This window comes from Nelumbo nucifera, chromosome 8, assembly GCF_055504915.1.
Source record: "Nelumbo nucifera cultivar China Antique chromosome 8, China Antique-T2T, whole genome shotgun sequence".
Lineage (NCBI taxonomy): Eukaryota > Viridiplantae > Streptophyta > Magnoliopsida > Proteales > Nelumbonaceae > Nelumbo > Nelumbo nucifera.
In genome coordinates, this window is record NC_142656.1 from 17,975,362 (window position 1) to 18,086,853 (window position 111,492).

The following is a 111,492-nucleotide window of genomic DNA, read 5'->3' on the forward strand; positions in this document are numbered from 1 at the left end:
AATATAGCCAAATCCATTACCGCAATTGTACGAGGAGACATGGCATTCCCATTAGGACAACATCGCTATAACACAGACCCTAGAAGGTCATTTCCTCCTTAGCTTAATGAGAGGCCTTAAGAACAGGCATTACGACCTTGGTCGGGCTTCCTTCACAAATTTATGATAGAGTAACGCTTGGCCATGTGGTCATCGCCTTAATGACCCTAATCTCAAATGGCACCCGATGTGCGGACCCATTTCCGAAAGCACAACACACTAATTTAGGGAGGTGTTCAACAATAAGAAGGAACTTGTTACCCAGTTAACTCTATTACGCTTCCTAACACAGTTAACTATTGTGGCACTCTTACCACCTCGCCCCTGAGACCACACCCGAAGGCTTCAAACGTCTTTTTTGTGCTTGTAGATTGGACCTTTGGCCTCATCACTTCAGAAGTTTCAACTTTGACCTCGCCATTATCTTTAGCAGCATCAATTCAAATTATGGGTTATAGATTTTATGAGTGAAATTCTTTTATTGGAAATTAGTGGAATTCAATCGGCAAAAATTCACGGTATAGAATACCACCTCCAACCTTTATATTTTATCAATAAAAAATATGGAAACTATATAGGTTGAGTAAATTGCCACGTGATTCATGGCCTGAATGGGGCATTATTATTGGTCCCATTGGCTCGTAACATAACCATCAAGTTTATCCAATCCCCTCTCCTCATTCTCGGTTCCTATCTACTACGCTCATTGCTTTATATATAACAATAGTTTCAATAAGAAAAAAGCAGTCTTCTTTTCTTGGTTGATTATCATTCTACTTCCACACAAAGGTGCAATAATGGGTGCCATGAAAAATAACTTGATACTTGTATTCTTGGTGTTGTTGTCCCTATTTAGTTTTAATTTAGGCCTTCCTACTCAATACTCCATTTTGGGTTATGATCCTGATGAAATAGTCTCAGATGAAGGAATTGCTTTACTCTTTGAGCGATGGATGGAGAAGCATGGCAAGGCTTATGCAAGCCTAGAAGAAAAGGATAGGCGATTCAAGATATTTCAAAGTAAGCTAGCTTACATAATCGATTGGAACTCCAAGCGAGGGCCATCAGATCATATATTGGGACTCACCCAGTTTTCCGATATGAGTTTTGAAGAGTTTAGTGAGATTTATCTCTCAAAAATGAATACTACACAACTCATGTCGGTTGAAGGAATTGAAAAGAGGGTTAAGGGTTCATGCACTCCTCCCTCAACATTTGATTGGAGAACTCAGGGAGCTGTAACCGGGGTTAAAAATCAAGGAACTTGCGGTTAGTATATTCATTTGCATAATGTATATTAAATTTTATTCCCGAAGGGTGCCGGAAATGCTAACAGTGTAATTGTATTTCATTCCCGTTTTACTTTTAACTTGCACTTCTTCTTAGTTAATTAGTCTTTGATGTATTATTCTTGGCAGGAAGCTGCTGGGCATTCTCAGCAACAGGCGCAATGGAAGGAATAAACTATATTGTCACCAAAAACCTTAAAAGTCTCTCAGAACAACAACTATTGGATTGTGATCCCAACGGTAGTTGTCGAGGAAGTTGGCCATATAAGGCTTTCCAATGGGTCATCAATAATGGGGGTATAACTAGTGACGCCAATTATCCTTACATTGGACAAAAAGGGATTTGCAAAAACAATATGGTTAGCTTTCTTTTGAACCATCTATATCGTTCTTCCTACTGAAATTATACTGTTGTGTCAAATACGTATGAAAGATTAAAAAACAAAAAACCATCACTTTTGTGTTTGACTCTAAAAATCAAGATAAATTTCCTTTTTAAACCAATAACATTACTATTTATTCTTTGTGTGGTTTTTATTTGGCTCATACGTCAAAGAATTATAGACGATAAGTTAATAACTCCCCTTTCATCTATTTTGGCCAGGTAAAAGTAGCAACAATTAATGGATATAAATGGGTTGCTCAAGATGAAAACTCCATTCTTTGTGCAGTTTTTCAACAACCTCTTAGTGCAGCGATGCTAGCTACACAAGATTTTAGTGATTACAAGGGAGTAAGTTACTATTGCATTACACGTAATTTGAAGATTTTAATACATAATAAGATGGAGGAAAGCAATAGTACCATAACCTAATCTTTACTCTTGCATGCCGTTTTCATTATCTTTGCACATAGACTTATTTTTTAAGGAAAACTTTTGTTCGATAATAATAGATTAATCAATTACGGTGCTTAACAATCAGGGGATCTACAGAGGACTAAGCTGCCCAACAAACGATCCATCAAACGTCAATCATGCAGTTTTGATCGTGGGTTTTGGGACCTCACCTACTGGCACTGATTATTGGATAATTAAGAACTCATATGGAGTTAACTGGGGCATTTCAGGATATATGCTAATGGAAAGAAACCATAATTTACCATATGGAGTGTGCAACATCAATCGATATATTCACTATCCCACCAAAAATTAGATTTTGTCTTTCACATCCATCCCGACTGAATTGCTCATGCCTTTGCTGCAGGTTAAGTATGGAGACTGGCTTCTTTTTATTTGATTGGTGTTGTTGCATATTAGTTTTTATTTTTTCACAATTATCATCCTAATGTTATGATTTTACTTGTAGGAATATATGTGCAGATCCGATGAGAGTAACTGCAATAAATAAAAGAAGCTTCCAAACCACTTCATCACATAGCAGTTCAGCGAGGATGTTTGTGTTCATAAAACTGATGAAAGGCTTGTTGAAGTTGATGTGTAGAAAATAAATATGTGTGGAAGCACTATTTGATAAATCAATAAATATCCTAATGTTAGTAGTCTTCTTGTTTCCACAATCTCATAATGGGGTAAATCATATGCATATGGCCCACAATCTCTCAAATTTTCACTTGCATTTGTGGCTATCTTGGGCAAAATGATTGGTTCCATTCCCTAGACAACAACAAAGCTATCAATTGAGTTCAACTAATCTATTCTAATTAAATGTGTTTTTACACTATATATATATATATATATATATATGCATATTTGTATACAATTGACCACGTATTATCACATATTCAAATGATGGAGCTCATCAACCTAGTAATCCAACAAATAAAAAGGGAAATTTCCTAAACAGTACCCTAAATTTTGGAGGTTGTGTCAAGTCAGTATCCGAACTTTAAAACTTGTCTTTACATAGGGTTGTCAACGGCTCGTGTCTGGGACAAAATCAGCTAGAACTGGAACCGACCCAACTTGAAATTTTGAGGACCTAGGCTCAAAACCGGACTCGATAAGGTCTATAAGTTTTGGACATAGAACCTAACCGATTAGTTCTCAGGACAATCGGATCTAACCCGATAGACCCAATTATAATAAATATTTATGTTTCATATATTAAGTATTCAGTATATGTATTAGACCTGATTCCGAGCCGATAGTAATCGGAACCCTATATCAGGACCCGAAATCGGCTTGTCGGTTCCAATTCCTGGAACCAGAATCGGCCCAATCAGTTTAGGTATGTTGGGTTGGATCCGATCCATTGACAACCCTATCTCTATAGTACCTTGAACTTTCAAATTGTGTTTAGTACGTCCCTAGCGTTAGTTGACCATTAGTCAAAATGGCAAAATTATTCTTTATGATATTTTTTGAACATTTTATCCATGTCTTCTACGTGTTAGAAGAAGGAAAACAAAAGAAGGGTTATGAAACCGGATAGATGATCCTTCGCTTACAGCTGATTGTTGAATGGGGAAGCTTGACTAAGGGAGTGGGAGCCTGAATAGTTGGCCAGTGTCCGCTTTCATAACCCTTCTTCCCCTTTCCTTCTTCTAAGACAAACAAAATGGGTAAAATGGTCAGAAAAATATCATATAGGGTAATTTTGCCATTTTAAAATTATTTAATGCATACTTGATGTCATGTGATGGAATTGACTAACGGTCAACTAATGGTAGGAACCTATTAGACACAATTTGAAAGTTCAGGGTGGTACAGAGACACGTTTTAAAGTTTGATGTCTGACTTGACCCAACCCCCTTGTTTAGGGAAGTGTTCAAGAAATTTTCTAAAAAAAAGAACTATGCATCAAGCCTCTTTTCATGTTTGGTCCCATCAAATTATGTGTTTACCTAGAAACTTATCATTGATTTGTAACATGCAAAATGCAACATTCACTTTCATCTAAAATATTCTACACTCATTTAGGGTTCAGATACCTTTTAATTACTCTGATGAGTAATGAATATATAAACACTTACCAACCTTAAAATTAAGGGTAAAAGGCTTAAACCTACCTTGGGATTTTTCAAAAATGTTATAATCTCCTCTATCTTTTTTTAAAGGGCTTAAACATCCCCCATAAAAAATGTTATACCGGAGCTAAGAGAGAAGGGTCCTTTTTCTGCGATGGTTATCCCTTACCAATCATATAAAGGACTGCCTATAATTGAGTTAGAGGGACTAAATGCAATTCAACATGAGTTGTGTGTGGAACATGTGTACAAGCCCAAAATTAAGAAATTATTTTTGGAACTCAGTGTTTCAATATTGGTCGTCTTAGGGTGTCCCCGGTGGAGTTGCCAAATGTGGCTACACAACCGAAGGGGGACGGTGAATGGAATCGCCACCTAAATATTTGGAAAATGGTAATTTAGAAAAACGTGGGACTTTTGAAGAAAAGCAATTTGTTTTTTGGTGACTTGTTTCCAAATGGAATTGGAATTCTTACGGTTTTGGGATGAAAGTACGGTGTAGGAAGGTATTAGGCACCCCACGCACGCCCGGTTAAATCTGCGTTTACTACACCAATGTTTCAAGGAATATTCAATAACTTTTGGGCTCAGATAAAAAAATATTAATACTTTCTACACACTAACTTATGAATAGAGGAAGATAATCATTAACATCAGTAGCTAAACAAAAGAACCTTAACTTTGTAGTAATGAAGAAGAGATTAATTAAACGAAGAATCGTGAATTTCTAATAAATTAAAGGAGGTAGTAACAAATGAACTAAACTATGGTAATAATTAATGTCTAAAGAAATCATAACCATGTTAACAAAAATTTAAATATCAAACTTTCTGAATAAGAGCAAAAAACGAGAAATGATTTTTTAATGAAACTAAATTTTGAAATTTGTGAACCTATGCATGTTTCCCTCTATAATGCAATATGCCTGTCGTCGGTGCAAGATCGGAGCTGGCTATTGATTTTATTGAGCAATGCATGGGGAAAGATGGTGTGAGAGATGCTAACAGAGCCAATTATAAGGAGAGAATGTCACAATAGCTATAACAATGTTGTCATGAAAGTGACTGAATGGGCAATGGGTTATTAAATGCACGAGGTGTCATGGTGAATTACTAAGCCAAGAGCCAGTGGCCACTCATGACAAACAAATATATCTAAGAAAGCTAAAGAAATCAATTAGTTGACCAAGGGACGGGTAAAGTGGGAAGTCTATAATACTCTAGTGTGAGATTTTGAATTAAATGAAAGAAATCCAACAACAAGGATTAAAAGGAAACAAAAAAATAAAAAATAGGAAGAATAAGAGAGGTGAGGATAGTGGATTATAGCAAATTAAACGGAACTGTTGACAAGTGTGACAATATGATGATTAAGCAAATCACAACACTTTTAACTTGTTTGCTATATTAATATAAATGTATGAATGTAATGTAACTAATGGAACACCCAATAAAAGAGAAGAATGATTATAACATGGAAATCTGAATGCTAATCATGTTTTCAACTACAAATGAAAAAGGATCAAAATACATTCAACTAGGGAGTGCAAGCTGTAAAAGAAAACTCAATTCTTTCCTTTAACAATGTAGATAAGTTTGCCTTTGATTTTTAGAGTTTCACATTCAGGTGATGTTTAATAGTATCATTTGAATTTTGTCCATTAAGGATGTAGAATTTTCTCTCATCACTGAAATTTTTACTTGTTAATGATCAAATAAGAAGATGAAGAAAAAAGAATGAAAAAGAAGCAAAGGGCACTTTGATAATTCTACCACCCATTGCAATAACTATTAATAGTACTGGGCTAATGCGACTTCCTTGAAATTTAGGTATTGTAGTAGAACTTTTGAAAATTAAAGTACTAAAGTGAGAATAGCTCCTAAGTATAGGATACTAAGGGTCTAATCGTTTACATCAAAGTCTTACATTTGAATGCTTTTGGAATTGTAATAATTACCTTTAGAGGTGTATAAGTGTTGGTGATTTTTTCTTAGTTCTAAACCTTGAATGTGAAGAATGTTGTTCAAAAATCTAAATGTCAAATTCTAAAATAATGACAATCGACCATTTCTACCCTAGAAAAGAGATAGTTTATTTAACTACTTAACAAACTAATTACCATTTAACTAGATGATAATAGAATAAGAAATAAACATTGGAATTAAGAAAAAATATGATTTTTTCAATATTTTTAAGAAGTTAAACCTGAATTAAATAATTAATAATGTATAAATTATTAATTTTTACTTATTCTTATAACTAATTATGATTTAACTACCTAATTACATAAAATTAATTAAGTATAATAATAGAAGTACTCAATTATTACAAATTAAGAATTAAAAAATTAATTTAGTGCTTACATAATAATATTATTCATATTATTATTATTATTATTATTATTATTATTATTTTGTTGTTGTTGTTGTTGTTGTTGTTGTATATGGTCACCATAGCATACATAAAAGGAATAACATTTTGGGGCATTTCTTTAAATATGAGTGAGTATTATTGCCATTAACAATTAACAAACTAATAAATATCAGTGAGATAGTTTATTTATATACTTAACAGACTAATTAACAATTAACAAAATGAAAATAGAATAATGAATAAATCTTGGAATTAATAAAAATTATGATTTTTTTCAATATTTTTAAGAACTTAAACATGAATTAACTAATTAATATTTAATATATTTAATTAAAAAATATTAATTAAGTAATTTACTAATAGTTAATAATTTATAAATTATCAATTTTTACCTATTCTTATAATTAATTCTGATTTAACTACATAATTACATAAAATTAATTAAGTAAAATATTAGTACTCAATTATTACAAATTAATAATTAATAAAATAATTTAGTGTTCACATAAAACTCACACTATTAATTAAAAATGTAAATAATTATTAATAATTGATAATCATTAATTAATTAATTAATAATAAAACTAATAAATTAATAGTAACTAAATAATTAAAACTCACACTTATTATAATAATTATAATAATAATTATTATTATTATTATGGGCTGAGGACAACATTGTAATTTCACTCCCAAGCCGAGGGTTGGTTGAAGAGTCCGAGGTCTGTAGATCAAACATGAGGAGAGAGAGAGAGAGAGAGGGAGAGAGAACATCAGAGGCCCTGGGTGCTAACCCGAGGTGGAGACTCCAACGGTCAAGTTAGTATGGGTGCAACACCCGGTGGACGAGGTCTGAGGTGAGAACAGTCAGACAAGGCCACAAGGGAAACTGGAGAGTTCTTGGTAATCTTGAGTCTAGATGCTTACCTTGAGGAGGTTGTCCCCTATTTATACTTGAGGCCGCCTGGAGGTAGGTGGGCTCGGACAATCAAGAAGCATTCCGGTCACCCAAAGCAGATGATGAAAGTCATGAAGAATGATTCATGAATTTGACTACTTGTAGAATTTTTTAGTTTTTCAAATTATTGTAATTTTTTTAAAATTTATTTAATTTATTTGATATATTTTTTAATTTTTTAACAATGTAATTTTGTATTTTCAATTTGCAATCATATTGTATTTTTTATATTTTATTAATTTATTCCATTTTTATATTTCATTCATCCAACTATAATGATCTAATCATTGTATTTGTAATTCACTAATTTGTACCATTCAAATTTAAATGAAATAAAATTCCTATTTTTCTTCTAATTAGTTATTCCATCATTCTTATTTCAATTTGGTTAAGTATTTTTTTTCATTTATGTATTAAATAACTTAGATTTCTCATTTCTTAATTTTTTAAATAGTTCCTAATTGCCAAACTTCATAGGAAAGTTAAATATTTTAGTTTTACAATTTTACTTAGAAAAGAAATGAAAATTTTCAAAAAAAAAGAAAAAAATAGTGCAGCCTGGTTCGGCCCAGGCCCAAGGCCCGCCCTGTGGCCCAGCCCAACACGGCCCAAGCCCACGGCACAGCCTGCAACCTGGTTCCCCTATAAAAAATGTTATACCGGATCTAATATAAACAAATTAAAATCCTTAAATATAGACTCATTGAGTCATCGAGTGTTAATACCTTAAATACATGGTCGTCAAAACTCAGTTCTCACATGAATTAATACAAGATTTGCATTCTGTTTTTGAAATTCTGCGTAAGTTTAATATGAGACTGAACCCAAACAAGTGTGTGTTTGGTGGGACCTCGGGCAAGTTCCTAGGATACATCGTTAACCGGCGCGGCATCGAAGCCAACCCGGATAAGATTAAGGCCATTATAGATATGAGACCACCCCAGAAGCTGAAGGAGGTTCAGAGGTTGAATGGCCGCATAGCCGCCCTGAGCCGCTTCATGTCTAAATCGGCGGACTGCTGTCTGTCGTTCTTTAAGGCAATTAAGAGCAAAGGGTTCGAATGGACCCAAGATTGCCAGCTCGCGTTCAACGAGCTCAAGAAATACCTCACTAGTGTGTCGACCTTAACCCGGCCCGATGAGGGCGATGTTTTAGAACTGTACCTCTCGGCGAGCAACGAAGTGGTCAGTTCGGTACTAATAAAGGAAGTAGATCGGGTCCAACGACCCATCTATTACGTTAGTAAAGTATTGCAGGGAGCAGAAACGAGATACCCGGAGATGGAAAAGCTAGCATACGCATTGATAATCGCAGCTCGGAAGCTCCGCCCGTACTTCCAAGCTCATACTGTTATCGTCCTCACCGACAAACCTCTGAGGCAAGTATTGCTTAAGCTTGAGGTCTCTGGTCGGTTGACGAAGTGGGCCGTTGAGCTCAGCGAGTATGACCTCCAGTACAAGCCACGAACTGCCACTAAGGCCGAAGCCTTAGCAGATTTCATAGCCAAATGCACATTCAGCTCCGAAGTTCCCAGGCCAGTTGAGCACAAGGCTCCCACCTCGGGTGAGCTCGAAGCTCCCGGGTCGGTCGAGTCTGAACCCCGTGAGGTAGCAACCAGTGTGGCACCTCTCCTAGCTCGGCCAACTGCGAGCTGGGATGAGGAGCCCTGGATCCTTCACGTAGATAGCTCCTTGAACCAACAGGGCAGCGGTGCCGGAATAGTTCTGCACGGCCCAAGCGGTACAAAACTGGAATACGCGCTACGCTTCGAATTCGCGGCGTCTAAAAATGAAGCAGAGTACGAGGTGTTGATAGCTGGACTAGCCATTGCCAGAGAAGTAAAAGCAAAGCACATTGTTATCTGTAGTGACTCCCAGCTCGTGGTTAACCAGGTCACCGGCGAGTATGAAGCTTGCGAGCCAACCATGATTGCCTACTCGACCAAAGTTAGAGAGGCCTTGCTCGACTTCCAGTCACACTTCATCAGACAGATCCCTAGGTTGGAGAACGTGGAGGCCGACGCCCTGTCCAAGTTAGCCAGCACTAGCGACATCACCATGAGAACTGTGCACATAGAGGACCTATCTCGGCCTAGCATTCTCAGGGGGGCAGAGGAGGTCGCTCCCGTCCTACATGCTCCCCTATCTGCGTTGCTTGCGGCCTACCGAAGCTGAACTCGTACTCTGCGACACTCATGATGGGTTGTGCGGCGGGCACTTGGTGGGCAGAGCTCTTGCCCAGAAAGCGCTTCGACAAGGGTATTATTGGCCAACAATGAAGGCAAGCGCCATTGAACTTGTTAGAAAATGCGACAAATGTCAGAGACATGCCAATATCCACCACCAACCTGCTACCGACCTCAAGTATCTCACCTGTTCGTGGCCCTTTGCACAATGGGGCATCGATCTAGTCGGGCCATTCCCGCCAGCAACGGGTAGAAGGAAGTTCTTAGGGGTAGCAGTGGACTATTTTACCAAGTGGGTAGAAGCCGAACCCCTCGTAACGATCACAACCCGAAATGTTTAAAAGTTCTTTTGGAAAAACGTTGTATGTCGCTTTGGGTTACCTCGGGTATTGATTTCCAACAATGGCAAACAGTTCGAAGACATCAAATTCCAAGACTGGTGCCAAGACATTGGAATCCGATAGAACTTTACTTCAGTTGCACACCCTCAAGCAAACGGTCAGGAAGAAAAACGAACAGAGCTATCCTCCGCGGATTAAAGGCACGGTTGGACTGAGCTAAAGGATTGTGTGCACATGAACTACCCAGTGTTCTGTGGGCGTACCGGACCATAGAGAAGACCGCCATGGGAGAAACACCCATGGCATGGGCAAATTTCAAGGGCAGACTATAAGTCACCCTCTCAGCCTAAGGGCCAAAACACCGAGCTAACATAGACCTCAGCATCAAGAAAGACTTAGCCACTTCAGCGGCGAAGGCAAAGTATGAAATATCAAAGACGCAAGCCAGCCTCGAGTTGTTCCTGAAAGATTACTATGTCATTGGGACCATGCTCCCAAGGGAAGTTGCCAGTAGGGAGGCTGTAAACCAGGCCCCCAGGGAAGCAAAAGTAGCAGATCAGAGACCTGAGTCTCTCCGCTGTCATTAAGGAAGGGCCAAAGGTATCAGGCTCCCTCCCCCTAGAAGTAGACGCCATGTCGCCAGAGGCCTCCCGAGCCTCCGGGATCTGCTCCCAGGCTCCCCCCGAGCTCGAGGGAGCATCATCATCCTGGCTATCGCCCCTGTGATAGATATGGTATGGGTACCCCGACATGGCTGACAGCGATTGTGACTCACCAGAGTAGACAGAACGGAGCAGACTGAGGAACTCGGGTAAACTAGGCGAAGTGCGCGACCTCAGAATCCAAAGACAACAAGATGGCGTGGGAGAAAATAGGGCCCCAGGGGGCCCCCTATTTATAGTCTCCATCCTTTCAAACTGACGGCCTAGATCAAAGCAAATCCAACGGTCTGCAGGCGCCCTGACCGCACGCCTTCTGAAAACTGAAGGCGATTGGCGGCACGTCTTCCATAATTAAGGTAGTCACAGCCGCACGACGTTCGGAGTTAAAGGCCACCTCAGCACGTTTTTGGAATCCGAAAAGTCGGAGAAGTCAGAAGATCTCTTGATTCCCGCAAATGCATTTAATGAGGATAGTCAATCAAGTTTGAATTTCGGTCAAATCAGTCCATTGCACTTCATAAACTCCCCGCGCTAAGGCGGTACTCTTAGCTCGAGGAGTGGGGGGCAATTGATGAAGGATGATTTGACCCAACCTATGAAACGGTACCAGGTGGACACTGACTCAGCGTAAGCGACAGCTCAGCATTGTGGCCCAGTACAACCAAGTAACGGGCCCATAAAGCAGCTCGCTACATCGTAGCGCGCAAAAGGAGAAGCTCGCCACAAGCTACCTCTAAAGGGATATTCCGAGGTAACTTTAGCTTGCGAGCTAAGAAAACCAGCTCGCCCAAGCTTCCAAGCAGACAAGTCATCCCGATGACCAATTCTACTAAGGGTACTCCTGAAGTATTCCGATCTCGCTGCAAAGTAGCTCGCGAATGGGCCGCACGAGCATTCCTCAGGAAGCTTCTATCTGACAGGCCGTACCAATCAGACTGCGCCACATCCCTTACTGACGGCGCAGTCCCTGTCCTTTCGACTGCCTGCACCCACGTCTCTCAGCAGGCGGAGGCGTGCCTGTCACTTTGGAGACGTGTCACTCACCCGGGCAAGGAGTACATCACAATGGCCACCTGTGCAACCCTGACAGGTAACGGCTGTGGCAGGGGCCTAGTGACGGTTATGCCCGATCTCACAAGAGCGCCCCTATAAAAGCCCTCAGGGCAGAAGAGAAGCTTCTTCTTGAGACCTTTGACCTCTCGAACATAGTGGTAACGCGCTATCCTCACTCTTAGCCTTCGTTCTCCTTTCGCTTCTTGCACACAATACTAACTTAAGCATCGGAGCGTTCCCGCCGAGAAACCCCTCGGGAGTTCTTCCTCTTTCCTCTCATCTCAGGTACCTCTCAGGAGCCACGCGAGTGCCAGATAAGAGTGACCGGATTGTGCAGCATCAATTATTATTATTATTATTATTTTGTTGTTGTATATGGTCACCATAGCATACATAAAAGGAATAACATTTTGGGGCATTTCTTTAAATATTAGTGAGTATTATTGTCATTATATAATGATGTAATGCAAATTAACGTTAAGGATAAAAGGGAATCCAATACTCTTTATCCCTCCAAAAGGTATTAAGAGATAAGACGAATAAGAAGCAAAAGCGAACTGGTAAAAAAAAAGAAGATATAATATTAACAAATTAAAATCCTTAAATATAGATTCATTGAGTCATCAAGTGCTAATACCTTAAATACTGGTCAAAATAAGCAGCTATAATATAAACTTAAAAGTGACAATGCAGACTACATTTTCGACCTTCACAATAGAAAGGGCCAATTGAAAAGATAAAGTATTTTAGTGAAGTGAAAATCTAAACATTGAAAACCCATTCTTACTTTAACAGTAGTACTAATGATGCAACTAACAAGTGATGCTGATGCAACATCATCATTGAAATTGATGATGTAACATCATATCAAATGATGAAGCATGTGGATATTTAATTTCGCCAATTTTCTCTAGATATCATCATCATTGTATTGATGGTTAATTTACAATTATTATTACTAGTACTATTATTATACATTGGCAATTTGAAGTAATCATGATGATATTATCAAAAGTTGTAATAATAATAATAATAATAATAATTTCTGTAATCTTATCAAAACCCAAGTAAAATACAATAGTTATTGAAGTATGGTGGATTATTGGATTTATTGACATACAACCTTTATATATCTTTAGTTAACAACTAGATGACATTTTGGTTGAACCACTAGCATTTCTATGCCATTTTTAAAACATAGGTTTTGTATCATTAATAATATAGCCAAATCCATTACCGCAATTGTACGAGGAGACATGGCATTCCCATTAGGACAACATCGCTATAACACAGACCCTAGAAGGTCATTTCCTCCTTAGCTTAATGAGAGGCCTTAAGAACAGGCATTACGACCTTGGTCGGGCTTCCTTCACAAATTTATGATAGAGTAACGCTTGGCCATGTGGTCATCGCCTTAATGACCCTAATCTCAAATGGCACCCGATGTGCGGACCCATTTCCGAAAGCACAACACACTAATTTAGGGAGGTGTTCAACAATAAGAAGGAACTTGTTACCCAGTTAACTCTATTACGCTTCCTAACACAGTTAACTATTGTGGCACTCTTACCACCTCGCCCCTGAGACCACACCCGAAGGCTTCAAACGTCTTTTTTGTGCTTGTAGATTGGACCTTTGGCCTCATCACTTCAGAAGTTTCAACTTTGACCTCGCCATTATCTTTAGCAGCATCAATTCAAATTATGGGTTATAGATTTTATGAGTGAAATTCTTTTATTGGAAATTAGTGGAATTCAATCGGCAAAAATTCACGGTATAGAATACCACCTCCAACCTTTATATTTTATCAATAAAAAATATGGAAACTATATAGGTTGAGTAAATTGCCACGTGATTCATGGCCTGAATGGGGCATTATTATTGGTCCCATTGGCTCGTAACATAACCATCAAGTTTATCCAATCCCCTCTCCTCATTCTCGGTTCCTATCTACTACGCTCATTGCTTTATATATAACAATAGTTTCAATAAGAAAAAAGCAGTCTTCTTTTCTTGGTTGATTATCATTCTACTTCCACACAAAGGTGCAATAATGGGTGCCATGAAAAATAACTTGATACTTGTATTCTTGGTGTTGTTGTCCCTATTTAGTTTTAATTTAGGCCTTCCTACTCAATACTCCATTTTGGGTTATGATCCTGATGAAATAGTCTCAGATGAAGGAATTGCTTTACTCTTTGAGCGATGGATGGAGAAGCATGGCAAGGCTTATGCAAGCCTAGAAGAAAAGGATAGGCGATTCAAGATATTTCAAAGTAAGCTAGCTTACATAATCGATTGGAACTCCAAGCGAGGGCCATCAGATCATATATTGGGACTCACCCAGTTTTCCGATATGAGTTTTGAAGAGTTTAGTGAGATTTATCTCTCAAAAATGAATACTACACAACTCATGTCGGTTGAAGGAATTGAAAAGAGGGTTAAGGGTTCATGCACTCCTCCCTCAACATTTGATTGGAGAACTCAGGGAGCTGTAACCGGGGTTAAAAATCAAGGAACTTGCGGTTAGTATATTCATTTGCATAATGTATATTAAATTTTATTCCCGAAGGGTGCCGGAAATGCTAACAGTGTAATTGTATTTCATTCCCGTTTTACTTTTAACTTGCACTTCTTCTTAGTTAATTAGTCTTTGATGTATTATTCTTGGCAGGAAGCTGCTGGGCATTCTCAGCAACAGGCGCAATGGAAGGAATAAACTATATTGTCACCAAAAACCTTAAAAGTCTCTCAGAACAACAACTATTGGATTGTGATCCCAACGGTAGTTGTCGAGGAAGTTGGCCATATAAGGCTTTCCAATGGGTCATCAATAATGGGGGTATAACTAGTGACGCCAATTATCCTTACATTGGACAAAAAGGGATTTGCAAAAACAATATGGTTAGCTTTCTTTTGAACCATCTATATCGTTCTTCCTACTGAAATTATACTGTTGTGTCAAATACGTATGAAAGATTAAAAAACAAAAAACCATCACTTTTGTGTTTGACTCTAAAAATCAAGATAAATTTCCTTTTTAAACCAATAACATTACTATTTATTCTTTGTGTGGTTTTTATTTGGCTCATACGTCAAAGAATTATAGACGATAAGTTAATAACTCCCCTTTCATCTATTTTGGCCAGGTAAAAGTAGCAACAATTAATGGATATAAATGGGTTGCTCAAGATGAAAACTCCATTCTTTGTGCAGTTTTTCAACAACCTCTTAGTGCAGCGATGCTAGCTACACAAGATTTTAGTGATTACAAGGGAGTAAGTTACTATTGCATTACACGTAATTTGAAGATTTTAATACATAATAAGATGGAGGAAAGCAATAGTACCATAACCTAATCTTTACTCTTGCATGCCGTTTTCATTATCTTTGCACATAGACTTATTTTTTAAGGAAAACTTTTGTTCGATAATAATAGATTAATCAATTACGGTGCTTAACAATCAGGGGATCTACAGAGGACTAAGCTGCCCAACAAACGATCCATCAAACGTCAATCATGCAGTTTTGATCGTGGGTTTTGGGACCTCACCTACTGGCACTGATTATTGGATAATTAAGAACTCATATGGAGTTAACTGGGGCATTTCAGGATATATGCTAATGGAAAGAAACCATAATTTACCATATGGAGTGTGCAACATCAATCGATATATTCACTATCCCACCAAAAATTAGATTTTGTCTTTCACATCCATCCCGACTGAATTGCTCATGCCTTTGCTGCAGGTTAAGTATGGAGACTGGCTTCTTTTTATTTGATTGGTGTTGTTGCATATTAGTTTTTATTTTTTCACAATTATCATCCTAATGTTATGATTTTACTTGTAGGAATATATGTGCAGATCCGATGAGAGTAACTGCAATAAATAAAAGAAGCTTCCAAACCACTTCATCACATAGCAGTTCAGCGAGGATGTTTGTGTTCATAAAACTGATGAAAGGCTTGTTGAAGTTGATGTGTAGAAAATAAATATGTGTGGAAGCACTATTTGATAAATCAATAAATATCCTAATGTTAGTAGTCTTCTTGTTTCCACAATCTCATAATGGGGTAAATCATATGCATATGGCCCACAATCTCTCAAATTTTCACTTGCATTTGTGGCTATCTTGGGCAAAATGATTGGTTCCATTCCCTAGACAACAACAAAGCTATCAATTGAGTTCAACTAATCTATTCTAATTAAATGTGTTTTTACACTATATATATATATATATATATATATGCATATTTGTATACAATTGACCACGTATTATCACATATTCAAATGATGGAGCTCATCAACCTAGTAATCCAACAAATAAAAAGGGAAATTTCCTAAACAGTACCCTAAATTTTGGAGGTTGTGTCAAGTCAGTATCCGAACTTTAAAACTTGTCTTTACATAGGGTTGTCAACGGCTCGTGTCTGGGACAAAATCAGCTAGAACTGGAACCGACCCAACTTGAAATTTTGAGGACCTAGGCTCAAAACCGGACTCGATAAGGTCTATAAGTTTTGGACATAGAACCTAACCGATTAGTTCTCAGGACAATCGGATCTAACCCGATAGACCCAATTATAATAAATATTTATGTTTCATATATTAAGTATTCAGTATATGTATTAGACCTGATTCCGAGCCGATAGTAATCGGAACCCTATATCAGGACCCGAAATCGGCTTGTCGGTTCCAATTCCTGGAACCAGAATCGGCCCAATCAGTTTAGGTATGTTGGGTTGGATCCGATCCATTGACAACCCTATCTCTATAGTACCTTGAACTTTCAAATTGTGTTTAGTACGTCCCTAGCGTTAGTTGACCATTAGTCAAAATGGCAAAATTATTCTTTATGATATTTTTTGAACATTTTATCCATGTCTTCTACGTGTTAGAAGAAGGAAAACAAAAGAAGGGTTATGAAACCGGATAGATGATCCTTCGCTTACAGCTGATTGTTGAATGGGGAAGCTTGACTAAGGGAGTGGGAGCCTGAATAGTTGGCCAGTGTCCGCTTTCATAACCCTTCTTCCCCTTTCCTTCTTCTAAGACAAACAAAATGGGTAAAATGGTCAGAAAAATATCATATAGGGTAATTTTGCCATTTTAAAATTATTTAATGCATACTTGATGTCATGTGATGGAATTGACTAACGGTCAACTAATGGTAGGAACCTATTAGACACAATTTGAAAGTTCAGGGTGGTACAGAGACACGTTTTAAAGTTTGATGTCTGACTTGACCCAACCCCCTTGTTTAGGGAAGTGTTCAAGAAATTTTCTAAAAAAAAGAACTATGCATCAAGCCTCTTTTCATGTTTGGTCCCATCAAATTATGTGTTTACCTAGAAACTTATCATTGATTTGTAACATGCAAAATGCAACATTCACTTTCATCTAAAATATTCTACACTCATTTAGGGTTCAGATACCTTTTAATTACTCTGATGAGTAATGAATATATAAACACTTACCAACCTTAAAATTAAGGGTAAAAGGCTTAAACCTACCTTGGGATTTTTCAAAAATGTTATAATCTCCTCTATCTTTTTTTAAAGGGCTTAAACATCCCCCATAAAAAATGTTATACCGGAGCTAAGAGAGAAGGGTCCTTTTTCTGCGATGGTTATCCCTTACCAATCATATAAAGGACTGCCTATAATTGAGTTAGAGGGACTAAATGCAATTCAACATGAGTTATGTGTGTGGAACATGTGTACAAGCCCAAAATTAAGAAATTATTTTTGGAACTCAGTGTTTCAATATTGGTCCTCTTAGGGTGTCCCCGGTGGAGTCGCCAAATGTGGCTACACAACCGAAGGGGGACGGTGAATGGAATCGCCACCTAAATATTTGGAAAATGGTAATTTAGAAAAACGTGGGACTTTTGAAGAAAAGCAATTTGTTTTTTGGTGACTTGTTTCCAAATGGAATTGGAATTCTTACGGTTTTGGGATGAAAGTACGGTGTAGGAAGGTATTAGGCACCCCACGCACGCCCGGTTAAATCTGCGTTTACTACACCAATGTTTCAAGGAATATTCAATAACTTTTGGGCTCAGATAAAAAAATATTAATACTTTCTACACACTAACTTATGAATAGAGGAAGATAATCATTAACATCAGTAGCTAAACAAAAGAACCTTAACTTTGTAGTAATGAAGAAGAGATTAATTAAACGAAGAATCGTGAATTTCTAATAAATTAAAGGAGGTAGTAACAAATGAACTAAACTATGGTAATAATTAATGTCTAAAGAAATCATAACCATGTTAACAAAAATTTAAATATCAAACTTTCTGAATAAGAGCAAAAAACGAGAAATGATTTTTTAATGAAACTAAATTTTGAAATTTGTGAACCTATGCATGTTTCCCTCTATAATGCAATATGCCTGTCGTCGGTGCAAGATCGGAGCTGGCTATTGATTTTATTGAGCAATGCATGGGGAAAGATGGTGTGAGAGATGCTAACAGAGCCAATTATAAGGAGAGAATGTCACAATAGCTATAACAATGTTGTCATGAAAGTGACTGAATGGGCAATGGGTTATTAAATGCACGAGGTGTCATGGTGAATTACTAAGCCAAGAGCCAGTGGCCACTCATGACAAACAAATATATCTAAGAAAGCTAAAGAAATCAATTAGTTGACCAAGGGACGGGTAAAGTGGGAAGTCTATAATACTCTAGTGTGAGATTTTGAATTAAATGAAAGAAATCCAACAACAAGGATTAAAAGGAAACAAAAAAATAAAAAATAGGATGAGTAAGAGAGGTGAGGATAGTGGATTATAGCAAATTAAACGGAACTGTTGACAAGTGTGACAATATGATGATTAAGCAAATCACAACACTTTTAACTTGTTTGCTATATTAATATAAATGTATGAATGTAATGTAACTAATGGAACACCCAATAAAAGAGAAGAATGATTATAACATGGAAATCTGAATGCTAATCATGTTTTCAACTACAAATGAAAAAGGATCAAAATACATTCAACTAGGGAGTGCAAGCTGTAAAAGAAAACTCAATTCTTTCCTTTAACAATGTAGATAAGTTTGCCTTTGATTTTTAGAGTTTCACATTCAGGTGATGTTTAATAGTATCATTTGAATTTTGTCCATTAAGGATGTAGAATTTTCTCTCATCACTGAAATTTTTACTTGTTAATGATCAAATAAGAAGATGAAGAAAAAAGAATGAAAAAGAAGCAAAGGGCACTTTGATAATTCTACCACCCATTGCAATAACTATTAATGGTACTGGGCTAATGCGACTTCCTTGAAATTTAGGTATTGTAGTAGAACTTTTGAAAATTAAAGTACTAAAGTGAGAATAGCTCCTAAGTATAGGATACTAAGGGTCTAATCGTTTACATCAAAGTCTTACATTTGAATGCTTTTGGAATTGTAATAATTACCTTTAGAGGTGTATAGGTGTTGGTGATTTTTTCTTAGTTCTAAACCTTGAATGTGAAGAATGTTGTTCAAAAATCTAAATGTCAAATTCTAAAATAATGACAATCGACTTTTTCTACCCTAGAAAAGAGATAGTTTATTTAACTACTTAACAAACTAATTACCATTTAACTAGATGATAATAGAATAAGAAATAAACATTGGAATTAAGAAAAAATATGATTTTTTCAATATTTTTAAGAAGTTAAACCTGAATTAAATAATTAATAATGTATAAATTATCAATTTTTACTTATTCTTATAACTAATTATGATTTAACTACCTAATTACATAAAATTAATTAAGTATAATAATAGAAGTACTCAATTATTACAAATTAAGAATTAAAAAATTAATTTAGTGCTTACATAGTAATATTATTCATATTATTATTATTATTTCTCTTATTATTATTATTATTATTATTATTATTATTATTATTATTATTATTATTATTATTATTATTATTATTATTATTTTGTTGTTGTTGTTGTTGTTGTTGTATATGGTCACCATAGCATACATAAAAGGAATAACATTTTGGGGCATTTCTTTAAATATGAGTGAGTGTTATTGCCATTAACAATTAACAAACTAATAAATATCAGTGAGATAGTTTATTTATATACTTAACAGACTAATTAACAGTTAACAAAATGAAAATTGAATAAGGAATAAATCTTGGAATTAATAAAAATTATGATTTTTTTCAATATTTTTAAGAACTTAAACATGAATTAACTAATTAATATTTAATATATATAATTAAAAAATATTAATTAAGTAATTTACTAATAGTTAATAATTTATAAATTATCAATTTTTACCTATTCTTATAATTAATTCTGATTTAACTACATAATTACATAAAATTAATTAAGTAAAATATTAGTACTCAATTATTACAAATTAATAATTAATAAAATAATTTAGTGTTCACATAAAACTCACACTATTAATTAAAAATGTAAATAATTATTAATAATTTATAATCATTAATTAATTAATTAATAATAAAACTAATAAATTAATAGTAACTAAATAATTAAAACTCACACTTATTATAATAATAATAATTATTATTATTATTATTATTATGGGCTGAGGACAACATTGTAATTTCACTCCCAAGCCGAGGGTTGGTTGAAGAGTCCGAGGTCTGTAGATCAAACATGAGGAGAGAGAGAGAGAGGGAGAGAGAACATCAGAGGCCCTGGGTGCTAACCCGAGGTGGAGACTCCAACGCTCAAGTTAGTATGGGTGCAACACCCAGTGGACGAGGTCTGAGGTGAGAACAGTCAGACAAGGCCACAAGGGAAACTGGAGAGTTCTTGGTAATCTTGAGTCTAGATGCTTACCTTGAGGAGGTTGTCCCCAATTTATACTTGAGGCCGCTTGGAGGTAGGTGGGCTCGGACAATCAAGAAGCATTCCGGTCTCGAGGAGCGCGGTCATCCGAGGCCACCACGTGCAGCCACGCCATAGGTTTTGGGCCGCCCACCCTCATTGGGTCCGCCCTAAACGTCGTTGCCTATTGCACACATGTGTGCTGTTGGTTTGAACCATGTGTGCCTACATCATTTGCCCCCACTCTCAAGGCCGTGGTGGAGGTTTGAGCTGAGGACCTTGGCTTTGGTCAAAGAGAGTGTGTCATCCATACTGCGATGGCGTCAATTTGCTTTTCCTTCTTCCCTATGTGGGACGACATGGAGGCTTCTTCTACCTAGTGGTTTCGGCCTTGGCCACGAGTAAAAGGAGCGTTTGCCCCCTGTCCTGCTTCTTACTGGTGTCGAGGTGAGTCTTTTTGAGGCATCGCCCCCGGCTAGGGTTGCCAAGGGTGATGCTTGGTGATAGGAATCTATGACTTAATCGTATGCAGAACAGGTCTCGTTGCTGATAAGTCGTAATCCGTGTGGAGAACGGATTTTGGTGGTGGGCACAAACTGTGCATTCCATGGGTTCTTGCATTGGCGGGTCAAAGCCTTGCCCGAGATGGGTCATAGCACTGCATTCGTAAGCAAGATGGGCGCTAGGCTGGCCGGGTTGCATGTCCTCTAGCTCAGTGTCACTAGGCAAACTAGTCGACGCGGCAGGAAAACCGATCAGCTCGCCCGATGCCATTTCTTCTTCACAAGGCAAGCGATACGTATCAGTCGCCTAATTGGGACATGGAGGCAGTCGCTTCACGGCCATTGGATTGGAGGCAATCTGAGCCATTCATTTTCCTTTAAATAGGGGCCTTAGCCACATTTTCCCCATCATTTGCTTCCAAGCGCTATTGCTCTCAGAGACCTCACCTTTCCTTTAGAGATCCATAAACCTCGTATCCTTAGGTAAAGAACCCCTCTGCAATCATGTCTTATTCAACCTCTGGCCTAGAGTGCTATGAACTCCCAAATCTCTCGGGAGCAAGCTCCTTCTGAAGCCCCTCTGCTATCGATAGCGGTGGAGACAACCCAAGTGAACCTATGGTCCCAGTTCCGAGGCCAGAGGCCGAGGTGCTAAGGGAGAGGATTACCCTTGTAGGTGCTGAAAGTAACTAAAGGGGCGATGACTCTCCCAATGAGAGTGTCGGATCTATGAGGTCTAGGGAGGCTAAGGGGTCTCCAGGGTCACTCGACGTGGTCGATGGGGAGGAGGCCCCCGAGCTCCACCCAAGTTTAGTGGTCAAGTACGCAGCCCAAGGGGTGAACATAGAATGCCTTTCGCGCTTAGAGCAAGATAGTATCCTTGACTTCGAGCAGGTGAAGACCTTGGGTAGGAAGTATTACATCCCTCGGTCTTGTAGGCTTAGGGTTCCCAACACCAGTGTTCTGTGGCCCCTAGCATCCTTTGGACCACAATAGAGACATAGAGATTACCCAAAAAATCTTCTGTGCCATGTTTGTGTCGAGGTCACACCCTTGTGAGGAGGGTATATACTACTTCCAGTCTCGGAGAGACCGAGCTGTCGACAACCCTTCATCTATGCACCATTGGAAGAACAAATTCTTCTTTGTCTCCTGTCCCGAGGATTGTTCGTTCAGGTCAGACTGGGGGAGCTTTGATTGTCGGTCGAGAAGGCCAAAGTCTTTCTTCGGGATGATGAAGCCAAGGTGATGACCCACATTCACGTGTTGGGGATGATCCAAGCCAAGCCCCAAGTGGAGGAAGAGCTTCCTTGGGTTTTCGTTGGGCTCAATCCCACCCACCTTGGTAGGGGAGTTCCCGTTGTCGGCTCTTTTTCCTATTTGGAGATACTGATGTTGGATGATGCGAAGCGGATGTTGCTAGAAAAGGCCAAGGCCGAGAAAGAAGACATTGAGTGAGGGCCCATCCGAGAGACAGATGCCAAGCAGGATGGTTCCTACCAAAAGGACGCCTTAGCTTCAAGTGTCTATTAATGCTGGTGCCGACTAAGGCAAAAGGCTGGCTAAGGGGGCCACCATCGCAAGTCTAGCCAGAAGAGACCAACACACCTGCCTGAACCCCCCATGGGGAAGAGGCCTGTGTAGAAGGACCACCCAGCCGAGGGCAATCAAAGAGGAGGAGAATGAGGCAGCACTCCAAGGGGGCCTCTAGCCCAAGGGGACACGAGGGTGCCCCGTCCTTCAGCCCCTCACCCTTCATCTGAACCCCAGGGTGAGGGTCAGTTGGTTGCAAGGCGAACTTTTCGCCCTCATTAGGAGGTCTGGGACGGGGACCTCCTCGATACTTGGGGCGTTGGGAAGCCTCTCGTCATGGGAATGATCCCTCCGACAGACTGGATGGTCATGTCGAAGGATGGATATCCCCATCTCCGGGACCTCGCGCTACAGGACCTGGCCGAGGTAAGTTGCCTTTTCGTTGCATTGCCTTAGTAAGAAAGTCTTTCTTCTACTTTAGGTTATTTTGACGATGATCTTCTTGTTGCAGGCGTGTTAGTACGTCGTCGGCTTCAACGACAAGGTGGAGGTCCTTCATCAGCACATGGTGAGCTCCAAGAAGAGTGAGAGGCTGAAGATGCGAGTTGTTGAGGCCAAGAGTACTCGGGATGCAGCTGCCACTACCTTGAATGATGAAAAGGAGCTGAGGAAGACGCTAGAGGAGGACCTTATGGTGGAGAAGGCACTCACGACTGAGCTCAAAGAGGTCTTAAAGAAGTCCAATCTTGAGCGTGTCCGCCTCGACAAGATCTTGGTGGCAGCTCAGGTGCAAGCGGAAGAGGCCGGGGACAGGGCTAAGGACGCTGTCGACATTTGGAAGATGACGGATGAGAACCAGCATTACCTCAACGACTACGGGGTGGACTCCTACTTGGAAGGCTTTGAGGATGCCAAGCTCCAAGTACTGAAGCTAATGCCCAACTTCCCGATGGACCAGGTGAAGCTTCCTAGAGATGAAGTCTCTCTTGCATCTTTTGTTGAGGACCTAGCTGCTCTAGCTGCCGAGGACTCAACTGTTGAGGTTGTCGAGGTCCTTGCACCCTCTGCCATGGACCCTGCATAGGCTTCTCCTCTTCTTTTCTGTTTTATTTTTATTTTCCTTAACTTCTTGTAAAGGGCTCGGCCTCCCCATCTAAGGCCAATTTTTTGTAAAGCACAACAATCAAATTTAATTAAGTATACATTTTTGCGTAACTTGTGTCTTTATTTTTTGTTTCTTGCATTTGTGATTTTTTACTTCTTTTTTTTCTTAGGGGTCGGTACCCCCTTCCAAGAGGTCACAAGTAGCAAAGTTGGAATTTTGGAATTTCTTGTTTCATGTTTAGGTGATCTTGCAATCATCAAATTTGGAATTTTGGGATCTACGTACTTGTGGTGTTCGAATTTTTACTACATGTGAGATGAAGAGGTAAATGGTTTTGGATTTCGATGATCTTGGTATTGTCGGATTTGAAATTTTGGGTTCTACGTACATATGGTATTTGATTTCTATGTTAATGTAAAATGAGGTTTAGGATCAAAATGACCCCGATTGAACAATCTGGATTGGTTCCGGATGTGACTCTTAAGAGGATGGGATAAATGATGTCAGATTTGGAATTTTGGGTTCAATCTATGTTTGGTGTTAAATTTCTAAATTAATGTGAGATGAGGTTTAGGATCAAAATGATCCCGATCATAAGATTCGAATAAGTTCCGACATCGAGTCTTAAGATGATGGGGTAAACGGTGTCAGATTTGGATCTTTGGGCTCTATGCACCTATGGTGTTCGATTTCTAATTGGGTGTAAGATGTGGTTCAGGAACAAAATGACCTAGATTGGACGATCTGTATTAGTTTCAGATTCAGATCTTAAAATGAAGGTGTAAATGTTGTCATATTTGGGTGATCTTTATGTCATTGAATTTGGAATTTTGGGCTCTACATACCTAATGTGTTGGACATAAAGTTTAGCTAATGCATGCTAGAAGGTTGAAGCGCTACAGAAAGATTGAATGGTGCAAAAATGGGATGTCTACTACTGGACATAGAGGATGTAGCATAAACATGTTGCATTGCTAGTAAAATTTTTAGAAAAATCAAACTTTGCCCCTAATTCGAAACCAAAACCCAATCGTATTCTAACAATCTTTTAGCACCTAACATCTGCTCTCTCATTCTCTTTTTTTTCCTTGGTATTCTTTACTCATCTCTCATCCCTATGTGCCTATGATGAGGGAGGATAAGGCCCCCCAATGACATTGTGACACATGGCATCTTGGAACAGCTAAATGACACCTAGACACCATCTAAGCGATGATTTGGAGTCAGCCCACCCCAGGTAAAACAACCTGGGCACTCTGACATTGATTCCTCGCAAGTTTATCTAAAGAGCTATCCAGTTCGACAATCAACCTAGCTCGGCACCCGATCTTCCCCCCAGCTCGGCATCCAAGTCTTCATCCGACAAAAATCCTCCACTTCGGCCTCTGAGTCATCAGCCACCAAGAAGTAGTCAGACGACCAAAGAGCAGTCGAATTGCACACGACTAATCAACAGCCAGGAGCTGCCAAAACTTGCACCATCAGCCTGCATGCAAAATTATGGGAAAAGGAGAATCATACAACGGGAATTGCAATTTCTAATACAAATATACAAGAATTACAGGCAGAGCTAGTATCGTCACTTGATAACATTCTTGTTTGGTTCTATAATTACTTTTACCTAATTATATATTGTGGTATATGCATTGCCTTTTTTCTACATTAGACGATGATTGTAATTTTCTCTTGTTTCACTACAATCAAGCATAAATCTTTTCTTAGTTTATGGGAAGACCCAAGAATAATATTCCTATAGCTAATTCCTCAAGAGTCAATATATAGACGAAAACCAATAGCTCCTCCAGCAGCTTCCACTGTAAGAGATTTGATAGGTATGGCTTCAAAAGAAAGAGTGCTCGTGCTCTACATGACAGAAGAGAACAAACCCAAGAAATGCCAACCCACTTACAACCGATGAGTTCTCCATAAATAGTTTGCAAGAATTTACTTCCTTCTGGATTTAAAAATCTGATGGGTTTTCATTGGATGACTGAGAGAGCTTCCTTGATCATCAATCCAATGGCTAGGCGTTGAACTTGAAGACTTGAAATTGAATAATCAAGGCTCGTGTATTTTCTGTTATTTATTAGAACTTACAAACTTATCATTTCCTTCCAAGTTAGAAGCCTTCGTCACAATGACAATGTCTCAATGGAAAATAAGTAGGATTTAAGGGGAACCATGGATATATGTCTTGCTTCAATGGAGAACTTCGTAAAACATCCCATCTTTTTTTTTCCAGTATGTTACAGTTTAGGGGTTTCATTTGAAAATTTAAAGAATAATAAAGAGAAAAAATGTCTTTTATTGATTCCATTAATCTTAACGGCATCATATATATATAAACCAAGAAAGCGGTTTAAGTCCTATTAAAAATCCTAGAAGGTGTAAGTATTAATCAACAACCTCAAGGGAGGTTTAAGTCTTTTACCCTTTTTGTTTTTACACATTTCATTCTCGCTATAATAGTAGCTAGTCCTATAAAATAACACAGTCACCATTACATCAATCACACTACTGGATGACACATGATGCATGCATGTTTAAGAGCTAAGCCTCACAATTATTGGCATATATATGACTTGTGGAATAGTAATTTGAATAAAGAGATTGTAGATGGATTCAACCATGGTTTTAAAAAATGATTCGGAAAGTCTGGCCACTGGTTTATGAGTTAATGATTCGATCGTTTGATTCGAATGGATAACTCGTTCTGATAATAAAAAATGGTCAAAAACTGTTGAATGAGTCGGTGGTTCGATGTTTTAACCGCCCAAATCAACGAATCATTAACCAATTCAACAGTTTTTGGCCAAGGACTAGGTTTGAAATAAAATAAAACTGGTTGCGAGTACAATTCCCGGGCTTAACGGTCCGCCATCCGGGTCAACGGAAGTTCAAAAACCTTGGATTCAACTACAAACTTTACTCTAGTGGAGGAGCGGCTGCCTTAAAAATTTGAATTAAAAAAAAAATATCCCAACGGTACGTAATTCAGTATTGAGTCATAGAAGACTTTTTCAGTTCATTTCAGGAAACCCTAAAATGATTTCATTGATCATTCCATTGTTTACTTATAACCAGAAATATATTCATTAATCCTTAGATGGCTGTCAACTTGTGCTCTAATTAAGATGTAAAGAAAAATCACAATGAAATCATTTCATTTTAATAAGACACGCGAACAGGCCACAACAACATAAGGTACCAAAGAGAAATGTCCAAACCCTAGATTCAACGTATCGAGGAGATCTACACTTCATGGAATGTGCCCTCGTTACTTCAAAATGTTGATTTGTAAGCTTGTTAATTCCCCTTTATTGAGGCTTTAAGGCCCCGTTTGAGAGTACTTATTTTTAAGTATTTATCGAAAAAATGCTTATTTTAGGCTAAGACTACATCAATAAGCACTTATTTATGCATGAATAAGTTTTTTTTTTCCAGGAAATAAGCCTATTTTGAATAAGGTCAAACATTTGGTTTTTTTCTTCAAACAAAAAGAAAACACTTATTATGCTTTTCGCTCATTTTGGCCCACCACATAATTTTCAAAATATCTATATTACATTTTTACCCCATTTGAAAAATGCACTTTTTACCAAATACACACAAGAGCTTATTAGGATATGCACTTATTTATCCAATAAGCACCCCCAAACGAACATAAAATAGTATTAGGAAAAGAGAAAAGTGATTTGAAAGAGAAAACTGAAACAAAGGAACGAAGGGAAATCTACAATTCCAAAAAAGACATGATACTGGAAAAGCTTTGACCAATCACAATCCCAACCATGAATTTTAATGAAAACCCATGTGATCGATTACCACTTGTATGATGTTCATTGGTTGATCACAAGACTTTCTGTTATCATGTCTTTCCGGAATCATAGTCGAACCCATGAACCAAAATGTCATACCATCTCAAAGTTAAGCATCTTCTGATCTTCAAAGTGTGGTTGTCGAGACTGATTGGAGATCCAAATGGAGGGTGATTCTTGCCATATAATTCCATGGTTTATCACCTTCCCTAAGCCTCTGTTTGGTTTGAAAGAAAAGATAGGGAAAGGAAAGTAAAAGAAAGGAAGGAAAACCTTTAAAAATCTTGTATAGGTTTCTCTGCATTTCTCTTTCTTTCCTTTCCCTACATTTTCCTTCAAACCAAACATAACCTAATTGTCTGTTATTGTTACGAGATGGGCCAGAATTGATTATTTTATCTGCAACAAAAATGTATTTCTTGTTTTATTCCTTGAGCTTTAACTTACAATAAGCTAGGCTAAGAAGAGATGGTTGGTTGGTAAGAGAATGAGAACTCAACTGGGATATGCTTTGCAAATAGGGCTTGACATGAGGACCCACATATGGTCCTTCAAGCACTGCACTTCAACAGTCACATGCATGGTCAGGACCACCTTTGAATGGTCACAACCATAGTTCAAGCCTAAAAATATGTATGTTTGCTTAAGTGTTTATTGGATAAGTGCTTATCCTAGTAAGCACTTAAGAGTTTTTGGTAAAAAGTTCTTCTTGTAAACGTAGCATAGGTATTTTAAAAGTTACATGGCAGGTCAAGACAGTCAGAAACACAATAAGCATTTTTTTCAAAATACTGCTTGAAAAAAAAGCCAAAATAATTAGTCATATTTGAGCTTATTTCCTAAAAAAAATATATAAGTGTTTATTGGTGTGGCTCCGGTCTAAAATAAGTGATTCGTGCACATGAGAACATGTCTCGAAGCATTTTATGAAAATATATATTTTCTTTTTATCCAAATAAATGCAATAAAAATCCATGATTGAAAACATCTAAGTCATATTTATTTTTCTTGCAAACAGATCTTTTAGGTAAGACGCATTAAATGTTGGATTCCGACATTCAACTCTAACGTACCCCAGCCACATGTTTATAAGCTGTGCTTAATTATAATGTCTGACTACCAACCTCCCGGTACCAGACCTGATGAAACCTAGGTCCTGACCATCTGCCCTTATGTGGGTCTGGTTAATTATAGCTTATTGGGACTATTGCGTTTCTTGATCAAAGAGGATTGAACTGGTTGATCTGGGTGAATTGAATCATCTTACTTTGGGAAAATCTATGATATATACCAGAAAAACATGATACAGGAAAGGATTGGATCAATCAAAGCTTTATGAATTTTGATGAAAACTCAATTAGTCATCATTTATATCATGGTTTTTAAAATCGATCCGTTGACCAAATTAGTCAGGGGTCCTTGTTCGAATGATCTAACCGTTTGAATTGAATGTTCAGTCCATTTTGACAAAAAAATAAAAAATGGTCAAAACCGTTTAGATGGTTCGAACGGTTAACTGTCCGGTTCAGAGATTTGCTGACTAAAATCAACAGTTTTGGAGAGAAATCCAGTTTTGAGAGAAAACAGAACCGGAGAAAACAGAGCCGATCACATGACCAGTTTCCAGTTTTTTCGGTCCAACCGTCCAATCTGGTCCGGTTTTGAAAATCATGATTTATATGATCCAATTTATTGGTTATAAGGTTTTCCCATATCATGTCTTTTTCAGCATCATAGTCAAATTTTCTTTGATGGTAAACTTCTGTAGGGAAGAAAACAAGCCCAAAAAAAATCGAGAGAGGGTCAAAGCATATTGAATCATCATCAGACACGTGGTCAGCCAATGTTCACCAGAAAATCCACCGGACAAGCCACATTCTTATGTAGTAGGCTGGGGTAGTACATAGGTTGAAGGATGGGGAAGGGGGACACTCCATGTGACAATGTATCAGAGCACATATGAAGGTTTCATTACTGAGATGGTTGAAGGGACAAAGCAGAAGAAATGGGGATGGAGACCTACCCCTTGCTTTGTAGCTAAATGAGATATAACTTTAATTTGTTGTTTGGCTAGGAAGATTTGAGATTTCTGTATGTGTAAAAGTTATTGAACCGTTGTGGATAGGTATTACTTGTTTGTATGTAAGCATGAAGACAGAAGATAGCTTTGACAAAGCTAGTAATGTTTATAGAGGATGTGTGACGACCGACACCATTCATCTGGGGTTTGTTTCAGAAGACTCAAATTGATTGACATCACGAGTTCATGACTAAGAGAGATCATATAACTGTCATATATGTATCACATGTCACAAAGTTTTTTAGTCAAAAGTCTAAATAGGGTTTTGAAATATTACTTCATGGATTACTCCTTTACTTGAAGTCACTCATTGTGTATTGATTGATTCATTTATGCAATTTTTCAACCCAACCCAACCATTAATTGGTGGATTGGGTTGTATCCATTTAGTTTCGGGTCTGGTGGGTTGGGTAATCCAACTAGGGAGAGACTTAATGGTATGAGTGGGTTGGGTTATGGATATCCAACGGATAACCCTTTTAGTCTTTTGAAATTTCGATAGGCACACTCTCTTCTCTCCACGTTCGTCTTCTCCAGTAGACAAAAAAATATTTTTAGGGTTTTCTTTGCAAACACTACTGTTTATAAGCTCAAAAAACAACAAATCAAAACCAGTCTGAAACCTGTATCGTCATTGATGTTCATGAAAATGACCAAATCCATGATACCATGGTAAATGAAAATGAAGATAATGATATTGGTAGGAGAGGAGAACAAAGGACATTGCAAAGAGAAGGGGCTCCTAGCTATAATGGGATCCGCAACAGAGGAGAAGCCACAACAAAGGAGTTCTGAGTTCTCTCTAGTTTAATCAATTAATCTGTCCTTTGCTTCAAGCTATTCCCCTCCGGTGCTTCAAACTTCTATATGTCAGAGATTCCAAGAGAAGAAATGCATTGATCATTTCTTTTCTCCCATGATTTGTAAGTGGTGATCAAATGGGTCAACGAGACAACATCAATGGCTCTCTCAAAGCAGTAATGCCTTATTTTTTTCTTATTCATTTGTTCATCTCGATGATCAATAAGCCGAAAAAATCAGAGGGCAGAGATGAACTCAAGGGTTTGAGTCGGGTGTTGTCATTGTTTGCATTGGAAATGATGATCACATGATTCCCCACTCCAACGTCATTCACTATTGCGATGAAATATTCAATTACTAGAGCCGCCCCTTCACCTCCTCTATAAATCTGGTTTCTGTAGATTCATTTCCTTTGTTTTGTGTAGGTTTTTGTTATTTTTTCTATAATTTCTGTTTTCTTCATTTTTATATTTTTCTATAATTTTTGTTATATTATTTTACAACTTTATTATTTTTGTGTGATTTGTGGTTTCTTTTTTTTTTGAAATTTCTGTTCATTTCTATGTTTTAACTTTATATATGATTTTTGCAATGCTTTTTTTTTTGCAAATTCTATTATTTTTTCGAGATCGGATTTAGTCAGAGCAAAGTCCATTCGAACAACCATCAATGCCTTGCATTGGGAATATCTCCCCATGAAATAAAGCACAGAAGTACGGAGATATTCCCAATGAAAGGTTGTAAAGGCTGTTCAAACACTATTCGAATGGGCCTTGCTCTGACTGAAGCCGATCTCTATTTTTTCTATAATTTTTAATACTTTCATATAATTTCTGTTATATTTTCTTTTTCTTTTCTATAATCTCTGTACTTTTCTTCAATTTATGTTAACACTTTTTTTATAATTTATATGTATCATTTAATGAATTATATATTAACGGGTCGAACGGGTTGTGTTAGGCCAAACGGGTTTGGGTTGAAGCTGACCCATTTAATTTAATCTTAATGGGTCATTAATGGATTGACGGGTTAGATGGTTTGAATTGAAACTCAACCCAACCCGCCCAATTGCCACCTCTATCAGGAAGTTTCTTTGATATAGTTTCAGCCTTTCAGGCATCTAGATGAGCTGGAGTGGCTCTTGATACAACAGTTCTTACACACAGATGTCTGTCTTTCAGAATTTGGCATATCTGTTCTTTTTCCAAATTAGTTCAGGTTGCTTGACTAAATGCTTAATATAATCCTAAATCATCTAGATCTTAAACTACTCTTTTGAATGATTAATGTTAAGTTTGAGAGTGCTTATTTGAAAAATAAGTGCTTAAAAACAAGTATTTATTAAGTGTTTATGAGAATTTAATAAAAAAAATCACATATTTTAAACAGGGGAAGCATATGTACTTTTTTTAAATTACGTGGCAGGTTAAGATAGGCCATAAAAAAAATAAGAACTTAAAAATCAATCCAAAATTTGAGCTTCTTAGAATAAGCACATATTTTAGACTTATTTCCTAAATACAAATAAATGGTTATTGGTGTGGTCCCAGCCCAAAATAAGTGCTTATTGTTTAAGCATTTTCAAACTTAGCCGAAGACAATTAAGGGAAGTTGGTCTCAATTATCTAGAATCTTGGATGAGGTGGAGTGGGTATTGTCCTAATTACATAACAAAATAGTCACTCTCAAACTAGAATATGCATTCTCACACTTGCCAGTCTCAGATATTACCAGTTTATCACTACACCAAACAACGGTGGGAAGTATTTTATATGTACAATTAACCGGCATTATTTAATAAATAAGTATTAATTTAACAGCATTTTGTCAACCCTAATGTGGTCCATGATCACTTATTAACCATCAATATTAAATGGATTATTTTTAAGTCTAACAAACCCATCTCATCAAAACCCGACACGTATAAGAATTCAAAATCAAGAGTGATTAACTGCATGCCACTGCCTATATTTTAAGATTTGAAACTGCATCCCAACCTTCATATAAAGACTTCTTTACAGTTCTCTCTCTCTCTCTCATTTTCAACTATTTCACAAAGTGAATTCAAATCATTGGGACTTTGAACTTTTGAAGTTTCAACTTGGGAATTCGTTAAAGATTTTTGAGTGGTTTTCTCTTTCACTTTCAATGTTCTTCAGAGACCTACTCATACACAACTAATTTGACCATGCAACCTGCAAGAAATTTGAAAAGTTGGTTTGGACTTTTGGCTCTATGTTCTTCTCTTAAAGCATGAGATGTCGCTGTGTCGGTCGATATTTTGTTTTGAAATTAAATGTTTTTGACGTTTGTACAAACAATGTGACAGGGAGAGAGCATTGTGACCCATACTCCGGGTCGGGGCGCCGTATCTTGGTTAGGTCAGCTCTTCTGCTTGCTTGCGTACACAGAAAGCGGTCCTACCGCACTGGACCAGCTCGCCCCGACTATATATAACAAATAAGTATATTGCTGTAAGCAAGGATTAAATTCTTTTGTAGTGTTCTCTAATAGGTTAGCTGCAGGTTGGACCAAAATTGGATGAACCCATCAAACCGATTGGCTGTACACGTGAAAGTATCAAGCTAGTCAATTTGTCTATTATGAACCCATCAAAGTACACTCTTTCTAGGCTCTTCCGCTCTCTAGCCTTCTTGTTCTCCTACTTCCTCAATCCTATTCGGTTCGGATTAGTTCTCTTTTAACTGTTTGGCTCGGCTGATCTTTTTCCCACCTCTTATTGATTTGGGCGTTGGAGTGCTTTCCCCGGAAACTTTTTCCTTAAATCTGTCCGTACTTTGGTTGCAAATTTTGCTCAGTGCACCATATCGTCCTTCCATCTCAACTCATCCATATTGGCAAAACTTTATCTGTCATACGTCCACATCGGTTCGGACAGCACCAATATGAAACTAGTCAATTTGTCTGTTATGAACCTAAAATTCCAGTAGATCGGGTTTAACTCAAAATGACCAACCACCCTCTACCTACGGTTGAATGGCTCGACTTCAATCCATCTAATTTTTAGCTATTGGATAGTCATGTGATCTTAGAACCGTAAATGGGTTGGATCCAGAGCAGATCCGACCAATTATTAATCACTTCTATAAAATAGACCAATTCGAATCGATTATTAGTGGGGACAATCGTGTCTGACACGATCTTATACTCATTCTATAATAACTTGGAATTCCATTTTTTATTATGTAACCTAAATAAAAATGATAGTAAATAATAACCGTTTATATGTCGATAAAATAAATATTTTAAATTCCAAATCAGGAAGCCGTTATATATCATTAATATAACCGGTTCGGGTCTTATTTTATTTGGAACAGTAATAATGGGTCCTGACCCAATTATTAATCGAGACAAACAAAATTAATCTGAACCGACATAATTGATTCGATCGATTCGGTTCAATCGGATAGACCCGATCAATTGATGGGATGTACAAGCATGCTAGCACATGGTATCCCGATGCATCGTCAGACATGGGATCACAAAAGCCGAGACGTGGGGGAGATCGAGCGGCTATAAAAGGCTCACATCCGAGAAGAGCTGTCGCTGTTAGATTTGAGAGAAAGGCTTTAATGTGCCGCGACACAAGTCTCCATTAAGATGTCTTCCTGCTGAACAAAGTTCAGACAGAGCGCGTGGAGTGACTGGAGTCACAGTGTCCACGTGGAGCTTTTCGTGCCACGTCACGCGTTGCAGAGACGAGATATCGACGTCCGCATGGATTGGCCGCTTCAGAAGGCAACTAGAGACAAAACTGCCGACGTCAGCTAACGGCAATAAGTCGACCCGTCAGGGATCGTGGATGGGGAGTTTCAACGCTGTCTGTCGCCGTCAAAGTTACTCCACATGTCCTAACGACACGTGGGCAGCGGCCTTCTCCTGTCTTCACTGCCTGCTGACGTCGCTTAATTCATTCATTCTTTTCCTTAAATACTCAACTGTTGCTGACTTGCCTGCAATATATATCCCATTAATTTTTATTTATTTATTATTTATTTTATTCTAATAATAAACAGATAAAGATCTAGATTTGTGGCTGGGGACAAAAGAGAACTATAATTACCAAAAAGTCCTTGTTCCTAGAGATTTGGAAACTGATTTGATTGATGGGCTAAATACATTTGATCATACCCGTTCAATTAGTGGGCCCATTGGGCCGATTAGAATGAAGAAGAGACAAAGTGGTTGAGGTGTAAAATGCCTTTTAGGGGACCAATGTGGTGACTTGAGAGGCCTAAAGCGGGTGCCCATTCCCTTAAAAGTGGGACATCAACCCTTAAAAGAGTGGGGTAGTTAAGGAAATATGGAAAATTTATTGTACTTTTTCATACTTGTCATTTCATATCTCTCCCTTTTCTGTATTTATTATTACATTATTATTTATTTTTGATGGAAAAAAGGAGCCATTATTTATTTATCATTATTTTATTTTTTTGTCTCACCCTTCGATAAACAGAAGTGTGTCGCAACTTGTTAAGGGCGTATATATATAGGTATTGAAGTTGAGAATTCACCATGTTATCCGCCATTCACAGAGTCCCTCGCACATTTCAAAGCTCTTGGAATGAAGGAATAAAAGAAAGAAAACTGGATCCAACTTCTGTTTCTTAGTTTTGGAATTCTAAACTTTCTCTCCTCTCCTCTACTCTCCCATTCTAATCTCTTGTTCTATCTCCACTTCTTATCACGAACTTTCCTGAAATGAAGCCTGCTTATTGTGCTTTACTAATCTCTCTTCTATTGGTGCTCCTTGTTGGGACTCAAGGTATGTATTTATTTCAACACATGAACATGGAAACTATGGCTGCTGTTTGAACCTGGCAACTCATTGGGTTTGTGTTTTTGTTTTTTGTTTAAAGGAATTCGTTTGGAACAAGGGTTAAAATCATCTCTTCATCAGAAAAGTGAGGTGGGTATTAGATTTTTAAGGTTTTAATGGGTTCAAATGAAGTTTGGAAGTGCTTTTCTGATTTGTATTTCTCTGTTCAAGCTCTGATTTTAGTTGTGAACTGTTTGGTATGATTCCAGGAGAAGGAAAACAGTATGATTGAAGCAAATGCTGGTGTTCTTGGCGAGGTTGTTCCGTGCAGAGACGGGCATTGTTCATCAGGTACCATGAAGAGAAGGCATTCTAGGGTAGCCAAGGAAGCACACCACAGGCTACCGACCATTCATGAAGATTACTGTGGGCCTAGGAGTCACAACCCCAGGCACCATTGAATCTCTCTAATGTTTCCTTTCTAGCCCTAGTTTTGATGACATTTAGGACTGACTCAAACCTGATGATAATAAACCCATGATAATGTACTTCAATTCACAAAGCAATTTTGTCACAGAGCTTCTCCCTTGTTACTACATGTATAAATGAGCTGTTCATCTGATGAAGCTTCTATCAACCAACATACAAAGAGAACTTAATTACACGCAAAAGTTCTTTTTTTTCCAGGCTTCAGTCAAATCTTAAGTAGCTCTCTATCTATTGCTGCAGGAAGGAGTAGAAATCTTATGACCAACACAATCTCTACTTCTACCACAACTACTACTTCAAAGGTTTGTGCGTCGTTAAAGCTAGCAAAAGAAATCAAAGTTGATCAGTTTCTATATATAGTAATAACAGGGATTAAATAAAGAACCCTTCTCTTCTTTTCTTTCTCTTTCTTGTTATGTGATTGTATATATGCTCTATCTACAGAGTGTCAAGAAGAATGGAGGGAAACCCACGTCGAAGCGCCAAAAGGGCGACCAAGGGTTTGGTGGCAACGAAGAGAACTTCTCCGTTGAATCGTCGCCGCCGGTTTCGGAACGCCGGGAGGCTAGCCCCAAGCACTATCCCGACATCATAGACATAGCGGGGATGGACTATTCTCCTATAAGGAGAAAACCTCCTATTCACAACTGAATGGTAACAACCTCCCAAAAAGGCTACTAGCTTTAGATATAGAAAGAGAATAGAGGCTGGACAGCATTACTGAAAATGCTGCATCTTTTTAGGGTTAGGTTCGATCTTGTACATAGTATATTCTATAACTCTTACACTATTTTGATAATTGAGTACATAATAAATAACCCTGAGCTTCAGTTCTCATTGTACCCATAACAGTTATATTATATGGAAGCTACCAAAATAACATGAGCTTAATATTTTTCTTCTTTGTATATCTGTTTACTTTGAGAGAGAGGGAGAGAGAGATGAATTGTCTAACTGTTTATTTAATATTTTAAACCATATATGGTGCAACGTTCAGAACTTGGTTCAAAAGTGCACCCATGGAGGAGTTCAAATCTGCTCATTGCAACCCCCCAAAGAAACAAAGACACACCAGTGATTGAAATTTAAAAATAAAAAAGCAGTTCACGTGATGTTTTGGATTTATCTTCATCGCTGACCCCTGTTAATTGGTGTTTCATTGAATCAAATGGTGCGATCATCTGCGCAAGGTCTACTTATTCACATGAAAATCATGGGTCTTCATGACCAGCCTCATTATGGTTTATGGGCCTACCCTTCCATACAATTAATTCCCCAAGCCTTTTATCAGCCCGGCCCGGCCCTGTCACGGTTTCATATAAGATGGATATTTCAACCAAGAAAAGCCATGATTTAGTAGAGTCCGGATCTGCTCTTACAAGGTGGGATGTGGCTATGAGACGGTGTAAGGCGCGCTTTATGAGAGCAGATCCTAATTCAATTTAGTAGTGGGTATGTTAGGATCTGTTTGGCTAATAGTCAGAACAGGAATCAAAATCTAATTGAAATCCTTCAGAATTGGAATTAGAATGGTCTATTCCCATAGTCTGTTTGGTTCAGACAGAAATTGAAATGGAAATTGAAATCTTCTGGAATGAGATTTCACTCCCAAGGAAGAGAGAGGGATGAGGGAATGCCGTTCCACCAGGAATGGTAATAGGATTTTGAATCCACCCAACCAAACAGTTGGAATCTGATTTTGATTCCAAACTCCTATTCACGCGAACCAAATAAGACCTTAGTAGTATGTGACAAAACATTTTAATTTCAATGGCCATGTACTAGAAAAAAAGGACCAAAAAGGAGATTTGGGTGGGCTTTCCATGTTGCATGTATTGTTTGCAAGTAGTCACTATTATATGTGGTTCACGTGTTCTTGGGCCGGTGGCACATGGTTCAATCTATCAACGGGAGATTCCCGGTAGGCAGTAGGCGGCCAAATGGCAAAGATACATTTAGCTAGATCTCATGCATGGAAGGGGTTGATCAGTGAATTTGGATCAGCTACCAAGACAAGGTGCCAACAACGTCCCAAACAGTCATCGCGGTCGTACATCAGAAAGATTTCATCATCAATGACAAGGAGATGTTCTCAATGTGTGGCTGTGGTGGCTTGTTAGGATAGTATTGGTAGCAGATCCCTACCCCAGTCAAGCCCGGTCCCCTAACGATTAGGAGACACTAACACTAGCTAGGACCACAGGTGTTGGTTGTGTCGCCATCATCTCTTCCCTCAGTTCCCTGCATGGACCTCCCTGCCATGTCCTTTAGCTGGCAATTGGGTAGGTAAGGTCGGATTCAAATGGAGATGGAATTCCGAACAACATAGAAACTGAAAAGATATTATGACCAGCAGCTCGCTTTGGATGAAGATAATATTCCACCACTGCTCATATTCAATAACCCAAGATGGGCTGTTTGATGGGTTGGGTCAGGAATTGCTTGATAATTAGCCTTGACTAAGTAAAACTAAAACTTCAAATGGTTCTCATCCAGAGGAAAGAAGATTGACCAGATTGGATGACCTAACCTTCTACTCTGTAGTCTCAACAGACCATTGGCCATATCAAGGTTTTAAAAACAGACCAAGCATGGAACCGTGTTGAAGACGGGTTTCTGGGTCAAACGATCTGATTGTCTGGTTCGAACAGATGGTTTATTTTGATTTTAAAAAATAAAAAATTACCAAAAATCATTATCCAAGTCAATGGTTCGATCAGCCAAATCAGCAATTCGTTGACCAAACCAACAGTTTTTGGCCAAAAATAATTTTAGAGTGAAACAGAACCGATTGCCTGCTGACTGGTTCTCAGGTCTACCAGTCCAACCGCCCCATCCGGTTCGGTTTTCAAAACCATGGGCCTTATTGATTTTAAGAGTCATCAGGTGGAGCTGTCTTTGAATGAGCAACACAAGTACAACATGGGCCAACATGGGCCATGTGGGTTGGCCTCTCCTGGCTCCGGATCAGGCGAATGTGCATGAATGTGTCACAGTCTTCACATAAAAAACTTTGGAGGAAACCCTTTGTAAGGCTAACCAAGATTTGGCATGCTTCATTACATAATTGATCCCTTCAAATGTATGCATTATTGATGCCAAGTATGCCTAACTATTATAAAAGGAATCTCCACCTCGATCGATTCTTGACATGCAATGAAAAATCAAGCCTTAATTTTGGGCAGTACTTTTGTTGGGTTAGACGCCTTTAATAAGAATCGTAGACTGTATCAGAGTAGAGAGTACTGTTCCATTTTCATTAGCCAAAAAAAATCCGTCCTCCATTAAAGGCATGAATCTTCAAAATCGTGGCGAAGTATAAAAAACCAAGAAGACAAAATGACAAACAGAACGTGGGCATGTAATTCTTGTTGGTTGATGCAATTGGACCATCAGGTTTTCAGAGTATTGACTCGTTTACGACAGAGGCTGGTAGTTTAACTGGTGCGGGCCAGTCAAGGTCTGATCATAACATTGCCAAAAGATAATGTGACTGTAAAACATTGCTTGATTCAGTGATTGTCGCCCATGAATATAGAGCACTTGGCAGCAGGCAGCATTCCCTTCCTATATCCAAACCCATGAAAATAGAGCATTTAAGGGGGTGTCTTTCTTATTGTGAGCTAGAAATTAAAATCATCTGCTTTGAAAATAAATGTTTTTTTTTAAATATGTTTTGATTTTTGGAAAGAGTATAAATGCAAATATGTAGAGTGTAAATACATACTAAATAATACTAAATACAAGGTTTTCTTGAATATGTAAATGTATTTTTTGTTTCTAAAACTGAAACAAAAAAGGGCTTCTTGAGTTTCTAGTTTGAAAAATATTTTTTTTGTTTTAAATCATACAATATATCTTATCAACATTCATAAGTCATACAATATATGTACTGCAACATTTGTTTTTTTTACAAACTATCATGTTAATTTTAAAAACATTAATTGTTTTTTTAAACAAAACCAACTTGTTATTGCTTTTTCAGGTACAATAAAATAAATTAAAAATAGGGGCAGGGATGAACCTAGGCCCTACCAGTAGTGCCATGCATTGGAGTCCAGATTGGCTCCCCACAGAGGCACCCCATACATGCATGCCCCACAACACATTATACATCTCAGCATGCATTAGGAACTTCTCCCATACTTGTTCTTGGCAATAAAGCCGATTGAAAGTAAGAGAGAAGAGAAGAAGAAGAAGAAGAAAGATTGGAGGCAATGGAACAGTGCTAGTGGTGCCAGCTTCTATTAGTATATATAGGGCGACTAAAATAAAAAGGGAAAAGACCTTTATGCCCCTGCTATAAGTGAAGTACAATAACAGAAAAATAAAAAAGGCTTTAACCAACCAAACAGACCCTAACAAGACAAAATTAATAGACAAGAAATAAAATAAACTATTTCAACACTCTCCCTCAAGTTGGAGTATAGATGTCAAGCATGCCCAACTTGTCACACAAATCATTATGCTGCACATGATGAAGACCCTTGGTGAAGATGTCTGCAAGTTGTTCTTCTAAGTTGACATATGGAGTACACACTTCTCCATTCGCAAATTTTTCTCTAATAAAATGCTTGTCCACTTCAAAGTATTTCATCCTATCATGGAAGACTGTATTAGCTGCAATGTTGATTGCAGCTTTATTGTCGCAGATCAGATTTGATCAACCCAAATTCAATCCTCTATTCCACCTAGATTCAGCAACTTGAAGAAGAAACCTGATCTCCCAGATTCAATAACCTTGCTCTGATACCATCTTGGCAATAAAGACAATTGAAAATAAGAGAGAAGAGAAGAGGAGAAGAGAAGAGAAGAGAAGAGAAGAGAAGAGAAAAGAAGATTGGAGACAATGGAACAGTGTTGGTGGCATCAGCTTCTATTAGTATATGTAGGGCGACTAAAATAAAAAGGGAAAAGACCCTTGTGCCCCTACTATAAGTGAAGTACAATAATAGAAAAATAAAAACGGCTTTAACCAACCAAACAGACCCTAACAAGACAAAATTAATAGATAAGAAATAAAATAAACTATTTCAACACTTGCCATGGGGGGAATGTTTCCAATGCAGAGATGGGATATCCTATGGGGTTCATGTGAGAGGAACTATGGGAAGCCAATGGGATCACCATGCATTGAAGTTTAACCAGTTTATTTAAGGTGGCGTTTTATCGCACTTTTCGAACATCTGAGGTCTGAAAGCGTTGCCTATTAGACTTTAGACCCGTTTGGTGTTTCCTCTTAAAACTGATCTAAATTTTGTTTTCAGATCTGAAAATGATAGCGCGCGGGCCAGCTCTTAATGCGATCATACATGTTTCAGAGTCGGTGCATGGTCAAAATTACCCTTCAACTCTTTTTGAAATGACATGCTTTAACCCCAACCCAAAAAACCTAGGCTATTCGTGTTTTCACTCTCAGGGATGGGAAGGAAGAACACTGCTCGTGAATCCAAGCTCCAAGTAGGTTTTCATGGCCATAGTTTATCTCCTTTTACTTCTTCTTTCTCTCTCTCTCTCTCTCTCCCCTGTCTTCTCACCACCGTCGCTGCAAGTTGCAGTGGCAATAGTTGAATATTAATTATAATAATAATTGTTATTATTAATTATAAATTATTTTTACTAATTATTAATTATTAATTATCTTAATATTTGTACTAAACATTAATTATTTTTTATTAATTTTACTTGTGTTATTTATTAACTATAAATTATTTTTATTAACTAGTAACTTTAAATTATTTCATTAATTTTTATTTGTGTAAATTATTAATTATTTTAATATTTTTATAGTCATTAATTATTTTTTTAATTTTAATTGTTCCATTTATTAATTAGTAATCTATCATTTTTTATTCGTATTATTTCAATATTGTTTTGAAGTTGAAAAATTATTTTTTATGAGATAATGCAAATTCAACTCAACATTTCTAAATAGTATGTTTTAGGAGTAAAATAGTAAAATCAATGAATTTCAAATGGTAAAGGGTTGATCCAACACAAACAAACTTATGAATTCAAAGTCTCTAAAAAGTAGAAAAGCACCTATGCTTCTTTTCAAATTTATCAAATGTCCTTGTTCTGAGGAAATTGAGTGCCTTAGTGTCTGTTTGGGAAGACTTATTTCACATATAGTGGCTTCTCACTTTGCAAAGTTATCCCCGATTGAACAGCCTATAAGTCATGTTTGGTGAAAACCTAGAAATCACAAAATAACTGTTCAAAAACATAGCATTCGATGCTATGCGCTGAAGATTTTTTAATGGCTTAACCAAATCTTTTAAGTAAAAGCAACTCAACCACATATTCAGCTCTCCCAAAAGGGGCCCTTATATATAATCTGATCCAAAGCGGGGGTCTCAAAAATACAACAAATCGTTGTTTGGAAATGACCCATCAACATTTTGGAAGGACACATTTAATGCCACATGACCTGTTGTTCAATTGCTCACATTCAGATCTTTGTCCACTTCCATTTCTATAGCTCTTTATTTTTTATTTTTTTTTATTCACTATATGCTAAAGATAACAGTAAAGGCAACTCGTGTTACATCATTCAAAGTATACTTGCACCCTTTTTCTCTATTTTTAGGGTGAAAATTTTTCAGAAAATTTTGATGCAGACTTTCTTTGATTTTGATCCCCTATGAATCTGTTAGGCTATGTTTCGTTTGAAGGAAATGGTAAGGAAAAGAAGGGAAAGGTAGAAAAATCTATACAAGGTTTGTAAAGGTTTCTTTACCTTTCTTTTCCTTTTCCTACTTTTTTCTTCAAAGCAAACAGTGAAAATGAATGTATTGTAGGCCAATACATGGGTTAGGACTCGAACAATTCTCTTCAAGGAATAAGGATCTGATGATACAATGGATTTAAGCTTCTTATTAGGGCTAGGACAAACACTAAGCCACCATTTAAAATCTAAGAATTATGACAAATTTGATTCTTGAAATCAAATGTCCAAACACCTATTGACTCATCTAATTAGGGGGTGTCCTACTGCATAAATGTTTTTGTTTTCATTTATTTTTAAAATTTGCCCCATCAGCAAAAAAAATTAAGAAATTGAATTACATTCTTGAACTATATACGTTTTTATTTTGAGAAGTTGAAACAAATCGATTTTGTTTCAAAAGACCATCCATGCTTTTGAAGCATAATCGTTTTTAAAATAAAACCAAATTTTGGAATGAATATAGACATTATATGAATTATGGAACATGATGTTAATCACCGAAAAAAAAACATGTTCTTAAAATTAGAAATTCAAAAATATGTTTTTAGTTTTAATTTTGGAAACAATGTATAGAATAACATGTTCTGCATATTTGTTTTAAGAATCAATTTGTTTTAAAACCCGATGATTTTGATTTTATTTTATTGGAACTCAAAAACACAAAAATCAAAAAAAAAAAAGAAAGAAAGAAAGAAATCACATTCTATTATTACCTATAGTAACAGAAGCAGCATCAAGTGAAGTTACTTTTATATTTATCTCAAGAACACTATTTTGCCCATTGTGCTATCATCTATGCTTGGCAATACTTTTTCCTTTAAGTAAATGGGACATTAAATGCCTTCTTATTTATTAATTATTAATATAACAATTGATTGTCTTCATAAATTTGTTTTACATTTCCCCTCAAAAGTGAATGTGCCAGGTCAGTCTCTTAGACTACAATCCCATAAGACTAGCTGGTACGATGTCTATCATGTTGATATATATTGGATTCACGTCAGGACAACCATGTGAAAAAACTAACAAAAAAAATAATAATAACAATCAAGTTATTTTTCCGCTGAATTTTCTCTCTACATTTATTTTCCCTCTCTTTGCAATTTGCACTCTACTCATCTCCCTTTGTCTCTTCCTCTTGTACGTGCATTTGGAAAAAAGATATAAAAAGTAAAATTAACGACTCTTGCTCATACAAGTCGAGATTAATGAAACATGAACAGATCAAATTTCCACCCGGGCTTTAAAATATGATGGCAAAGATGCTTAAAATAAAGGGAAAGTTCTACTTTAATATCCTAAATTTTGGGGGTAGTATCAAGTTAGTACTCAAATTTTTAAACATGTCATTGCATTACCTAAACTTTCAAAAAGTGTCAAGTTTGTCCTCGTTATTAATCGATCGTCAGTTATCTGTTGAAAATGTCAAAACTACCATTCAAAAGAAGACATTGTTTATTGCCTTCTAGCTTGAGACTAAACCGGTTGAGGTGTTTGAGATTCTAGACTAATGAAGTCATTGTCTTCTACCTTTAGATCTGAAACACATTCATGTTTAGTTATTTCTTTGCTTTCAGTTATTGTTTCCCTTTATCATATTTCATGTTTTTTTTCTCTCTTTTTCTTTGAAAATAGCTGGTTCAGTCTCAAGGTAGAAAACAATGAACAGTGTATTCTTTTGAAGGGTAGTTTTGACATTTTCAATAGATTGACGGTCGGTTAACGGCAGAGACCAACTTAACACTTTTTGAAAGTTTAGGTATTGCAGTGACACGTTTGAAAATTTGGATACTAATTTGACACTACCCCCAAAGTTTAGGGTACTCCCTAAAATAAAAAAGGTTAAAGCCCCTTCCATCTACCTTGGAGACTATCCACAGATAGGTAGAAGGAAGTGTTCTTTATTTAGCTACCTCAAGGAAAGAGTTGCAAACAAAGCTCTTGGTTGAAAAAGGAAATTGTATGTCCTCAACGGGGAGGGTAGTCCTACTAAAGTCAATTCTAACAGCAATCCCAACTTAATACATGTCTTGTTTTCTCATGTCAAAAAATAATATTTGTGATGAAATATTGAAAATCCAAAAAACAATTCTGGTGGGGGAGATACATTACAAAATAATTGACTTTTAGCAATAGTTTTGTCAAATGTTTTACTTATAATTGAACCGACTATTGTAACAATCAACTATTGTGAAATATCTCTTTTAACAACAGTTGGCACAACTATTAGCATCAATGGTGTTTTCCAACAATCATTTAGAATTGTATATTATTAAAAACATTGACCATATGAATTTTTAGCAACAAATGATTACTTGTTGCCTAACGATACCATAGACAACGATTATAGTTACTGTTGTCAATTGTAAATTTGTAACAGTTGAACAATTGTTTCTAGTAATCATCTTAGGCAATAACCCTTGCAAATTGTTGTTGAATGTGCGACAATCAAGTAGTTGTGACCTTCCATATACAACAACCATACTAATTGTCGCCAATTGAATGATTGTTTTTCATAAATATTTTAGGCAATAATCCTTGAAAGTTGCTATTGAATTAACAACAAACAAGTAATTGTTGTCTTAAAATTCCATACACAACAATCAAGTTAGCCATTGCCAATTGAACATTAGCAAAAATTAGATAATTATTTCTTTTAAATGTTTTCGACAATCCTTACAAACTATTGTTGAATGGGAAACAAAAAGAAAATTAGGTGGATTGCTTGGAACCAAATATGAAAAAACAAACTCAATGGAGGGTTGGGGATCAGAAGCCTGTATGCTTTCAACCTAGCCTTGCTAGCCAGCTTAGAGACTTTTCCGGGACTCTACCAACTTGTGGGCGAGATCTTTAAAGGCTAAGTACTTTACCAACACCCCCTTCTTGCATGTTAATCTAAAGTCAAGTCCCTCATGGGGTGGAGAAGTATCATTAAAGGCAAGAAGTGCTTAAGAAAGGGATTGTGTGGAAAGGAAACAAAGGGTCAAACATTGATCCTTGGGAGGACCCCTAGATCCCTGACCTTAAAGGTTTTGAGCCATTTGGTCCAAGACCTGACCCTTCTAATATCTCTACTATGGCCAATTTAATTTCTAAAATAATAGATGTTGGAATGGTGAGAAAATCAGGAGTACCTTTACTCCTATAGAAGCTCACAAAATTTTAGAAATTGAGCTTGCTGATGAAGGATGGAAAGACAAATTTTCATGGTACCTAAGCAATAAGGGAATCTTCTCAGTAAAATATGCTCATTTTTTAGCCTTAGATTTAGTAGATTCTAGTAATTCTACCTCCTCATCTTCAATCAAAGACTGTTGGAAGCTAATTTGGACCATTCCAGTGGAGCCTAAGATTAAACAGTTCCTTTGGAGAGCTTGTCTGAAGGCCTTGTACTAGCCAAGAACCTCTCCATAAGTGGAATTGTAACTTCAGCCTTGTGTCAAAGGTAAGGCTACAACTTAGGTCGGGTTAGCCCAAACCCAATCCTAACCTAACCTAAAAAAGTCAGATTGGGTTGGGTCGGGGGTTGAAATTCAAAAACCCGACTTTACTTTAGGTTGGGTTAGGGTTAACTCCTCAGCCAATCCGACCCAACCCGAACCCGACTCTATAGTACATATCATATGTAAATAAATCTTATATATATATATATATATATCATACTTTGATTTGTTTAGATGCATGATACTTTTATGTTTTTTGAATATTTTTATTCTTCATCTCCTCTCTATTGTTTGCCACCCATAACTTGTTGCCCACAAAAGAGCTATTATAAGTCATAACTCATAATAAACTAGTCATTTCAAACACTTATTTTTTGAATTTTGTACTAAAAGAACCAATACAAACATCAAGAAACAAATACTAATAAGGTTTTAATTCCCGGGATCCATATAAGTAGAGAGTGCAACACTGTTCCTTGCAGCCGAGGGAAAGGTCCTCTCTTGTCGGGCAGTGTATGATCATTATGGGCTGAGAGGTTAAGTGTAAGGCCATTGAGGATAATACCTGATGGGCTAATCTTGCATCTGCCCATAGTCCCTGTGTGTTACAAGGTGGCTTGGCCCAGGGACCACTTAGGGTAAGTGTTGGGCCCATAGAGCCCATTTGATGGGTTTCAAGGGGTGCACTGTCCATAACAGTGTATTCGGCCAGGCCTTGTAACAAAGGCTGGGCCGAACCCATGTGGCTGATGTGTAGATCAATGCTTGGGTCCCACGCCATACAAGGAAGCCTAACTGGGCAGCAGTTAGGAAGGTTAAATGAGCACATAAGCTTAATGGGCCTAAAGTCCATTTCGAATTGGGCTATTTATTTGGTTAATAATGGGGCGAATTCTAAGATGGATTAGTAGATAGGATAGGGTCTTGACCCTATCCACTCAAAGAGTCAACATTTGTGATTCAGATCTAGAAACCTCCTAATGAGATTAGGAGAAAGCTAATCTAATCTGCTGATAAGATAAGGGTTTAACCTTATCACCTAAAGAGAGGGTTGATCCAAATATGATTTGGATAAGCAACTCCTAATGGGATTAGGAGCTGATCCTTTAGGATTAACAAAAGAAGAAGGGGGCGGCAGCTTTGAGAAGACACGTTCAGATCCTCTTTAGTGCTGAAATCAAGAAGGAAGAATTAAGTTGCAGAATTCTTTCTTGCCGCCTCCCTGTTCTTGCCGCCCTGTTTTGCCAGTTCGATCTCCACTTGTGGGAGAAGTCAAGATTTGATCTTGACATCAGTTCTTGGAGGAAGAATTGATAGGAAGCTGTGCTCACGTGCCATCCTGCTGTTTCTTGCGAAGGACAGAGTTCTTGGAGAAGAACACTGCTGATTCTGCTCCATCCTGCATTGCGCCATCTTCAGTAGGAGCAGTCTTTAGATCCTTCCTTGGGCGTGAACACCTTCGTTGGGGGATACTGTTTCTCCGTATCATGTATAATCCTCTTCTACTCCTTTTGGTTCAGATCTGGTTCAGTTTATGGTTCAAGAATGATCATTGAAAATATGATTTTCTAAATAGGGAATGTGATTCCCAGTTGAAGGGAGAGAAAAATTTTTGAATTTCGCCCCCATATTCCGCAATCTTTGGGCGTCCATACGATGGATCTCTCATCCCTTCAATTATAACATCATGAAAGGCTTCGTTATGCTAGAGACTAATACATACCTCAAGAAGCTAATAATCACCACTGTATTATAACATCAAGAAAGGCTTCGTTATACCAGAGACTAATACATACCTGAAGCCTGCCTTGACACCATTACTCCAATCTTGCTTGTAAATTGTAATACATCAACCTTCCATTGAGGTCATTCTTGATTCCGCAAAAAGGGACAAAGGTCTCTTCCATCTTGTTTGGAAACTCAGTCAACTGGGGTACTCTTTCTTCAATGGCTCAGGATAAGGAAGGTTGACTGTTGGGGACATGAATGTGCTAGCCATGAGGCCCCTGGCCATTTGTCACAACTTGGCCACGTCGGCATAGTTCGTCCGGTTTACGGCATTGCCATGATCCCGTTGACCACGTCAGCTACACCCCTCACGGATAAGCCCGCTTAGCGGATAGGGATGGAAAGACAACTCCGCCGAGGAGTAGGACTCTACCCCCTATAACCTTGGCGGGGAACTCTGCCCCGATTTCCCTAGAAACCTACTTCGATCAGGATACGAACCCTCTAGCTATAAAATGGTACTCCATGCTCAAGGTAAGAGACTCTCTTGACTTCTAACACCAAAACTGCTAATTAGCCCAGACCAGCATCCCTATAGCTCAGCCCGGCCATCCACCACCTCCTATTGACTTGAGCGTCGGAGTACTTACCCGAGGGTAATTCCTTGGGCCTCTGACTTCTTCCTTGATCGCAGGTCTTGAAGCGTGGCCTCGTCCTTGAAGCTTGGCCCCGACCTACCAGCAAGGACTATTTGATTGCCATCCTCAGTTCGTGCACTACCTCGGATTGAGCAACATCAGTGACATTAGAGGGACTGGCGATCTAATATCCGGATAAATTACATTATTTGAGTATTGCGCATAAGGTGAGAAAGTGCAATTCTAACAAACACTGGATAGAGAAGAGAAGATTTGTATTCATGGAATACAAACAATCATCAAGCCAACAACAGAATTACATAATCCAATCCCACCGAAAGACTCTAGCTTGTTCTCAACTAGACAAACCAAGCCCGAAGACCCACAAATAGAAGATAGAAAATTTAAAAAGGCAAGAACACCGAATGATTACACACAAACAGGTTAATCGTTTTGCTTGCATTGAAGTTGTTCTTCAAGACAATGTGAGCACAAGGGAGGTCTAAGAGGAAAGCTCCATATATATAACCTCGAAAAGGGTTGAAAATGGAACTGTAGGTTCGATGCAGAGAATGCAATGTGGGTTAGAAGGGAATAAAAGGAATCAAGGAAGTTCGATGGCAGTGCCCAATAGAAAACACGAATTTAGAAATTAGAAATATAGACCAAGCCCACAAGCTAAAAGGCAAGAAAAAGAAAAATTAAGAGATAAGAACAAAGTAAAAATAAGAGGCTCAAAGTAAGTAATGGCGATGTCGTAGACCACATACCAACTCAAGTACTTAAAGAGGGAAAAAAAGAAGAGATAAAGCTGTTAAGTCATTTTTTTCTTCGTGCTGTGGAGAGAGAGAGAGGGCGCCAGTCCACAACAAGCTGGCGTACACGAACCTTTTTGAGAAATGGAGCAACTTCTCTAGAAGTAGAAAAGTGGAATCTCTGTTAGTACCCTCCTTCAGGAGGTAGCAGTGGTAGTGGTCTTACACACCACCTTTTGGAGGTGGAAGTGGACTTCCAGGGACAAATCCTCCATCTTCAACTAGTCCGACATGCCTGATCAACACACTGAAACTAGGGTTGTGCTTGGATGTTCTTGGCGGGTTGGTGCACGTTGGATTAGAGGACCCAGTGGAAAATGCTTGCTGTCCAATGCTTGGAGGTCTACTAGAGCTTGAAGCAGTTGTTTGCCTCTCTTTCATTTTCTTGAGAAAGAAGATGATGAACAACTTCTAAGGGTAATCCTGACATTTTTAAAAGTCTTAAATTGCACATGAGGTCATGTGATATACATAACTAACGGTCCATTAACGGTAGGTACTAGATTGTCGCAAAATGAAAGTTTGGGTACTAGATTATCGCGTTTTAAAATTCGGGTACTAAATTGGCACTCAACCTAAAGTACATGGTACCTATTGGAAGCCATGCCCTTTTTTAGGTGACGCTTGGCAAGTTATTTTAGGAAGATCTTCCAACAGCTCAGATGGCCAAAAGATATTGAGCTTTTGGGGTCTTGTCTTTAAAGATAAAGGCCGTTTAATAAGCAACTCAGTCTATTGGGCTTTTAAAACACGTTTAGAGGCTATCTATCATGCAAAAATGCCATAAAGTTTTATTTGAAGCTTCCCAAAATTTAGTGTTTTAAATTACCTAGGGCTTGTCAATAATATATAAAAAATTTGAACCTAAATTATATTCACTAAAAGCTAGAACAACAACCCATTTAGTTCAACAGTTCAGCTACCTCACTTGTTGTCAAACAGACCATTCATAAAACGATCATATATTTTCTTACGTAAGATGAAGGCAATCTCCACCAACTCGTTGAGAGTTGGAACAAGAGAAGAAGTGAAGAACAACAAAAGAAAAAAAAAGGTTTCATATCTCATTGAGGCACTTCAAAAACCAGAACTAAACAAAATAAAAAATATCAAGTCATTTACAACTTAGAAAATTGACAAAAAGTCAAATTAAAATCTAGACCTTATTACCCACAAAGAAACCCTAAGGGGGTGTTCGTTTTTTGGATTTTGAGAGGGGAAAAGTTGGTGAATGGGATTGCCAATTTCATTGACCAAGAAACCTATGTTCTTTTTTTCAGATTTATGTAGGGACCGGGGAAAATTTATTTTGCTGGGTAAGTGATACCAATCTCCTTGGTGGATAAATAATTTTTCCATGGGTAAATAACTTTCCCACCTAAGAAAAATTGCAGATAAGACAAAAATACCCCTTTTAATAATGTATTTTTATAGCTAAAATGACCATTGTCTTATTTAACTAAAAAATAATTACCGAAAAGTGAATGGTTTAACATGTAGACTATATTCTAATTTTAGATATGATTGAGAATTGAGATCAGTCAATGCCAGATTGGAAACTTGTTTTATGCGGGGCGGGTTGGAAAATGCCAAGATAGAGGATAGAGCCTATACCCACATTTTTTTGGGCTAAGCACTTAGACCCCTATTTGAAACTAGATTGAGAATAGTTGAACCTAAGCCGGAAAGGTGTTTCTGTGGGCCTGCTTATCGGGCCTGGCTGGACAATCAGTTGGAACGGACCAACCCGGATTATTCCGGGCCGGGTCAGTGGTTGTTGACTCAAAATGGATCGCTTATAAAGCTTTGTAGTTTGTAGTTTGTCCACGTACCATAGAGATTGGATCTGCTCATCACACTGGCGTCTCACAGGCGTCTCACACGCACATCCTATCATTCATTGGGAACATCTCCCGTTCTTATATTCACGGGAGATGTTCTCAATGCACGGTGGATGTGCATGTGAAGCGCTTATTTGTGAGGAGCAGATCCTGTCACTGTATGATATGCCTCTGGAAAACTTGACCTTCAAATGTAATTGCATCGAACGCCTGAAGAGAAAGTTACAAAAACCCATTGCCAGAGAGAGAAAACACAGCGAGAGAGAGAGAGAGAGAGAAGGAGAAAAGAAATCATTTCCAGCGCTCCCCCTCTCTCCCTCCCGTCGTTTCTTCCCTCCAAAAACGCTCTCATTGATACTGCCCATCTCAGGTAATCTTGATTTCCCCTTGTTCTTTGTTCAATCGGATTGATCGATCACCTTCTTATTTTATTTCACTTTTTTTTTCATTTATTTGTTTGATTTTCCTGCAAATATATCTGCTCCAGTATTATTGGGAGGTGCATGCAATACGGGATTTAGATGCAGGCGTTCGCCTGTGGGGGTTCCTGATTCGGAAAACCCTAGTTTTGTTATGGACGTATTGATGTAATCCGTTAAATTCCGAAAAGAAACGTACATTTTAATGAGATTAGAGGAGTTCTAGGGTTTCAATGGGTAGGATTTCAGTTTGGAACAAGAAAAGTTGCGGAATGGGACGCTGGAATTACTTCAGTATTGGCATGAGGTTTTACCGACTTAAATGAAACTGGAAACTGACAGGTGCATTCCTTGGTATAAAAATTTAGTCAATACAGACAAAGCGATTGATTTGATAGTCTCTTTTAATTTTAAGTGCTTGAGCTGAAAGGGGGTGCCTTTCTGGGCTGGCAGAAGTATGGTTGATGAGATGCATTGCTCTTGTTAGGAATTAATGAAGATTGTGTAGGCTGTTTTTTTTTTTTTATGAATTATGATATAGCGGCACAATGCCTATTATTTTTAGGCAGTTTTACATGATTCTGTAACATGGTACCTACTGGCCATATTTTGTTTCCTTAAAGGTGGGATCCAACTTTCAAAAAATTGGAACTAGATTCCTTATCCTCCTCGAAAAACTTTGCACAAGAAGCTATCTCATGTGCAGCCCTATTTCCTATGATTTTCATATGACTAAACCTCACACAATTAAAACTAGCACAAATGGAGTCAATGAAGTCCAACAGATGCCTGCATGACCATGCAATAACAGAGCTCGTTCCTGATACATCTTTAAGCACCAGCAAAGCATTGGCTTCTACCAAAAAATTGCTAGCTGCACTCTCCCATGCAAAAAGGCCTTTCCAGATTGTCACTAATTCTGATTTCACTACACCATCCTTAATAAAAAAATTACCCCTTGCAGAAAATGCAGAAGGGCCAGAATCAGTTCTTAGAACACACCTGTAATAACCCTAACCCTCCATTCCAATGCCTCCATCACAATTAACTTCAAGGAAATCCCTAGGTGGAGTGCTCCACATAATCTGCTCCTGGATATGAAGAAAAAGACATAAACTTGAGCAAACAAATAATTAGTCTTAGAACTCTGTTCTTATACTCACCCTTGTATATATAATTCGAGCCTGCCAAATATAATAAACACAAAATATCAACCAAATATATATACATATATATATATATATATATATAATTTGAGCCTGCCAAATATAATAAACACAAAATATCAACCAAACATAAACATCTTTCATCTCATTAGAGCTAATGTTAATAACAGAATTTTGCTGGAATTGACTTAGTCTTAAACCCCAATAAGAACCAAAATAACATGCCCTAGCAAAAGGACATTACCAAAAACTAAATGAAAAATGACTCAACTTTTTCACTGCAGGGAAGACACAGGGTCTATGGTCATACCCCCTCTCCCTGGTAAATCAAATTGTCTTTAGAAGCTAAAAACACCTCATCACTCATCCAAGAGAAAAGCCTAAACCTTGGAGGAATCTTTAAGTGCTAAATAAGCTTACTAATTCTGAACTCTGAAGGCAAGAGGATCAACCAAGGTGGCCCTAGAACCAACATTCCAGTTATAAAACCTTTAAACCAACAGAATGCCATCCTTAGCCCCATTCCAAATCAACTCATTCTCTTTTGGATTCTTAAACACATGAGTATTCATATGTCCTCAACTACCTTCTCTGGAAATCACTCTGCAAGAATTAATATTTGAAGAATCCAACCTCTCATTCATTAAGCTTTGCACATTCAAAGTCCTGTGCTCTCTAGCTTGTGGTCCATGAGGGGTGTAAAACCCCAATCCATCATAAATTCGAGGCACAACCCATGGACTCTTCACTGAATCTCTCCTAATTTGCCATCCAATATGATCTCTAATTAAATCCATTCCCCCTAACAATAGCTTTCCAAGTTTCCAACACAAGGAACCAGACAACCTAACCTTATTGGGGAAAAACACCATCCTTGAGGTACTTTCATTTAAGTAGCTGAACACATAAAGCCCTATTAGAACCTAAAAATCTCCCTACTAACTTAGCAAAAAGAGCTTTATTCATATCCTGGGTCTGTCTAAAACCAAGCTGACCTAGTCTCTTAGGTAAACATAAAGCATTCCAAGCAGTCTATTTAAAATCTACAAAGGAACCATCTTGCCTCCATTAGAAATCTCTTTGAGACTGGTCATCTCATTATCTATCTTAAAAGGAAGGCTGAAAACAGACATACAATGTATGAGGATTGAATGTATGATATACTTGGGGCCCGTTTGGCGTGTCTTTCCGCGCGGTCTTTCGGCTGTTTACAAGCTGGGAAGACCGATTTTTGGTTATTTCCATTTGGTATGCGGAAGATCTAGTCGCCAAAAGACGGAACACTGAAAAGACGCGAAAAGCCCATTTTGGGCTGATTTTGGGAAGCTTCAAATGAAGCTTCTCGCGTCTTTCGCATTTTATTCTTGTGCGATGCGGGAAGACAAATGGAAAGACGCGCTTCTGCCAAACGTGCTTCGGGCTACTCAGGTCTTCATGCAAAAGCTCAATGCGTCTTTTGACTGTCAGAGCTACCGGAAGATCTTCCCAAAAAGACGTGCCAAATGGGCCCTTAATGAGGAACCATTCTACAAGCCTGGGACAGACTAGTACCCTTCCAAGATAGCAATTTATGTCCAAATGTCTCCAAAAACATAAATGAAGGAACTTTCTGCCTCCTCTACAACAAAGGAATACCTAAATATTTACCGTCTAAATCCAACTTCCTCATTTTTAACATCCTAAGCACTAATTTTCCATTTCTACAGTGCAACTGCAAATTGTTGCTACATTAGACCAGATTTTTGGAAGTTAATAATCTGCCCAGACATACTATGAAATAAACCAAGAACATCCAAAATATTACCAGTGGCAACCCTAGAAGCTTTGAAAAAAATAAGAATATCATTAGCAAAAAACAAATGAGACACCGTAGGGGCTCCTTTAACAACCCTGAAATCCTGAATCTTTCTATCAGATTCCATTTTACACGGAAGCCTAGAAAGGATCTCTTTGCCCAAGATGTTAGAAACCCAGGTCTGGGACAGACCTGCTCATCACAAGGGCTGGCTAACAGAGCTAAGGTTGCATTTGGTGTTCCTTATTTTAAGGACTTATCTCCTTTTTGCAGTTAAAATTCCCTTGTGAACATTGAGTTTTTAACAGCAAAAAGGAGATAAATCCTTAAAATAACGAATGCCAAATGCAGCCTAAGCCCATTATTTAGGAAGTATATTTGAGAAGAGCATGGGAGAGTGGAGCCATGTCAGCAGGTGGCTGCAACTGTCTAACAACCTAATGACATGGGAATCAAGACAATGTTAGACTCTGTAACTGATCAATCTGAATGTAACAACTTGATGTAAAGAATCTATAAAAAGGTGAAGGCAGTAATTAGATTACATGTGAATTCTTTCCTACAAACTCTCTCTCTCTCTCTCTCATCCCTCCCTTTTCTTTTCTCTGGGAGATAGCATCCTCTTGAAGTGGTGCCTAGTTGGGCAGTAATCCAACATATAAGATTGATAAGATCGCAAGATGGATTAAAGAGGCCTTTATAGATCCCATTGATCAACATATAGAAACTTTAGATGAAATGCACTCTCTAATCATAATCATATTGCACCAGTTTTTACTAAACCTCAATAGATTCAAAATATGTATCAAAGAGTCCCACTTTAATCTGTCATAAGCCTTTGAAAGATCTAACTTTAAAGCTATTAGCCTTCTCTGCCTTTCTTCTTCTTCTTCATGCCATGAAATATCTCATTAGCAACAATGATGTTATTAGACATGTACCTTTAGGCAAAGAGGCTGATTGAAATGGAGGGACACATTTATCAAGTAAAGGTCTCAAACTATTAGGTAAAAGTTTGGCAATAATCATATAAAGAACATTGCAGAGGCTAGTTGGTCTAAAATAGTAAAATCTTTAATTTGGGAAGGACAATCACATTTAGAAATCAGAACAATAAAGGTGTGATCAAGTCTTCTTAACAACTTATAAGTAAAAAACTTCTGAACAAAATTCACAATGTGTATGCTTGTGATCTCCCAAAACCTGTGATAGACCAGGGTAGAAATTCCATCATGCCCCAAAGCCTTAAGTCTCCTAGGACTCCTCATCATCAATTCAATTTCCTCCAAAGAAGGTGTCCTAGCTAGTTCCATATTCTCATTCTCAAAAATTACGGATGCAAATAAAGGATTAAGCTGCTCCAGGTTATTGCTACTTTTAGAAGAAAACAAGTTCCTATAATATGCGCAAATTTCCTCAGTAATTAATATATGATTGCTTAGCCATTGACTGTTAGTAGACTTAAACAATTCTGTTTCTTTTCCCCCTAGCCATTGTAGACAGGTGAAAAAAACATGTACTGCCCCCAGCCTCCAACCAAATTCAACGATATTTTTGTCTCCATATATTCTCCTCCTATTCTAACACCTTGTTCCTTTGAGAGAAAACCTCATAAATTTCCTTTTATCTTTTTACCTATTAAAAATAGTTCTTTTTATCTTTTTTTTTGATCAGCAACACAAAAATTGATTCATTAAATTAAAATGGAGATGTACAACAAGAAGTTGTGGGCAGAAACAACAAGCCCAAGAAGAAAACCATCCCAACATTTACAAATAAGAAACACCAACATGGGGACAAGCACTAATTTGGTCTTTTCCTTTGAAGCATATCACATGTGTTAATGGAGGCACAAAACACTAGAAAGCACCGACTTTTGGAGGAATGGGTTGAGACCAAATTTCCTTAACAGGGAAAGGAGAGTGGAAGGTGGCTACAATAGAGATAAAAAAAGACTTGTAGGAAAGTTACCCTGTTTGATTAAGGGCCCACACTCTAGAATTTGAACCACCATCCCCCAAGACCATTGAATTCAACAAGCTAAGCAAAGCAGGAATGTTGGAAATTTTTGACTCTTTAAGATTTCTAGTAAAGCCCAATTCCAATTCAAGCCTGATTGGGAGGAGGAAGAGCTGATAAAATCACACACAAGTTTTCCTTTGAGATTGGAGAGATCAAAAAGAGAAGGAAAGACCTCGGATAAAGGGTAATCCCTGACCTAGATGTCCTCTCAAAACCTAATTCTTTGACCCAAAGCCAAGTCATACCTGATGTGAGTGAGGAACACAGGTATGACTTGGGTCAAAGAATTAGGTTTTGGGAGGATATCTAGGTCAGGGATTACCTAATTCTTTGACCCAAAGCCAAGTCATACCTGATGTGAGTGAGGAACACAGGAAGATGTCATGGATATTTCCAGGGAGCAGCCAAAGTAGCTCTATGCAAGCCAGCTCGCGTCCCACCCATTGTTTGACGGTCTATGATACTTGTTATAACTCTATGCAACAACTTCTCATTTTCTTTTAGGAATCTACATAACCATTTACTCAACAAAGCCATATTCTTCAACTTAATATTTCCAATGCCCGGTCCTCCTTCATCCTTCAGCTGCACCACCTTTTCCCATCTAACCAAGTGGTATTTTTTCCCTTCCCTAGGCTCCCAAAGGAAATATCTCCTAATCTTTTTTCTTCTTATCACTGCTTGAGGCATCCTAAAAGCCGACATGTAGTACACTGGAAGATTCGCTAGGGTGGACTTGATTAATGTAATTCTCCCTCCAATTGGAATATTTCCTTTTTCAGCTTGCTAGCCTTCTCTCAAACCTTTCCACCATTGGGGTCCAAAAACTAATCGATTTGGGGTTGCTACCAAGGGGTATTGTAAGTAACATAGAGGCCAATTTCCTTTCTCACAACCTAATGAATTTGCCATTGCTCTCAGAACATCATCTTCCAAATTGATACCTGCCAATAAACTTTTAGACCAATTGATTATCAAATTGGATAACCTCTCAAAGAGTTTCACTAATAACTTCAGATTTTCCACCCCATCTTTGCATTCTCCATAACAGAAAACAAGGATATCATCTGCAAACTACAAATGGGAAACCAAAATTCGATCTCTCCTTATTACCCATCCCTTAAACAACTGCAAAGAGTTGGACTTAGAGATCAGCTTTCTTAAGACCTCAGCTACCAAAATAAAGAAAAAGGGAGAGAATGGATCACCTTGTCTAAGACCTCAAAGCCCCTTGAAGAAATCAACTACCGAACCATTAACTATAATAGAATAGTGACTTGTTTGCAAACAACATCTGACCCATTTACACCATAAGACCCCAAAACCATAACTCCTTAAAATCTTAATCAAGAAATCCCAATCCACTAAATCATTGGCTTTCTCCAAGTCCAACTTGATTGCTACTCTCTTCTTCTTTAGTTTTTTCTGGGCCTCCACACATTCATTAGCGATTAAAATTTGATAAACCATTTGTCTATCTTGGATAAAAGCCCCTTGGAATTGGGAAATGAGAGAGTTGAGCACCTTTTAAAGTCTCAAAGATAGTACCTTGGCAATTATCTTATAGGTATTAGTCAGTAGGCTTATAGGTCTGAAATCCTCTGGCTAAGTAGCATTTTTCTTCTTTGGGATCAAGGCTAAGAAGGTTGAATTCATCCCCAGGCTGATTATTCCCCTTTTGTGGAACTCCTAAAAACTTTAATCAAAGCATCTTTACTTATCTCCCAACAATTTTGATAGAAAGCCATTGTAAATCCATCAGGCCTGGGAGCCTTAGATCTATCCAGAGAGAAAACTGCTTCCCTAATTTCAACCTCCTCAAACCTTTTTCCCAAGATTTCCACTTGATTATCTTCCAAACAAGCTCAATCAAGCCATCTAATGACCACCTCTCATACGAGCAAGGAAGTGACTCAAGGAAGAGTAATTGTCTATCCTAAAATTTAAGCTTTCTTTTATTTTTTTTGATAAATGATTGAAAATTTATTCATGATAATCAGAATGATATTACAATACTGCCTTCCCAAAGGAGAGGCACAAGCTGGTACCTCTCCACAACAACAACAAAGTATACCTCAGACTAGGAAACGAAAGTTTACAGCGCTGCCCAGAATAAATGTTCCTTTGATACCCCTTGTTTAGCTAACCCATCTGCTATGGTATTAGCTGTTCTATCCACCCACTGATAATTAACATTCATGTTCCTTGAAAACCAATTAGCTTTCCTCATAAGATCCTTGTAGCACCAAATAACTGAAGTTGGGTTTTTTAACCAACCCACAACGACTTTGGAGTCTCCTTCAATAAGCAAATTCTGAACTCCTAACTGGTCTGCAATCTGAATACCTTGTACTGCCGCTAGAAACTCAGCTCTAATAGAGTCTCCTATACCCATGGAGCCTGAGAATAAAGCTAATACATTACTATCTTTATCTCTCAGCACCCCACCTATCCCTGATGGATCCAAATTTCCTTGGCTGCTACCATCAAAATTCATCTTTGTCCAGTCTTCTGGAGGAGGCACCCACACAGCTGGTACCCTGTTCTTCCTGTTACTGCTACTAGCCACAGCAATCCAGTTCCTCCAAATGTCATCAAAGGAATATGTTTTAAAGGAGTCCAATGATCTCAACCAATGGATTGCCCTGGTCAAAATGCAATCCTTTATGTTCTGAATATTTCTCTCCTTCTCTTGGAAAATCCTCACGTTTCTTTCTTCCCAAATTGTCCACAAAGCAGTAACTCTAATGCACCTCCACATTGTTTTACCAATTTTTGTGAGCCACACAAAGAAGGAAGGGTCAAAGATCTGATCTATGACTGTGATCAAACTCCATCTGCAACCAAACAAAGCAAAGATCCAACCCCAAATAGCAACAGAAAAAGAACAGGTTAAAAGTAAGTGAGAGCAATCCTCACCATTAGCCCTGCAAAGTACACACCAATTAGGAGACAGACACATAAAAGGCCTTCTCTTCTGTAATAAGTTTGAAGTGTTGATTTTCTTATAGAACACCTCCAGCAGAAAATAATAATTTTAGGAGGAACAGGTTTAGACCAAATCTCCTTAGCTGGGAAACCCACTTGTTCCGAGGGAGAGCAAAGGGACTTAAATAAAGATGCACACGTGAAATAGCCTTTTGGATTAGGGGACCAAAGTCTCACATCAGATCTTAAAGGGTCCAAAAAAATACTTTCAAGTAGTGACAAAAGGTCCGAGACACAAAGTCCCAATTTAGAGAGGATGGAGAAGCAGATGTTGGAAGAAAGTGAGAGATTGTTTTACTCTTGTAGCAAGAAAGGGAATAGAGAGAAGGGAAACTGTCCTTAAGGGCAGAATTGCCCACCCAGATGTCTTCCTAGAACAAAACAGAAGTACCAGAATTGACGTCATACCTGATACAGTTGAGGAAAAAAGGGAGAATACTCTGAATTGCTTTCCAAGGAGTTGCCAATGTGGCTCGACGTGATACACCAGTATCCCATCCATTTCCTGAACTGCCATGTATACTATTTATCACCTCATGCCATAGTCTCTTTTGTTCTAAGGGCCATCTCCACAACCATTTACCTAGGAGTGCTTTATTCTTCAAAACTAAGTTCCTCAATCCCAACCCACCCTCCTCTTTCCTTCTACACACTATTCCCCAATTTATTAAGTGATCATTTTTTTCCTCCCCTCGCTCCCAAAGAAAATTTCTCATTAATTTCTCCAACTTCTTGGCCTCCCTAACAGGAATCCTAAACACAGAGAAGTAATAAATCGGCAGATTTGCTAAGGAAGCTTTCAGTAAAGTAATTCTACCCCCTAAAGAAATATAGTTCATTTTCTACGAGGCTAACCTTTTCTCAAACTTTTCCAGAACCGGAGCCCAAAAGGTGCTCTCCTTAGGGTTGGCTCCTAGAGGAAGACCTAAATACTGTAAGGGCAAAGAGGAAATGGGACAACCTAGATACTTAGCCACTGACTCAATAGTCCTCTCATCCAGATTCACACCCACCACACAGCTCTTTTCCATGTTTATTCTAAGATTTGATACTCTCTCAAAGCACTTTATCAAAGATTTGAGATTACTTATTATTCTCCTATCACCCCCTTCACAAAAGATTATTAGGTCATCAACAAACTGTAAGTGGGTCACCCTAATCCCGTTCCTTCCTATCCTCCAACCTCTCACTATACCTTTCATGTCTTCCTTAGAGATCAAAATACTGAAAACATCTGCAACTAGGGTAAAGAGGAAAGGGGAAAGGGGGAAGGGGAAAGGGGAAAAAGGGTCACCTTGCCTTAACCCTCTAAAAGTTGGGAAGAACTCCTTGATTACCCCATTAACCAAGATCGAAAAGTGGCAAGAACTTATGCAGCCCTTTATCCAATTACACCATCTAACTCCAAACCCACAACACCCTAGGACCTCTAATAAGAAACTCCAATCCAAGATCATAGGCCTTCTCTAAATCCAGCTTACAAACAAAACCTTGCTTTCTGAACTTTCTCATATCCTCCACACATTCATTAGCTATTTATTAGAATTTGATCTGTTATTTGTCTCCCTTGCACCAATGCTCCCTGGGCTTGACTAATGATGGAGGGTAGCACTGCTTTAATCATTAAAGATAACACTTTAGCCAGGATTTTGTAAATGCTAGTCACCAAACTGATCGGCCTAAAATCTTTAGGATTTTTTGCTTCTTTCTTCTTAGGGATTAGAGCTATGAAAGTAGCATTAACTCTAGGGCTTACTTTGTTATAATCCTCAAATTCCTTAAACACAGCACAAAGGTCTTCTCTTACCACATTCCAGCAGTTTTGATAAAAAGCCATGGTGAAGCCATCTGGCCTAGGGGTTTTGGATCTGTCCATTGAAAATATTGCATGCCTAATTTCCTCTTCTTCAAAACTTCTCTCTAACCAGATTGCTTGCTCTTCAGACAGCCTGGGCCAATCTAGACCTTCCATCCTTAGTCTATTATTCAATGGCTTCCCTGCAATTGATTTAAAGTGATCCACCAACACTTTTGCTATTTCATCTTGATTTGTGACTTCCTCCCCATCCACTTCTAATTTGGCCACAATTTTTTCTCCTCCTCCCATTAGCCAGCGCATGGAAAAATTTTGTATTTCCATCCCCTTCTTTGATCCATTTGTGTCTTGACTTTTGCCTCTAGGAAATCTCCTCTCTAAGAAGAACTTCTTCCAATTCCTTTTTTAAGCTACTTCTCAAAATCCTTTCTTGCTCATTCATAATTCTTCATTCCACCACTCACCAACGTTCCGTTCAAAGTCCGGATGAGTCAGCCACATGTTCTCAAATTTAAAGGGTTGTGATTTAAAGCCTAGAATTTCTTGACCTAATAATATAGGGCAGTGATTAGATGTAACTCTAGGAAGGGTTCTACCCACCAAATTCCTCCAATGGTCCTCCCACTCTACATTAAAAAGGAATCTATCAAGTTTGGAGCAAAGGGGGTTTTCTTGGAAATTGAACCATGTAAAATTAGCTTGTAGAAGGGGTAATTCCTTTAGCCCACTGGTGTTAATTAATTCATTGAAATTTCTCATGCTTGTAGTAATCGATCTTTGGGGATTATTTGATTCATTACAAAACCTGATTACATTGAAATCCCCCCAGGCACCATGGTCCATCCCACAAGCCTTGAATTCCATACAACTCCTCCCACATTTCCTTCCTTTCTCTATAACCATTTGGCATGTAGACATTAGTTAACACCCAAATGAATCCATCTTCCACATTTCTGAATTTTAAAGACACAGAGAATCTCCCTATAAGCTCTTCCACGGATTCAACAACATCCTCCCTCCACAAGGTCACTATCCCTCCCTAGGCTCCCCATGAGGGAGCTAAAGTCCAGCACACTCCTCTTGATTTCCACACACTTCTGACCCATCTTCTATCCAAATTTGCCAACTTGGTTTCTTGTAACACGACTATATCAGGTTTCTCTCTTCTCAGCAGGTCTTTAATTAGCCCTCTCACATTCCAATTAATGATTTTCATAGTAAAACTCCTTTCAAACGCCCCTTACTAATCCGGTCCCATCTCACAAAGAACCCTTCCTTCTCTCTCCCCTTCCACTAAACTCGATATCACCCTCTATATCTGATATTAGTCTCTCCACTTCTGATCTCTTTTTCTTTCTCCTTCTCACATTCCCCTCTATCCTTTTAGCCGACCCACTGCCTTCACCCACCTCCCCCCCTAGCCTAGAACTTCTGTAACTCTCCTTGTTCTGAAAATTTGCTTCAGGTTCCCTATCATCTAACCCCTCCTCCTTTGCTTTATACTCCAATAATGCACAGATTTGCTCCCATATTTTTTCTAACTCTTCCTCCCGCTTCTTCTTAACTCCAACTCTCCCTCCCGCTTCTTCTTAACTCCAACTCTCCCTCACTCCTCTCACCTTCACCATTGCTAAGCTCTCTGTTTTCCTCCTTTTCTAAAGATTCCTCTCGGGATACTGGAGTATCTGTTTCAACCACAGGAAAAGCATCAGTAACTAAAACCGAATTGACAAAATTACCTTCATTGTTGGGAACCAAATGAGCTTGTTCCAAGGGAACAGGACCGACATAGGGAGGCAAGTCTAATCTTATCTCCTGTGGTCTGATCTGCTTAGGAGAATTTTCATGGGAGATCAACAACTTGTCAACTTCCGCATCTGAGTTAGTCTTCCAATGCTGTCTGGCTTTAGGCGATACCATACAGAGCAATCCGGTAGAGTTTTTTCTTTCCAAACCCATAACCTGTTCTTCCTGGGCTAAGAAGTTAATCTCCCTTGCAGGTATAGACAGAACCTGAGTCCCAACCATAGATGCCTTCTGCCATTCCATCAGCTGGTTCCATAATCTCTCCACACAGTTCACAATCAGCTCTATCCACCAGCATCCCTCTCTTCATCAGATTATCCCATGTTAGTATCTTTTTTAAATAGGCCTCCCAAAGATAGAAAGCTACTTTGGAGGGCACAGATTTGTTCCATATCACGTTAGTAGGGACTTTTGCTACCTTCTTGCCTTGCCATCTGATTATAGAAAGATTTCACATAAGAGTGAATTGAATTCTCTCAAATCTAAACTCTCCTGTCCTTCCTATTGATGTTTGTTCTTTGAAGGACTCACTATGAATAGGGCAATACATTGGTTAAAGACTATGGAACTGTTTCACCAATTCTCTTTTAATGATTTATGGAGGAACTAGTTAGCAGTAGCAAGCTGTTCATCTTCAAAGGAAAGGGTTTCTACAAACTGGGCCTACCCTCCTCAAGGTTTTTTGAAGCTGAATTTTGATGGGAGTAGCCTGGGCAACCCAGGGCCATCTGGGTTGGGAGGTGTTTTGAGAAATGAGGCTGGAGAGGTTATCCTCCTCCACTCTGGACCATTGGGCGTTGGGAATTCTGTTAAAGGCAGAATTGCTCGTTTCCATACAAGGGGTCCTCCTTGCAAAAGACTTGGTTGTGGAGCAGTTGCTGATTGAAGGGGACTCAAGGTAGTGGTGGAGTGGTTAACTAATCCGGAGGATGTCGTGTGGGGTTACGAGAATGAGCTAAAGAACTACAAATGGTTGACAAGGAACATGTCTGTTACTGTACAGTGGGTGAGGAGATCAGCTAATGCCTTTGCTGATAGATTGGCAAAACAAGGGACAAATAGGGAAACACTATTTTGGGCTCAACTGTAAATTTGTATCAGTACTCGTGTACTTTTGCTTTAGATTATGTGTTTTATGTGTTCCATGTTTGAAGAGGCAGCATCAACTGTCCATCAAGGTAGTGGTGGACTGTTCTTGTAATTTCTTTCTGATTTAATGGAAATGTGATATCTTTTCTATAAAAAAAATCTGCATTAGCTCCATCAACTGTCCAAGTGGCAGCTCTTTATAGTGCCATCCTTAACTGGATGAATTTTAATTCAAACAAACAGACCATTTGCAGCCCTAAACTTTTGATTGTTTTGGTCAAACACTCTTAACATTTTGTAGGTTATTCCTCTCTGCTCTGTCAGAATTGTCAGAAGTAACATATCTTCCCTGAAAATAGTGACACTATAAAGAATAGTCTGTCAGATTGCAATGTTTTCAATACCCATCTGGCTTCTCGAGATTGTTTTTAGAATTTGGGATGTAGTATTCTGAGTGACCACTTGATGGTCTTTTGAACTAATAGTAACAATATGCAGAGATAGACTTGTCAAAAATGAAAAAGAACAATATGCAGAGATAGTATTTCTGTTCCCAATTTCCCATAGAATTGATTATTGTGATGCAATGCTTCTTATTCTGATGCTGTTTTTCACTGTCGGGTCCTTTATAGGTGCAAAGTGACGTTCTGAAGAGGATGGGGACCAATGATGCCAATGAAGTATTGATTTCTGGGGGCGCTGAGGCTGAATGTTCTGAGGCTACCGTGGAGATAAAGATAAAAACTTTGGATTCTCAGACATACACTTTGAGAGTGAATAAATGTGTAAATACCATTAGTTTTTTTTGTTGTTAATCTAATTAATCATTGGTCTTAATATGTTTTTGGTGGTTCTGATTTTTTATTACTTCTTTCTTAATGATGTGAGTGCCATTTATTCCTTCTTTATATATGATCCTTTCTTTATTGTACATTAGGATTACACATATATTTTTAATCATTAACAAAAACTTTATTAATTTATTAGAAGTGAATCAGTCCTCTAAAACTGATATAAAAAACTTGATTAATATTAGAGAGAAAGGTAGTGGACAGTAGTACAAAGGAAGAAGATGGAGAAAAGAAGAGGAAGAAGAAGAGTTCAATAATCTCCTCTCTCCCCTCTCTATTCCTTTTGTTGATCTTCATTCATTAAGCTAATTACAAGTATGCCCTTAAGTGGGCGACCAGCTAAGTAGAAACTTAAAGTAAGCTTATACAAAAGAAATAATAGGCCCACTAAGACAGGCCCATTAACAAACAAATAAATAACACACTACAAGAATAAAAGAATAGATATTAGGGCCCATTTGGCCTAGTCTCTCTACACTCCCCCTCAAACTGAGCATAGATGTTAATCATGCCCAGCTTGCTTATATAGTGTGTCAGCTTCCCTCTTGGAACTCCCTTGGTCAAAACATTAGCCAACTATTATTCTGAGGCAATAAATGGCAAGCAAACTTCTCCCGAGGAAACTCTTTCCCGTATAAAATGTCTATCAACCTCAATGTGCTTAGTTCTATCATGTTGAACAGGATTATGTGCAATGTTGATAGCTGCCTGGTTGTCATAGTAGAGCATCATTGACTTTTCATAGTCAACTCCCAATTCTTTTAAAAGTGATTACATCCACAGTAATTCTGACACACCATGTGCCATTACCCTGGATTTTGCTTCAACAGAGGATTTGACAACTATAGACTGTTTCTTACTCCTCCATGAATCAATGTTCCCTGCCATGAAAGCACAATATTCCGAGGTGGATCTCCAATCATCAATACATCCGGCCCAATTAGCATTAGTGTATGCCTCCAGCTTCATGTGTCCATGTTTGGCGAATAGAATACCTTTCCCTGGAGTACCTTTCAAGTAACACAGAACTCTTTCTGTTGTAGCTAAATGTGTATCTCTGAGAGAATGTATAAACTGACTAATAACACTCTGCATAGGAAATATCCGATGTAACACTCCCCTATCAGATAAAAGTTCCCAAGTAGTCTCTAAAACACTCCCCTATCAGATAAAAGTTCACCATCTGTAGCAGAAAGCTTATGATTGGGATCGATAGGGGTGGAGGCTGGTTTAGCACCAAGTTTACCAGTCTCTACAAGGAGGTCAAGAACATACTTGCATTGAGAAATGAAAATACCATCCTTAGGTCTAGTAACTTCAATTCCCAAGAAATACCTGAGATCTCCTAAACCCTTGATCTCAAATTCAGAGTTAAGAAACTTTTTGAGTTTACTGACCTCCTGGGTGTCATTACCCATGACCACAATGTCATCAACATAAACAATCAGAAAAGTCACCAAAGAGTTACTTCTTTTCAAGAATAAGGTATTGTCAGATTGAGTTTGTTTGTAACCAAATGAGACAAGAACAGCCCTGAATCTTTCAAACCAGGCCCGAAAGGACTGTTTGAGACCATAAATGGATTTCTGCAGTTTACACACCTTCCCTTGCATTTCCTTTCCATACACTCTCGGAGGTAAAGACATATTAACATCAAATTGGGGGAGAGGCCAATCAAAAGTAGCAGCTAGGGACAACAAAACCCGGACTGTGGTCATCTTAGCCACAGGAGCAAAATTCTCAAGATAGTCAATACCATACATCTGAGTGTAGCCTTTAGCAGCCAATTTGGCCTTAAACCTCTTAATAGAGTCATCAGAATGATATTTAATGGTAAATACCCATTGATTCCTTCCCTTCTGGAAAATCCACAATATCCTAGGTGTGTCGAACAAGTATATTCCATTCGCCTCATGACCACTCCCAATCATCCTTCGAGATTTCAGGTCCTGAAAAACACAATGAGTAGGAAAGAAGGTTATGCTATAGTTCATGCATTTAGTTAAGCTGCTAACAAATAAAAGATTTGTATTAAGTTTGGGGACATGAAGAATAGAGGATAAAATAAGGGTGTCAGAGGTCTTGATATCACCCTTGCCAGAGATGGGAGCAAGAGACCTATCCACAAGAGGTATTTTCTCTTTACCAGAGAGAAGGTGATATGAACAAAAGAGGTTAGACAAGTTGGTCATATGGTCTGATGCATCAGAATCATTGATCCAAGGGATTTTATGATTACCTGAAACAAAAGCATGGTTTGTAGAAGCACAAATACTTGAGTGAGCAAACGCGGATGGTGATGATGTGTTGCCTGAAGAGTGGGATGTAGAGACAATGACTTCCAAGTGATTTAACAACCTTCCATACTTCTCAAAATCTGCCTTCATTGCTGCCAATTGTTCCATGGTTGACTTTCTTCACTCTCCTTATTCCCTCTTTCGGGTACTGTGGCAACATTAGCAATCTTAGGATTTTTTGTTTGACCAGTCTTCTTAAAATTGTTGTTATTCTTAAACCTGTTTGGTAGAAGATCTGGATGAAGTTTCCAGCAAGTGTCCTTAGTATGCCTCGGTTTCTTGCAGTATTCACATATCAACTCTTTCTTCTCAGTTGGACCCTTCTGCTTTATTCCAGCATGTGCAAAGTGTTTTGTAGGTGGTAGGGGTTCAAGTCGGGTGGGTTGGGCCGGGTTTATGATCAACCTAGGTCCGACCCTAAAATTTGGGCTTAAGGCCCGAGCCTGAGCCTGAGGTCAAGCCCAATTTTCCCAACCTGAGCCCAGCCCACCCTGTAATTTGATGCATTCGGATTGGGCTCGGGCCCGAGACGGGCTCAGGTTGGTCAATGAACCCACTAAAATTATACATATACAAATGTATTTATGCAAATATATGTACATATATTTATGTATGTAAATATGTATGCAACATTTACATACACAGGGCTAGGCCCGAGCCTGGCCTGAAAAATAAAAAAGTCCGACTTCTTGGGCCCGAGCCCAGCCTGAGGATCAAAAATCCAAGCCCAACCTGTGTAAAATTCCAAGTTGGGCCTGTTCGGGCTCGGGTTGGGCCCGCCCAAGTGCACCCCTAGCAGGTGGACTCTATAACTGAACCTGTTGCCTACTCTCTTCACTGCTTACCATAGCATATGCCTGGGCAAGAGTTACCTCATCCTTGGCCAGAATATTCTGCCTAATAATGTCAAACTCAGGGTTGAGTCTTGTAAGAAACTCAAACACCCTATTTCGTTCCACCAACTTCCTAAATGTCTCTGCATCCTTTGCACTCTCCCATACAACCAAGGTTCAAAGTATCAACACGTATCGGCCCGCATCGGCCGATACGTATCATTCCGGGACCCCTCCGATATACCTCTATAGTGGGTGTATCGGAGGTCTAAGCGGTTTAGGGGGTAGAGGAGACCTAAACCGGCCCCCGTGAACCGGTTGCGAAAAAAAAACAACCAAAATGTGTATCGGTTCACTCGATATGCCCTTACCGGCGTATCAGACGTATCGATATTTTGAACCTTGCATACAACTGTCTCCATTCTTTTGAACCTTGCATACTTTTGAACCAAGGTTCAAAGTATCAACACGTATCGGCCCGTATCGATCGATACGTATCGTTCCGGGACCCCTCCAATATGCCCCTATAGTGGGTGTATCGGAGATCTGACTGGTTCAGGGGGTAGAGGAGACCTAAACCGCCCCCCCTGAACCGGTTGCGAAAAAAAAGCAACCAAAATGTGTATCGATTCGCTCGATACGCCCCTACCAGCGTATCGGGCGTATCGATATTTTGAACCTTGCATACAACTGTCTCCATAACATCAATTTCCTGCCATAGTGATTTCAGCATAGAGTAGTAAATTGCCACACTCTTCTCCCCCTTGTCTTAAGTTTTTCACATCACTTTTTAGCTTGTAGGTTCTTGCCACATTCAACTTATGTGAATAGGTTTTTGTGACACTATCCTAGATCTTCTTGGCTGAAGACGTCCAAAGGTAATGCTGACTTATATGGGGATGCATAGAGTTGACCAACCATCCTATTACTATATGGTTCTCCTGCATCCATTTCTCAAATGCAGGGTCTGTCTCTTTGGGTTTCACCTTATTGCCCATGAGATACCCTAATTTACCTCTACTACAGACATAAATCCGTATAGACTATGCCCAAGCAAGATAATTGGTTCCATCTAACTTAATTGTCGTCACACCAGTCAAAATGGAATCTACCGAGCCAAGCCCGGATACTAGCATCTGCTTGAACTCACTTCCGTATTGCTCCATTGATCAAATGAAAATAAAAAAACTAGGATTTTAGTCTTTATAAACTTATTTGAAGTCAAAACAGTACCCAAATGTTTGAAAACTAGGGAGAAGATGCAGCTGCTCCTACTAGAGCTTCCCTATCTCTTCCAGAACTGAACCTCCCTCTTTTAGAAGTCAAAAGACACCTCCCAAGCACTGAGCGCCACACCAAAAGCTTCTTCTTTACCCGTAACTTCGGAACTCTCTAATCAGCTAGGGTTTTGGGCAGAAAAAAATACAGCATCACTTCTTGGCTGTTTTTGGCCAGACTTCAACTCTCCAAACCCTTTACCGACTAGGCAAAAGATCCTCTGAACTATAGAGAACCTATCTCTCCATACACTCTCCTAACCGAAGGGTGTATGGGAAAAGAGAAAAAGAAAAAATAGGGAAGAAAGAAACCTACTCTGATACCAAGAAGTGAATCAGTCATCTAAACTGATATAAACTTGATTAAAATTAGAGAGAAAAGTAGAAAGTAGTGGACAGCAGTACAAAGGAAGAAGATGGAGAAAAGAAGAGGAAGAAGAATAAGAGTTCGATATTTATCAAAAAAAAAAAAAGAAAGAAGAGTTCGATAATCTCCTCTCTCCCCTCTCTAATCCTTTTGTTAATCTTCATTCATTAAGCTAATTACAAGTATGCCCTTAAGTGGGCGGCCAGCTAAGCAGAAACTTAAAGTAAGCTTATACAAAAGAAATAACAGGCCCACTAAGACAGGCCCATTAACAAACAAATAATAACACACTATAAGAATAAAAGAATAGATACTAGGGCCCATTCGGCCCAGTCTCTCTACATTATTAAAAGAATCGAGTAATATGCACAGTACAATCTAGTTTGGATTTCTCAGTTCACTAAACTTAGGATTTGCATTTTGTACATCCCACCTTGGATTGGGATAATCCCCAAGTACACTTTAGATCTGTTAGCCTTCTGTTTAGCTATCCCATCTGCCAAACAGTTTCTTCCTCTATGAATTTGATGGAATGAAGCTTCCAATACTCCAGCAAGGTGTTTGTTTTTTTCTCAAAAAATGTCTATACTGCTAAGGTCCCTCACTCCCTTGCTTGAGACACCTAAGAATAGTCCTTGACTCACTTTCTACTACCAGTCAGTTTAGGTGGATGTCCCTCCCTATTCTTAGTCTTGAAGAGCTGCCAATAATTTTATTCTTACAGAGTTACCAGCTGCAATAGGTCCTCAATATAAAGCTGCTAATTTGCCATCATGGTGTCTAAAACTCCCCCAATGCCTGATGCATTGGATTTCTGCAGCTACAACCATCAAAGTTAAGCTTAACTTAGCCTTCATGGGGAGGGGACCAATAAGAGAGTGTTGGCACCAAGGATGTAGAACAGGAAGCAACATTTTTTATTTTTTTTGGGAAAAGGTAAGGTAAATTTATTCAATCAAGAAGGAGAAAATACAACAATACCCAGGCTAAAAAGATGGCCTGGGAGCAAATCAGGTTACAGACTCCACCAAGACTGAGAACGAAACAAGTGAGACAAATTCAGATGCTTAAAATCCTCAGTAACAGACACCCAAGAGATAAGCTTGCCCACAGTTCTCTGCACCAACTCTTCAAGACTTTTAGCTCTATTATAAAAAATTCTATTATTCCTTTCAGCCCAAATGGATCACAAAGCAGCTGCAGGAATGGTCTTCCACACTTATTTTCCTTTCTTGTTTAGGCCTTTAATTTTCCAACAGCACAGCAGCTCCTTGACCGACCTTGGCATAACCCAGCTGATGTCCAGAGGTTTCAGGAAATGCTCCCACACCAGGGAGGGAGGAAACCGAACAGTGAACAACATAGTGCCAATTTTAATTTATATCATCTGCAGAAAAAGATTGGAAAATATAGGGAGTTTTATAACTTCATCAGCATAAGCCTCACCAAACAGTTGGGCCTGCAAGCCCATTATGTCTCCCCATTTGACGTGTATGTGGCAGATGGGAACCACATCAAGTGCGAAGGAATTTGCAAAGAAGTACCCATCCAAATTCAGGATTATGTAGTAAGAGTTGACTTGCACCCATTAGAAGTGGGGCTGACATCATGTTGGGAATAGTGGCTGAAACAGCTGGGCTCAGTCATTTGTGACTGGCAACACATGACAATGGATTTCACCCGGAGGATAAAATTTATCATTCACAAGGGGTTCAACCAGCACCCCTCCAACAACAGAGCCTGAGAACAATCACAAGGGGCTGTAGTCGAGGCCAGAATCACATCATTCTGCGAATGGGCTTAGAGCCCACTGTGCTGATGTTACAATCACCCCAAACTGAAAACTTACCTGAGGAGAAGCAGTCACAACTCCATAAAATATTAGCAGAATTTGAGGATGTTTTCCAGGAACTGCAGGCCTTGCCACCTCATCGCCTACATGACCATCACATCCAGCTGGACCCAGGGCAGCCCCAACAAACATGAGGCCCTATCGCTACTCCCCATCTCAGAAAACTGAGATTGTGAAGCAAGTTCAGGAGCTGATTCAAAAGACATTTATCAGGCCGAGTTCCAGCCCATTTTCAGCCCTGGTGCTCCTCGTCAAAAAACGGGACGGAGCACAGAGATTCTGTATTGATTATTGGGCCCTAAACAAAATAACGGTAAGGGACTGTTTTCCTATACCAGTCATTGAAGAACTGCTAGATGAATTATAGTCTGCGGCTATTTTCTCCAAATTGGATCTCTGATTGGGCTATCATCAAGTGAAAATGCATATACATGACATTCACAAAATGGCTTTCCATATACACTATGGTCACTGAATTTTTAGTGATGCCGTTTTGTGACGGTTCAGCCTCCATCAGCGCCATCAGCACGCCATCTAAGTGTCTTGGGTTGGGTCCTTGTACTCTTTTTGTAAGGGGGGTATGCCAATGGCAATTATGTAAATAGTAGTATGAATGTTCAGTATTTTGATGTATCATTTTGTCACTCCCCCAAAAGCTTAACGTACTCTTTGAGGGGAGGTAGGTAGTCGAGTGAGCTCATAAGCGTGTAAAGGTTAAGCACGAGATCCCCTCGACACTGTACTGTGTGCTTGTGCTTACCACTGATTAATGCAATACAAGTTTGCCTTTTGTCTAATTTGTGTGCACTCTTGTTTCCTTTTGTGTGTTGTTGCTTGCATTTGTAGGCTTTCTCGACCCCATCGAGCGCCGCACGGGGCCCTGTCGATTAGCCCCGTGACAGTTGGTATCAAAGCCAGGTTGACACTAGCGGTTGTCAAGCCCAACGAGTCCCTGTCGTGCCCCGCAACAACACCAGCCCGATGAAGAATTTTGACATGCGAGAGGAGATCTAGGAAGGGATCTCACGGGTTTATGATGAGGACGAGCCTAGAGATAGCTCTCCCAAAGACAAAGGCGTCAGCTCAAAGCATAGCAAGCGTGACAAGTCAGTTGACAAGCTTGCGACCATGGACAAGCGCATCATGCGCTGTGAAGCAGTGGTTGATGAAACTCGTGACCGTGTGGACGAGCTTCAACTCAACCTTGAGACCGTAGCAGCGGTCGTGGAAAGATTGGAGGACCAGTCCGGTGACAGCTCCAATAGGCCAGACAACCCACTAGAAGACCTGGTGAAGTGCCTACAGATCCAGCTCGAAGACTTGAAGGGCGATGTGACCCTTCTGAAGAGGCTGATGGCCAGTACAGCCAGTACACCTGCTGCTCCAGCCCCTCCAAAGATCAAAGTCCGCGAGCTACCTCATATGCAGGGACCCACGATGCCCGGGAGCTTGACAACTTCCTGTGGCAAATGGAACAATATTTCACCGCCGCCGAGCTCGTTGAGGAGGCGGCCAAGGTGCGTACTGTTGTTATATATCTTACTGATGTTGCTATGTTATGGTGGCACAGGAGATGTGCCGATGCGGAGCGAGGATTATGCTCCATTAATACTTGGTCCGTGTTCAAGAGCGAGATAAAGCTCCAGTTCTATCCAGAGAACGTGGAGTACCAAGCCCATCGGAAGCTCAAGAACCTAAAACACACGGGCTCATTGCATGAGTACGTGAAGGAGTTCTCCGCACTATTGCTCGAGATCACGGACATGTCAAACAAGGACCTGCTCTTCAACTTTATGGACGACCTACAACGATGGGCCGAGCTTGAACTCCAGAGACGAGGTGTGAAGGACCTCGCCACAGCCATGGCCGTTGCTGAACAACTGGTAGGCAACAGGCGACCAAGCAAAGACGGCCCCAAACCCAACTCATATCAGGGCGTAGGGAAGATAGGAGGTGATAGGAAACCTTACTATATGCGCCCAAGGGAGACTCCGGGCCAAGTAAACCCAACACTTTTAAGTTCTACAGGAGACCTGAAGGGGACTCTGGATACATGGGTGGCCAGTTTGTGAAGAGAACACCTCCGGCACCATGCTTCATCTGTGAGGGAAAACATTGGACTAAGGATTGTCCTAGTCGGGGGAAGCTCAATGCCTTGCTTGCAAAGCTTAGTGATGATGAGCATAGCGAGGAGGAGAAAGAACCGGAGGAGACAAGAATGGGGGCTCTACGAAGACTCAATGCAATGAAGAAGAAAGCGAGCCCGCAAGGAGCACTGAAGTTCAAGTCGAAGGGACTGATGTATGTAGACATTCGCTTGAATGGTAAGCCCACAAGAGCCATGGTGGATACAGGTGCTACCCACAACTTTATCTCTATGGAGGAGGCATCTCGAGTAGAACTTGCACCTACCAAGGAAGTCGGATGGTTGAAGGCTATGAACTCTAATGCCAAACCCATACAAGGTGTAGCTCATGGGGTGGTCTTGCAACTTGGTGACTGGGAAGGGATGATAGACCTCTCAGTCGTGCCCATGGATGATTTTCAGGTTGTTCTCGGCATGGAATTCTTAACTCAAGTAAAGGCGGTGCCCATGCCCTTCCTCAACTCAGTGTGCATATTCGAAGATCAGGCTCCTTGCATGGTTCCAGTTGTGCCAGAGACCACGTCCACCCCCAAGATGCTCTCAGCATTGCAACTCGAGGATGGAGTGCGGAAAGGAGAGACCACTTACCTAGCCACATTGGTGGACTCTGACCTGCCTAACCCACCAACCGGGCATATCCCGCCAGCGATTACAATGGCACTAGAAGAATTCCAGGATGTCATGCCTCCCACATTGTCGAAGAAGCTTCCCCCAAGGAGAGAAGTTGATCACAAGATTGAGTTGGAGCCTGGAACCAAACCACTGGCACGGCCGCCATACAGAATGTCTCCTCCTGAGCTGGCCGAGCTACGTAAGTAGTTGAATGAGTTGTTGGATGCTGGATTGATTCAGCCTTCTAAGGCCCCTTTTGGAGCACTAGTCCTGTTTCAAAAGAAGCATGATGGATCTCTTCGGCTCTGTATTGACTACCGAGCTCTCAACAAGCTCACCATCAAGAACAAATATCTCATACTTTTGGTGGCCGACCTCTTTGACCAACTCAACAGGGCCAAGTACTTTACAAAGCTAGACCTGAGGTCGGGGTACTATCAAGTGCGTATAGCCGAAGGAGATGAACACAAAACAGCTTGTGTTACCCGATATGGGTCCTTTGAATTTCTTGTCATGCCCTTTGGGCTCACCAATGCTCCAGCCACCTTTTGTACATTGATGAACAAAATATTTCATCCCTACCTGGACCAATTTGTTGTTGTGTATATTGATGATATTGTAATTTACAGTAGAACCTTGGAGGAACATGTTGACCACCTCCGTACTGTTTTCCAGGTCTTGCGGGACAACAACCTGTTTGTTAAGAAGGAGAAATGTTCTTTCGCCACAGAAGAGGTGGCCTTCCTTGGCCATATAATTCGAGCAGGCACAATCAGCATGGATCCAGCTAAAGTCAAGGCCATTCAAGATTAGGCACCTCCCACCAGGGTCACCGAACTTCGCTCCTTCCTTGGCCTCGTGAACTACTATCAAAGATTCATCTCTGGATTCTCAGCACGAGCCACTGCCCTCACCAACTTACTGAAGAAGACTAGTATGTGGACCTGGAGTGAATGTTGCCAAACAACTTTTGATGATTTGAAGAGAGTTGTCTCAGTAGAACCTGTCCTCGCCTTGCCTGATCCAAGCAAGCTGTATGAGCTACACACAGATGCTTCTGACTTTGCCATTGGTGGGGTCTTGATGCAAGAAGGACATCCCATCGCCTTTGGAAGCCGCAAATTGAATGATACAGAGAGGAGGTACACTGTGCAAGAGAAGGAGATGACAACCATCGTCCACTGCCTCCGCACATGGCGACACTACCTGCTTGGCTCCAAGTTCGTGGTCAAGACTGACAACATAGCTACTAGTTACTTTCAGCCACAGAAGAAGCTGAGCCCTAAGCAAGCTCGATGGCAAGATTTCTTAGCGGAGTTTGACATGACTCTAGAGTACAAGCCAGGGCCGATGAATAGGGTTGCTGATGCACTTAGCAGGAAGGCCGAGCTTGCAGCACTATCCACAGGTGAAGGTCCCTCTAAAAGCCAAATCAGACTGGACCTCATTAAGGGCATCAAGGAAGGACTCCAGAAGGACCCCATTGCTCAAAGCCTATTAACAGCTGCTCGTGAAGGGAAGACTAGGTGGTTTTGGGTTGAAGAAGGCCTTCTTTTGACAAAGGGAAGGCGGATATTTGTACCGAGAGTTGAAGACTTGAGGAAGACTCTCCTACGTGAATGTCATGACAGCTTATGGGCAGGACACCCTGGGTGGCAGCGTACCTTGGCACTTCTACAACATGCCTACTATTGGCCTCATATGGAGCAAGATGTTCGAGAATACACAAGGACATGCCTGATTTGCTAGCAAGACAAGCCTGAGCGTGCCAAGCCTCTTGGACTCCTACAACCTCTTCCAACGCCCTCACAACCTTGGGAGAGTGTTTCCATGGACTTCATCAGCGGTCTTCCTAAGGTGGGAGACTATGCATCCATTATTGTTGTTGTTGATAGATTTTCCAAGTATGCCACTTTCATCCCAACACCAAAGCACCTTGCAATTGAAGACACAGCATACCTTTTCTTCAAGCACGTGGTGAAATATTGGGGAGTCCCACAGAACATTGTTAGTGATCGGGATCCCCGATTCACTAGTGCTTTCTGGACAGAGCTATTCAAGCTTCTTGGCTCGAACTTGAATTTCTCCAGCAGCAGCCATCCAGAGTCAGATGGGAAGACAGAGAGAATGAACTCCCTCCTTGAAGAGTACCTCCGCCATTTTGTATCAGCTACACAAAAGAATTGGGTTCGATTGCTGGACATTGCACAGTTCTCCGTCAACACACAGAAGAGCTCCTCCACCAATCAGAGTCCTTTTGAAGTCATCACCAGCCAACTACCAAGATGTCCGCACAGCATCGTCAACGACCATCAAGGAAGAAGCCCTCGAGCCTTCACTTTCACCAGGGAATGGAAAGAATGCCTTGACATCACTCGAGCCTCACTAGAGAAAGCCTCCAGAAGAATGAAGAAATGGGCCGATTTGGGTAGACGACCCGAGAACATCCAAGTAGGTGACCTGGCCTTAGTAAAACTCCATACCCATTGCCTTAGGTTCTTTCGAAGAGTACACCCTGGGCTTGTGAGAAAATATGAGGGACCTTGTGAAATCCTAGCCAAAGTAGGAGCATCAGCCTACAGACTCAAACTACCTCCATGGCTAAAACTACACCCTGTCTTTCATGTAAGCCAACTTAAACTCTACCATGCCGATAGCCAAGATACCTCCCGAAACCAAAGCCAACGCCCACATCCATCCTACCAACCACCTAAGAACCGATCCCTCGACTCCATCCTCAACCATAGGTTGTCCCAATCCTCCCAAACATCAGAAGGGGAGTACCTGGTGAAGTGGAAGGAACCTGCAGAAGAAGACACCTGGGAGCTTGCAGAAGACCTCCTTTCATTCGCAGTGAAGCTGGACGAGTACCTGAGGAAGAATCTTCGAGGACAAAGATTGAATTGAGTGGAGGGAGACTGTGACGGTTCAGCCTCCATTAGCACCATCAGCACGCCATTAGCACACCATCTAAGTGTCTTGGGTTGGGTCCTTGTACTCTTTTTGTAAGGGGGGTATGCCAATGGCAATTATGTAAATAGTAGTATGAATGTTCAGTATTTTGATGTATCATTTTGTCACTCCCCCAAAAGCTTAACGTACTCTTTGAGGGGAGGTAGGTAGTCGAGTGAGCTCATAAGCGTGTAATGGTTAAGCACGAGATCCCCTCGACACTGTACTGTGTGCTTGTGCTTACCACTGATTAATGCAATACAAGTTGCCTTTTGTCTAATTTGTGTGCACTCTTGTTTCCTTTTGTGTGTTGTTGCTTGCATTTATAGGCTTTCTCGACCCCATCGAGCGCCGCACGGGGGCCCGTCGATTAGCCCCGTGACAGTTTGGCAGCCAAACCAATAATACAACAAGTATATTCTAGAAGGAGAAAGAAAGGAGCCACATCGACAAATTCAGTTGAACAAGGATGTAATTACTGGGTCTTGATCTTGATGTAATACTTATGTACAGTATAAAAGGTCAAGAGGAATAAGAAGGGGGAAAATCATTCAAGCAATCTCTCTCAGTCTCTCTCTCTCTCTGTCTTTTGTTTTTCTTAGGAGGTAGCATCCCCTCGAAGTGGTGCCTAACATCTTGGGTCCCACAAAATGTCCTTCATTAGTTTCTCTTGTTGATTGGCCACTTTGGTGGGGATCCTAAAGGTAGATAGGTTGTAGACTGGCAAATTAGTCAAGGTTGACTTTATTAGAGTTATCCTACCCCCTAAAGAAATATAACTTCTTTTCCACCTTGCAAGCCTCTTTGTAAACCTTTGCACTATGGATGTCGGAAGCTATCAGAATTTAGGTCCCCCCCTCCCCACCACCACCACCACCAAGGTAGTCCCAAATACTGTAAAGGTCAATCTCCTACCTCAAAACCTAGCATTCTAGCAAGGTTTTCTACCTCCCATCTCTCTTTATTTGTCCATGTTAGTACATTTGGAAATTCTCAATTATACCAAGTCATATCTAATATTATTACTGATTTGTTAAAAGAAAAAATAATTATTATTGAATATTAGTATATTACTGTTGCTCTGGGGATTCAGGTTGTTGCATTCCTTGGGCATGGAGAGAATGAGGTTTATGGGGATTCCCAGGTTGTTATGTGGGTATATGAATTGTAGTCCTCGTCATCTTCTAGTTTGGGATACTTGTTCATGGAGGTGATGGCCCTGGCAGCTAGAGTGAAACATCTTGTTTAGATGGCTCGCAAGGCCTGCTAATTCACTCGCTACCAACCTTGCCTTGGGGAAGTGTGGTCAGGACCAAATTGGACTGGAAAACTGATTTACCAGGGTAATAGTTTCTTGTGCTCTTGCATTTCATGTGCATGTATGGTCTCTTGCCTTGGATTTTTCAACTAAAACTTTGTCTGGATCAGGAAGTGGCTATGGAGACTGAAAGAACTTTTCTCCAGTGTTGCAAGATTTGGACTGGAATGGATGGTATGGTCAGACCATGAAAATTGGGAACCAACAGCCTTTCCACTACCAGTTAAATGACAGTTTTCATGAGTTGAATGGGATAATCGTTCTGATAAGAAAAAGGCTAACTACCTGGTTAACCGGGAAAATGGTGACCCGTTAAGCGTTCTGCTTTTTAGTCCGTTCTGAGTCTTAACATTGCTTTTCTCCCTTATTTGGGGCTTGATGGTAAGCAATTGGAGATTGATCAAGCATTTTTGGACTTAGATACCCTCACCCCCAAAAAATGCGCATGCAGAGTCAGAAATTAACACATTAGAGAAGACCAAGGAGTAGCTCCTATTAGTGACAAAATTAGGGAAAGTTGACTTAGATCATGTGCATGAATATCAATGACTGCAGGGTTCAAGTAGGAGGCTCTGATGGAGTAAGGAGAGGATCAAAGAGAGTGTGGTCTGAATTGATAAAAAACGACTTAAGGACTTATGATTGCACAGAAAACTTGGGTCTTGATGGTTCACAATGATGGAATAGGATTCTTGTAATTGACCCCATATGGCTCATATTAAAGCTAAGCGTATGTAGATTTTGTCATGGTATCTTAAAGCTGCAGGCTCGGGAGAGTGGGCTGGTTTTGCTATGGTGCCGGGGGGAGCGAAGGTGAACATTCTTCAATTTGCAGATGATACTCTATGTTTTGTGGATGCCTCTCCCTCTCAGGTGGAACTTGTCCTTGGAACCCTATCTTGGTTTGAAGTGATTACAGGGCTAAAAGTAAACTGGAAGAAGAGCCAAATCATCCCAGTTGGCCAAGTCTCTAACTTAGCTGAATGTTGAGATATTTTGGCTTGTCAGATTGGTTCCCTCCCAATTAAATATTGGGCCTCCCTCTAGGGGTTAGTGGTGGTTCATCTGCAATTTGGGACCCAGTTATTGAGAGATTGGAAAGGAAGCTGGCTTCTTGGAAGGCAAAATATCTTTCTTTTGGGAGGTTGACTCTGATTAAGAGCACTCTCTCCAATTTGCCTACCTATTTCCTGTCTCTGTTTTATATTCCTAAGAAGGTTGCAAATCAGATTGAAAAACTTCAAAGGGATTTCCTTTGGAGAGGCTGGGAGGAGGAAAAGAAAGTGCATTTGGTGAGTTGGGAGCAAGTTTGCCTCCCCAAATCTGAGGGGGGGGGGGGGGGGGGGGGGGGGGTGGGCTGGGGGGCTAAGCATAAGGAAGCTGAAAAATTTTAACTCTGCTCTGCTCTGCTCGGTAAATGGATATGGATATTTCTGTAGAGCCTGATACTTAGTGGAGATCTCTCATTGCTAGTAAGTATGGTGTGAGTTGGGGAAACTGGAGTACTAGGGATCCTCCTCATAACTGGGGTAGTTCCCTTTGGAAAGGGATTATGAAGACCTATTCAGATTTGGTAAGGGGAGTCTCAATATGGGTGGGGAATGGTAATAGGACCAAATTCTGGAAGGACCCTTGGTGCTCAGATGTTCCTCTTGCTGAGTCCTTCCCGCTCTTATTTCAGTGTGCATCAAGAGGCCTCAGTTGCTGAGTGTTATAGCATTTCGAATGGTTCAGTTCTTTGGATTCCCTCTTTCAGCAGAAATCTTTTTGATTGGGAGGTGGAAGAGGCAGTAAATCTCCTGTCATGTCTCCAAAATCACACTCTGGATTATAATTTGGAGGACAAGTGGTTTTGGAGGTGGAATTCAGATGGTCTATTTTCTGTTAAATCCCTGGCTGCTTTGATTGGAAGGAGGGGTGGGTCTGATTTCCCAGCTCGGAAAATATGGAATCCAAACAGGCCGACAAAAGCATGCTTCCTTGTTTGGACCATGGCTCTAAATAAGGGTCTTTCCAAGGAAAATCTGGTGAGAAGAGGCATTCAGATCCCAGACTTGTCTTGTAGTTTATGTGGTTGCAGTATTGAATCCACTGATCATTTGTGTATCCACTGTCCGTTTTCTGCTCATTTATGGAATCATCTCTTCAACATTGTGAAGATTAGCTGGGTGATGCCGAGGTCGGTTAAAGAGTTGTTAAACTGTTGGCAGATTAAGGGTTTGAGCAAGAAAAGGAAGGTTCTCTGGAAACTGATTCCATTTGTGGTTATCTGGTGTATCTGGACTGAGAGGAATAGAAGGGTATTTAATGACAAGTCTCTTAGTCCGGAGGATCTATCTCAGTAGTTGGTGGGCAAGTTGGTTTCATGGCTGTTTGTGACTGCTGAATTTAGAAATTGTAATGTATCAGATGTGTTATTTTCTGTTTCTTGATGGTCATGGTGTGATGGTCATCCATTTTCTTTCTAGAAAACCTGTTTCTCTTTGCATTGGATAAATATTTTGTGTTCTCAAATTTTTGATGATTGACAGGTTCCTGTTCCTGCGTTGAAGGAACAGATTGCAACAGTCACTGGTGTATTATCAGAACAACAGCGCCTAATATGCCGTGGAAAAGTTTTGAAGGATGATCAACTCCTTTCAGCTTACCGTATCCTCTTCCATTACTTATTCCTTTTTTCTTATTGGTTTTGTGTTTCTTCTGTTTTTTTATTGGTTATGGTAACATATGCTTAGCTAATGTTCCTCACTTCCTCTTCATTCGGAACTGCATTGCATCAATTTGTTTAAGTTCTTTCTTTCTAGCTTTCTTATTTGGCTTGCTCATTTGAGTTGTGCAAACCAGTCTTCTGCCATAGTTCTGCGGTTCAGACCTACCCAAAAAGGGTCTGCTTCCCATTTTAAGCAGTCCACTGCAAGGTTGTGCACATTTTAAAACATTCATTTCTGCCCTCAAATCATCTTTAATTTTTGACTAGTATTTCGGAAAGTATTTTAATGTGGATTGGATTGCTAATAACTTACTTTGTCACCTGAAACTTTCCAAATGCATGTTGTCACTCTTGGCAGCTCTCATTCTTGTGCAGTTATCCTTTTCCATGATTTAAATGCAGGGTTTTGATTTTGAGTAGGCTATTATATCAAATTTTTGTACCCTACCAATATGCCAAAATCCTAAGAAGCTAGGACTGATGGAAAGCATCAAGCTAAAGCTGTTTAACTCTCAGGACCATACTCTAATCCTGACTATTTCTGGCCTTTTTTCCTTTAAACATTCTTGGAGAATCCTTTTCTTATTAATTTATTTTTTCTCCCTTGTTTTTCTTAATTTTCATTTCTTCATTTTGGACCTTAGTACCATTCTATGCAACATAGCCTTGAGGGGCAGGGCAGGCTGGGGGAGGGAAATTTGTGAGACTGATTCTCTTCATCATGCTTGTATAATTAACCTGGTTTTGGGATGCTTAGAGTATTTCAATTTTCTACATTAATACAACTATAATTTACTGTTGCTGGTAAAAAATATTGAATGCTGGCATACAAATACTGCATATGTGGAATGTCTTATACAGAATTACAATAACTTGGATATAAAGGAAAATGTTATTCAAATCCATGAAGAAAGTACCTTCTGACCTTTTAGATATCATGGCTTAGATTGTCTATGATTACTTCTATCAACTGTAGGTTATGTCCCAGAAAGCAAAAATAAATATCCATGGACACCACTTTTTTATCTCATTTTATTTTTAGCATATTAACCTTTGCATGTGCAGCACATTTGTGATGTCAGTTTTTCAGATTCTTGATATTACTTCTGTAGACCTTCAAAGTATTATAAATATATTATAAGTGAGCCTTTTCTACTCTAATCTGCTGTACTTTTGTCATCCTCTGTGTGATAGTTTGGTAAAATTCAACATTGGATTTCTTAATTTGATTTAGATGTGGAAGATGGGCACACTTTGCATTTGGTAGTCAGACAACCAGTTCCTCCTCCATCTGCATCCACAATGGGCTTCATGGGATCTGAGGGTTTACATGATCATTCAGGTGTGTGATGCTTTTAGAGATCCTATGAATTTCTTTGATTTTAGATGCCGAATGAGTTGCGACAGTATTTCAATTATTTTTTTTTATCTTTAACTGAGCCTGTTTCACTTTGATCGGTATATATTATCACAAAATGCTTCTTGAGGGGAATATTAATTTTATGGTTTCATGATTCTACATGATTTCATCAACATGCCTTTTTGTTGTTTTTTAGCAGTAATGATCAAACAGAACTCATCAAACCATAGGAAATCAAGAAAGATTTATTCATCATGGTTTGGTTATCTCATATCATACAACCTTTACATATTTACTGAAGTATATGCTAATCCATCTTTCCATCTGCATCAAAGTTTAAGCTTGTTCAATCCAATAGATGTCCTAACTTGTCCATCTTTCTAGAAAGTCTCTATAGCAAAGGCATCAGATATGTTTTGTTTTTATCCTTTACACATTGTTTAGAAAAGGGCCTTTATCAGGACAATGAATGACCTTCCAATTGGCTAGCAGCTGCAACAATGATTCTATCTCCCAGTCATTTGAGTGCCTCCAAAACAAGGAATTCCATATTACATGAATGCAGCATTTCACAGTGGTGGCACTCAAAAAAGTAAAAGAAAAAACATTTCATAGCGATTAATGGCTAGTGTGTATTTGCTGCCATACAGAACAATAAGAAAATCTGTGCAAAAGGAAGATATTCTCCACACTTGATTTTGGAAACAAACACAAACACCTCATACCTCAAATGAGCATGCTTCTTGAAACTATTGTGTCTTTGCAATTGTGTCACACTTGAGTTCTGCTTCAATCATCATCACACCAACCTGCAAGGTGATATTTTGTTTTATCATCTGGACCATCCCAAGATGGTGGGTGGCCCTATTGACTGCTCCTAAAGGAAAGCCTAGATATTATGCTAGAAGTTTGTCCAGATCACACTCCAGTGCCTTACTGCCTTTGCCAATTCTTCAAGGTTGTACACCTCTCCAATGTTATGGTTTAAAATGTCACGACATTTCAGAAATGTGATCAACATATGTTGGTGTCGAGAGTTGAGACCATTGGCATAAACTTTCACTTGAATTAATAAAATACAATATATTGGTTAATATTTTGACCATTTAGGTAAATGTCAACCATATCATTCCAACAAACAAAAAAAAGGCTGTGTTGGAAGGAGTGCAAAAAGCCAAGGATTGCTTATCCGTAAATTGGTGATTGAAGGGGAGTCCAAGTTGGTTATAAATTGGTTGCAAAAAGAGGACGATGCTGGTTGGTGGGGCTACATCTATGAGAAAAGGAGAATTAGAAACTTGTTACAAGACATGGAGGTCATCTTACATTGGGTGGAAAGAGATGCTAACTCTTTTACTGATTTTTTGGTTAAACAAGGGGTGGGGAGAAATCAACTTTTTTGGGCAATATTGTCATCTTTTTTCTTTTTTTGGAGAGCTAATAGAGTTTCACTGTTTTGATCCTTGTACTCCTTTGTTTTTATTTTAATGAATTCGACTCTGTTATTGATAAGAAAAATGTATAATATTGCCAACCATATATTGACAACTCAGCATACATTTGAAGTACAAGCATAAGTAAAAAGATTTCATTTCATACAAAAAGTGAAAAAGAGACATTAAAGAAGGGGGAGGGGGGGAGAAGAAGGTTTTAGTTTGCATACCTGGAGTTGGAAGCACTGCAACTTCAGGTCTAACCAAGCACAAGAGTGGCCTCTACCTGGGTTTTTATCATCATCATCGTCGTCATCCATATCCCAACCAATGTTTTAAAACGCGGAGGCGTGACGCGAGGCGTTCCACTACCTAGATGTGTGAGGCGTAGTTCAGAATGCAAGAGGCGTAAGCCTCCCGAACACAAGGAGGCATAAGCCTCCTTAAGAGGAGGGGGGTTAGGAGTAAGGAGGAAGGGGAGGAGGATGAAGAGGAAGGGGGGATCTCATTTTTTCTTTATTTTTAATAAAAATCTTTTATATTAAGAAGAATAAAGATGCATAACATTTTTTCTTTCCCCTTATCTTTTCTTCCCTTCCCTTTCCTTTTCTTTTATTTCTTTTTCTCCTTTATTTTTCTTCTCTTTCTTTTTCTTTCCCTTCCCTTTCTTTTCCTTTCCTTTTTTTCTTTTTTCTTTTTTTTTCTGTCTTTTTATATAAGATGTGCATGAGGCGTATGCCTCTAGCACGCCTCATGAGAAAAGTGCATGAGGCGTATGCCTCTTGCACTTGAGGCTTACGCCTTAGAGGTGTAAGCGTCTCTGGCATACGCCTCAGGGTGTTTTGGGAGCGCCTCACCTGGAGGCACACCTCTAGGCATATGCTTTCCACGCCTTTTAAAACACTGATCCCAACTATATGGGGTCGGCCACATGAATCCTGTTTTGCCAATCTGTTCTATTTAAAGCCATATCCACTATTAAATTAAATTATAATTATCAAAAAGAATATCCACTATTAAATTCTTGGTGCTTAAATCATTTCTTACTACTTCTACTCATGTCCTTTTTGGTCTACCCCTAGCTCTTCTATCTCATTCAACTTGTAACAAATCACTTATTCTAACTAGAGCTGTTGGTGGTCTTCTATGCACATGACTAAACCAATTTAGTTTATCTCTCTCATTTTATCACTTATTGGAGCTACTCCTAGGTTTCTATGGATGGATTCATTCCTGATCCTTTCATTTCTAGTTTTTCCACTCATCCATCTTAGCATTTGCATTTCTGCCATACTCATTTTCTGAACATATTGTTTCTTGACTGCCCAACACTTTGCTCCACACAACATAGTTGGTCTTACAACTATTTATCAAAATTTCCTTTTAATCTAAGTGGTATTCTCCTATCACACAAAAGCCTGCTGCACCCTCCGTTTTTATAATAATAAAAATATTAAATGGATAATATGATTTAATTCTAATTATTTATTAGAACCAAAAGAGATGCATACATGGTATTATTTCATACTAATAAAATATTAAAATGTTAAAATGTTCCGGGCTACTCTGTAATCTTTTTTGTCTTTGTTGAAAGTGTTAAAATAATTGATTTTATGTTTGTTAGGGTCTGTTTGGATGATTAAAGCCTTTTTTCATTTTAATCTATTATTGTACTATCACATAGTAGAGGCACAAGGGTCATTTCCCTTCTTATTTTTTCGCCCTATATATTATAATGAAGCTGGAGCCGCCAGCACTGTTCCATTGCCTCAACACTTCTTCCTTCTCTTCTCTTCTCTCCTCTTCTATTCTCTTCTCTTCTCTTTGCTGTAACCTTCAATCAAATTTACTGTCAAGATGGTATCAGAACATGGCCATTGAATCTGGGCGATCAAGTGTCTTCTCCAAGCTGCTGAATCTGGGCGGAACAAAGGAGTACATTTGGGTTGTTCGAATCAGACTTGCAACTGGTACTGCCCCATTTTTTTCTTTTCTTTTCTTCTCTTCCCTTGGTCGTGTACCAAGAGGAAAACGAATTGACCTGAACCACTGAATGTTGGCACACCCTTGTGAGGTTTTTCCTCTATTTGTTTTGGATCGTGTGATCCTGTACTTGTGAAAGGCTGTTGTAGGTCACGTATGACTTGCTTTCTCTACTTGTTGGCTTGATGCCTTGTGTGTGAGGATCTCCCCTTGTGATTATTGCTTGTAGACCTGCTGAGAAAACTAGTAGGCTGGGACTGCTACTCTGTACAGGTCTGAAAATGAGATTTGTCATCTTGTTTATTCTGGAAATTGGTGCTGGTCTTGTGCTCAGATTAAGTCCAAAAGCTGCAGTGTGGGTGGGCTAATCACTTGTTGTGTGTGGAGTTTTTTGTTCTGATATAAGGAGGGATCCTAAGTTGAAGTTTTTTGATAAAAAAAAATCTGTGTTGACCATGTCTTCTGAGAATTCTGCTACTTCAAGGATTTTTGGAAATCAAAATGGGGTAAGTGGGGGAATGGATACGAGTTTCCCCATGGTTTTCGTTCCCTTTGATGGTCTGAATTACCTTGAATGGTCGAGGGGAATAAAACTCTACATCACTACTAGGGGAAAAGTAGGATACATCAATGGGAAAGTGAAGGAACCGAAGAGCGGAAGTGCTGAATATGATAGATGGAACCAAGAAAATAGTATGGTGATGTCTTGGCTCTTGGTTTCCATGCTGCCACAGGTGAGAAAAACTTTTATGTGGGCTGAAACTGCTTGTGAAATATGGGAACAAACAAAGTCCACCTATTCAGAGCAGAGACACTATGCCAAGATATACCAACTGCAAGCTGAATTGTCCACTTGTAAGCAGGGAGAAAGGAGTCTCTCGGTGTACTATTCGGATCTGACATCGATATGGAAAGAACTTGATCACTATCAAAATGTTAACTGAAAGTGTGATGTGGATGCAAATGCATACAAATCACTTGTATCTCAGCAATGGGTATTTGCCTTCCTCTTGGGGCTGAATCCTTCATATGAGTCCATTAGGGTGCAGATCTTGGGAAGTAAAGACTTGCCATCAGTTTAGGAGGTTTATGCCTTGGTTCAGTTAGAAGAAAGTAGAAGAAATGTGATGAATTCTACAGAGGGGGAGCCAATTGCTCTAGCTGTTCGGGAAAGTTCAGATACTAATGTTGGAGGTGGTTCTAAGAAGGGTGACTCTCAGAAGAGAACAGATGATAAGAGTAAGCTTTGGTGCACTCACTGCTAGAAGGCAAGACATACTAGAGATACCTGTTGGGATCTCCATGGAAAACCTAAATGGACACAGGATTTGGGTAAGAAGTCAACAACTGATCAAGGCAAGAAACCAAGTCAGCAGAATCAGAAAAGGTATAACTCAGCTAATATGGCATCTCAAGAGACTGGTCCCATGGTAACTCAGGAAAGGCATCCCAGTTCTAACCCTAAGGAAGAGATCATCAACTCCTTTCGTGACCATTTGGAGTTATATGGTTGAACTCTTTGTTTCCCAATGGAAATATGTACTAGATCTACTAGAAGATACAGGAAAACTGGGGGTGAGACCAATTGACTCACCAATTGAACCTAACCATCATTTGGGAGACAGTCAGGGAGAGTTCTTGAAAGATGTGAAGAAGTTTCAGAAACTTGTAGGAAGACTCTTGTATTTGTCTATGACCAGGCCTGATATTGCTTATGCAGTGGGTGTCCTTAGTTAGTTCATGCACAATCCTAAGACAACTCACCTTGAAGCTGCAGAGAGGATCCTCAGATACCTCAAGAAGTTTCCTGGAGCTGGTTTGCTGTTCCAGAAACATGGACATTTAAAGGTGGAGGTATATACTGATGCTGATTGGGCAGGGGCAGTTGATGACCGAAAATCTACCAGTGGATATTGTGCCTTTGTAGGGGGAAACCTAGTCACATGGAGAAGTAAGAAGCAAAGTGTGGTGGCTAGGTTTAGTGTTGAAGCAGAATACAGAGCTATGTCTCATGGAGTTGCTGAAATCATGTGGATAAGAAATCTGTTAGGAGAACTGGGTTTTACAGTTAGCAACCCTATGTCACTCTATTGCGACAATAAGGCTGCTATCAACATTGCAGCTAATCCAGTCCTCCATGATAGGACGAAACACATTGAAGTGGACAAGCATTTTATTAGAGAGAAACTTGTAAGTGGAGAGAAACACATTGTGTGATGGTTTGGAATAAGACAATAGTCTAGAATGGTGTAACAATGCTTCTTTTGTCATTTCACAAAATATTAGTGCATATTTCTACATATTTCTACAATGTATATACTTTTTACAATATTTCCATATGACATATCCAACAAAGGTCCTATATTTGGGTGACTGAAATTTCCATCGGCATCGACATTTTAAACCTTGATATTCATAATATTTCTCTTTTCCTTCCTGTATGTCCATGATAGCATAACCACCACTATCTGACAAGGGGTCATTTCATACCTGTAAGTGGTCTATTGACAAGCTCCCATTTCCATTGAAAAACAAAATGAGACCAGCCTGCAAGATGATATTTTGTTTTACCATCTGGACCAGTGTCTTGCTGCCTTTGCCAATTCCTCAAGGTTGTGCACCTCTCCACTGTTATAGGCTAAAATCTTGCTAAGTTTGATCTTGCGTTCTATGTTTTGAGTCAAAACAGAAGCATACATATTAGGTACTTAAGTTGTACAAGATGTATCATTTAAAAGAAATTAGTCATGTCAAAATTGCAGATGAGTGATAAATAGTCTCTGTCATGATCTCTGAAATAGTTTGGTACTATCCATGCATTTAATCATCTAGATAAAGTACCAAAACCAACAGGTTTGAATTGAGTTACCTGATAGAATTCTAGAAGCCTTAAGCTTTTAATAGGGATACATACTGGATACTACTAATCGATTTGTTTCCTTTATTTTACTATTTATCTCTAATCATAATCTGGAAAACTTTGCTATTGATGGCAAAGTTCTTTTCTTATTATCTGATTGTGGATTTTTTTGAATCAGTAAAGCATACCTAAATATTTAGCTTTAACTTGATCTGTCTCTATTTCCAAGAAACTGATGCAATATTAAAATGACTAAATGAGAGAAAATAGACTGAAATGGTTTTGTCACATGCATAGAAGTCTGTCTACAGCACCTGAGAAGTGATCTGTTGCAAGTTGTAGGGGCAAGAAGAGCTAGGGGCAGGTTGGAAAGGTCTTGGGTGGAAGTAGTATGAAATGATTTAAACTCCCATAATTTAATGATGGATTTGGCACTGAATAGAATGGAATGGTAAAACAGGATTCATGTATCCAACCCCATATGTTTGGGACAGGGCTTAGATGGTAATGATGAATTTATAATTTTCTGAAGGAATTGAAATAAGCAACTTATCCTCTGTCAGCATTTCCATTTGCAGCAAGCGAGCCTACCACAAATGCCAGCCACGGCCAAGGTAATCAGGTAGCTCATAGTGTAGTACTTGGAACCTTCAACATAGCTGATCAAGGAGATGGAACTCTTCCAGATATCAACCGGGTAAGATTTCAAATCTAAATGCAACTGAAGAAATCTATGCTTTCTTATGATAAAAGCATTTTAGTTATTATAATGGAATCAATCCACTTTATAGATGCTTCTGCTTATTTATTTATTTATTTTGTATGAACAGATTGTTTCAGCTGTTCTTGGTTCTATTTTAACTAATGGGAGCAACAGTGAAGGGGGCAATCGTAGGGTAATAATTTTTCAATGGCAAACACCACAGAATACCTCCTGTACCTTGACTCCTTTACATTTTAGTTTAAGCTTAAGCCAATTACAATTATAAGGTTCTTGAAATGAGTGTCTTCCACCTGTCATTATTCTCTCTGTTTTTATAAATAATTGATGTGGCCTTATAGACTGGATGGAAATCCATCAAATGTCCAAGCAATGGTTCCTTTGATCCTAGTACTGCTCTTTCTAGTCAATATTGCATCAGAAGCGTTCACCTTTAATCTTTTCTTTGGTAGGAGTCTGGTTCTGAAAGGATTGACAGAACAATTGGTGCTAGTGTTCCACATGATTCAATGCGACCTCAACCTAGCCAGCCTGCTGCAGGGGTTCAATCTGATCCACTGCATGGTGCTTTCCGATTTCCATCTGCAGTTTCTTTGGGGCCTCTGCAGCCACCTGTAAATTCCATGCCTTTATACTTAACACAGTATTGTTGTCTTCTTTCCTGTTGATGTTTGTTTCATTTTGTGTTCTTTCTATTTTTGTAGGTTATTCCTGATTCTTTAGCAACATTGTCTCAGTATTTAACTCGAATGAGGCATGAATTTCATGTCATTGGTGAGTGTTCTATTGGATTCCTAAACAAGTTCACTGGTCTTGATCTTTCCAAGTTTCTTGTTATTGAGATGATTGATTAATATGTGGCAATTAACAGCAAGGAGTTACAACAACAATACTCAACCTGCTGGTGTCACTGGTAATGAAGGACAGGAACATGATTCTGCACCACATTCAAGTGCAGGACAGGCAGGTCTACCTACACCAGCATCATTGGCAGAAGTGATCCACTCCACACGACATATGCTCATTGAACAAGCTGGAGAATGCCTATATGTATGTACTAGGTTTGGTTTCTTCTTGTTTTTGTTGGAACTGTTTATTCTGTAATTTTTAATATTTGGGAGACATTCTGCTACAAGCTCGATATTTTCCAACCATTTATAACCATGGCTCTGCATGGAGACATGAGTTTCTAGCTGTGTGCCGAGGGGAGAGGCACCACAGAGGTCTACCTGAAAGACGGTAGATGGCTCGGAGGGTAGTTTCAAGCGAGCTAGGGCAGTTGTAGGGTGAAGGCTTCACAGATCCAAGATCTGAGGTTAGAGAAGAGAGCTTAGAGAGTTAGAGCAGGGATAAGAGAAGTTTGGGCTTCAGAGGGGCAGTGTCTAGGTTATGATTGCATGAGGAGGTCCTTCGGAGATCCACTAGTTATAGTTTTCCTAGGGAAAGGGAGGGAAGCTTTCCCTCTTTGGGAAAGTTGTTACGAGGCTGTTATGAGTTTGTTAGATCTGAGTCACTTGTGTCAGTTGGGGTTTTGCTATGTGTCCATGCAGTTATCTCGGTGCTTGAGTTCCTGCTCTTGCCTGGCGTACTGTCACGACTCAACCGCTCTTGTTGGTTAAGTCATGTGGCACTCACTTGGATCTCCCTCCAAATCTGGGAGTGTTTCTTAATCTCTTTGTCGAAAAATTTGAATTGCAGGACCTCCCTCTTCAGCAAGCAAATTTTACCCGGTCAAACTTCCAAGAAAGCCCTAATTGTTGTCATTTAGATAGATTCCTCTTTACAGTGGATTGGGAAGCTGAATGGGGGATTTTAGGTGTTACAGCATTGCCAAGACCTGTTTCAGATCATTGCCCAATCAGGTTGTCTCAAGAAAGAGTGGGTGGAGGCTAGTGCCCTTTTAGGGTTGAAAACATGTGGTTACTTCATCCAAAGTTTCTAGCTAAGGTAGAAGAATGGTGGGAAGTGGACCAAGTGGAATTCCGATGGAAAGGATATAGGTTTTACAAGAAACTACAACTCTTGAAAGCTAGACTCAAGATTTGCAACAAAGAGGTTTTTGGTAGAGTGGAGGAAAGGAAAGTGGAAATCAGTCAGAGAGTGCAGGAGTTAGATGGACTACAAGTTGAAAGTAGGTTGGGGGAAGAAGGTACAGTGGAAAGATGGAATTTGAAACAGGAACTAAAAGATCTTCTTAGGAAGGAGGAGATAAGTTGGAGGCAAAAATCTAGGTGCAAATGGCTAAAGGAAGGGGACAACAATGCAAGGTTTTTTCATTTGTTGGCAAATGGGAGGAGAAGGAAGAATTCTGTATCAAAATTGGAGTGGGATGGGTAATTGTTGACAAGGGAAGAGGATATAGCTCAAGCACTGGTTAATCACTTCAAATTAGTGTAAGACAACCCAAGGAGACCTAATGAGAGCTTAGAGGACTTGGAGTTGAGGGTGGAAGATAGTGTCTTATTGGAATCTTTGGAAAAAAGATTTGAGGTCCAGGAAGTGAGAAATGCAATATTCTCCATGGATTGATCTAAAGCTCCTGGGCCTGATGGTTTTTCGATGGCCTTCTATCAAGATTGCTAGGAGATAATTGAAGAGGATTTGTTGGAGGTTTCTGAAGAGTTCTATGAGAGAGGCAAATTTAATTCGGGAGCAAATGCAACTTTTATTACCTTGGTTCCTAAGAAGAAGGACGCTCTCCAACCAAAGAATTTCAGACCTATAAGCCTGGTGGGAAGCATGTATAAAGTCATCTCTAAGGTCCTAGCTATAAGATTAAAAAATCCTTCTATCTCTAATCTCACCGTATCAAGGGGCCTTTGTAGAAGGAAGACAAATTGTAGATCAAATACTTATTGCCAATGAATGTGTTGAGGTGAAGAGGAGGAGAAAGGAAAAGGGGCTGGTTTGCAAATTGGGTCTTGAAAAGGCATATGACATGGTGGACTGGGACTTTTTACTAGCGGTTCTCAAGTGTAGAGGGTTTGGGGAGAGATGGTGTAGATGGGTAAAGGGATGCATTTCTTCATGTCATTTCTCAGTACTGGTGAATGGTGTAGGTAAGGGTTTCTTCCCTGCAAAAAGGGGTATTAGGCAAGGAGATCCGTTGTCCCCATTCCTCTTTACCCTACCTAGTAGATGATGTTTTGAGTGCCATGATTTCGAGGGCTGATCCTAACAATTTGATAAGAGGTTGGAGGATTGGTAGGGAGGAGGTGGTGGTCACACACTTACAATTTGCAGATGACATCATCTTGTTTTGTGATGGGGAGTAAGGGGAATTACGAAACTTAAAAGATTGGTGCTTCAATTTGAAAGGAACTCTAATCTTAAAGTAAAGTAGGGAAAAAGTTGTGTGGCATGGCTCAATTTAGGGGGAGAGGAGGTGGATTCCCTAGCTAGGATTTTGGGGTGCGAAGTGGGGGGTTGGCCTTTACAATATTTGGGGCTACCACTGGGAGGGAACCCAATGGTTGAGAGTTTTTGTTACCCTGTGATTGAAAGATTTTCCAAGAGGCTAGCAAATTGGAAGAGGAATTACATCTCTTTAGGGGGTAGGATAACCTTAATCAAGTCAACCTTGGCCAACCTACTAGTTTATTTCCTGTCTACCTTTAGATTCCGGTAAAAGTAGCAAACCAGTTGGAGAAGATAATGAGGGTTTCTTGTGGGAGCCATGGGACACTAAGAAGGATCACTTAGTGAAGTGGGAGGTGGTTTCTAGGAGTACGGATGATGGAGGCCTTGGGTTAGGAAATATAAGATTAAGAAACATGACTCTGCTAGGGAATTTGGAGACTATCGATGGAACATGATAGACTTTGGTCTAGAGTGATTGTTAGTATTCATGGATTGGCAGATAATGGCTGGGATGCAGGACTCGACCCTGGGGCTTCTTGATGTTCTCCTTGGAAAGCTATTTAAAGTATTTTGCCTCTTATGCTCCCTTATTTCAAATATGATGTCTACGCTGGAAATAAAGTCTTGTTTTGGGAAGATGTTTGGGTTGGTAAAAACTCCCTTAGAGATAGATTTCCTTCTGTTTACTCATTGTTTGAATACAAAAGAAAAGTGATCTCTTCAGTGTTTGTTGATAACTCCTGGGATTTGGGCTTGAGAAGAGGTCTAAGGGATTCTGAAATGGGGATGGTTGATGATTTGATCACTCAATTAGGGAAAGTCTTTCTTGATCGCTCTTGTAGGGATAGCGGAATTTGGAAACCTTCCCCTTCTAGTTTTTTCAGTTGCTCTTCTTTCTACAACATTTTGCTTCAAACCTCTAATCTTGTAGGGAACTTTTCTTCGAAGGAGGTGTGGGGTAGCCCTGTACCTCCAAGAATTCAGGCCTTTTGCTAGGAAGTAGCACTCCAAAAAATCAATACCTTGGATTTATTGCAGAAAAAGAGGCCAAATATGTGCCTCTCCCCCCATGTTTGTAGTCTCTACTTGGGTTCTGCTGAGACAATGGAAGGAGTAACCACTAAGGTTATCCATTAGTTGAAATCATGTGATCTTTTTAAGGATTTCTCAGCTGAAGACATTTATAGAAATTGGGGTATTGTGGCAACTACTACTTCTTCCAAAGCTATGATACAGGAAGTTTGGTCCCCACCGGTGCAACAAAGGGTAAAACTGAACTTTGATGGAAGTTGTATAGGTAATCCAGGCCCATTTGGTATAAGGAGGTGTTTTCAGAGATAATGAAGGCAAGATAATGGCTCTGTATTCAGGTGTAAAACTGATATTTCTTATGCAATGAGTCTCATTAGCCAGTTCATGCATTCCCTAGAGATACACATTTAGTAGCTATAGAGAGGGTTTTGTGTTACCTGAAAGGTACTCTAGAAAAGGGTATCTTGTTTGCTAAGCATGGACACATGAAGTTGGAAGCATACAATGGGCTGGATGTATTGATGATTAAGAGATCTACTTCAGGATACTGTGCTATGGTGGCAGGAAACATTGTTTCATGGAGGAGTAAGAAGCAATCTATAGTGGCTAGATCTTTAGCTAGGGCAGAGTACAAGGCAATGGCGCATGGAGTGTCAGAACTATTGTGGCTTAGGTCACTTTCGGAAGAATTGGGCATTGATTGTGAGAAGCCAATGATGCATGGAGTGTCAGAACTATTGTGGCTTAGGTCACTTTCGGAAGAATTGGGCATTGATTGTGAGAAGTCAATGATGCTATATTGTGATAACTAGGCAGCTATTAACATTGCACATAATCTGGTCCAACATGACTGAACCAAGCACATAGAAGTTAACAAACATTTTTTAGGGGAGAAAGTTAGGGGATGTTTGCTTGCCATTTGTTGCTTCTGAAGAATAGTTGGCTGATGTTTTGACAAAAGGTGTTCCAAAAGGAAAGCTGATACATTATATAAGCAAGCTGGGCATGATTGATATTTATGCTTAGTTTGAGGGGGAGTGTAGAGAGAATGGGCCCCAGTGGTTTATTTTCTTATTAGTTCATTTATTTTGTTTACTTGCTAATGTGCCTGTTAAGCTTCTTTTATTTCTTTTTAAGTGCTGAGTTGGCCGCCCACTTAAGGGCAGATCTGTAATTAGCTTTGATTAAACAAGTTTAATAAAAGGATTAGAGGGCTAGGAGAGGAGCATTGAACACTCTCTTCTTCTCCTCCCTTTCTTCTCCTTCGTCTTCTTCTTCCCTCTACTGTTTTCTCTTCTTCCTACTTTCTTCTTGCTGAAAGTCGAGATTTATTAATCTGAATTACATCTAACTTGGATGGTTTGTAAATGAGGGAGGGGACCCCTATTTATACACTAACCTCCTCAAAGAATTCTCTAGAACTATGTACACTTGGCATCATCTAGAAGCACCTCTAGAACATTCTACCTTCTACACTCTTCTATGGGATGCCCATTTCATAAGGTACAAGAACACTCTAGAGCAAGTCTACACCACTCCAAACTACGCTAGGGCGTTTCACACAAATCTAGATTGTTCCACAAGGTTCCACCAGAATCCGACCCTTTTTAGATGCATGGAGAACACTCTAGAACACCCTAGAATGCTTTGGAACAGCCTGGAAGCATGCAGAGTTGGCTAGAAGCCTTTGGAAGCATCTAGAAAACCTCTAGCCAAGTGCCTAATTATGTAACCCTGTGTCAGTACACATGTAAGCAGAGTGCAGTTACTGCCCGTCTGCCCCTTTTGAGTTCCTTGGTGAGTGTGCTAGGGGAGGTTTTGCCTCAAGAATGCTTAAGTGTTGACTTGTGTTTGTGACAAGCAATGTAAAACTATGACAAAATCACAATGGGTGTTCCCAAGATAGGAGTACAATATGGAACTGTGACAATCCTGTTGCAATACAGATCCGATACACGTGATCAGATATTGCCGGGCTTGTGTCACAATGCAGGATACGATAAGGGAAGGCGATGGGGAAGTTGAGTATGTATACACGATGGATGCATTGAGAGCTTTGATGAAGAACGTAGCGATGGGTAGCCAATCACCAGGTGGGGGATTGTGATGTCGCAATGTGAGAAAGAGATAAGGAGTTGCGATGTGGTGTGCTATTAGAAGGTAGCTGATATAAACTTGTGAGATGTCTGTTGTTGTTCTTTGCCGATGTGCTGTTATCTCATTGTGCTATGATCACTATGCGATGGCTGACTGCATTGTCTCATGGCATATGTCACTTGTTGTTCTGTGCCAATGTGCTGTTACCTCATTGTGCTACGATCACTATGCGATGTGCTGTTATCTCATTGTCCATATACTTACACTAGCAAGCTTTTTGTTACCAGTTTTCTTCCGACTCTTCTTTCTGTTTGTCACCATTCAAGTCTATTTATGCTTTAACATAATCTGTGGCATCATATTATATTTGACAGCAACTTACAAGACAACTGGAGGGTCAAGCAAATATGACTGATCCACTGATGCGGATGACAGTTCAGTCTAATGCAATGAGATCAGGAGTTATTTTGCAAAATTTAGGTGCTCTACTACTTGAGCTTGGTCGGGCAACCATGACACTGCGAATGGGCCGTACACCCGTAAGTTTATTTTTTAGTTCCTTCATGTATTCTGCTGTATTTTCCAGAAACAAAATGTATACAGGCCTAGTGATGTGATGCCGTTTTCTTACACCAGTCCGAGGCTGTTGTTAATGCTGGACCCTCAGTTTTCATATCAACATCTGGTCCCAATCCTATAATGGTGCAGGTTATGCTCTTACACTTAAAATTATTTGTTTTTTGGTGGTCTCTTTTCTTCCCCTGAAACTAATTAAACTTTGTTTGAGCAGCCTCTTCCTTTTCAACCAGGAACAAGTTTTGGTGCAGTCCCCATGGGAGCTGTACATTCTGGTTCTAGTTTGGTTGGTAGTACTCTTGCTTCTGGTTTTATTCCAAGGAATATTGATATACGGATACGTACAGGTGCTGTCTTTATTTTATGCCTAAAATGTTGTTGACATTTGGATGTTGGGTGTCCAATTCTTCTAACCATTTACATCCATTTTAGTAACTGGGTCCTCAATTCCCACAGCCAATGTTAATCAAGGGGAACAAGCTGGTGTACAGCAACCTCCAGGGCAAACAAATCCAGCAAGACCTGTTTTAGCAGGGGCTGCAGGTGCTCATTCTTTTACTGGAGAGTCTGGAGTAAGGGTAGTACCAATCAGAACTGTGGTTGCAGCAGTTCCTGCTCCAGTCAACCGTCCACCTTCTGATCCATCTGGTAGTTCTCTAGGGTTATTCTATCCACTTCTTGCTAGAGTTCAACATGTAACTTCTGGCCATTTCAGCAGTCCAAGAGGTTCCCAAGTGGCTTCTGAACGACCTCCGAGTGTTCCTGAAACTGAGCAACGTCCAAGCCCTGAATCTGCAGTGCAACACCAAAATATAGGATTAAACCATGATGCTTCTGCAAGAGATGTCAACTCAACAAATACAACCCCACAAAATGATCAAGGTAGAAAATTTAGGTTTAATTGTTTCATTTTGTAATTTTAGCTTAATTCTGTTTTTGTCATTTTGGGTGGTATACTTTTGGTCTTAAAAGACTTGCCTATTTGCCAGTCCGTAGCAATAAATTTCCTTGACTTTTCCATCTTTACAGTAGGAAGAAAAGTAGCAATAAATCCTATGGTTTCATTAGAGATTATGCGCTTAAATATAGAGAAAACAGTCAGAATAGAAGAGAGAAAGAGAAAAGAGAGAAGAGAAGGTTTTGGGAGGAAGAGATCATAGCTGTTTTCCAGCCCATCTTAATGATTTGTTGAAACCATCCTAATGGAAAAGGAAATAACAAGGATGACCTTAATAGGCAGCAGAAAGAATAAGGAAATAAAAGACGGCCTTGGCTCTCTACAACTAAAGCCCATTAACATAACAAAAGGCTAAAGAACAAGGAAGCTTCTCATGTCCCAATAACTCAACATGCTTGCTCTCATGCATACAGGTTACATTCTTCTTTTCCTAGAATCCACTGCATCAAAGGTTTTATCTATTATTGTTCCCAATTTCCATATGGATTGGAAAATCCCATCTCTTGTTCACCTTGATGCAGGGTCAACTGCTTTGGTACCATACTGATGCAAGATTTACTGCAAAATAAAAACTGCAAGATAAAAATAACCTATGTATCAGTACTTAGTCTTCTCTAGGAATCTGAACCTAGAGGTTCTATTAAGACTAGCATGCAATAGCTTCTTGAAGGAATCAACACCATCCAAAAAATTAGATAAACTATACCATTAGAAATAGAAAACTCACTTTTCATTTGATATCAAAAAGAGAGGTCTTATTTATAGGACTACGACTCTAGCCTACTAAAATAACTCCAACTTGTTAACATAACTCCTAAACCAATTAGGAAAACCAACTTACAATCTAACTTATCCAACTATGACTACGAGACCATTAATGATTCAAGTAATCAGAAATTCAGAACATAGCTACCAAAATTTTACAGTAGTAGCTTATTATTCATAGATTATTCCTCTTCTCAATGAATTCATTACCTATTTTCAAAATAGAAAAAAAAAAAAAAGAAAAAGATACATAAGAAGAGTCCACCAAACATTCTATTTGCCAAGCATGCACAACACTTCTCCATTCAGGCTTAGGACCATAGTGCAGAGCAAAAACCATCTCACTGAATGGAATCCAATAAAAGAAAGGGTTCAATCAGTCTTGAAGTTATAAATTCAATTTAATTTCAATTATATGAGTGATCAAGGGAGTGTTCTCCAAAGTGAACTGTTTTCCTTGTTGCAAATTTCTAAAAAAAAAAAAAAAGAACCCAACCGGGTTGAAAGCAAATTGGTTCTTAAAACAACAAAGAAAACATGTTTATGTGTGCCTTTTGTTTCCAAATTGAAACCAAAAATATGTTCTTGAGTTTGTTTTTTTTTTTTTTTTGAAAAAGGTAAAGAGCATGTTTTTATCTGGTTATTTAACATGTTTTAAAAATTGTAGTTTTGATGGTTTAAAAAATATGTATTGTTTTCTTTTGAAACAATACCAACTTGTTTTTACTTTTCAAAACAAAAATACAGTTTGAGAACTTTCTTTTGTTTTTTGCTGATGTGGCAATTTCAAAAACAAATGATAACAAAAACATACATGTTGTAGAACACTCCTGGAAGTTATCAAAAAAATCTGATTAATTAAATTGAATTGTAGGGACCTTTTAACCATGAATGCTAGAACTGTCAAAAAACATGATACTGATGCAAAATGGTCAAGTAGTGGGACCCAAAATGATCGAGAGTCTGCAGCATAGATTCCCAACTGATTTGATCAGTTGTTAAGGACCCTTTTTCCTGGTGAGCAAATCAGTGTTGCTAATGTTAATTTCCATGGCATGACTTTTGGCTCTGCTACTGAACATGTAGGGATAACCAGAAATGCTGCTGATGCAAGGGATGCAGCCTCTGGAGTGGGATCTGATGATGGGATATTCTTATCCAATTTGCTTCGCCAAGTTATACCCGTGATATCCCAAATCACAGCTACAGAGCAAGATGTTATATTACCAGAAAGTATAGACACTTCGGGGCATAGAGCTGATTGTGGTTCTTCAACACAAGTAAGTATACTCATGCAATCATGAAAAAATATAAGAGGAAAACAGGTCCAGACCCTTGCCAATTTATTAAATGCATAATAAAAACTTTCTGGGAAAGGGCAAAATGTGTTTTTTTTTTGTGTTTCCTCTTGTTTTTCTTGTTACATGAACCTCAAATAACTGATTTAGTTTCCATTATACGATGTCATGTGCGTAGACCACAGAGAGCTCTAGCACTGGGAACTTGCGTAGGTGCAGTGATCATATTCCGACTGCTCCAAATTCAAAACGTCAGAAGGTTCTCTCTCTCTCTCACCTGTTATCTCTTTATTCATTGTGCTTCAAGATCTGGGCCTAATAAAAGTCACAACTCAACCCATCTTGCATTGAATGATATGGACTGTCAAATTTTTTTGGAACTAGATGCCGATTATCAAAAGTCTGAACTCCAAACATAGGCTATAGTAATTATGTAGGTAATCAAGAAACAGATATGTTTGTAGAGCTGGAGACAATGCATTTGCAGAGATACTCAATTTCACTGACCCTAAATATCACATGCAAATGTTAAGTTATGCATGTAATTAGTACATACATTATCAATAAATATAGGATCCTGATAAATACAGTTAGTTTGTCTGCCATCCTCTTCATGCATAATTAAGAGATCCGCCATATTTCAAGGATACTGTGGAGATCTCGAGAACTAAATTGTGATTGGCTAAATTACTGGTATTCTTCTAGTTGTAAAAAATGCTATGATTGGCTTAGGCTTCTTGACCTGTGTAATTAGGAGCCATCAAATGGTGGATCCAGTGTTTTAAAAACTTGCTCACTTTGCTCGCTTGCCTCTGCTTCAACAAGACCCCCCCTTTCAGCTAGTGTTATGCATCTTCATTTCTTCTTAATATAAACAGTTTTAATTAAAAATATAGAAAAATGAGATCCTCCTTCCTTCCTTCCTCCCCCTCTTACGGAGGTTTACGTCTCTTATGTTTTGAACTATGCCTCATGCCTCCAGTTAGTGGAACCCCTCACTTCACGCCTCCATGTTTTAAAACATTACTGGATCCTACATGTTCGAAACTTTCTTATTGGAAAGCTGGAGGATGGTAAATTTTTTCCTAATCCTTAACTTCTGAAATGGCCTATATGAAATGAAAGTATCTAGGTTTAGTCAATAAGAGCAAAAGAGAGAAAAACAAGAGGAAAAATATTGAGAAGCCACCGTTTCTTTTTTTTTTTTTGGGGGGGGGGAGAATGTAAGGTTAATCTATTAAAAAGAAAAAAGAGAGGTTGTTGGTGTAAATGGATCTTGGGGTGTGGTTGGACTTGTCACTATTTGATTTTGGTGAATGGTATGGCGGTGGATCATTTTCCAGCCCTCAGAGGTTTAAGGCAAGGAGACTCCCTCTCTCCTTTCATTTTCACTTTGATTGTTGATGTTTTTGAGAGATTAGTAATGAGGACTGATTCTCAAGGATTAATAAGGGGTTGGAGAGTAGGCAGGGTGAAATACTAGTTACTCATTTGTAATTTTCTGACGACACAATATTGGTTTGTGAAGGAGGGGATCTAAATTGAGTAAGGAACTTAAAGCGGATTGTAGAGCTCTTTGAAAAAATGTGCAACCAAAAAATCAACCTTCACAAAAGTTGTATTGTGGGTTTGAATATGAATGAGGAAATAACTAAGAGAGCGGAAATTTTGGGTTTTGTGGTCTCTCAATGGCCCTTGACCCATTTGGGTCTTCCTTTAGGGGATAGCCCTAGGAATAGCCATTTTTGGAATCCAGAGATTGAGAGGTTCACTAAGAAATTGGCCTCATGGTAAAGGTGAGTAGAGATAAGTTGTGGGAAAAAGGTGGTCATCAGCATTCATGGCCTTGTGGCTGAAGGCTAGGACTCTGGATTTCAGATTGGGGCTACATGAGCTTCTCCATGGAAACCCATCCATCTCATACTTCATTTTTCCATTTATCAAGTATAAACCATGCTTTGGGAACTTTGTCAAATTCTGGGAACATGTTTGTTTGGTTGGGTTACTCTCCCCTAAAGGACCAACATCGTTCTCTTTTTGGTCTATCAAAATCGTAAAGATGAACCTATCTCCTCTTTTTTGGTTCAATCCAATTCAAGATCTGGTCTTGAGTGGGATTTGGGATTTCGAAGTGGTCTTCATGAATGATGTTTCGTCTTTGCTCCAAAGCCTTGAGAGTGATTTTCAAGCCTACAAGAAGAGATTCTTGAATTTGGACTCTTTCTTTCTCAAGTCCTTTTTCTTGTGCGTCATTCTATAAATCCCTAATTCAATTGAGTGACAACCTTGGGGTTCCTTTTCCTATTAGAGAGTGGAGTAGACCTATTCCACCTAGGATAAGAGTTTTTTTATGGGAATTATTTGTGGAAAGAATTAACACTTGTGACTTGCTCCAAAGAAAGAAACCCAATTGGTCCTTTATCTCCTCACTGGTGTTCTCTCTGTAAAGCCAAAGGTGAGTCCTGCTATCAGTTATTAATCACCTACTCTCTTTCTTCTTCAATTTGGAAATGGTTTCTTTCTTTGTTTTGGTGTAGGTGGAGCCCCCTGCCAAATGTACAAAACCTGTTTGCCTCTTTCTTTCTTGGCCAAAGAAGAGGGGAAGAACTCTGTGGAGGTGTATAAGGCTAGTGGTTTGCTGGACAATTTAGGAAGAAAGGAATCAAAGAACTTTCTCTAGTGTTGAAAGAATTTAGAGTTCTCTAATTGAAATTATTATGATTAGTGTGGTCCATTGGGTGAAGTTGAAACTCTTTTGAGGATTTTCATGCTAGTGAAGAGATGAGGAAGTGGTTTGAAATTGTTGGCTTGTCTTCTTACAGAGTTGTGACCAAGCTAGTTTGGTCCCCACCTAATTTCTGATTTCATAAAGCTAAACTTTGATGGCAGCAGTGAAGGAAATCCAGGTCCTTCAGGTATTGTTGGAGTCTTCAGGGATGAGGAGGGAAGGGTTATTGTGCTATTTTCAGGTCCTATTGGTGTAAGCGACTCGATGAGGGCTGAAATTTTGGTTGTTTTGGAAGGATTCAAAAAGCTAAGGAATTGAATAATAGTAAGTTGGTCGGAGGGGACTCTAAACTGGTTATAAATTGGTTGCAACTGGAGGAGGATGCTGGATGGTGGGATTATATCTATGAGAAGGAAAATAGGCATCTTGTTACAAGACTTTGAGTTTTGTGTACAATGGGTAAAAAGGGATGCTAATTCCTTTGCTGATACATTGGCCCAAACAAGGGGTGGGAAGAAGTCTTCTGTTCTGGCCTTCTGGGTTGTATTGTAATTTTTTATTTCTTTTGGGAGAGAAAGAGAGATTCTCTCTCCTTGTTGCATTTCTTATGCATAATTTACATCGATATCAATGAATTTGTTTCAGTTATTGATCGAAAAAAAAAAACAAAATCGTATACAAGGCATAATTTACTTCTATATCAATGTATACAAGGCATACACAACCAAGAACAAAAACAGCCCCCCACCCCCCTAAAAAAATAAATAAATAAATAAAAAAAAAACACCTAAAACCTAAAAACCTAGAGACAAACCCAACTGGACTAGGCCAAAAACGACAAAAAACGATTGCAAGCAACAACAGGGGCCCAGAAAACCTAGACCACACCCAGCTGAGTCCTGATCTGCTGACCACAACACATTGCTGGCCACATTCGCCTAACCGCAAATAGGGGTTGTCAGTGATATAAAGTACAAGAGATGTCCCAATGTGCAGCTGGGTAAACATGGCCAGCGATGTGTTGTGGTCGGCAGATCGGAACTGCACCCAGCTAGGGACTGCTAGGCCCAAACAGAGACAACAAAAACCTAACAGTAAGAGGTGACAAACAAAGGGCCCACACCTAATGAGCCTCACCACCCTAGCCACTAAGACCTGAGGCCAACTATGCCAACATGGAAGAGAAAATAACTCTATCCTTTGATCGCTAGGGGTGAGCAAGAAAAACTGAAAAACCAAACCAACGAGACCAAACTTTAAAATTTCAGTTAACCGAACCGGTCAATTTGGTTTCGGTTAACCAATATAAAAAATTGGCAGTTAATCGAAACAACCGGTATACATATATTTCTATATATTATATGTATATTTATGTATAGTATATATTTTTTTCATATATATTTTATATTATCCATATATTATAATTAATAAATATGCATTATATATAAATATATATATATATATATATTTATAATATATGATATATAATTTATTATTTAGAATATAATATTTTATATGTATTTCTATTTTTTATTATATGGTTCTATTTTTATTTATAATATATATTGTAAATATAAAAAAACCGAAACACTAATGAACTGAACCAACGATTAATCGAACTAGTCAACCAGTTAATTGATTGGCTTCAGTTTGATTTTGGTTATCAGTTTTCCAGAAACTGGTAGTACCAGTTCGGTTTAAAAAATAAGCCCACAGTTCGGTTAACCGAACTGTGAGCACCCCTACTGATCGTTGACCTTCCTCTGCCTCTTCTACCCCTCCCTTTGGTGCTTTGTGCGCCATGGATTGAGGCCTTCCTCTACCTCTTCTATCCATTTCTCTGGCATTCTGAATGCCACTAGTGGTAGGCTTTGCTACCACAATGTCATAACATTCCACAAGGTGTTTGGGTCTTCTAAGATCGTGTAAGTAGTCCAAACTTTCAGAAGAACAACCGGATGAGGTGCTAAACAAATCCAAATCCGATTCCTGATTTGTAATGAGATCCAGCGACACATCATGATCTCTCACCACTTTGTTTTCTTTGGATTTTAACCAATCTGAGACTTGATCTTCTTGACCATCCATGGAAGAGACCCCAAGAAAATTGCGAGAATTCATCAATTGCTCCACCTGAAAAGGAGAAGGGAGGCGACAATCAACCACCGAAAGTGGATCTTCTTGGTCCACTTGCCCAATCCAGTAGGAGGCTTCAGTGGTCTGGTGAGAACACTTGGAAACAGGCATGCTGACACTTTCAGGGGTCAAGTCAATAGAGTCTTCCTGATCAGCTGGAATCAAATGCTTTTGGGGCCCTCTGACAACAAAAGGACCTTGCCGAGAATTATGAGGCCTACCACAAATACTTGGACCCTTTTATCTCCAAAAGTCTTTGCCAAAGAGAGCCCCACAGAACTAATCCTTGGGATTGCAACGATGGAGAGAATGGCTTGGAACCAAAGAAAAGACAAATCAGATTGTTCCTGGGAACCAATAGGTGCATAGATTGATGTCTGGGATCAAAACCTGTTTGTCTTCTCCTTGGGCATGATCTGCAACATCATTGTTACCTCCACTAAAACGATATAGAGTGGAGCCTCCTGATTCACCTGCTAAACTCACCGCAACTGGTATTCGTCCCTGCCTGAAAAAGCCTCGCTCCAGGAAAATTCAAATCAACCCTGTCTTCTGATGGGGGAACACTACAGGGCCTGAGGGAAACCAGTCGACCAGTGACAGACCTGACAGAAACGGTTGCCTGAGAAACGACATCTTCTACTGCTAAACGTAGGAGGTACCTGACCACCAGTTCAGTGGTTTTGGGAATGTCCCAAACTCATTTACTCCAAAAGAACAGCTGAAGAGAATCAATATTCTTCCAAGAAATGTTGGATGGGTCTGCCTTAATGAGACCTCCTACTGCATCCCCGATTTCTTTGAACACAGCAGGGCACCAGGCATGCAGGGGAACTCCAAAAACTCGGATCCACCACTGTCCATGTCTCTGCCTTTTGAAGTGTCTCATTGGGATCCACCGGGACAGGGGGAAACAAAGTCCATTTAAACAAGACTTCACAGAGTGCAGTGCTCCACCGGCTTCTTCCTCAGAAGAGATGATGAGAAGCATCTCACTCTCTTCCAACTTCCTGACAAGCATTCTCTTCTCTGCAGGTTGTGCAAGATAAGGCAAACCCACCTCTCAACCTCAACCATATCTGGACAACCATCTGAGAAGCAAATAACCAAACAACAACAAAGGAAGTCCTCCCACTCCTCCATGCCAGATTTTCAAACAAAGACTGTTCACAGCACCCTGCACCCCAAGTCCCTAATTGCAGCACTTGCCTCCTCAAGGAAACCTAAATTGTCTGTTACAAAATTTAAAGTCTTAAGAGTTTAGTTGAGGCATTAAGATTTATGTCAACCTCTTAACCAATGGCCATAGTCTAGCCTACTTATGGCCCATAAAACCCAAAAAGCTCTTTTAACCAAAGGCCATAATCTATATGAAACCCAAAAACTATTAAATTTTATCTTGCGCAGCATATCTAGTCATTTTCCTAGGTTATAATCACTCAAAAACTGTCCTAATCACCATAGTTTTCAAGGCAACAAGGCGAGGCTAGGCGACTGGGGGCGCCTTGTCACCTAGTCACCTAGGCGGGCACCTAGGCAATGGATTTTTTATGTTAAAAACATAGATCCTAGGGTAGTTTCCTAGGGTACCATAACCATATTTCTTTAATAATTATTCATGATTTTCATAAGAAAAGTATAAATTTCATATTAAAGTATAGAAAATCAACATATTCATGAGAAGAAAATGAAGAAGGAAAATAAAATTCAAAAAATATAGGGGCTGAACCCTTATTTTTGTTATAGGAAAAGAAAATAATTATGATAGTAGTAGCAGAAGAAGAAGTAGTAGAAGAAGAATATATGTAAGAGGAAAATGTGCTGATTAGATAAAATTTTTAGTTTTTCCTTACTTATTGGTTCAGGTTTTTAAGCCTTTGAGGGTTCAATACAGCATTTAGCAATGTTTGTGTTGATTAAACCCTAATAAATAAGAAGAAATAAAAAGAAATTGTATATAAACACACAAAATGATTATTTTAGTTTAATAATGTCTATTTTATAATTATAATCTCAAAAAAGAATGAATAAAAAAGTATTTTATATTAGGAAATAGAAAATTGTTAGGCGATTAGGCGAGGCGAGCCTCAAAGGGCACCTTGTCACCTAGGCGCCCGACTAGCCGTTGCCTTGACAACTATGCTAATCACAATAAAGAATTGAACAAGAAAAGAAAGGCAACTTCTATGATACTGAAAAGGCAAAATACATAAATACCAGTTTGATTGGTTATCAATTCTTAACCCCACCGAAGATTGATTAGAATTATTAGAATAAAGAGGTCAAGAATTGTTACCTTGTATGGAGTCTAACATGTACTTGTTTTCAAAATGGATATCCATTCTAAGTTGCATCAATTCTTAGGATTTTGAAGTTTGGTGTTCTTGATGCAGAAGGAGTAATCTGTTCCAAAAGAATGCAGCTATGGTCAACATACAACTGTGAAAATGGATGCTTAACTCTAATCACAAGATTCAACAACTTCATCGTACAGGTAATTGGAGGCATTTTTTTTTTCTCTTTGGTCATAAGTGGCAGGATGTATCAAACTTTCACTTTTTTTTTTTTTTTGTTTTACTGAGCAACATGTGAAAATAATGTGACATTCCTTACGTAGTAAATTCAATCTTCTCTTCGTAATTTATTTAATTACATCTTTACTGTGAGCGGCATCTTGGTTTCAATTCCATCTGTAAATTATAACCTCGTACATGCATACATTCACACGCTTAGTTATTTCAGCCTCTCAAGAACACGATGGTTGATCTTGCATTTCAGTCTTTCAGATCGTATGCACGTCAGTAGGAAGTCTTTCATTTATTTATTTTTGTTGGAAAAGGAGAATAGCTTGACCTTCGACCTTCGTATAATATCAAAAGGATTCTAGCTATTCTAAACCGGCAATTGGGTGTCCCACTGTCCCCACTTCCCAGGTGGATCATACATGACCTTTTGTGTGGGTTCTGTGTCCAAAAAGATAAACAGGGTCTGACTGAATTTACTTGCATATCAGTTTGGCCATGATTTTTGAAGTATCGATAATCCTCGACACACGCAACACTACCACAAAAAAAGAAAAAAAGAAAAAAATTGTGTATCATTCGATTCAAAGGAGCGACACTACCACTGCCCGAAGCATCATTTCTGACGATTTAACATCGTAATTTTTTTCGTGTTTGTGGGATGTGATTTTCTTGTTGGTTCCATACAAGCACGTTTCAAAGCCTTCAAGCATTAATGCATATTTATGCAGGAATTGCAGAAAATAAGAGAATATATAAAAATACATATTACATGCTAAAACAGAAAATACAAAAAATTGGAAATTGCAAAATAAAATACAATAAAAAAAGACATGAATTTCAGTGGTTTTCCAGTAGATAACTATCATAGCGTTAGCACCTGTTTTAAATAGCTCTTGGATTCCTCGTTCTTAAGAGCATTTGTATCTAAGCATGTTTTCCATCTTTCTTTAAATTCTATTCCTTTGGCCCTTCTTAATGTAAAACATTTATTATTGGATTGGACCAAAACATTTATTATTGGATTGGACCTGGTCCATCTGTAATTAATTTATATTGGATTCGGTTGGATTAAACCAATTTCTGGTCTATTGATATAACATAAGAATATAGGTGTCAATGGACCGGGTTTACATTGAACCAATCTAAACCAAAACGAATTTGAACAGATTAAACGGTCCAGACATTGAATTGGACTGGTCCAAAATATTCATTGGATTTGATTGGACCAGGTCCATTTATAATGGACTCACATTAAACTGAATCGGATTGGACCAAATCTAGTCCAACTGATACCCTTAAATTGACAAAAAAGAGTGTGACAAGTGTTCTATACCTGCTACAATGGCACAAGACTCATCCAGAGACCCACGAGTGTTCTACACCAACTCATTATTTCGTATCCCACTTCAAGCTGAACATACTTGGAAGATGATGGATATGCTTCAATTGAAGCAGTGGGAAATCCTTCCCCTAAGCATCCATAACCCATTTTAGCCCACAAGAATTTCTTCTACAGCTCACAAATCTTCAAAATGTATTTAGGGGTTATGGAAAATTTCAGGCTGAAAATCAACGAACATACCTGCATAAAAAGGTTTTCAACAGTTCATAAAACACGAAAACATCAAGTTTTCAATGTTCTTCACAATTTCAAGCTGCAAAATCAATGAACCCATCTTCCAGAAGCAATCAGCGGCACCCAAAGAATAACAGATTTTTTTTTTTCAAGGACTCCCTTTAGTTTCTAGTACTAGATTAATTAGCCAAGTAATGCAATGCACCTATTGATGCAAAAGATGATATTATAAAAATAAACGAATTGAGTTAACCTAACATGTCTCCTATCTCTAAATCAGGCCTGCTTCAAGGAAAACCTTTTTGACAAAATTTAAATTTATCCCATTAAACTGCAAAAGAATATTATGAAATTAACAAGCCAACAAAGAAAACATAGACAAATGGAGAACCGGGTAATTAACATGAGATTGGCCTAGTGTGATGAAATGTTCCCTATTGATTACAGATTTATCACTACATACAATTACTGTGAAGAACTTGTTCCTTCGATGATGAAGCCAAGTATGCATATGCCTGCAATTTCGAAATACAATTACATTGTTGTATGTGGATTTATAGAGCATGTAACTGAACTAGCGTAATTATATATCTATATCTATAATTATACTTTTATACTGCTATAAAAAGTATGAAGCAGGGTGTAGAACTTTTCTTTAACTAAAATACCCCTAGTTTTGAATTTAGTCCATCTCTAATTGTGAGGGTTAAAGTGTAATTTGAATTATTACTTTTTACCTTGCTTAATTCATCTTCAATAAATCTTTTATTTAAGGTATTAACAACCATTCTCTTTCATTAAATCTTATAATTAAGGTATTTCTCACTAATAAATTATATTAATTAAATTCAGGGTAAAAGACTTAAACATACTCTGAGTTTTCTCATAAAGGCTAAAACATACCTTGTGTCTTCTCAAAGCTTTTAAGCTGCATTTGGTGGGGCTTCTTTCCTCTAAATGGGCTTTTCTAGAAGCACTTGTCACTACATCACCGTGTATGAACTATGGGGAAATGCCTGTCCCTATATTTCAACATGTTTCGAACAAATTTCCTATAAAGGTTTAAGCTTTAAAATAGATTTGGAGCCAAAGTATAAGTTTAAGCATGTGCTTGCTTTTACATCAAGAGATGATAGTAGAGGTATTGTTGGTCATTCACTCCTATTTTTTAAGTAGTTTTTGGAATATGTGGATGATTTATTATTGTATGCATAGAGAAGCTGCATCAACAATGAACGGATTGAATCATGGTCTACACAACAATGAAGCCTACTAAGCCAAGCTTAGAAAAAACCCTAGGAGTACGTTCACCACTTTAGGATCACACTCTCCTTTAAGAATGTCAAGAATTTTGAGAAAAGTCTTCTCATTTCCATCTGATGGATACCCATTTACTGCTTTTTCACCAAATGCTTTTTGGGGTGCTTTTGGCCTCTATCAAATGATGATGGTGGTTTCATAGGGCCAATTTACTCTACGGTAATGAAGATGCATAATCATCATTCTATTAAATTTAGTTGCATTCTTATACCTTTAAAATTATAGATTATACATTTAAGAGTAAATTGCATATTAGTACACTATACTTTGGAGGTGGCCTGACTTCAGTATTGTAGTAACACTTTTCAAAGTATGGGTACTATAGTAAGACCACCCACACGGTATAGAGTATTAATCTACAATTTACTCTTAAATCTATAATCTATAATGTTGAAGGTATAAAAATGCAACTAAAATTTATACAATGATGATTATGCATCATTGTTATATCGTAGAGCAATAAATTGGTTGTATGCCATCATCATTTGATAGAAGACAAAAGCACCCAGTACAAAAGGCACAAGGTGTATTCAAAGTCTGACATTCGAATGCTTTTGAAATTATAATAATTACTTTTTAGAAGAGTATTGGAGTTGGTGAGTTTTTCTTGGTTCAGAATATGAAAATTGAAAACTAACCATTGTACCTTATAAATGAAATAGTTTATTTAACTGCTAAACAAATTCATTAACATTTAACTATGAACATAAAATAATAAATAAATAATTGATTTCAAAGAATATGAATTATTAAATATTTTTAGGAAGATGAACATTAATTAATTAATATTTAAAATAAATAATTATGTAATTATTAATTAAGTAACTAACTAATTATTAATAATTTATAAATTATACATATTATCAATTATTCTTAAAACTAACAAAAATAATTAATTATGAATTGATTACATAAAATTCATAAATATTAATTAATTCATTCAATAAATAATTTAATTATTAGTAATAAGTAATAATAATTATTATAAATCAATAAATAAAATAATACACATTTGTCTACAAATAGTAAATATTTTTTTAGAAAATTAAAATCATTATCAATAATTGATAACCATTAATTAATACAAATAATATATTGTTACATAATTAACTAAACAATAACATCATTCAATATAGATAATTAAATAATACATGCATAATTAATAAAGTAGTAGTACTGGTAGTCATAGTAATAAGGATAATATATTATTATTGTTATTGTTGTTATTATTATTATTATTATTATTATTATTATTATTATTATTATTATTATTACTATTATCATCATCATCATCATCATCATCATCATTATTATTACTAGTGTTATACAAGGTCATCATAGCATACATAAAAGAAATAACCCTTCTAGGTATTTTTGGAAAATAAAAGTGACTATTATTGCTATTGTACATGATGTGATGCATGTTAATGCCAATGATAAAATTGGAAATGAACATTCTTAATGCCTGTTAAAGTTGTGGTAAGAGATAAGAGATTA

The 111,492-nt window shown here is 38.8% G+C and overlaps 4 protein-coding genes across 11 annotated transcripts; all 4 read left to right on the forward strand.

Annotated features, from left to right (window-relative positions):
* The first annotated feature begins 776 nt into the window (after window positions 1–776).
* LOC104591113 (P34 probable thiol protease-like) lies at window positions 777–2,831 on the forward strand. 2 transcript variants are annotated; one of them, XR_016079655.1, is made up of 5 exons: window positions 777–1,308; window positions 1,458–1,687; window positions 1,933–2,061; window positions 2,252–2,533; window positions 2,636–2,831. XR_016079655.1 is itself a non-coding variant. In XM_088893672.1 (4 exons), exons 1-4 carry the CDS (start codon window positions 837–839, stop codon window positions 2,480–2,482), a joined length of 1,062 nt encoding a protein of 353 aa, XP_088749798.1. In that variant the 5' UTR covers window positions 777–836; the 3' UTR covers window positions 2,483–2,534. The 2 variants fall into 2 exon arrangements, 1 of the variants encoding a protein (XP_088749798.1); XM_088893672.1 differs by lacking the exon at window positions 2,636–2,831 and having other exon boundaries at window positions 2,252–2,534.
* Window positions 2,832–13,821: 10,990 nt separating this feature from the next.
* Window positions 13,822–15,876, forward strand: LOC148789668 (P34 probable thiol protease-like). Of its 2 annotated transcripts, XR_016079660.1 has the most exons (5): window positions 13,822–14,353; window positions 14,503–14,732; window positions 14,978–15,106; window positions 15,297–15,578; window positions 15,681–15,876. XR_016079660.1 is itself a non-coding variant. In XM_088893680.1 (4 exons), exons 1-4 carry the CDS (start codon window positions 13,882–13,884, stop codon window positions 15,525–15,527), a joined length of 1,062 nt encoding a protein of 353 aa, XP_088749806.1. In that variant the 5' UTR covers window positions 13,822–13,881; the 3' UTR covers window positions 15,528–15,579. The 2 variants fall into 2 exon arrangements, 1 of the variants encoding a protein (XP_088749806.1); XM_088893680.1 differs by lacking the exon at window positions 15,681–15,876 and having other exon boundaries at window positions 15,297–15,579.
* Window positions 15,877–35,008: 19,132 nt separating this feature from the next.
* Window positions 35,009–36,717, forward strand: LOC104588495 (uncharacterized). The gene is made up of 5 exons (XM_010246438.2): window positions 35,009–35,270; window positions 35,365–35,414; window positions 35,534–35,615; window positions 35,994–36,055; window positions 36,198–36,717. The coding sequence occupies exons 1-5, from the start codon at window positions 35,207–35,209 to the stop codon at window positions 36,402–36,404; spliced, it is 465 nt and encodes a 154-aa protein (XP_010244740.1). The 5' UTR covers window positions 35,009–35,206; the 3' UTR covers window positions 36,405–36,717.
* Window positions 36,718–51,113: 14,396 nt separating this feature from the next.
* Window positions 51,114–107,223, forward strand: LOC104588496 (ubiquitin-like domain-containing protein CIP73). 6 transcript variants are annotated; one of them, XM_088892799.1, is made up of 16 exons: window positions 51,114–51,321; window positions 64,685–64,837; window positions 81,089–81,206; window positions 82,502–82,609; window positions 89,482–89,600; window positions 89,734–89,799; window positions 90,077–90,238; window positions 90,329–90,398; window positions 90,496–90,674; window positions 96,488–96,652; window positions 96,750–96,821; window positions 96,904–97,036; window positions 97,146–97,571; window positions 99,499–99,692; window positions 99,889–99,969; window positions 106,968–107,223. In XM_088892799.1, exons 2-16 carry the CDS (start codon window positions 64,709–64,711, stop codon window positions 106,974–106,976), a joined length of 2,031 nt encoding a protein of 676 aa, XP_088748925.1. In that variant the 5' UTR covers window positions 51,114–51,321; window positions 64,685–64,708; the 3' UTR covers window positions 106,977–107,223. The 6 variants fall into 6 exon arrangements, with proteins under 6 accessions (XP_088748925.1, XP_019051706.1, XP_019051707.1 ...); XM_019196161.2 differs by having other exon boundaries at window positions 51,144–51,321; window positions 89,467–89,600; window positions 97,122–97,571; XM_019196162.2 differs by having other exon boundaries at window positions 51,144–51,321; window positions 89,467–89,600.
* Window positions 107,224–111,492: the final 4,269 nt, after the last annotated feature.

What these genes read in the sequence shown, in the direction of transcription:
- LOC104591113 (XM_088893672.1), top strand. Translation starts at nt 837, where the DNA reads ATGGGTGCCATGAAAAATAACTTGATACTTGTATTCTTGGTGTTGTTG. An exon ending in GGATTTGCAAAAACAATATG is followed by an intron (nt 1,688 to 1,932) that starts GTTAGCTTTCTT and finishes TATTTTGGCCAG; the next exon opens with GTAAAAGTAGCAACAATTAA. An exon ending in ATTTTAGTGATTACAAGGGA is followed by an intron (nt 2,062 to 2,251) that starts GTAAGTTACTAT and finishes CTTAACAATCAG; the next exon opens with GGGATCTACAGAGGACTAAG.
- LOC148789668 (XM_088893680.1), top strand. Translation starts at nt 13,882, where the DNA reads ATGGGTGCCATGAAAAATAACTTGATACTTGTATTCTTGGTGTTGTTG. An exon ending in TAAAAATCAAGGAACTTGCG is followed by an intron (nt 14,354 to 14,502) that starts GTTAGTATATTC and finishes TATTCTTGGCAG; the next exon opens with GAAGCTGCTGGGCATTCTCA. An exon ending in ATTTTAGTGATTACAAGGGA is followed by an intron (nt 15,107 to 15,296) that starts GTAAGTTACTAT and finishes CTTAACAATCAG; the next exon opens with GGGATCTACAGAGGACTAAG.
- LOC104588495 (XM_010246438.2), top strand. Translation starts at nt 35,207, where the DNA reads ATGAAGCCTGCTTATTGTGCTTTACTAATCTCTCTTCTATTGGTGCTC. An exon ending in AGACGGGCATTGTTCATCAG is followed by an intron (nt 35,616 to 35,993) that starts GTACCATGAAGA and finishes CTATTGCTGCAG; the next exon opens with GAAGGAGTAGAAATCTTATG. An exon ending in CCACAACTACTACTTCAAAG is followed by an intron (nt 36,056 to 36,197) that starts GTTTGTGCGTCG and finishes CTCTATCTACAG; the next exon opens with AGTGTCAAGAAGAATGGAGG.
- LOC104588496 (XM_019196161.2), top strand. Translation starts at nt 64,709, where the DNA reads ATGGGGACCAATGATGCCAATGAAGTATTGATTTCTGGGGGCGCTGAG. An exon ending in AAGCTGGAGAATGCCTATAT is followed by an intron (nt 90,675 to 96,487) that starts GTATGTACTAGG and finishes TATATTTGACAG; the next exon opens with CAACTTACAAGACAACTGGA. An exon ending in TGATATACGGATACGTACAG is followed by an intron (nt 97,037 to 97,121) that starts GTGCTGTCTTTA and finishes CATCCATTTTAG; the next exon opens with TAACTGGGTCCTCAATTCCC.